The sequence below is a fragment of the Rhopalosiphum padi genome, chromosome 4 (genome assembly GCF_020882245.1).
Source record: "Rhopalosiphum padi isolate XX-2018 chromosome 4, ASM2088224v1, whole genome shotgun sequence".
NCBI lineage: Eukaryota > Metazoa > Arthropoda > Insecta > Hemiptera > Aphididae > Rhopalosiphum > Rhopalosiphum padi.
Genome location: NC_083600.1, coordinates 26,020,769 through 26,164,947, shown reverse-complemented (window position 1 = coordinate 26,164,947; position 144,179 = coordinate 26,020,769). Strand labels below are relative to the sequence as shown.

At 29.5% G+C, this 144,179-nt stretch overlaps 6 protein-coding genes and 1 pseudogene across 11 annotated transcripts in view; 5 read left to right on the top strand and 2 right to left on the bottom strand.

The window, feature by feature from the left end:
- The window catches only part of LOC132928548 (beta-1,4-glucuronyltransferase 1-like), a 67,031-nt gene extending 19,501 nt beyond the window's left edge, over positions 1-47,530 (top strand). The window contains 9 exon segments of the mRNA XM_060993311.1: positions 15,154-15,192; positions 25,972-26,108; positions 26,312-26,528; positions 26,530-26,542; positions 32,190-32,661; positions 33,358-33,844; positions 43,217-43,459; positions 44,351-44,659; positions 45,799-47,530. Coding sequence (XP_060849294.1) covers positions 26,020-26,108; positions 26,312-26,528; positions 26,530-26,542; positions 32,190-32,661; positions 33,358-33,844; positions 43,217-43,459; positions 44,351-44,548 — 1,719 coding nt within the window. The 5' untranslated portion in view covers positions 15,154-15,192; positions 25,972-26,019 and the 3' untranslated portion in view covers positions 44,549-44,659; positions 45,799-47,530.
- A 12,070-nt stretch (positions 47,531-59,600) lies between these two features.
- On the bottom strand, positions 59,601-62,332 carry LOC132930884 (uncharacterized). Its single transcript, XM_060996981.1, has one exon. It carries the CDS (start codon positions 61,353-61,355, stop codon positions 59,754-59,756), a length of 1,602 nt encoding a protein of 533 aa, XP_060852964.1. The 5' UTR covers positions 61,356-62,332; the 3' UTR covers positions 59,601-59,753.
- An 11,232-nt stretch (positions 62,333-73,564) lies between these two features.
- Positions 73,565-88,855, top strand: LOC132930416 (protein obstructor-E-like). Its single transcript, XM_060996287.1, has 7 exons — positions 73,565-73,765; positions 83,433-83,510; positions 83,578-83,635; positions 84,852-84,988; positions 85,188-85,382; positions 86,255-86,444; positions 87,606-88,855. Exons 1-7 carry the CDS (start codon positions 73,708-73,710, stop codon positions 87,643-87,645), a joined length of 756 nt encoding a protein of 251 aa, XP_060852270.1. The 5' UTR covers positions 73,565-73,707; the 3' UTR covers positions 87,646-88,855.
- On the top strand, positions 88,184-89,831 carry LOC132928857 (uncharacterized; annotated as a pseudogene).
- Positions 89,832-91,433: 1,602 nt separating this feature from the next.
- On the top strand, positions 91,434-94,223 carry LOC132931050 (uncharacterized). Its single transcript, XM_060997248.1, has 5 exons — positions 91,434-92,101; positions 92,486-92,594; positions 92,835-92,939; positions 93,825-93,983; positions 94,146-94,223. The coding sequence occupies exons 1-5, from the start codon at positions 91,434-91,436 to the stop codon at positions 94,221-94,223; spliced, it is 1,119 nt and encodes a 372-aa protein (XP_060853231.1).
- Positions 94,224-97,028: 2,805 nt separating this feature from the next.
- LOC132930161 (probable cytochrome P450 6a14) lies at positions 97,029-110,708 on the top strand. The gene is made up of 7 exons (XM_060995869.1): positions 97,029-97,392; positions 104,505-104,733; positions 105,443-105,737; positions 106,543-106,959; positions 108,012-108,204; positions 109,430-109,696; positions 110,452-110,708. Exons 2-7 carry the CDS (start codon positions 104,537-104,539, stop codon positions 110,619-110,621), a joined length of 1,539 nt encoding a protein of 512 aa, XP_060851852.1. The 5' UTR covers positions 97,029-97,392; positions 104,505-104,536; the 3' UTR covers positions 110,622-110,708.
- A 2,111-nt stretch (positions 110,709-112,819) lies between these two features.
- Positions 112,820-142,426, bottom strand: LOC132930159 (bromodomain-containing protein 3-like). Of its 6 annotated transcripts, none has more exons than XM_060995866.1 (24): positions 142,404-142,426; positions 137,266-137,320; positions 136,165-136,398; positions 130,870-131,064; positions 130,629-130,802; positions 129,613-129,918; positions 129,465-129,548; positions 129,292-129,393; positions 129,077-129,222; positions 128,861-129,014; positions 125,646-126,159; positions 125,413-125,583; positions 125,090-125,197; positions 124,716-124,841; positions 119,090-119,142; positions 118,905-119,013; positions 117,825-117,995; positions 117,376-117,684; positions 117,019-117,170; positions 116,317-116,454; positions 115,310-115,474; positions 115,106-115,233; positions 114,894-115,044; positions 112,820-114,150 (listed from the first exon to the last, which is right to left on the bottom strand). In XM_060995866.1, exons 2-24 carry the CDS (start codon positions 137,308-137,310, stop codon positions 114,079-114,081), a joined length of 3,807 nt encoding a protein of 1,268 aa, XP_060851849.1. In that variant the 5' UTR covers positions 137,311-137,320; positions 142,404-142,426; the 3' UTR covers positions 112,820-114,078. The 6 variants fall into 6 exon arrangements, with proteins under 6 accessions (XP_060851849.1, XP_060851847.1, XP_060851846.1 ...); XM_060995864.1 differs by lacking the exon at positions 142,404-142,426 and adding an exon at positions 139,337-140,054 and having other exon boundaries at positions 125,425-125,583; XM_060995863.1 differs by lacking the exon at positions 142,404-142,426 and adding an exon at positions 139,337-140,052.
- Positions 142,427-144,179: the final 1,753 nt, after the last annotated feature.

Here is a 144,179-nt window from a genome sequence, read left to right as displayed (position 1 = left end):
TGTATTCAATAAATCGAATATTATTCTAATAAAAAATAAAATAAATTATCATATCATTATTGCACATAAATTATTAATTTAAATTTATAATTGATAAGGCTAGAACGTGCGCATTGCGATAAAACATTTTTCACTGTGCTCTGTGCGAATGTGTAAAGATACTAATTACTATTTTATTACGAAATCTGTGAAAATAGGGCGTATACCGAGATAATAAAATGCCCCATTGTATCCACGTGCGATTTACGGTCCATATCTCTATAAAGCCATGTCACAATTATTCAAATATTATCTTTCCGCGCTGATGTTTATACACTCCGTGTACATTATACATATGTCGACGTACGCAGATATTATTTCAACGCGATCCAATATAATATTATAGTGCCTATATTATTATATCGATATTATTAATATAGGTATACACTATAAGCTATAAAGTGCAATTATTTTAGTCGTTTAACTGCAATATATAGATACAACAGGAACACAATGCATGTGAATTATAGATAATACAATGTAAATTAGGTGGAGTGGAAAATGGGAATATTTTTTCCGTTTTTTTTCTCCAAAAACTGCGAATAAAAATTTTTTTTTTAAATAAGGAACGACCGTAGCGCGGGTAACTGTGGAAAGTGATTTGTTTATAATGTTCACGTTCGATTATTGGTTGAGAAAGATCTGAACGACGTGCCTGCAGGATACTAGCTGGGCGCAGGATTAACGGTTCTAATTTTAAATTAACTTTGTGTTACCCTATACGACGGAACCAGTTCGAGTTGGTGTATAATATGTGCAGAACGACTGCGACGATGACGATGGAGACTGATGTCGGGTCTTATCTGGGTCGACAAGCGGCGAGTGTGATGAATGAAATAACAACAATAACCGTCCGTATGTGACTACAGAGGTTACACCATAAATCGACTATAGATTGAACGAAAGAACTTATGTTTAGAGATTATATTATGTACTCGTATTCTACGATAATGGTGAATCGTCGTGGTGTGTGTAATAACTAATAATCATTCGTGTCAGAAAATTCGATTAAAACTGAGCCGCAAGCTCACATGCGTTAAAAAATCCATTTCCGGTGATATCTTATCAGTATCCCAATGCTCGAGTACCCACCCTACTAAAATATTATGATTATGTATAATAGTCATGATGCTGATGGTAATTGCAATAATTTATAACATTACAATATTATGCTGCGACGTCATCGAAGCATTAATTGACCTGACATGTTTTCCGTGTTGATGTATTACAGCAGAACTCTAATTAACTTCCATATTACCTGAGTTTATTCGAAACACAGCGAGACGTATACAGTGGTAATAATCTTCGACCTTAAAATGGCTACGGTGCGGCGGTTTTGTTTTTTTACCGCGAATCGTCAGAAATCACTAATTTTATTTTAAACATTTAACTACCTATATGTATTCGGTAATTTTATTGTGTTTAAAATAATATTTACTGAAGCAATAGTGTTAAGTAATACGCACTTAGGTGTAATACCTGTTCATGATTTTTAAAATACAGGTAAACTGATATATATATTAACGTCGGTATTATTATGAGGCACAGTTTAACGATGATTTGATTTTAATGAGCCGTTTAAATTTTAGTGCCCCAAAATATATAACCTCTGGCTTAATGATGCGTTTAACGATGGTTTCAAGAACCTACAGTAGCCGTTACAGTCGGTTGTCGTGAAGCTATATAATAAACATTTATTTCGTTTTTCAGATTATTATGGTTTAATAACATTTGACCCCGATTTTAAAAATATACACAATTTTGGAATGTATTATGAATACAACTCGCGACTGCGGTTGTGATAAAAATGTTCGTATATTATGATGTATCGTCGGGTCGATGTATGTTTATCCGCGTCAGTTCCGTTAAAGCAATACTTTTTTTGATTCCCTGTAATCAACATGTCATATTATACAATAAATTATTACAAATCGTACGCGCCTATATAAAATTATGCTGATCATTTATATTTACATAATTTTTATTAATTTTTATAATAGTACATAGAACCCTAATTAGTAATTTAATATAAAACCTAATGAATCGACAACGTAATGCATACAATGTACATATTTTTAGTAAATAACATTTATTATATATCACTCAAAGTAGTAATAATTATTAACGATTTGTAAATAATAATAACCATTAACGTGAGTACACAACAAAATCATAATAATTGTTTGAAATATATAATATGTGCTTTATGTTACATTTTATGTAGCTATTAAGTCGTGTCGTTGTGAGTATTTAATTCCAGCCCTTTAAGTTACATGAGCTGGTCAAGGGTAGACTGCGAAAACTTTATGGTTATAACTTATAAATGAATCGACATTTGTAAAAATCCCCAAAAGACATTTATGAATAGCCCGCGCTATTATAATGTATGAAATACGAGTGGTGGGTAACTCCCACCACTCGTATATTACCACTGATATATTTTTTACGTATCTATACAGAATACAGATCGATAATAAAAATGGGACAAAATACAAAATGATTATATCAAACACGTAAAATAATTATGCAAATACGGTATACATAATATCATTACATAGGTATATGAATCAGCATTATATATTTATATTATATTCCATTAACTATTCATTATTTTACGGTTTTTGAAACGCTCTGAATTCTAAATTGTTTTTATTATTTATTTTTATTTTTATTATAAATAAAGGCTTTACTACATCTACATTCTACATTATATCTACATTTACAATAATACTATCGTATTTTAACTTAAAGATGTTATTATTATATATACTATACCTCGTATAGTATTTTATGTTTTTATTTTTTATTTTAACTCTTCTTTTTATTTTGACAGTATATTACGTTATTACAGTTATTTCACTTTTCACTGACGAATCAACGAGCTTATAGATATTTGTACACTCGTTTATTTTTGGCACGTTTCAGATCGTTTGGACAAACTGCAGCTCAGTGCCTAGAGTCACACTTTTACAAATTTTTTGTTGACTTGATTTACAAGTAAAAAGTAGAGTGTGGCCCCGAATTATAACCACAACGATCATATTATTCTTCTGTTTCTTCCATGGTTTAATATAAAAGGTCAATTTGGCCACAGCAATTTTGGCACTAGGTTTTCCTGGACCACGACACAGTAGAGGCGATGTTAAAAACATTTTATAAAGTAAAAAAATATATGCGCGTGTGTGTGTGACTTAGTATAGAATACGATGGCACGACAACACAAACTATCATTGTAGTTTAATATGCGGAAGCTTAAAATGGGACCGGAAGTGTTGGCGCGACAGCAAATCAAATCGCGGTCATATCGCATGGTTTGACGAATTTTTGGGGAAAATCCAAACAACTGACAGTTTTTGGACGCCATGGTTTGGACGGTTGAACGACGTCATTCAATCAAATGAATTTTATACAATTTGTTCCCTCACAAGCTACAGCAGCCATCATGTGACTTACATCACCAACTAATTAACTTTTTTGAGGTTCAGATCTCTTCCTCATTAGACTAAATTTAAAATACCTTTTTTCTTATTTTTATCTCAAATGTTCTTATAATAATACTTTTTTCACTAGTAATATGATTCAAGTAAAAACCGGCTCTAATTAATTTCGTTCTTCATATTGGTCTAAAAATTTAAAAAAAACATGAGCTTTATATGTTACAGCTCAAATATGTATTATTTTTGTTTTTATTTTTATTTTTTTATGTGTTATCTATTTTTTATTTTTCTGTTTAATTATTAATCCTTAAATGATTTAGATATCATAATTTTTGTTAATATTTCTTACAAAAAAGAATAAAAATAAAAATACAATCAATTTTTTACTCCATTTAGAACACGGAGTACTCGTATGTTGGCGTATAATACTAATAGACAATGTAATTATACGTATGTAGTACGTATGAATTATGAATAATTTAAATGTGTGAAATTGAGGGGCTTAACTTCACACACATTATATACCTCTATAGTCTATACAATACGAAACTCACGCAACGATAAATTCTTTAAATTATTGGCGAATACATACTATAATATTGATATATGTACGTAAATAAAGTAAATAAGACTGCATATACATATGGACTAAGTATTGATACAACACATGTGATACAGTTGATCAGAGAATGTGATCGTGACAGGATATTTTGAAAGACTACGTTCCTTTCACGGTTGCTAAATTAAATTATCTACCTATTCAATTAGTATAACGTCCAAAAAAAAAAAAAGTATTTGCAGCGAGGTAATATTCAACGTAATAATATATCGGTTGATGGTAAATTCAAATTACGATCGAAATTTGACGGCGACAAGACTATAATAACATATACGCAATATAAATATATTTTAGACTATATACGCATGCCTTATACCCATGTTGTGTTGTATTGGTATATGTTTGCAAGGAAAAAAATCTGACACATAATCGCTTATACCTACCGTTATATCGCTGATTCATTACAGGTACCAGATACTGGTTTTTATAGGTATGCGCCAAATACGGCTTATGTATGCTGTATACTCATTATATAGTTAACTCTTTGTTTACATATATATATATATATATAATATATTATTGCCTTGTACGCGAATCAGACGACCGCGAGACGTATTAATCTATGAGCAGTCGGTCATCAATTTCACCGTTCACAAGCCGCTTTGAGATTAAAAATAAATAATAATATAATACCGCTTCGTAATGCGCGCGTGGTCGTTTCCTATTCCTGTTGCCGATGTATCTACAAGGCTGTGATTTGAAGAGGATGTTACCCGTATGTGCGGTGTGTGGACTTCGTCTAACTAACTCATAACACAGCAAATTTTACATTCAAAATAATACATTTTACTCAATCATTTTTGATATTAGAGTAAATTTATTTATAACGGCATTTAAAAGTATGAATTGTATAGAGTCCCGCGCTGTATTTTTTTTTAATATTTTAATTTTGAAGCAACTTATGTGAGCATTTCAAATTTCACGAAAATTTGTATCCCTAAGATTGTTTCCCTGTACCTACAACTTCACCAACGTGTAACGATATTATGTTGACATCGCATCGGACAGAGACTGGATTATAGTATTGTTCCACACAATAGGCTCAGACATGAAGTCGATCAATGAAAGTAAGAAATGCACGTTTCGTGCGCGATAAGAACTGCAGGACTGCAGGAGTATATAATATACAAAATAACAAACAAATGTCGCTCGGGCTTGTATTTAAATTCGTTATAATATTCCGATAACGCGTGTCGTTTTAAGCGCCGACCTTGCAATGGAAACCCACCCACGCACACACACGCATGCACGAGCAATAGTTCATTGTATGGTAATTTTTCGAACCTGTTTAAAGCAGGCGAGCATATACATATAAATAATAAATAGAATGTCATGTATTGAAAAAAAAAAGAAGTAATCCGTCGTCTGAGGGTGGTGGTGGTTGTGGTAGAGTTATAGCAAGAGTTTACGAAAAACAAATAAACCGTACAAATATTTTATGAAATAAAATAATATATTCATTCGTGCGAGAATCATTTGTGTATTGTCGATGAAAGAAAAGAACAAACGTTGCTGCGTCCGCCGCAGTCGTTTTCAATCCCACCGTCACAGTACCGGAAAACTGAAAAACCCTGTTTAAATGATCTCGAATAGTATATCGAAAAAAGAAACATTACTTTAAATGATAGCTTTTTACTTTGCTTAATGTTAATTTGACAATCATTATTTTACCATATCGTAGACACAATTATTATGATTATGTGTTAAAAAAAACCGATGCCCAACTCGGGTGGAAGGTCGGAACAGTGGAGTTCATCGTTGATCTCAGGTACGCCACTGCAGCTGCTGAGAAGTTGTTATATTATTATAATATTATACAATATGATTATTACTCATCTATTGTTGGTATTTTAGGCAATTTAATCTACCCGAAAACGATTATAATTAACTATATAAATCACTATTATAGGTTTATGTATACCTACCGTCGTATTTTATAATATTGTAATGCATTAATATAGTAGCAGAGGTCCGCTCCATACGACATTAATTCGATTAAATCCCGCGTGCATGCGCGGTGAGGTCTCGGCTCAGCGGCAGCGGCGGTGCTCACTGCTCATTGATGCATTATTATTTGATGCATTTTCTCCGATATTTACAATATTGTTAATTACTACCTATATTGTATTAGTGTGTAATACGACGTATTCCTAACTACACACACACATATATATACTGCAACTGCGCTGCAGTTAAATACTTTCGCGTGATTTAGAAAGCTGTTGACATAACTCAAGAAAATCGAAACGTTTTTCAAAAAACCTCGAATTAATTGGACAAACAATTTTCTCCCTGGGCGACATAGCTGGCATATACGTAGATACGAACAATCGCATTAAAAAAAAATTGTTTACTATACTTAACGCGTTCATTATAAAATATTGTCAAAAACACGCAGCTGCACCAACGCCCAGTAGCGGTTCAAATACCTTTTACCGCGTATTTCTTGTTGTTGTGATGAAAATTATGCAAACTCCATTCGATTAAATGTGACGCGGCGGCGTTGCGTGGGTGGGATATAACTAGTTTTAAATATGGTCCAAGGTTTTACTGTTCTAGTCGACGCGGTATTACGATAATAATTAATACTGTAATATGTTGGTACTGTGTATGTTTTATATTTAGCTGTTGTATAATATTATAAAATATTGTCATTTCGACCCGACGGTTGCCAAAAATATTAACTATAATAATCATCTATGGTATACATACGAGTACATTATCCTATATACACGCACATGAATGAATGAATAACCTATACTTGTATTATAATAGTATATACAAAACCGAATAGTGCAGTAATTGTCTCGTCCTTACCGGCCCGAGGGTGAAGCTGCGTGTATACCCTGGTTCAGTCATAAACCTGTTGTACCTATACCGGACGTATTATAATATAATACTGTGATTAATACAATAATAATATAATTGTGTGTATGTCTAATTAATATCGGTATTCATCGGTGTGAATATCAAGCGAATCATTTCATTGTTCATCAGGATTCGCTCGAATAACTTACCATCCGTCCGAGTCTTCAATAGTGTATGTATGTAGGTAGGACTATAATAAAATCAATCGTTCGTCTTCGCACTCGCGGGGTGTCCCCTATATAATATAATAATGTCCTATTTCGTTGTTTCTTTTTCATAATGGTAAAAACGATAAAAATCTATCCGGCGGGTATTAATGTATTATAATGTGCCTATATCATCAGTCTTATGAAACGCGTTTTGGGACACGCACAAACAGTGGTCTATCTGTCTCTCTCACTCTTTCTCTCTCTCTTTCTTTAAATCAATTTGCGCGTATGCACAAGCCTATAAAAGCGTAACTATTATTAGAGAGTTTATATCGATTGCGGCAATTGATTTATACCTGAATGAACAATTGTTTTTTTATTATTTTACATTTATTAATTATTATCATAATATAGTTGTTATCTGTTATATTATATTATATACACATATACATAATACATAGTTATATAGTTCTATTATTTATCGAGGTTGCAATTTAACAATTTAAATAAAAACTAATTATAATGTTAAATACGAGGTCTATGTATATAGTACGTAATTTATCATGTTATTTAGTTTAGGAAATTTGTTTGTATCAAGTTCAAAATGTACCCAGTACCTACCCACTATAAAGTTAAGCGAGACAATAATATACTATACAATACGCACTAAAACAACAATAAGTTAAACTGCAGACTTAATTAAAAAAAAATAGTTTACTACGTTTTATTCATTACGATTTTATATCTATGTGCATCTGGTATTTGTATACATTCCACAGTAATATTTTCGCGTTTGCTTTTTTACACAAACGTTCGGTGATTGCGTCAAATGATTTTTTTCTATTAAGACGATAGTTAAAAAAAAAAAATATGCTAACGTCCTTACAATAATGGGTAAAAAGCAATAGCTGCTGATATTGACAAGAATATCTCAAGGCTGGACACTGCAGCCATGAAGAGGAGACTAAATATTCCCGGGGGAACTCGCATCGTTTTCTATGTATTAACTATATGACTTATTCGAAGCGAAGGATACACTTGAGCTGTACGATGCTGGCGATACCAATAAAGAATTTTTTCTCTCTAGAAAACCTTAGAAAATGCCGAACATTCCGTATCCGGCGCCAATTATATTTCTTTAAACTAATAATTAGAGCGTTTATATAATATATACGAAATATTTGAGTTTGATCAATAACTCGAGGAGAAAAAAAAACAATAGGTATAAAAAATAATTATAAAATACCAGATAAACAGATAAGTCGCGTAGCTATTTATTTATTTTTTTTGTTTCGTTCACGTTGACTTGCACTTGTCGTCGAGTTATCGACATCTATTGATTTTGTTTACTCATATTCGACAGTCGGTTCCAAATCGTATAGCGACCATTGCGACCGATGCCATCCGCGACAACTGCGGGAAATTCGAGCGTCTTGTGTCTCGGGACAATTTTTTATTTTTACTTTTATTTCCATCATTATAATTTATCATACACAGTAAGTTTACATTCATTATATATTCACTCATCTCGGGCGCGTGTTCGATACGCAACGAAATATATAAGTAGATTTTACGATAAACATATTATTATATAACATACAACATATCATCTGTTATTGGAGTTATAATATCCTAGTTATATACATATATATATATATATGCAATAGTATATAATAGTAATAAACTAATAATATTAATAATTGTTATTTATAATAACTATATTTTTTACTATCATACTATTATGCCTATGTCTTATGGCTTTTAACCGTTTATAGTTATAATTTTTTAATAATATATATTGTTATATAATATATTATATAGTTATATGACGTGCGATCGACTCGTGTATTTTGATCGTAAAGCATTTGTATTAGTATTCGATTATTTAGTGTATTTTATCGAGATTCACAACTCGGTGTATAAATATAATTAAGACATGACATGACCATTTATGCAATTGTATTGTTAAAACTAATTAGTATAAACTATAAAGTATTTTTCTTTTCATACGCATGCGCTTCTGTTGACACTGTAGAACACACGCAAAACGCACTTGGACGCTAGAAAGCTATATATAGGTACGTACTATAATTATTATGATATACATCACGGACGACAACTGCGACATATATTCTCGCTCGGCAGCGAAACTTCCAACTTTGTCACCGACTGCAACAGAAATCATAATATTATTATTATCGTATTTACTATTTATACACAATGGTTATAATAACTTCAGCACAAACTCGCGCGTTTAAACACGCCAAGTTGTTTTATAAATTTAACGTAATAATAACAAGTGATATTTACGGTATAATGTGTTTCAATATCTCCGAACGGTGCACACATTTCGCATCGGAAACGTTCTATTTATGCTAATCGAACGACGTGGAAAAGGTAAAAAGAAACTTTACGGTTTTCGTATTGATATTATAATGTTATATTTTATATTTCAATGATTCGACTAGATCCGATCCGACCCGACCCAATCGGTCAAGGCGTAGGTCATATTATCGTCCAAGCGCTGGAAGGATACAAGACGAGGCACTTGCTTCTCTTGGACTTCAAATATAATTTTAAAAATTGCTTAAATAAAAATTTCATCATTGATATTTTAATTTAAGTATAGATTTTTTTTTAATATTCAATTTTATTATGGCTCTCACTGCAGATAAATTTTCCGCGGGCGTTCATGATACCGTCTTTACAACATGCACCGAAACCAACACGGCGGTTATAGTATTACAATGTGTCGAATTATACCTGTTTCTGCGTGATAAGTGATAACACGTATATTATAGATAGATAGAGATAGGATAGGTATACTGATTGTGTTTACCGACCGTTGCGAAGTGGTAGACGAAGGCGTGTATATCACGAATTTCCGTGACGAGAACAGCGAAAAGGTATATTATCGTCGTCTGCAGCTAACTATATATACTTCTTGACGTGCAGCTGATAGGTATCCGACGAGCGACACCATACGTATATTATTATAACAGCTGTGGTCGAGGTCGTAATAATGCGATAATTAAATTCTTCACGCACTTTCCTATACGAGTGGAATGCTCGGCGTTCGAGTGCATTAAATAATTTTGGCCTGCGGGGGCGCGCGACCGCGACACGTAGAAAGCTGACCCTGGTCTAGAAGAAATCGAGAGCAGTTGTTCAACCCATGGGCACGGCCAAGGCAAACTTTTTTCTCCCTCCCTTTGCCTATCTCTTTTGGCCGTCCGCATTTACTATATCTATGACGCTAAAATATACCTATATCATATTATTATTATTATTATCGGGATTTTACCGTTGCACGAGAAGTATGAACTCGGAGGAGACTTATCATCACGAATATGATTTCAATTTAAGTTAGACTAACCTTAGTGGGGTTACTCATCACAACACAATAAGTCTACTACTATACCTAGACATGTAGGTACCAAAATACCGAATAACGTCCATGTTCTTCGATAAAAGACTCATCAATCCCGTATACTATACAATATATATATATATAATTAATAATTTAAAATTATATATGTAACGTATATTGTTACGTGATTGAGTGCCGCGGCGCCGGCGAATCACACGCGTTTCGTTATGGTGTGAAGTCGGGACAAGAGAACGACGAGAATGGGCAGGAGGACATCGCGCGGTCAATTCGTCGCGCTGCCCCCGCCGCCCCTCCCGCATAGAGTTTTGTGTATGAATAGAAAGAGACGCGACGAATGCGTTAAAAAATCGACTGCGATAATGTGGTACCAAAACGTAATCGACCTCCGGCGGACGAGGAACACCGCCGCCACCTCAGCCGATGGTAATGAACCGACGCTGACCAGTGTTATTACTATATATTCGTGTTTATACCATAATATATACATAGTCATGTATATTTTGTTCATACGTGTGGGTGGGTGTGTATGTGTGTATGTGTGCGAAATCGGCTCACGTACCGTATAGATGCACTGCTATATAAAATTAGATAACATACTGTACACACTACAGCAAACCACCGGTCGTTTCCCCGTACATGATATTTTATACATATCAGGATGATTCACCAAACATGCTTACCTCCTTTTTATTCTTCTTCAGTAGGTAACGCAGTTATTCACAATCTGAGTTTACTTATACTTGAAAAACATGTTTAAATTCTGGACATTTTTTTGTACCACCCAAGAAATGTCCTGTGAAGAAAACTTCTATTTTTAAATGGCAATCCGTTCTTAAACAATACATTATTTAGCATGTATAATTTTATCGTAATTATTGACGTATCAAAATCAAAATTTTAAAAGGACTCTTATTCTTAATATACTAATTAGTGTAGCTGAAAAACTACGTATTCAAATTTTAAACTAGGTACTAAGGTACATCAACATTTGAAAAAAAATTATCTACTAAATAACTTATAATAAAAAAGGAGGGATCTTATTTGAAAAACATAAATTTACATAATCACATAATACCTACACCTAAGTAGTACAAAAAAATCTCAAGGATTTCAAAATAATAGTTCTGATATATATTTGAAAATTTTAAAAATCATTATTTGAATAAATTTATTATTAAATGTAAAATAGGGGTGAGCATGCTTGGTGAATCGCTTGGTACTAAAATATTATGTAGTAGTATTGTATACTAAATTCTTTACTAGGACGTTGCATCTCGTGTGTATCTATTATTTATTATAATGTGCATCGCTATATTTAATAATATATAACTTACACCGTTTACCTACGGCACGACAAAGTAGAAAATACTACGCGAGCAATTAATGGTTATACTAATATACGCAGTGACGTGCACTTTTGGGAGAGGACTATAGAGGAGCACACGATGACGCGTATTAAGTATAAACGCAATAACAGCTTAATAACAATGATAATAAGTATAATAACTATGTACAAATAAGACGACGTATTTATGATATGCAATAGCGGGTAAACACGAGGCTGGATCTAATGTATTTGACGGAGATCAAAGCAATGTTAAGGTCGAACTGTCACATTATTTTATGTCCTGCAATATATCGTCGGCTTGTAACAAAAACTATCACCGCTCAACATCTAAAAAAATTGTTTACCATTTTTAAAGATCGTGAAGTCGATATCACATTGATGATATTAAGCCAAAAACAAAATACAAGGATGTTAAGATAAATAAATTCATTATGGACCAATATAGTCACTTTTTACGAATTGAATAAAATTTAAATGACTAATAATATTAAAGATCGATTACGATCTAACTTTGTGTTAAAACTGCAGTGTTTGCTTCGACTAAATGTTATATTTGAATACACTCGAACCGATCAGTTGACGTCAGATGAAAATTTCAATACTTTTAAAAGTGGATTAAAAATGCAAATTAATATTTATGTATACGCATATTTTTTCAAACTCTCAGAGATATCCTGCTATGCGAATAATTCGATGATTTCTATTTAGCTAAAAAGTAGAATAATTATTCTTCAACCATCCCCCATTTGGTCGTCGCTAACTGAACACGTATTATTATACTGTATAATACATGAATATGTCGATAGAAAGGAATAGAGTAAGAGAAAGAGAGTGAGAGAAAGGGGGAGGAGGAGATATAAAAATATAATATTTACGACGCGTGAATTTTATTTTTTCTGCCGGAAAAAAATCTATACTTTGTGTAATATTATGCATTTATTTATTATAATACTTTGTTTTTATAACTTTGTTGTTCGTTTTTCCGTTAAATAGGATTATGCGACGGCCGTTTTACGCGGAATTAACATAATATTTATCGATTGGGCGCCCGCCCGCACGAAAACCATTAGAGCGGAATGGACTAGTTTGTTTTTTAGCGGACAGGTCACGCGTAGGATTTGCGACTATATTTTCTGATCGTACATGACGAGGGGGATAGAACCGTTCATCGTCAGAATTTGATACAGCCGCAGTGACGAAGACGTGGCGGCGTCAGCTCGGCTTGGGATTTTCAGAGTGTTTTATCATTCTTTATTTGCTTTCAATTCGGAACGTCGAACCGGTCCACGTACTAGAATGGGCGGGGACAGACGGTGGCGCCCGCGCGTCCTTGGCCGGCCTCTGTGCCGGATGTGCGTGGAAGCTCCGCGGGAATATCCGCAAACGATTATTTACGACAATTATTACATTATAATAATATATGTCATACACGTACCTATACATTTTCTAGACTATGAATCGCTATTTTTGATTTCTTCTACATAATATTCTGCTTCGAAAAAACGGGATTTTTTTTATCGACATGTTGTTTAAAAAAAAAATCGTCAGCGTTTAACAATTAACACAGCACATGTTTAACAAATTTATTAATTAGATTTTAGCAGTTTTTTTTATTTTTCTTTGACATTTTATTTTATTATATTATGTTTGTATTTATACCTGATATGTTATGCAACTATGTTTAGTGTTAAAACAAAGAAATGACATTTACATTTATGTTTATATGATAAAATTATACACTTGATTTTAGGCATAATATTTTATACAGTTGCATAACACTATAACAGGATATTTTAAAGATTCGTAATAAAAAAAAAAACTGATAGTTAAGTATATTATAATATTATTACATCCGATCTAGCTCTACAACAACGATAGTTTTCGTTATTTATACCTAATGAGTATAAGTATCATATAATAATTTATGCGTCAAAACTGTCGTATCAAATGCGTTTTTATTCGTCGACTACAACAACAGTCAATAATAACTACCACTGCATTGCGCAACAACTATCCAATTGATTATGTGAACGCTTTGAGAAAGGTAGCCGATCGTGTGGTTGCGGATGACTCGTGTCATCGTCTAAGCCATCGAGAAAATATTTAGCTTGATACAACACGCTCGTGTCTAACTATTATAACAGCTCCCTACCTACATAGCAGATATTTCCGAGTATACCGGAATGACTTCAACAACACTACTGCAATATGTTTCTATAGTTTGGCCTTTGTGGTAGATCTGAGACAAATGAACCTTTTGTGACCGCATAGCTATACAATATTGTTATAACACATTATGTATACGTACGACAAGAGAGTAACGAGACTGCCCTTGATTAACGTTACCTAATAGAGTCGTACACTTGTATACGAAAAACATCAAACAACAATCATAATGTGGTTGGTCATCTTTGTCATGATCGATAACAAGGTCTCGTCCATAATACTACGGTATACTATATATCATAGGTTGGTAGGTATAGACTTCAAGTAGGTACTTAGTTATTTTCAAACGTATATAATGTCATGTTCTCAAACAATTCACTATAAACACAAACAATATACGTATAATTGTACGCACTTAATTTTGTTTGCGTACCAATGATGTAATTTCTAAACCGATAATGTTAGAAAATAGGTTTGAATGGTGCATATATTATACCGCAGTGATAATTGTTGTCTAAAACAACATTACCATTGCCCAACTGTAATAATATTGTTTTATTTCAAAAGTCGACTGCTGCATGGTATTTGAGGTTAATCACCGAGTTAAAAAGTTATCGGGAAAAAAGCATAAACGTGATGTATACATGCACTAAATTTCGCAACTCGGACCTATTGTATACGCACATGATGTATACCTACTATATTTTATTATGTGGGTACCTATACCGCCTACATTTGCTTTATTGGTTCGCGGTGTCTACGACTTTTGTTGCGTTTATTACTGCAGATGGATTGTGTTTGTCGCATTAAAACCTTGTAACAGGCGTATTATGCGCGTGTTGTAATCCGCCGTCAGATCGAGTGCAGACAAATTCGCTTAGACCTCCTCTCGCGCACCCGTACGATAAATGTGTAATAAAATTATGTAGTGAGAAAAATAATAATATAACAAGTACGCCTGCCTCAGTGTGTACGACACTCGTGCGCGTCGTACACTGTATAATTCATACATATTTCATACTGCATTCAACTGTTACGACTTCGACTTTATAATAATAATAATAATAATATATTATTACACAGTGTTTTTTCGTGTTTTTTTTTATTAACGTGTATTGGTATTGTTTCTGTTACAGCCGGTAGACGTCGAGGACTCGAAGCTAATGATCAATGAAGTAAGTGCACACGTAACGTGACGAAAACTCATGCAATTATTATTTACATTAAGACGTACCAGTTTTATAATAACATATCAAAACTGGCTCGGAGAACAATATAATAATTTGTGGATTGCGTATTGGGTAACTTATAATATATATTCTTAAAATCCGAATCCGCGCATTATAACGATAGTAATATATATATATATTATATTGTATGTATATCATATACTACACAATAATATATGGTAGTACTATTAACGCATTTTAAAACTGTGTAATGTTATACGCATACGTTCACGTAGGTGTTCGACATCGCCTATTTGGCTGTGTATAATATACAACGCGTGCCACTGGAGTTATGAAATCTATATATTATAATATTATCATACACCATACACGGCATTATAATATTATATTATACAATGGCGTAGTTAATATTTTGCTTTGGGATGAGAGGGGGCTAATAATTTGTTATAATATGTAGAAGGGACTTAATTAGAATCCCGCATAAGTTTGGTAAGCTGATGCCGTGCAAGGTACCTATAATAGTATAACATTTTAGTCTTGTGCAGTGTTATCTTCAAACAAATTACAATTGTATAGGTATACGATGGGTACCGTCTTACGTATTACGTTCACGGAACGCTGAAAGCGTTTTTAAATTTCCCCGAAATTTCCGGGAGGGATGTGTTCTATTAAATCCCCCGAAGTTACGACACTGATATTGTACACTAACGGGGTCGAATCGATATACCTATACCGTGGTCGTAAACGTGCGAACGAAAACAATGCGCAGTATGGACCGGCTGGTTGTTATGTGATAATTTAGCAGTCACCACGGCACAACTACTTATAAACGCTACTCGCCCCCGCTCTATAAATGTATGGTGCACCATATATTAATCGACATAGCGCATACACATAATAGTAGGTATAATAATAATAATTATTATTATATTGTACGCGTAATTAGCTATGCCGCCGACCTGTCGCCACTCGCCGGTACGTATTTTATTCTAATTTATGGTTTCGCAACGATTTTTGTGTTCGCGCGACAAACGCTCCATATGTACAATGCGAATATTATAACACTGTACGCGTATTATCGCGGAGACCTTCGGCCCGCTGCAGCAGATGGTTACGATTCTCGTACGAGTAGTCGTCGCCGCAGCTGAGTGGACACGGTCGGTCGCGATTCGTCGTATATACTCGTAAACTAAAAACGAAAACATTATACGAAGACTTCGACGTTAATGATCACTTTACACAGAGATAGAGATAATTAAATAATATTTGGAGGGATGGGAAGGAGAGAAAAGAAAAACCGTCTCCGATTATCACGTAGTCAGACCTAAACAGCTAGTGTGATAGTGCGAATAAAAAGTGTCTCGGGTCTCTAATCCCGCAGTAAATAAATAACATAAGCACGCCTGCCACGTAATATTGTAAAATATATATGTACATACGCCGTATAATATACTGCACGGTTTGTGCACAAAATTGCTGTAACGGCTGACCTTAAACAATTTAAACGCGCGCGTATTTCACTGCTGCGGGTCTGTTTTTTTTTCTTCTACTGCAGTTCCCAAGTCCACCGTCGTTATTTTAGTCTAATCCACATTGTTTTTTTTTTTATTATTATTATTGTTGTTGTTCGTCAGACCGAGGTGCTTGACCGAAAACGTATGCATATACACACACACGCACACACACACTGCTCACGTAGGTATATACGCGACGACGACGAACGGCTCGTCCTCAATTATCCGCGTGTAAACGAAGATGACGACTACGAAATGTATAATATTATACGTATGTAATTTATGTATACGATACGACCACGTCGGATGTCAATACGACGCAGCGACGACTTTACGATTATGATAATAATTACCCTATACGCTGGCGCGTGTGTTAGACATCTCACATCTGTACGTAAAATAATAATAATAATAATATACCGTTTGATGGAAAATAATAATATATTCGTCGAGTGACGATGTAATAATAATTTAAAAATATTATGCCGTCGCGTTTTTCTGCACAGATTGCTCGAACATAACGTTTTTAATACATCGTGGGTTATGACGCGAGTAGTAATAATAGAATCGACGTAACTAATACGTTTCCGTCATTTCCAGATAATAACCAAATATTTTTTTATTATTTTTTTTAATTGACTAGTTTTAAATGTATAAGGATATACTTTTTAGAATAAAAGGAACTAATTATTCACAATATAAATAATAATGTACAATATATGAATACATTATACATATATGTTTAGTAATTAATATACATTTAAAATGCTTTTTATTGTAGTTCTAAAGAAGTTTTTGAATTTTTATTCTAGTGGATCTATTGTGCCATTAAATACCCAGCCCTAATAATAATAATATTAATATGTACATATATTTTAGTTTTCATTGCCATGCGAATAATATTAGTGCATTGACACGACGAGTTGATTTCTCTTGGCATAACTTTTATTTATTTTTTCGACAGTCATTATTTGAAGATAGTATTATTGTGTGATTTCGTTTCGACGTCGATCGTGGTTGTTTTGGACGAAAAAAACGTACCATCGGTCGATCGCGTTACTACAATTATTATATATTATGATACGTCGTCGATTTAAACGCCACTGTGCACCGTTGGTAATAATGCACAACTATTATAAATTTTGAATTATGATATATACTATATAATACGTGTAAGACGACTAAGACGTGTGCAATACAATAGAGACGTGCAGTAGTGGTAATTTGATCTGTCTGTTATCAGCGGTAATGTCATTCAAAATATGATTCTTAGGTACTTTACATCCTACACATAATATACTGCAGCAGTGGCGTATTCAGGGTTTTGATTCGTCAGAGCTTATAATTTGTTTTAAAGGGGAGGCTTGACTAGGATTGCTCGTAAGTTTAGTTTGGCGATTTGAATATATGATCACATTTTACGTAATACGTAATTCACAGAACGCTGAATGCATTTAATCCTCCCCCTCCCCGCAGTCGAATATTCGGTCATATAACGTGTACAAGCTGCGACTGTTATCGGCGGTATAACGTCATTAAAATTACGATTCCTATACATTATATCCTACACGGGTTGTTGCAAGCGCACTAATATTATGTAGCTGTCGACATCGCCACTGTTGGCGGTGATTCGCAACGACGAAGTCTGTAGATGACCCGGCGCGACGGAGTCTTTGCCGCGTGGAAACGCGTTGCGTCGTGATCGTCTGCTGCAGTGCTGCGGTTGTCTCGTTTCTCTTCCTCTTCTTCCGCGTCTATAATACTGTTTTACCGCGCAGACATACCGCACAATCTATGTACCGTATATACTCTCAGACCCGACGGCGACTTTCATGTGTACGCGCCTCCCATTCACGTTCGTCGTGCATTTAGGACACACGAAGTTTGTTCTTTACAAGAAAGAAAAACGAATAGCATACACTGTTGTCGAATTTTTTCACGGCCATCTGAAAAACTTTTTAATTGTAAATTCCGTTATAATTTAAACACTTGTATAACATATAAGCAAAGTACTTTTATGGCTCGGTGTAACGAAAAGGTCAATGTCACTATGTTGTGATATTTAGATTAAAAATAATTATAAAATACGATGAGAAACTTAACATACATGATTTACCATATTAATTTTAACAAATAGTAAATGACTGATTTTGCTCTTTTTTTCACTAAGCCACAGTCATGTGTTGTATCCGTGATGCTGTGATCGGTCCATATCCGCGGGGAAATTGAATGGAAACAACGTTAAATGGTGTAATTTTATGTAGTCTGTAGTCGTTTGTTATCTGTTTATCATTACCGATAACAAATTAAACATTACACAAGCTTTATATTGCAAGTGGTATAATAATATCATTCGTTAAGTTATAACAATTATTACCTAAATACAGATCAAGTTTTACGGAACGCTAATAAAATTATTATTTTATAAAAACGTCTTTCTTTCCCACATTTAACGCGAATTTTCTGAACATTATTTTTACGCACAATTCCGACGTTATGCGTATCAAGATGCAATTATAATGAATTACCACTTTAAAAATAGTGTACCAGCTGCAGTATTCTCTGTGCATAGCTGTTTCTTGAGCTCCCGAGTAGATAATACACACGTGCGAAGTATATTTGGAGCAGAAAAACAATCCGGCAAAACGCCTATCTATAATTATAATATAGAATATCGTGTATATATACTATTATTATATCATCATTATGTTACTTAGACTTAATTGATTGTAACTATATAGATATAATAGATTATAAAATATTAGCGCACAATTTTGTATTTGATTCGAAATGATTAAAAATTAGTTCAAGTTATGCTTTGCAGGTTTATCCCAATTGAATCTTCAATTAAAAACGAACGGGAATTAACATCTTTTGGATGTCTCAAAGTGGGAGCTATTCGTGCACTTAGCGGATTTGCAATAGGTTCAGATTATAGGCGTAAATAGCATAGGCTACCCGTGTCGACTCTGATTTCAATTTGTAAATTAGTTGTAGAATAAAATATAAAAGTAACTGGTGTAATTAATCACATTGTTTTATACACTATAAATTATTACCAACTGTAGTTACGCTTTAAACCCAGAAAAAAAACAATTCAATTTCTGAAATGTATACATCACCGTCTATTTAATACATATTGTTATAATAATAATTAATAATTTATTTTTCCTTAATAAAAATGTATGCACAGATACTATGTGTCTAGAAAGTTTGTAAACGTTCTGTGCATACAGACGAGCATGCAGTAAATAAACCTATATTTCAACTTTCTAGACACACTATACAATATGATACAATATACATAATACACACATACATAAATAGGACATTTTTATATTAATTATAATCCGTTCGTTTAGAATGATTTATTATAAGTATACCTATACAAATTCAACAGTTTATCAGTGTATAATTTACAACTATATGTAAATCGACTACCGACAGTCAATTATAATTATGTTTACACATTTTAAAATGAAACTATACCTGTATCTTATAAACATCATATTATTGGTATTAAATAAAATAATTAATAGTATTACAAATCATAATGAAATATAAAATATTTTTTCGAAATAATCTCAATATAATATAATTAAATATATAAAAATATATTGTTCTAATCATACGTTTATAATAAATTGTATTTTGCATACATTTACACTATATTATTGTTAGTTCAAAAACGAATGTCGGGATACCCTATAAATTGCCAACGAAGAACGATAAACTGATGCCAAAAACCATTTAATTCAGATTTTAGCATAAGAGTACAATATTGTTTTGTACGTTTATGTATGTATATGTGATTGTGAGGTGTCTGCATTGCAGTGTGTCCTTTGGCATACAATCGAACAACATTTATAGAAAATTAAATTTGCATCAGATGGACGGCACAATAAATAATGTACGACAACATTTTGGAGGTAAAAAGTATGTTGCAGTGGTGTCAACGAATCGTGTCATTTTCTCGCAGGCAGTCCGAACGGTATACATATTTAAACGAGTAATTTTTTCTTTTTTGGTATTCATCGTGGACAAAAAGTTCAAACAGATCGATGCGATCTGAAATGCTCAGTCGGAAACATTTCCCGAAATATCAAATTTGGATGGAAATAACGTATATGGCCGTTTAAGGACGGTAAAAAACCTGATGTGGTACATATTACATATACTCACGTATATGACGACAGCCGCGCTCAGGACGTGCAGATATTGTTAGGAGTTAATATTTTTCTCTCCCCCGTACACGTGAGTTTACTGTCACATTTTCCCGCTGTATTCGGACGGGACTGAAAATCGGGTTAAATTGCGTTTTCGAAAGAGGAAAAAAGGAAATATAATACATATTTTATAATACATTTCAAACGTCATATAACCGTCTCGGCGGACCTTTGGGCACGCGGTCAGCTGATCACATCGACGTCACGGCGGTATAATGTATATTATAATATTCACCGGTTTCTCCTTTCTGTAATGGGTGAAAAAAACACGAAATTGTCACAAACGGCAACACTACCCAATAGTAACCCGAAATAACATCTAGTTGTTTGGGGAGAGAGGGGTAGAGCTCGTTTGGGGGCTTAAAAAAACCATGGAGTCCAACCCAACCCTCTAAAAAAAAAATCATCACGAACATAAAATATTGATCACGTCTCCCCCCTCCATCCCCCCAAATATATTTGTACGCCTTTAATATACACGTATGACTGAATAATGTATACGCATTGATGCCGTTTATTGTACACATTATACGATCGTTGTACCTGAATTATTGTTATTATTATTATTCAACCGGTAAACGGTTTTAGTTTCGTGTGCGTGTTGAGTAACGACACGGCGATTATACGTATATTAACGTATTAATAACTATTAATGTTGTATTATATAGCAGCGGCGAAGACGCGTTTAATTTTGCATTTTACCGTCCCGTTGCTTTTTTTGCCGCTGACTGCTACCTATAATACGCAGTAATACGCGTCGCGCGAGTACCTATACAGTATATGCAGTAGGTACGAGTTTTCTCTCCGGCAGCCGCCGAGTTTTGCATAACGTCGTTGTTACGCAAAGTTGATAAAATATACGCATTTATTTTGTGTATATATATAAATATATATTTGTGATATTATTTCGTTTTACCAAACGGGTCGGACAAGTGACAAAAAAAAAAAAATAATAATAATAATAACTAAACGTAATACATGCGACTAATGCAGTTAGATTTTTTAACGGAAAAGAAATATCCGGTCCGTGACATTAAGCGCGTAGGTGCCTATAACCGCAGTATATTATAACCGCTGCGTTTAAAGGTTGTCGGATGAAAGTGATGATGTTCCTCTCGAATTCGCAGCAAATAACAATGACCAACTGTAAGACCATCTAACCTAATTGCAGTGTATGACTCGTACGCGCGAATAATATATATATATGTATAGTGTGCGTGTATGAGAGAGTGTGTTTACTTAGTCATGTATTAAATGAACCCTTTTTTATATTTGTGAATCATTTTGATTAACATGGAAATCATTTTTCCGCACAGACTAGAAACCATATATTATTATATTGTCATTAACACGCACGCCAATGTTTTCCCTGAATAATGAGAAAAATACCGCCTTTCTAGTTCAAGGCAATCGTTGAACCGAGGGACTGCATTTATATTTATGAACATTTGACTTTGAATATTAAAATATGAAATATATAATATATATATATATATATATGTATTACAAAAAATGGGGAAAACGTAAGCGTATCGAATTTAACAAACGGGTCTTTAAAAAAATATATATACATGTTTTGTCGATATATAAATAAAATCTCATTAATTGGAACGTATGACCATTACATTATGTTTAGACGACCTATAATAATACTTTTATTTAATGAAAGCAATTATGAAGGTCCCATTAGAAGTCATAATATAAGTCACAAATTAAATTGTATATAAATATCAACTTGTAATAATATTAGTATAAGAATCAAACCAAATTAATACTTACTAAAAGTATCTATTAAAGTATATATTATCCGAAAAAAATGCCTTTACGACACTACTACCTTTATGTTTAAAATGTTCAATAAAATAAACTTCAATGTACAATATCGACAAAAAAGAAAGCATAGTTATGTATTATAAACAGCTGATTAACTGGTATGTGTATGTTTAAAAACAAATCAAATTTTAGTATATGCAGTGTCTTGGAATTTTAAATGACAATCGCTTACCAGTCATCACTGTTACCAGTATACACAGTACACACGATGATCATCAGCTATATTTAAATATTATTTTAAGAGAATCGTAAATTCCATTGATCCGTGAAAACATATTGATTAAAATACGTATAATTATTTGTTTCAGTCAAAATGTGTTGACGTATTGTTTTGATCAATTAATTTATTCCAAATGCAGTTTTATTTTGATAATGGGTTTCTGAAGAATTCTGATTGTATTAGTCATCAAATTACCTTCGGAATATTTGCAATGTTGGGGTGACTAATTTGAATACGGAATTCAGTTTTTAAACGAATACCATTGCTCGTGTTTTTATTTTGTTTTTTTCTATTCTCGTAGTTATATTGTACACTTGTACGGAAAATTAAACCTATATATATATTGGACATCCTAAGTAGACGTTTTATTATTTGATAATTTCTATCTACAAATGAGTTCAAAATTAACATAATACACTTTATAATAAAATAGAAAAATTACCTTAGCATATTATTAACAGCTGTTATTGTAACACGTTTAAAATAAATTAAAAATGATTGTCTATAAGAAATATTTAAAATTAGGTGGGAAAAAAGTATTTAACACGACCTAAATGGGCTAAATTATTTGAAAAAAAAAACAAAATATTATAATATACTGCAGTTACCGTGTACACGTGTATATTATTATATATTATAGTGTTATGGATGTATAAAAATGAAAAAATACCCTTTTTAATAATTAAACATGATTCATGAATGACCTCTACATGCAGGACATTAAAATCAGCTATAACATTTAAAATTCAACTTAATACCTGTAATACTTCATTATAATATATATATATATATATATGAATAAGTATCTTTTTATATTTCATATTTAGGTAAGAGTATCATACAAATAAACTATTTTAATTTTATTTTCTTCGATAGAATAATAGCCAGTCAACAAAGTATATAATAGTGGGAGGGGGAGAAAGTCGTGACTACCCAAGTGGCGTCTGGCGTATTGCGCATACTGCAATTATTTGGCACTGTAATCGTGCGCAATGCATTTTCCACCATTCCGACTTAACGGTACACTTATTAAAAAAAAAATTAGATGGATAACCTCTGTAGACTAAGGTGAATAGAAAATACGATTCTCGCAAAAGTATGTATGTCTCAGGTACGCATTTCTAAATGAATCGTAATAATTGTATTATAACTCTCAGCAGAGCTTATCGAAATCCTATTATATTAGCTAACATTTATAATACAATTTTAGAAATATTTTGTTAGAATTTTATTGAAAACAAAATATATTATCACGGTTACTTGGTTGTTTTTACGTATAATATCACTAAAGCCCATTTTTATTGGATATTTTTTATACACAAATACAAACTAAATAATAAATAGTACTAATTCATAAATCATAATATACCGTTAATTCAATATTGAAACACGAATTTTTGTTTGTATTGGGGTCACCTATGATTATTCTTATAGGGATAGACACCCCCGATAAATAAATAATAAAAAATATTTTAAAGTTTTAATAAAAAATAAGCAAAAAAAATAAGTCATTTAAGACATTTTAGGTTTAAAAGCTAGGTATTTGGTTTAGAGTTTAAGTTAGTAACCATTGATATAGAATGTGGGCATAATAGTAGATGATTTGAGCAAACATAGACAAAATAACTAAACATCGTGTATACATAATTAATAATAAGTAAACACGAGAGAAACGCGAATATACACAAGTCGATTAGTCAATCGTGAAGTTAGTGAGCCCTGAAAGGTAAATTTTTTTTTGTGTGGACTTATAATTATAATATGTTTGCGTGGTATAGCAGACACGCGATTTCCGATTCAAACACTTTACACTTTTAACCCCTATGCGCCGCGTGTCGGATAATGGTGTGAAAAAAAAAACAAACACGTGAGGAGAAATCTCCTCAGTAACACGGTACCGTCTAAATGGATAGACAACCTAACTCGGACGAGATCAGAATATAATTCAATGCAAATGACATTGCACAGAGGCGTAGACAATCGACATAAATGTAAACCGGCCCCATCGTGTAATGTACGCATGTGCTATTTAGCTGAATCGATATTATATTGTTATTTCGATCGGGATTTAAACAGGTCGCATTCGATCTATACACACGGCACATGGCATTATTATCATATACCGCGCATAATATGTATAATAATATATTATTATGATTTGTATCACTTTTAGGAGAAATATTTGGCACGTGGGCTTAATATAATATCGCTGTACACTATAACGATCGGTATAATTCAGTCGTTAAATATGTATCGACGACAAACGAACATTCTAATCTCTAGGTCACGCGTAAATAATAATAACACTATTAATAAAAATTTATTGTGTACGAAAACGTCGAATTTTGCCATACAATTACGAGTATGTCATCCAATATTGACAACCTATTTGTTAAGTATATACGCAATACACACGCAATATAATATCATATATTATTATCATAAAATCCGAGTACGTGAATTTACTCGTACGCTCTTTTTTTTTCTAAATAATGAATGTATTGATTTTATCTAATTTTAATCACTATAAATCTTTCTGAAATCGATTAATTGAAAACAATGGTACCCGCGGATCGTATATTATCCGCGTGATACGCTGTGCAGTTTAGCGTAACGCCTCGCGAGACCAAAACGCTCCGTATAAACCGACACGGTCATCGGAAGTCAAACGACGCCCACAAGTGCCGGATCGGCGTACGAACGCGTTTTAGTGACTGCAGCTGACCGTTATATGCATATAATATATTAAGACACCATACCAGCTCCTTAGTTCCACCGGGACGTGATACATAAGATGTTATATCGTCATCACGCCGACGTTCCGGAAACGATTGTTATTACCATCAGATTTTGGTGTCACGCGCGCGTGTGATTCGGAGATTCGCTATCCCCTCCCCCGTCAGAACATAATAAAATATTACACACATCGTCTGAAATCGGGTATTTATGTAAATGTTGTCGTATGTTTCAGGTTCGGTAATGGTGTACAAGACGTCGTGGCTAGAGAGCAGTTTAGATTATGCTGACAAGACGCAACTGGCTACTACGACTCAGCGTCGTTTTGAATGTAGCCGTATTGTTCTATTTCGGGTCCTACTTGACCATCGGGTATGTGAAACGATGACAACGGCGATGACGAAGATTCCCTTCGTTATCGTCCTACGTCAGGTGTTGTACTGAATCTATTCAATCCGCCGTTAATCATCGAGTGTATTATACATATATTATAATGCTCTACGATTAACTGTTTATCGTTGTATTATTATATAATAACCGTTATGTAATGTTTCGAAACGTTTTTGTTCTTATAGAAATGGAAACTCGGAAATTGTGGAGGAGGTGCAGATGTCCGGAAGGAACTTGGCCTCCTTCGCCGAAATCCCTCAAAACGGGGAAAAAGAAACGGCGGCGTATTACTACCAGAGCGCGTCCGGCGGATCAGCCAACTATCCTGAGCTAGCGCTTTTGGCCAGCATACAGCCAATCGCCGGACAGCCACAGCAACAACAACAGGGTTCATCCGTCCAAAACACCAGTCCAAGGTACTTCATAAAAAAAAATGTACAATAATAAAAGTTGTACAATGTACAATGTTAATAATTTCTATATTTCCGTATTTACCCGCAAGAACGCAACTGAATGCCATTCCTTATTCGGTTATAGAGTAGGTATGCCCGTCGTCTTGAATCGTTTATTTAAACATTTATTTTAACATCCACTTCACTCGCATCCACTTGAAAAGTGTATTATGTACAGTACACAACATGGTTGATATTATATTATTATTATAGACGCTATCAAACCTCCTCCCCTCATTACATCCACTTATAACCTGCTCCTTCCGCACAACAAAAAACAAACTCGCAAACTCATGGCAAATACACTAACCTCCCACCTGACCCGACGTGGGGTTTCCTGTAGACAGCAGAAACATATTTATATACATAGCTGCTGCCCACGATGACACGCTTTAGTATTATATAATATTATTATTATATGTACGCATGTATCCCCGACCGTAGCAACTGTAGGTAGACGCTCTAAAGATGTCAATATATCATTTAGATTTTCTTTTTTAACACGCAACTTTAACGAACGCGATAAATTTATGGTGGATGATACTACGCGATTCTGGGTGGCAGACTGCGTTATAACGAGTGTCGGAGTTTGTTTCCTTAACAACATAATGTATAAGATAAATAATAATTCTCGATATACTTGCAGTGTATAGTGTTCGCCGCACACCCACAATACATATTATTATGATATTCGTATGGATACTCCAATCCTTTTAAATATTGCATTCACCTTGGAATTTAATTATAAATTAATGGATAAAAAAACGATACAAGAAAACCTTGTCAAAATTAAAAATAAATTGCATACATTTTCCAGCATGTATAATACGTATCATACATATCTTCGCAATTTTCAACATTGGTGTACGATTATTATTGGATAGAATAGTATTCAATTTCCTTTGCTCCTCAGAACAAATCATACACGTGTACAAAGGGCTGCGTGTGTGATGATGGGGGGGAGGACATTTTACTTACATTGTATTGATTATAATTTATTAAGACTTGTTCTCCGTAATTTTTACCTGGTACCACGCACACAAGTATTTCTCGCAGAGTGTAGTGTTTGGGGTTTTGATTTTGTATTTTTATCGTAATATCAAACAAGTCCCGAGTACCTATATGCCCCGAAATATCGTTCACATAATACACGATTTTTCAAAATAAAATGATTTGCGTTTGCAGTGTTCCCTAAACCCTCTGGGGACAGAAGCGCAGATGTTATGCGAAAAAAATAAGTCTTTGTTCAATTAGACCGACCCAACACTGCGGGGGTTAAACGCCGTACCTTGGCGGGCGCGCACAATGACGAAAACGCGACGGACAGACGGACGGCCATCGTTGTTATATGCGTTGTGCCGTTGTCGTAATACACACAATGCGAGGGGAAAATATCTGAAACGAAGGAACGCGTTTGTTTTAGAATTGCGTTTATTGTCGAATTACCTCGTGCTAATAAAACTTGCTACTGACCAGAGGTCGGCCTTCGCAAAAAAAAAAAAACACATTACAACTATTGGATGGTGAGCGCGCGCTTCTCAGTGCGCTCTGTACAGACGCATTCATCCGCCAAGGCAACGGCCGGGAGATAAGATATTTCGTTTTTAAAAGATTGATGTGCTGCAAAGTCGAATAATTCGATTCTGAATAGGAAGTATAATTTTATGCAAGGTCGTGAAAATAAATGACATCACTTATGCGAGAACACCAAAACGACGATATGCATTATAATATAATAGTAATAGAGGAATAATATGCTATACCTATATTAGTATGATGTAATAGACAAACATTAACCATATGACTGTAACAGACCCACTTTAATACGACAATTTAGATCAAAATTTCGATTGATTAAAATACATTAGCTGGTTAGAATATTCAGTTACACCGTTTATCCATAGAAAACCTGTCGATATACATATAATATTAACATCAATTTCTGATTTTTTTTCATCAATAAACCGTTATCATTTACGACGCTGCAATAAAATTATTACACCAAGAAGTGAAATTATGCATTTGTACCATATAAAATCTATATATACTTAGGTACATATAACCTTCTACGATAGTCTAGATAAAATTGGGTTATATTTAAATTAGTTTATTATCAATTAAAAAAAACCTTAAATAAATAAATCCACATTAGAAAATAAAACTTAGTCGTTATAATTTAATACTGATATATCATGAATGCACCTATCTATTTAATTATTATAACGTACTCCTGTGGGTTATGATTCGGCTACAGTAACTATACCGATTTCTGAAGATAAAGCATACCTGCAGTTCAATCAACACTATAATCGTACTAATATATAAAGTCATATTTAATTTTAATTAGTTGATATTTAACTTTTAAGTTGGACAACATATATAAATAGCTTAACTGCAAAAGGAAAAAAAAATAATTGGGTAAACTTCTCAAGGATTTCGTACGAGTGGCCAAATAATTCCCGAGAGAAGTAGGTATATACTTGCATCATCACTGCGTCCGTCCCAGTAAACTCTCGACGTTCTAAAACACTACTTTACATTAAAAATGAGTGAAACAAATAAATACACTCGTCGATCATCTACGATAAGTTAATACATCAAATAAGCTACATTGATTTAGTTTTTAAAGAACTAATTTTGTCCATGCAGTTTGCACAATACACAACATTAAAACTGTAAATATAATAAATACATTACTGGTGCATTGTGATTTGTAACACTAATACACATATCATAAACACTAGAATATAATAAATAAAAAACATGTTTACAAAAAATCATAACTAGTTTAAACAAATTAAAATTGAACTTCAAGGCAATCCACAATCACTGTACTAAATGGGCGAGGTGATAAAAATAATATGTACTTTTTTATACGAATTTACTCTCGCCTGTTGCTATTTTCACCGTAGTTAATTGAAGAAAAAAAACCGCATCTTCGAAAATAAATTACTTATACTATGGAACAGTTCCCGGATAATGTAAATTGGATTCCATTGCACGGCAGTCTATCATTATTCCTTAAATTGCACGGCGGCGGCGTAGTAGTTTAAAGTTATATATACATATATATTATTATGGTGTTACCGTGTTAGGTACATCATGTACGCGTCTTGTACTTCTCGATATAGCTTTTTAGTTTATTTTTAGCGTAAAATTATGCGTACCAGATTCTAACGGTGCAGTTCATCTGATTAAACCGACTATGTACACACACATATATATATATATTCTTATCGAAAACGAAAATCACGAAATTTCGTCGTCTCGTAATGTGAATAAACCAAAAAATCTCGTCTCTCTAAAAAGCTGCAATCACGAACCGAAGAAAAAAATGTACATCGCTCATTGCTTATCACGGACGCGCGGTGTTTATACCTATTTATTATTTATGTTCGCGAACCGCGTTTGCTACCGCGCCGCAGGTATAATATAATATAAACGCCACCGTTTTAGCAACATAAAACTATATATACGTATTACGCATATTAGAGGTGCATATAATATAACGCATATAGCTAGGAGGTACGAGTTATGTGTTTACGTTTAATCAAAGTAAAACCATCGTCGACATTGTATTGTGTTTTTCTCGTGGGCCCCGGCCGCAGGGTTAAATATTTCCCCCTCAAATTAAAAAAAAATAAATAAAAAAAAACTCGTGGTTTTGTCTACATAATATAATATTGTATAAACGTTTCGTGCCGTTTTGACTGACTGTTCAATGTGCGTACATTGTGTGTGCTCACGATATAATATATTACACGCTACAATAAATTATTTCGTACTGTATAAATACATGTCGTATAATGATATGTATAGCATTTTCCCTCCGCGTGCGTGGACGACGTTCGTGCGGTGCTAATAGTAATCGAGATCATCGTTTAAAGGCGCAGTACCAAAAAAGCAACAAAAAAAGTGACTGAATGCGACTTGTCACGCGGCAGTCGTCGTCGAGGGCGATCCCCCCCCCCAAAAAAAACAAGCAAAACTCAGTACTAAAACGATATTCGGTTTTCGCGCGCGCGTTATCTCGGCTGCGTAATCGTCGAAATCCTGCTACTCGGGTATAAATATATAATATAATATTATTCATCATCGCGTACTCGTATTATGTAGGTACAGTGTTTAATTACGTATAATACGTGTGCTGCGCATAAGACATAATAATTGTTCTTAGCGTTGAAGATTCGTGTCATTATTATTATTTAATATATATAATATTGTAATTTCGTATAATTATATCTCTGGTAACATCACGTCATCGCACACGTGTCGGTGGCGTATTTCGAGGTGGTATTATACGTTATATTACACATTATTACGTCGCGCTTCCGAATCACACGCGTTCTCGTCAGACCGACTCACGAGACAAATCGAAAAATTACGTTGTCGCCGACGACGATTGTTCGCGGTCTCGCGTTCACGGCACAACTTTCCCGCCGCTCGGCATCCACACTAGGACAACCGACGATTTATAATTACAGCGCAGACTTGCCGGCCGCCGCAGCGACGGAATCGCACAATATACAACGTAACGAGCGCATAATTAAAACGAAAACCGCACGCGGAGGAATTCGATTGTGACGCGTGCCCTGATTCACCGATTTCCCTTATGTCGAAAAACCACATGACCTTCTCGCGCATTACCCCGCGATGATTGTTATTCATCATAGACGCTATACCTATATGTGTTCACTGGTAACACTGCCATTACTATATGTATAGTCATTACACTACGATATTATCACGACCTTGTGAAAAACGTTTTGATATTTGTATACGCGTTCGATCGCGAGTCTGTGTGCATCGTCGTCGACGACCCGACGTCCGTTGTTGATGTTGCGGTTGTTTAGTGGTAGTCTTGGTGGCGATGGACGCGGTGTTGGTAGCGATGCGGGGAAGGGGCGAGAAAAAAGTTCAAATCGGCAAGCGGTTGTACAAACGATTTTCGGAGATGACAATGATTCAATTCGGGCCGCTCGTTTACCGTACCAGCACGTCCGATTATTGATGGCTGCTCATTAATAATATGGTACCCAAATAAAACCAAACACGTGACACAATAATAATCTACAGGCCTCTCCGTGACCCGAATCTGTAAAGAATATATTTAAGTCTTATATAACACGTTATTGTAAACCGTACTTTTCGTTATTAAAGAATAAACCGTATACCTAGTTTTACTTACGGAAAACGACAAAAATCGATAACACTAATAATATAATATCCATTAACTAATAACATAATTCTCCGCAGCGGGGAAAATTTTTCGGATTTTCAATAAAATAATGGTTTTATAATATAAGACCTGCTACAAACACGAGTAAAATATTTAAGCGCATAGAGTCACAACAGCTTAACAAAAAACTATAATTTTAGAAAATACTTTTTAGACTCTTCCGGTACTAACTATTCGTATTTTTGGTATAAAAACACGTTGCGTTGCGTTACCAGCAAGTAGACAATTTTCTCAATGAGTTTGACCCATTCGATTTTAAAATGTTTAAATTTTAATGAAGTCGGTTTGAATATTTTCTTAGTCGTGCTGTTCTTGTTTATCAATATACCGTCTATATATATATATTGTTATAAAAGTATTCGTTGTTTACAGGGACAACGTTGCGAGATGACGGCCATGTAATGCGCATCAAACCCAAGTCAGTGGTCGCGGCCGAATCGTTGGACAACGCCGACACTTCGGCCGCTTCGGGCAGCGGTGGATCAGCCGCGGCCGGACCGGCGGAATCGTGGACGCCCGAGAAAAAAGACGCACCCACCCAACAACAGCAAACGTCGACCACGACCACCACAACCACCACGTCGGCCACGACTACCGCCGGCACGTCCTTCGTGGCCCAAGTTGCCATGGCGATGGCCAACTCTGCCGTACAGGTCAGGCCGCTCCGTGAGCTACTCGACTGCCAGGATAAGTCCAACCACCGGCGGATCGCCCAACGTGGCGATTATTGGGTGCTGTACAACTACGTGCCGGCCCGTCGGTGGTTCCGGTGCGACGAGTCCATCACGTACACGACACACGCCGACTTCACGTTCCTCGACAATCTAGAACCTTTGTTGGACAGGTAAATATATACGTGGTATAATCCATATAAAAAGAACTAATAAAAACCATAGCTATTTGTGTCTTTGGTTCTGCCTCATTAAAAATCGCTGAAAGGCTTATGACTTATATTATGAGATAACGTTTTTTTCTTATCAAACATGCCTCTGATCCACCTTTTTTGGTGTTTTTTTTTTTACTTATTCTTTTATAAGTATCTATTAAAACCACATTTTTAAAATTAAAAAAGTCTGTTTATAAATGGAAAAATAACCAACTTTATAGAATGATTTAGAAATAAATTGCAAAATTGGTAATTTTATTGTTATTTTTTTTTGTATGTATATACATGTCATAATGTCGTGTGCTTATACTACTGTAATTTAAGTATCAAATTGTGGACAACATTTACTCATTGTAAATATCGTATGGGATGAGATTGTGTCAATCGTATTTATAATATTATTAATAATTATACGGAACAAACGTGGATATATGAAACATATCGAATACACATAATATATAGGCATACTAAAAAAAAAAAAGTTACATTCAGTAGGTACCACATATGAATGTCCCACCGATTAGTGTAGAAAATAATGCCTTGGCCCCTTCTAATGTTTTGATCGCCGCGTATAGAAACACATCCCAAAAACACTATATAAACTACTATGATTTGGCGGACATCATTATAATATCGCATGCCCTCGATCCGCAGGTGGCGAGGACCGATATCGGTGGCGCTGTACACGCCGGGCAACGACTTCGTGCCCACACTGGCCTCGATCCGGTACTTGCGGCAGTGCGGTTCGCCGCTGGTGGCCGAGTACGTCACGTTCCACATGTACTTCGGGTCGGGGCACGTGCCCAAGTCGGTGCCGCACTCGGACCACGACATCGACGCGCTGGTGGCCAACTGCTCGGCACCGCCGCCGTGGACGAACGCGTCGGCCGCGTACAAGGGCCAGAAGAAGCTGCTGTACCCGGTGAACGTGGGTCGGAACGTGGCCCGCGAGTCGGCCACCACCCACTACGTGCTGCCGTCCGACATCGAGCTGTACCCCAGCCCGGGCGTCATCGAGGGGTTCATGGACCTGGTCCGGAGGCAGGACCCGCCGCTCCGGCGCCCGAAACCAATGGTGTTCCCGTTACCGATATTCGAACTGGCGTCCCACATGAAATTGCCGGCCGACAAAAAGGAACTGGTGAGTGGAAAAACGCGCCGATATTATTATTACGACTCGTCGTATTATCGTCCCGATAGTATTGTATTATATACGTATAATATATGTATATGACCGTGTCGTTGTCATCGCGTACTGTTGTACTCGACGACGACGACGACGAATCACTGCCGCTGAGATATCTCACAAAAATATTTTCAACGCCAATACGTCATATTATAATAATATGTACCGACGGTTAGCGACAGCCATCGGTCGCCGCCGTCTTTTCATGCGTATATGCGTAACATATTATTATTATTATGTTCATCTGAAAATCGTTTAAGACCCTACAATATAACGTGAGAATTTATTATTTTTCTTTGCGCAACAGCTTACGGTTTAAAACGAGTTTTTAAATCATTGAAAGACCTTAAAAAGTATAAGTTTTCTGCTATTCAATGGAAATCTCGTTAAAATAACTTAACTTTTTCTTTGCACATCGTGTGTCGAACAATACAAATACGCTCCGTTATAATATTATAATATATAGTGCACCGGCACCGAGGAGAAAAATAATTTTATAATGTAAATATAGTACTTTGGTGGTAGCAGCGGTAGGTAGTATACAACAACAACAGCGTCGGTAGCAAAAATAAAAAATAAAATTATAGTGTAATCAAACATTTCAAATCGCCCGAGTTTTATGATAAATAACATGTATTAAGGAGTTAAATTAATATTTCAAGGCGACAATTATTATTACATATACAATACGTTTTCGAGATATATTTAAAATAGACACAATCGTGTGCATATTGTGCGTTTACACAAATGAAATAACCTTAACGATTTCTACTTACCAATTATCGCATAATATTTAGAATTATTGTGCATTATTACAGTTACATCACCAGTAACAATTATATTGGGTGAAAGCAAATGTAAGTACTACGGTCAAATTTTAAATGCAATCCGCTGTCCTGATGACGACGTTGTTTAACGACATGTTATTATTTTACATTTCAATATTCAGTATAATATATGTAATAATCTCTGGTCTGCGGCTGCAGCGTTAAGCGTTGAATGGGTACATAACATTAAAAGCGTTTCGGCGTTGTAATCACTGACTACCGATCGCTGATCGCTAATCGGCGAGTCACACGAGGTCGGAATAAATAGTGTAAGGAACGTCCGCAGCGGTAATTAATCAATATATCACATGGCTTGTCTGAAAATTAAAACGTTTTGTTTTAAAATTTGTGCGTTTGAGTTAAGATTCCGAATAGCTGCCAAGGTATAATAATAAACATTGCACACCTATACTTGCTTTCGCGAGAGTTAGATTCGTATAAATTAAAAATAACGCACAGAAGATCTTTATTATTCAAACAGTGTTCATACGTCTGCGTACAAAACTACACTGTGAACACATTAAATATCGCAGAGTGCAAACTAGCTGCGGCCGCACTTAAATTTTAAACGCTTCTGTTTTTTCTATAAATTACGCACATGATAATAATAATAATAATAATTGAAGTAACGAAAAAGCTGTATAATATATGATATTCATAGTATTTCGTTGGATAACATTTAAATTTAGCCTGCTCAAAAAACCATAATCATTGCTCAATCACAAGTCCCGGCGATTCCGCGGACAACAGTATAATATACCTATATAATAATTATTGTCATCTCGAAACATTAATTTGGGTTTTCTCCAAATAGCGTAAGTTATAAATAGGTTAAAATTTTGTTTGATTACCGTGTAGTTTTTTACTAATTACATTTATTGCTGTACCTATACATAAATAAATTTCAATTCTACCAATACTTACCGATGCAATATTAAATGCTGTAGCGCATATTTATACTCATTCAGACTTTTTAATTCCAAGTGATTATGACGATTATGTTTTATTATTTTAACACATAGATGGTATCTAAAATAGTAATATACATACTTAAAACTTCGCAAATATATTGATTTGAGATTTTAATCTTATTGCGGCATCACGAATTCATGAGTTCATAACTAACAATATTTATGATATTGTAATATGTACATATCAAAGTCCGTGGCTATTTTTATAATGCAACGTACCTATATTGTACATCGATCGTAGATTTTAAAAGTAGAGAATTAAATTATTTATGTTAACATTTTAAAATCCAAACTTAAAATAAACTCACTATAATTTTAAAAGTAAAAATATGGAAGTTTGAAAAAAAAAATTAAATGCATATTTTTTCGCTTCATATTTAATCGCATAACTTCTCGTACATATTATTTAAAACATTTGTATAGCCTTTAAGTCCCCAAAGATCAGAGATAGTTATATTATTCAATAAAAGTTAGGTACAATATTTATTTCTTGTCGTGTACTATCAAAGAAATGACATAATAGGACTGCGTTTAATAGATATTAAGCTATTACACAAAAATTAATGATTTTTTTCCCTTAACGATAAAACAAATACCAAAGAATACGACCGTGGTATGCACTTTAATGCGTTTTATAGAGTTGTACCCACGGTAACAAACCAGGCATATCATTCGATATATATACCTGCACGTGCGTTATACGTCATGATTTTTATAAGCTCGCGGGTGTAAAGTTAAACCAAAACACGGGAAAAAAGTGTTCATCTATCGTCCTGAATATTTTGTATTATACTTTAATAATATATTATTATAGGCGTGAAATACCTAACCTAATACGCGCATACTAAATGATAAATGTCAACACTTAACATCAACACGCAATTAATATAAAATCAAAAATATCAAATATAATATAAAATTGTATTTAAAAAAAAAATTTTAAATATAGGCAATGATTTTGTTGTATAATTTTGATTAAATTAGAAAACCTGAATAAAAACGAATTTTTTAAATTTCACCAATAGTCAGTATAAAACATACCTGTACTATCATCTTACTACTTTCTCAATAATTATAAACATATTAGTTATATTGTTAATTTACATATTTTTAAAACGACCGATGCAATATTGATGATCACGAATATTAATTATTACCATCGAACATCGTTTAACTCGATAGATGATTAACTTTTTTTAATCCCGTATTCTTTTTTTTTTCTGCTTATGTTACATACGATATGAATCGTAAGCTTCCAAAAAAACAAATATACAAATGATTCCAATTGAAGTCGGACCAAAATTATAAAATATCATACGTCTAAAACATCTTACATCCATAATAACGTCATTATTACTTATTATTATTATTATGTCACGTAATTGCTGTAATATACAAAACGCAAAACGGCCGGGGTTTTGGCTCGTACAATATAATATATTATTGTAATTTATATGCTGTATTGCTGTATATTATTATAGCATAGCTATTGTTCGACCGTTTTACAACGCGCAATGCACCGGATTGGCAGTAAAACTTGGTGCAGCATATCTATAAACACGTACAATATTAAATTATGCCTTCGGTGTTTCATGTGAATTTGCGCACAAACCGCGCACACTGCATTATAATAATTTATCCGAGTCTTTGGTGTTTCGCTGATATAGCTAGTTCTGTGCAACGACGTTTGAGACTGACAAAATATATCTAAGACTTACTGCAGCAATGACAGTTTTTAATAGGGTTAGATGTTGAAGACCTTCATACGACTTACCTATACCAATAATACGTTCACTATGAGTACAATGTTTTCGACAAAATAATCGATAACAGTGGTGGGAAGTAAAATCGGAATTATTATTTTTTATAATTTAATGTCAATAAAATGTTATTAAGTCAACTGTACTTGAAAGAGAAACAGTGTTATCCCGGAAACATTATACATTTGGCATACAATTACACTATATATATTTTTTTTTTTTTATAAAAAATGATCTTAGACTGTTGAGCCGATTGGGCTAATTTGTACATTCGATCAATATAACATATATTATAATATTATATATATATCATACAATATTGGTATCGCTAGTTTGAAAACTTGGATTTAATTCTTAATTTTTTTCTCGCCCAAAACATTTTTATATTCGTAAAAACTCTTTTTGTATTGCGAGTATTGAGCGTTTTCTTTGCGCGAAAATTTCCGTCTCGGTAAAATATACAATTTTGTATACAATGCACGATTATTTTTTTATTATTATTATTCGGAAAATGCCGCGGTGTATATTAATAAAATCCAGAGGTCGGTCATAAAACTTGAACAAGAACCTAATAATTAACTAGAAAAAAAAATACCTTAACGGCGGGAAAAACTAATTTCGGTTTTACTACCCAACATACAACCAGCTGCAACGGCCGGCGGGGTAATTCCTGTTTGTCGGGTAGGTGTATTATTAAAAGTCGCTGGAGCAGAGGCGGCAGCATTTATTTTACGATTTTCCCGGAAAAACCATGCGTAGACATAGCGTCTATAGTACATAATATATTTATATATCGTTAATATATCAAGGCCTCCTCCGCCATGGTGAAACGCGACCGACCACGACGAGGACGACGATGACGACGACGACGACGTCGATATTCTCGTCTTCAATTCGAATCTAAAGTTCAAGTTCAAAGAAACGAAACCCAACGACGAACAATGCCTATAATATTTTAATAATACACGATGTACGCGCATATAATGTATATTTTCACGGTTCGTCTATTGGCGGCGTCCAACTACAACAGGAAATATGTTTTTATAAAAAAAAAATTTAAAAACAATCCGTTAACGGTATAAAAACGACGACGGCTAAATATTATACATTAAATGAGTAGATACGTAAAATACACGGTAGTATGATTTAGTATTTATTACATTATATTTATATATTACTATATGTACATATTATACAGGCTGGTGATACAAGAAACTTGTTTACTCATTACACATTATAGTATCTTTTTAATCACTAATTTATTTGATTTCTAATTTTCGAAATTTCAAATTGTAGAGGTACCTACTAAAAGACCATATTTTCGAGTACTTAATTTTTTTTTCAATGGAGGGTGTTCAGTGGAAAAGATAATACAATTTTTTTCAAAGTATAACACTTCTTTTTTACTGTAAATTGTTTATAGCTGATGGGGTTTTTATAATAATATATATACATTAATCTAAATCCAAACGAATGGTTTCTGAGTTATTAAACCTTACGAACCAAGAAAATTCAAGAAGTAATCAAAATTTGAATAATTAAAATAATAAAATGGTGGCGAACGTGTCTGACGAATCACTCTGTATAATTAAAATACCTAGTAGCGCATAATCCGATCGTTATCGCGTCATCGTCGTCTTCACGCGGATATATTATCTCGGCCGCGGGTAAATCAACGTAATAATATTATAAGTATAGGTATATTATAATATTATGCATTTGTATTGTAATAATAATAATAATGTGTACTACTGCAGCAGTAGGTACCAAATACACTTGTCCGCCGAACAATAGGAATTTTAAAAACAAATACGTTTGAATTATGGTTCCATTGACGAACCGCAAGGTTGTAGCTCGGCGGGTACACAATAGAATGTAAGAGCGAAAAATAAAGAAAAGGATGCTATAATATATTATTATTATTGTACCATTTCGGGCGAGCGCCGCGACGATGCAGGTTAGGTCCGCCGCTGTCTGCTGGCATAGACGTTTTGAAATACCCGTAAAAAACGTATTTATATTTCGCAATAAATCTGTCGGTTTGCTTCAGTCGTTGTATACGCTGACCTTTTGGTTTTCATTTGCCGACACTGTTGAGATAATACGAACGAAAAACTGCACCTTGTAGATGTCCTGCTCCACGCTGATGCGAACCCCAACGACGCGGTCATTATCTAGTTAAAAATATTTTTTTAAACTTTTCAACTTATGGGATTAATTTTGTGATTTAATTTAACTTTTAAGTTTTAGAGTAAAATATAAAATATATATTATATATATATATATTCATTTTCTGTTTTTTAACTATTATTATCTGACTTCGTCTATGAAATTACACAAATATAATGTACTATGTATATATATAGGTAATATGCGAGAAAAAATGTATATTATATTATTAATATATTAGTACCTACGATACCATAGCGAATGTTCTCTGGAATCGGTCGCCTTGAGATTCGTCGCGGGTCCGGTTGGAGGGACGACGACGATGACCTGTAAGAGCCAAATGACAAGTATATAATTTAATTGTCATCATTTGTATTATCTAATTTTAAGTAGACAAAAATAACCTGTTTGGAAATGTTTGATCATACAATATTTACAAAGCCGAGTAACTAATACGTTTTTCGCATTACAATGATTTCTTACTTAAAAAATTTGATTTCAATAAAACTATAAAATATTTGAATAATAATATTCTGAGTATTCTGACCGACGGAAACCGATTCAATTCAAACATTTCGGATCCGATACGAAATTACACCGACGTAATAACGGGTCGAGGAAATCTTTTTACTAAAACGTATATTATATTTATTATATTTATACAATCGTCGACGGGTAGGCAGCACAAACTATACATCGCACAATGCGAACGTATTGCACGTATGTATACTACATTTATAGTGTCATGAATCACGATCTTTAGTGTTTTCTACGTCTAGGTGTGAAACGGTTGTCCCCCGAAAAAAAAACGGAACAATACTAAAATATAATTTATACGATTTAAATAATAATATATTATAACAACACTATTTATAATGGGTTCAGGGCTGTACGGTGTTAGATACACCTAAATAGTTGACAAACACGCCGCCGTTTGTGAAACCCATTCCAAGGTTAAAGAATAATATATACTATATCGTTAGCGAACGCGTGTAGGTAATTATAATATAGATATCGTCGCGCCGTAATCATACAGTATTATTTTTTGTATTTGTTATTCACACCCTCTCCCACACTTGCAGTGGACATTTCGATCGATATAGAGGTACTCCACCGCGTGACTATAATATGTACATGAGTATTAAACCGTATTATAATATCATGTTTTTCGTATATTATAAATAAATCGTATACATAATAAGTGACTCGCATAACGGAAATTAAAATCATCTTTCGACATTCGAAACGATTATCTTGACGTCTATCGCTTCCTATTATTTATTAGTCGTTTTTTTTTCTTTCGTCTTCTGGTGTACAGACCGATAGTGCGGGATAATACCCGACTATTAACTACATTATATTGTCGTAATGGATTCCTCTCCGGGACAGAATTTACCGCTTAATACACGGAAAATACGCGTTTCCGGAGCGTAATTGATTCCGTCGTAAATTACGAAGCCCGTAATAATGAGACGACGGCAATTATTATATTATTATGTATTATAACAAGCGGTCGAACTCGTATAACGAAAATAATATCTAAAACGCGTATGATTTATTTATGAATGTCTTTACATATGTATTGCGTACGGTGTGCCTACGTGTGTGTTACGTTATAAAAATTATCCGTTTTACCCGAATCCGCCGCCGTGGCAGTCATAAATATTATATGAGCTGCGCAGCCGACGGTCACGAGCGGGCAACCCGTTTGTGTCTGTATAATAATATTATACTGCAGTTCTCGATAAAGCCGCGCGCGCGTGGAAAATATATAAAGAAAAATAACTAGTTTGGACTATATTTTTATTTACGACACGGCAAACGCACAGTAATCGTTGTGGCGTTTGTCTGCGCTGCGATATTATTATTTTATTTTATACGAATAATAATAATAATGATAATAATTAAAACTGTTATCGCGAGTACACCGCCGCGACCTTCGCGCGCATTCGCAAAACACAAAAACGCGAATGCCAAATGGTTAGCGAACCCTCCCCCCCTCCCCCCCTCCCCAAAGCAATAGTATTATAAAAGTTTGCCTCCCCCTCCCGCGCGCGCCCCTCATCCACTCGTCACCATTACCGTTATTATAATAATATTAATGGTACGGCGAGAGGTGAAGAGACGAGCCGACGACGTGCGGATGGAAAGAAACAAAAGCCGAGCCGCAATAATAATAATAATAATAATAATAATGGCGACGGCGGTGTTCGTCATTAATCCGTGACATCGTTCGTCGCCGGGTACTACTACTAAATAATATTGTTAATGAAATAATAGTTCGCGGCATTCGGCTTTTATCGAGATTACATTATTACGTTATTATAATTCCGTTGCGTGTGATGGGAATTCATTTGACGACGAAACAACCAGAAGAGAATGTTTTTTAAAATGTACATTTCGACAATCGCGATAGGAACGGACTTGTATTTTATTTTATTTTTTTTCAAGCGAGAATCGTTCGTTTTCTGTTAACTAAAAAGTGTCGATCGGATGAATATTTCATGATCGTTTTGACGCGTCTAAATCGAAAACGATAAACGAAATATGTTTACTCGAACCAATAGCTTCCGCGAGTTGTTCGACTTATTGTATCGATAATGGGGTTTGGCAAATACAGGCACTACGATAATTGGAAAATTCGTAGTATATTTATATTAATGTATCGACAGTTTACAACTTAAATCCAACACTACAACTATTTCCTTTTTTTTAATTTTTCCAAACCATCGTGAAGGATTACTGTCCTTAGTGAACATATTTTAATGACTCAGAAACAATACTAAGACAATACTTATATTATAAGTGTACCTATATAAAAGTATACAAACGTTGCGTGTTATAATTTATGAACTTCATCACGAAAACATGATCGTATCGCCACGGTGTCTAAATTATGACCGTGTCTTCGGTACCGGATACTAGGCGTGATTAAAAACTAAACAAAACAGATTTCTATTTTATACTGATATCGTCCCAATGGCGGATACATAACCTATTCAAGTGGAGCAGGGGCAATTGTTCAATTGATGAAGCTATAAACGTTTTCAATACAAATTCGTGTCCCCTCACACCAAATAAAAATAATTCATACAAAATTAATACCAAAATTATTTACCAGTTAATTTTTAATCAATAATATTTAGTGTCTAGTGTCTACTATATTGTCACTCTTAAATTGTCATCAAATTATACGTACCTACTTAGTTTAAAAAATGTATTTAAAACCTACAATACCTATTAAACCGATACATAATTTTTTTTTCTTCGGAACTCAGCTCAACAGAGAGGAGTAGACGATCACAATCCTCCTCGTAACTGCTACTATCTCGTAGGCTACTGGCTTCATCCGATACGCGTATTTCGTACTTCTATGTTTATATAGACGTTACGATATTATAAGCATTCAATCATTCTTTGCAAGATTTTGGTCTTCGTCTGCCGTCTACCGATTCGCGTTTCATCTGATACAACCATAATCATATATAATAACATTTTTAAATACTAAACACTTCAAAATATATTGCGATAATTTTATTTTTTACACACAAGAGACGACCTTTGCAAATTTTGATTAATTCATTTTTTTTCCTACAACAGGTATCGATGCTTAAAAACGGTTCGGCCATCACTTTCCACAAAAAAGTGTGCCCCGACTGTCACACGGTACCCAAGTTCAAGGAATGGGCTAGCGCCAAGCCCAAGCCCGGCGTCAGCGTGTTCCACACGGGCAAGCGGACCGGGTACCATTTGCATTGGGAGCCGATATTCATCGGCACACACAACGATCCGTTGTACGACGAGAGACTGAGCTGGGAGGGTAAAATGGACAAAATGACTCAGGTATGTGTGTACATGACCATCGTTATGATCAATTATAATAATTATTATAATTTATATAGTAATGAGTAGGGTTCGGATTTGTACATGTCAATGCATATTCATCTATATTAAACTTGTAATAATTCTGATTAAATATGTCAACGTTTTATAATGCATTTATAGTTTAAACACGAAAGTTAAGTTTTTTTCATACTCAATTAAACATGAATATAACTTATATACTTCAAAACAAAATTACATATTTTATAAACATTAAAAAATAAATAAATTTAAATTGTGCCTGAAGTTTGATTACATTTTTAGTTGTGACGGGCTTTGAGACTAAAATAATCGATCGAATAAATTTATAATTTTTAAAATGTCTTACACAAAACTAAATCTATAATTTATTATTATTTCTATTTAAATTAATTCATAACTAATTGATAAAAAAAAACTGAAAATTGTTACCTTTTAAGTTACAATTCGTAAATCTCTTAAAACTATGCTATTTTTAGAGTATTTGTGTATTTAGGCTATAAAAGTTTAATCAAATCGTGCATATTATATTGTCGATTTCCCGATGGACGTCTGCAAGAAAATAATAACAATAATCGATCATTGTCCCTTAATAATAATATAATGTATGCTAATTCGCCGTCATAAAAATATAATATTCGTATACGCATACTATACATATATCGAGTAATAATTTATACTGCATGATAATAATGCCCTCGGGATCGTAATATTCCGACCGTGGTCCGGGTAATACGCGTATTCGTTTAATGGAGCTTTCCTTTTATGCATAATCGATTGTTGTAGCAAGGGGGGGGGAGTCATGATAATTATGATTATGATTAGTTTAATAATTGTCATCGGTACTTATTTGTTCGTTATTTTTGTTTACAGGGTTACACTCTGTGCGTGCTCGACTACGAGTTCCACATACTGGACAACGCTTTTCTGACGCACAAGCCGGGCATCAAGACGTTGAAAAAAGACCCGGCTCGACAGGTTCTCGCGTCCAAAACGTACAGTCTCATCAAAAAAGTCATACTCCCCGAGCTCAAGGTCCTTTACGGCGTGAAAAAAGGATGCGCCGTATAGTGATAATAAAACATACATACGTATTGTATATATATAAATATACACACACACACGTTTATTATAAGGATGCACGGTCGCGCCGAGGACACTCGTGCGCGTTAGGGACCACAGGTCAGTAAAATATCCATCAGGACTTTGAATAGTTTTTATTTCCATATAATATATAGGTATATGTACAAACTAGTGATTATTTAGGTATACTCGGCCCATTTTTGCGATTAAAATATGATGCGTTTAAATATTATATTCTTTAAAGATGATCATTTTTAGTGTAAGAACTTCTTTTTTTGCCAATATTAACTTATCCTTTCTACTAAATAAATTATTTTAATTTTTAATTTTGTTGTATATATCGAAATCAAAATACGAACTACTATTATATTTGCCGTGTTATTTTATTGAAGATACCAGTGTTTCTCAATCAGTATGTCGCAATACACTGGTGTGTCACCGGATAAGTCAAATACATCAACATTTTTATGAAGAAAAAAATTAAAGTTATTAATTAAATGAAAAAATAAAATTATATCACCTTTAACACGGTCCCTAATATAGTCATAAAAATCTTAACATTCCAAATAATGAGTTTTATGAGCGAATATTCGAAAATTTCAAAAATCATAATTTTAATAATATTGCACAACGCCATAAACGAACCATAAAAATGGGTTGTGCATATTTAATAAATTGCCTTGTACCTGTATAATTGCAACAAAAATGATCAAATAACAAAAAATATTTCCAACTTAAATCTGTTACAAAAAATTTAACATTTATTATTTTATTACTGCCTAGGTGTTTTACAATGATATTAAAAACTTTCATGTTCTTTTAAATAATAACAACTGAATATTTTGTTAAAAATACATCTTATTTTTAGACACTAAAACTGGTTTAGGCAATTACGCATTTGTGTAATTATTAAATAAAGAAATATTAATTTGTTTATTTATATTTAAAATCATTGTATATATTATAGCGTGATTATGCAAGAATTAATTAGTTTTAACTATAGAAACATATTTATGAATAATATGTATAAATATAATTTTAACTTAACGTATTATTTTTCAAATTAACTGTAAAAAGCTAAATTGCCACACAATGGATTCTTTTTTAATTAGTTAACACCCATTACCTCTGATAAAAAGTACATATATTAATACTATATATATTATATACTATATAGATATACTCAATTTTAAACGAGTTTAATTTTTCTAATTTATATATTTCTTTTTCTTTTTCAGATAGACTCATCGACTGATAGATTAAATGTATACGCTTCCTTTATTATTTTCCCCCGGATATCAGCCAACGTACAATCACGTGGTGGTTGTGTATATGTGTGTGGGTTGGTGTACAGTACTTATTGGGACGAGTGTTTCATTTCCGACAGCGACAGTCGTGTTATCTCTCGCGTCACTTTTTTTTTTATTTTATTAATATTATATCGTAAAACTATCGTGTAAAATAAGTTTATGTACATGTTTTAATTATAATATAGCCTATATACGTATAAAAATGCGCGATGTATATAATAGTATCTACTACATATGTATCGCGTGTGTTCTCATCGAGAACCAAAAAAATTAAATTGTATTTTTTTTTTTTATGACGCCTGTACAAAATAGATGCCAATTTTTAGTTTTATACGTGTACATTTGAAGCCTTCAATCAAACGGAATTATTATTCTTTTCTTACGACTCGACACGCTAAAGCTCTAATAGTATTTTTCACTTTTATTCTTCTTCTATATTATGTTGATTTCTCTATCATGTATCTTCTTTAACGCGCAATACCTATATTTTTCCTTTTTTATATTGTTGTATTTTCATCGTTTTGGTGTTCGGGATATTTTCAAAGGGACAAAAAAAGATCGCCTCCAATTGCAAACGTTTAGACAATCTTCCATTGACATCGAACCGTTCACCCTTCCTTCTTCTCCCTCCACGCATACTTAATTTGTCAGAACCATTTATTTACTTAATAATTTTTTTTTTTTTTGTGTAGTCAATTATTGTGTATCAAAACGTTTATGCTATTCGATGCGATCATAAGTATTGTTTTAAGTCCTTCTTGTAAACAATTATCATTATTATTATTATTATTATTATTATACTATCATAAGTAGTTTGTGATTTAATATCTATGCCATTATATAAAGTTATAATTTGCCAATCGGTCGCTGATCTATTATTATATATTTATATGCATACGTATTGATGATGTCAAACAAATACGTAGGCATATTAAGTTAACCTAACTAGCATATAAGAAAAATATGTACGATAAATAGTTATTAAATACACACGAGAATAATATATACAGTCATTATATTATACTATTATTATTTGTATTTGTATTATTATTATTATTATTATTATTATTATTTTATTATTAGTATGTCTATCGATGATGCCAGATCAAATTTTGATTATAAAATATATTAGTACACTTACCTTTATGTTTATAAAAACTATAACAAATGTTTACGAAAAAATCAGTATAACGATATAGAACATATTATAACGTTTTATTGTGATCTCTCGTATGCTTGTAAGATTATTTTTTATAGACTAATCAATGTTGGCAACGATATAACCAAAACGATTGTATTTGTAACGATTTTCCATATTATATAATATATTTTAGATCTATGTATAATATATAATATATACATTTATGATATTATATGCATGGTACGTGAATATCGCAATAGTATAAAAAGTAATAAATATTTGATATTTAAAACAATAATTATCAATATTCAATGTCGTACCATTTTATTATTATACGGAATAACGTGCAGATATATAATATTTTTATGGATAGGAATGCATTTTATAGCTTCAGTCAAAAAAAAAAAAAAAATTTGCTTGTAAGAATTAATTGCCAATACAATATAATAATATATAATACAGGCATGATATTTTTAATTTATTTGAAAAGTAATAAAGTTATATATGTTGTAACGTTTAGTATTTGTCTTTTCTTGCCATCTCTTTCCTCAACACGTTTAAATGCAGAATGCCATTTCCAAGCATTTCGTTGATAATTTAATATTGTTATTGTATTTTTACAAAAACAAATGCACACAATACTTGTAAATACCACATAGTTTTTTATTGAAGGCAAAACCGTGGTCAAAGTTATATATTTATTTTACCGGATCGTTGAGATGATAATACCGAAAGATTATATTTATTATTATTGATCTTGATTACAAGAGTACTATAATATATCAACTATCAATAAATAATTTACTCCAATTAAAGTAAAAAAAATTACGTAATTTCCATAATAAATTAAACGAATTATTGATTAATGTTTCGATCTAACGATATACCATTTCACCTTATACAGTATACACCACTTCAAACAAGCCTACTGTAGATGTTTTTCAAACTCGTCCTAAACTCCTAACGCTTTTATCTATTCTAAACGACACGACTATTAACTTAATATTGATGACAATACATAACATTTATCAGTGATTTTCCGTACTTAAGAAATATTATCTCCCGTTTGATTAATATAAACTAAAATACTTCATGCAATTTTAACGTATACGATTTTATGTATTCTTTTCACTATTATGTTTGTTGGCGAATTCGCTATCCACTATTTATTATTTAATTGTTAACAGCACTTTATTTATTCTAATAATGATTTATTTAAAATAACATTGAATATTGAACAAATATTGTTTGACTGATAAGCATTAAAAACGTGGGGGAACTATAAGAGTGAAAAGATTGAAGACAATAGAAAAAGATCAAATCGCATGCGTCTTAAATATCAGAAAGTATATAGAAAAAAACATTATATTTTTTTAAATATTCAATAGATAATAACTCTGTATAATATACTCACTATTAAAACGATCATATCTTGTGCGTGCCTATACATTTTTTGGACGATGTGTATTGCTCTGCTAACGAACTGTGAATGCACTATATTCCGTATAATGTGGTACCGCTGCAGCAATAGGGGTGCACAACGATTATGTTTATACTTCATAAACGTAAACTAACGTATTATTATGATAATAATACGGGTCTTATGTTTTGTGTTAAATATTGTTTTTTTTGAATAACACGTGACGTCCGACGCAATAATTACATTACTGTATATATATATATATATACGTGTGCCGAGCACTCGCCATAGGTACCTGAAGTATAATAATATCGCACAACACGCAAAAATTGATTTTTTTTTTTTCAGTGATTCTGTAAACAAATCGTGACGAAATCGCGAGGGTTTTAAATCCGACAAATCTGAAGTGTCTACGCGGAGTATCGCGGATAGCGGACGGCACTGTGCAATGAACCACTCGAAAAGTTTCAAAACGAAGAACGTGCGCGCGCGTATAATTGCACGCGTCGCGGGGCCATATCGTGCGAGCTTTATGCGCGAAGGCGAGTGACGTGTATTCGCCGGTCGGCGTCGCCGGAGTCTTCGCGCGAAGTGATAAATTCGCTTTTATTCGAGACACCGTTTTTGGCATATTATCGATAGACGAGCTATCGGTCACGCGAACGTGTACAGTAGTCGTCGTCGCTATATCATTGACCGAATAAATCAGTCTATATAATATTATATCGTTACGGGTTTTTCCCTGTACATGGCTTTGGTGTAGGCATACCTCGCCTGTATCTCGAAGACACCCAAATCGTTGACAGGTTTTAATCGTCCAGTGCGTTGTTGTGACGGTTCAACGATAATAATAATTATAAAACACCGAAGACCTGTGACACATGATATTATTTTTGAAACGTTGTGTACTCGCCTAGAATATGAAAAAGTCAAATCAGTATCAATATTATTATTGTTATATAAATCAATTAACTTTTATACGAGTGAAAATATCATTAATAAGTCACACAAAATGAACGATTCGTACAAAAGTATCTACCTAGGTTATAGTTCATGGCGGTCTTGATCCAATTGCTTTTAATCTCTCAAGACGACGAAACAGTATTACCATGATTCGGATCAGTGGTAGTAAGTAGTAATGACTGACGAAAAAAAATAATCCGATTACTATGGATTAATAATAAAAGAAACATAACTCATTGTCCACGAATGCTCAAAACAAATTGGGTAGCTTATAAAAACACTATTTATTTGAAATATTCCATTTTATATAGGTTATTAAACATTTATCTGCCATATTTACTGATGATTAGAAACTGAAATTGTTATTAAAAATTAAAACAAACGATAAAATCACAATTACCTTTGCTATCAAATTTACTTAATAACTTTTAATACTTTTTTATTACTTAATAAAAATACAAATTCTTAAAATATCAGGTTTACCATATTATGTGTTTTATTCGCAGTAGTTTTTTTTTAGTTTTAAAAAACGCAATTTGAATTTAAATTAAATTAATAAAATAATAATTTATACTCATACAACATTTATTGAACAGTAAGTTATTATTTAAATTAAATATTAATTTTATTTTAAATGATGTTTTTACTGCATATTATTATTATAATGCAAGTATACACACTATTTACAACATTTTACATTTTTTGAAATGGGAATTTTAATCTTTTAAATATTCAAGACAGTTGTTTGAAAACGTTCTCGGCCGAACTGATCCGAGTTTTCAACTACTACTATAGTTTACACGGGATATTATGTAATACACAACAAGCGTCGACGCGGCGTAATATATAGGCAATATAGGTACTTTACTGTGTTGAAAACATTTTTAAATATTTAACTAATTTTGCACTTTTTGTATACTTAATAATTTACATTATACTGCAGAATGCCTCGTCCTGTTTGTCCTGAAACACACCCGCCTAGCTACTTAAATGTAATCTCTTCAGGCCTGAAACTTTAAAACTTACACAACTATTTGAATACCCAATGAAAATTAATAATTTAGCTTTTTAAATATTTATATCAATTAGCTATATGTATAATTATAGCTGTTAAAGATTTTAAAAGTTGAGATAAAACCAAGAAAATCTTTAAACTTCACTACATCACTGTGGCTCTTTAATACAGTAATAATTAAAAAAAAAGTATTAACTAAGAAAAATATTGTTGACGAAAAACTAATATTGTACCTATATTTTATTATTTTGGTTTAATATAATTTATTGACTCCTTCTTTTTTAATTTTATTTTTATATCATGATCAGAACAAGATAGGTTGAAGTCGAATCATTCGATAAGACTATTAAATTCAGAATCTAAATAATGATTGTGGGCTGACTTGGGGTCTGAACTGAACTGAAGTTTTCCCACAAATTATATATTTTATTCATTGAAATTAACAAATGGTCGCATTGAAATGATTAAATTCGAAATCAAAGATTGAATAATAGATTTTTGCCTCTTGTACAGTCCATAAATATCCAACATTATAGGAACTTAAAACCGAAAGTTAAAATAACGGAGACCAAACAAAACTCCAGTTTAAATAGCAAGTACATCAAACAGTTTCAATTTATGTAAAAAATGATTACGTACTCATCTTCTGAAACAACGATTAATTAAATAAGTGGTTGATTGATACAGATGTTTTATCTCAAATTTAAACAAATTATAACGCCATGAAATAATTTTCCAATATAAAAAAATATCCATGTATAATTAATTTTAACATAATTAGATACATATTACATTATATCATTATACTTGCTTATTTTTTAAAGTTAAAAGCTATAAATTATTCAATATTTTAATTTATTTGTCAATAATTTTTAAGACTAATAAAAGAAATATTTATACAACTGGTTCCACGACAAAATATCCCTAAATCATAATATCCCCACAAAAATTTTCCATGACATAATATCCCCCGTAATTATTAATTCAAAATTTAAAAAAAATATTCGTCAAAAATTAGATTTATTTATTTATTCAACCAAAACAATTTTAATTAAATAATTACAATAAAATACATTAATAATAGCTGATACATATACCAACTGAGCTATAAGCTCGTATCTAGTATACGGAGTTCAACGATATTACAATTCGTTTAAAGTAAAATACTTATACAAATAAATTGTGATATAAATAAATATCTCCTTAAATAACTCCTTCTGTGAATGCTAAACAAATAGCCTTCAAATACTAATAAATTATTGCCTTTTTGGCTTTTAATAAATTCTAGCATTTTTTAATACAATGAGAAATAATAAAATAAAATAATAAACGTTAAATGCTCACGACACGCTTTGTAGGTAATGAAATAAAATGTTAGTATGACACTCTATACTATAATCCTATCATCAAAATAACGAATAACACACGTTCACTTTGGAATTTAGATAAAGTGCGATTATTACTTCTAATCGCAACTTTTATAATAAAGGTCAACATTTTGAGTTATTATTTAACCGGGAAATTTTTACGCGGGATATTTTGTCATGGAATATTTTTGTGGGGATATTTTGGTTTGCGGATATTTTGTCGGGGATATTTTGACCGGGATATTTTGACGTGTCACCTATACAACTATATGAATAATTATTTTTATCGAAGTATGATAAGAATTTGCAATAGAATAGATTTGACAGGCAATCATGATTGGTATATGGTGTAGAGAGCTAAACCCCTTATGGTTCTGGACAAATAAAATATGTGGGTGGTGTAACTCAAATTATCTTTTCTCAAAAAGTTTGCGCCGCCACTACGTGTGAATATATAGTTGTAGGCTACCTAATTTGTACCATGACGTTCTTTCGGGGATATTATTTTTTTTAATAGTGTAATTTGGCATGGGTGCCAAACTGGCGAACGGTGATGATGCAACTGAACAAACGACCGTTGCATTATTTTGCTGTGATTCTTTTTACGGGGTTTTGTTCTTTTAAATTAACGAGTCCGAACAAAAAAAAAAAAAAAACGAAAAAAAAATAAAGCTAATCTTTTTGTACTAAGCGGATCGATTGCCACCGTAGTCGTCGCAGAATGTTCTATTTTATCGACGCATTTACACACACGACCTGGTAGAGTGCCAAGCAATTCTTTTTTCCAACTTCCGAAAATATTTATATCGCAAAACCTAGCGCAAAAGGGATGAAAAAATATATCAACATTATTATGCGATGTGGATTTTTTTCAGTCGCTTTCCGACCACAAAATGACTGCGGAGGGTATATACATAATATATTATATGTGTATAATATGTACATAGAATAAAAATGCGTTTAGAGTAGCCCGCGGAAACGGTTCATTCGATTTTACCGAGAAAAAAGGCAACGGGGGTGGCAGCATTGGGTAAATATGCTTTTAAAAGTAAAACAGCACTTTTAAGAAGGCGTCGCACGATGTGCGAAAAAAGTCTACCGACATATTAATTTGTCATATAAATCACGTAACATACTCTTGAAATCATTCGTTTACCGTCAAACGTTTCTCGCGTTTATTACATCGTAATTAGATAGTATCCGTTGTTCGATCACTGTCAGAAGAAGGTCATATAGTATTATATACATAATAATAGTATAACTTAACTTAATACGAGTACATCTTTATTCCTATATGACGTATAGAAATTAGAAACAAAATATTCATTTTTTTATTTTGTACCGTATATCCAAAAGTTTGTATTTTATAATATCATATGTTTATAATTATTTCTTTGACGGCTTTTTTATTTTTATTACGTAAATATCGAAATAGAAAGAACATTCTTTTATAGATTTTTTGATTTATTTATCTCCTTTAACCGGTGCTGGTGTCGGCAAAAAAAAAGAGTTTTACAAATGGAAATACAATTATGATTTAAATATAAATAATATTCAATATTTACACACAATAAATATATAACCAGTAATGAAAATAATATAACAAAACAAAGCAGCAATTATAATCTACATAGACATTTATATATACAGGGTAATTTACGTATTTTAGTTTATTCAAATTTTGATTTTTGGAATATTTAAATATACATTAATACCATATTTTCAATTTTTTAAGATTTTTTTTATTTTACTCAAGTGTTTTGTGACAGTAAAAACTTTTGTTTTTCAAATAATAACCTCTCTTTTTTGCTGTAAACTATTTGGTGAATAATTATTTTCAAACATTTTGATAAACGAGTACCTAATTTAAATTCAAACGAGTAGTTTTTCAGTTAATAAAATATAAAGTTAAAAATAAATATCAAACATCATAGCCCTATAAATATTGAACCTATTTATATACATCTTTTATCTTAAGTACACAAATTTGAATATAAGAAATTCAAATACTACTCGTTAAAATTTTGATTTAAACACGAATACATTTTCAGAAAAATTATTCTCTAAATAATTTAAGTATAAAAGAATGATTTTGATTTGAAAAAAATAGTTTTCCTCTCCATAGGATACTCTCTTGTTAGTAAAAACAATTTTAAGAATTTTAAAATATAATCATAAAGTATTTTTACAGATTACAAAAATCATATTTTCAATATCTGGAATATTGAAAAAAGTAAAGAGTGTGTTTAGTGAATCACCATGTACATATATATTTATAGTAATTATTACTTATTTAGAACTATAATTATAATAAATTCTTAAATCTTTACTATATTACTATGTATATATATAACTATTTATTAACAATTTTTTAGCATAATATTTATCGTTATCATGGGTAATATGCAGTCATGCAGGAATGTTTTATCAAAATATGTATTTGTATATCGTAATGGCAAGTATGGTTGGTGAATCACTCTGTATAATATATTCCATTTAATGCAACTACTAAACAATTAGATCAGATATGGTTAGGTTAAGAAAAATGTCTCAAAATTAATATTTGTCAGAACAATCTACTATTTATCTCCCGGCAAAATAGGTTTATATTATTCATAATATCATTATTCATTACATATAAGATACGCCATCGCAAATCGTATCACGGAGATCGGTAGTTTTTATAAATTATAGGTTATACGATATAATATACATATTTCTGGTTTTTGATTAAATCTATAGACTGCTTTTCCTGTTTAACATATCAATCATTTTTGATATTTAGGTAATGATTTGCAACTTTATAATATTACTATGTAATTATTTTAAACCAATTTTAATAATTGTTTCACCTTGTAATACGAATATGGAATGTACTTATAAACGTGTTAATTACATTCATAGATTCATACATACATACTATAATACTACATAAAATACGTTATTATTTACCAATTTAGCCCATGTACGATCGTAACTGTCTGTTAGATTTTATAATTATATCGTACTTATTACATATTTTTGTGTTTTGATTTATCGATTTTTGACGTACATAATATTCGTTTTATCATCAATATTAAGTGATTAATATTATATATTTAACGATTTAATTTAATGTATTTTTAGTATAAACTCTAAAACAAAGTATACCTAATAATTTACAAATAAAATTGCATATTATTAGATAGAGAATCGAAAGGTTACGTGATTGAAATTATATTTTATATTTATTTATTTTCACCAATATTTATCCTCGACGTAATCTTCTATGGACGCAAAACCAATACTAGCTATATGTTTAATACATACATCAACTCACACTTGGATCATAATAATATGCAATCATGTATAAATAACTACATTGAGCGACACCGCGAAATCATTCAAAGTCATCACGCCAATTTTATATAGTTTATACCTTTTCAAAACTGGTGATTTTATGAAAATGAAATTAACGATTTTCTCAATATTATCACCGCCCACTTTTTCTATATGACGTGTAGTTTACAATATAATCCCGAAACCCATTAAGATACAAAGCATGAATTTATAAGCCTTATCATAATACATAATATTATTATCTCAAAAGTCACTAATAACACTATAATATCGAACCGCATCGGTACTACTCGTATTATTATTTGATTAGTTTTGTATCCAAACAATGCAATGTTTTTTTCAAAACACAATATAGATACAATAATTATAAATCTATAGTATAGAATGAGTATTATGACAAATTTTAAATTAAAAAATGTACATTAATACACGTACACAGAGATATCTCAACTGTCTGATAGTGATTATTTATGAAAACACGATAAATTAACTGCTGGACTCATTAATCAAATTATCAGTGTTGTATTATAAAATTAAGTTAGTAAATTTGAAAAGAAAAAATATAAATATTCAAAAGGATAAAACCGTATTTATAAGGGTGAAATCGTAAAAGAATGCTTAATTAATTGCGACGGTCATTAAGGTCGGAATTAAAAAAAATTGTGAAACGCATACAAAAATAGGTATATAATATTATAGGCATGGCATACTTATTGTGTAGTCAATTACAGTATACTCATGTAGAAATTTTATTTAAATAAATATATTTATAAGTAAATATTTACTTGAATATAATATTTATTAAATATTATATGGCATATCATTATTTTATTCGATTTTGTTTGCACAACAACATTTGTTTCATTATAATATATTATGTGCTTTATTTGTATCGTCAGTAATACATTTTAATTTCATTAGTTAAAATACGAAAATACACAGTTGAAAATGAAAAAAAAACAAATCCAAGTTAAGTTATAAACATTTACTAAAAAAAAAAAAATGTATTTATGCACACGGATTACAAATATATATAGAACTGATTTATGCGTTAGCTTGACTGACTATAAATTTAATTTGAAAAAAAAAACATTGAAAATACTTAACGACATTTGAGCCATAATCGTTAAGATTCACTTAACAGTAAACTTTATAGTTTACATATTATACATTAATATGTATGTATGTAATTATTGTTTGTGTGAAATGCATAACGTTTGAATAATTTAACATACTAAATAAAACATAGTGGTTAAATTAAATTATTATTCATCAATAAGTCCCTATTTCGTTGACATAAAATAATATATTTATTGTTCTGCCAAAACAAAATAATAATAATAAGAGTAAATGAATTGGTAAATTTATAGATTATATATTTCTTTTAAAAATATATCCGGTCGTAATGAATCACAATAACTAAACCATCACTGAAGTCTGATGATGAATACGATAGATCGTCCATTAAGAAAACTTACTTGTCTTCCCGCGGTCAAGTGTGAACTATAAGTAAATATATTTACTTATATTATATTGCTATATAATATTTGCAATATTTGCATTACTCGCCATCGATTCGATGAACTAACTTCACCAAGTAATTTCTCATATATTATACGTATTGTTTTCACAATTTTAAGAAGTCGATTATATTGGTAGATCTAAAAAAAATGTTCAAAACCATATTACTTTAGTTACGTTTAAATAAACGACTTAACGTCTAAATGTCTAATAATACATTCAAAAGCAAAATACACAGCCAAAAACACCCATATATTGTATTATATATAGGATTAGTTTATTCTTTTGATTATACATCATACTAAAAATTGATTTAACATTTTCGGGTGGACAAAATAATTGATAGAATGTTATTCAAATAGTACATAAGTATATTATGACACAATAAATTGGTTTTCATAATCTGTGAATAAATCTTAAACCAGATTAATAACACGACTACTTTTCTTGCCTTATTACCTTACTCTTTCTAGAACATCATGCAAAGACTAACCATGATAACTAATAAATTAGGTATTTCTCGATGTGTTATTTGTAAGATTTGTATTATTACATTGTAAACAACACTAAGTTTATTGAGTGTCGTTGACACAATAAATTAAATAGCGATTATAAAAAATGTATACATTTATATATTACCTACATTAAATACCTTACACTCGTCTACTAACCTAATGACTGATGTCTACCATCTCCAATCAGCGTTTGTTTCTCTTTTAATTATTTTATTATTTATTTCCAAACGTACCGCGCGTGTACATTTAAAGACGAGCGGTATCGACAATAAAAATAATATGTTCGACATCATTTATAAATTATTGATATATACCCATACATACTTATACCTTTTATACAACAGACGGACAGGCCGTACTACGGTGACCTTCAACAATTGCACTTAGAAAAGTGTTGTTATCAATAATTGTTCAGTGAAAGTGAAGATCCTTGGTTAACAATCATTAGGGTAAACAAACATTTCAAGAACTATAATAATAACGATTTCTGTGTATATAATAGCAAGTATTAACGATCTATAATAGCGGTGTTGGGGAGTTTATCGAGTTTCTTATCATAGCTTAAAAATCTTCATAAGTCACGAGTCATCTCGCTCGTTCAATTTCATTCGATACGCCAATAGGCAATAAGTACCTTCATATCTAGATAATATACGTACCTACTTTGTATGCGTATATAATACTGGCACACTACACACATATTATAATACGTGTAGATTATTATCACGAGGACCTGAGATACAATGAATAGAAGTAATATAATATATTGTGATGTTTTACTTTCTCACTTTTTGAAATATCCAACTACGTCTATAATATTAATATAACCATAGACTAGAGTCCAATTCTTATAATATTTATTTCATGGAATGTTTGATTTGGCACTCGTGCCGCCTACAGTTATTTTATATACAATGTGATTCACTGAGCATACTCTCCCTTTTTTTCTTCAACAATCCAATTGTACAAAATCTTTTTTTTTTTTGAATTTTCAAATATACTTAAAGTTTGCATTTTAAAATAATTGAGTTTTTTCGTACTAATTAAGAGGGGCTTCCGATGGTGATACGAAATTCTGTTTTTCAAATGAATCTTTTCTACTGTACATTATTTAACAGATAATTTTTCTCGACATTTTATCGTATCAAAATCAAAATTTGAATAAATAATTTTCGGTAATAAGGATAAATGGTCCAAGTATAATAAACATTAAATCCAATATTTAATCTAATTCATATTTTTGTAAAACTAGTTTTTAGAAACTGTCTAAAAATATAATTTTTAAGTATGTTTAAAAATTAAAAATATCAGAATTTGAATAAATACATTATTAATTGAGATAAGCATTCTTAGTGAATCACTCTGTATACAAGTAGCTAATAACTATAATAGTAGTGTACTGGGTCTGGGACGAGTTCCGTCAAACAGACTCGACTAATAAATCATCATTATACCTACAGAGTTATTTTGTTTTCTATAAATCTATTACGTGCTAACCTCGGCGTTGAATAATTTTACACTGAAATGCACTCATCGCAAATGTAATAAAACTAGGCTATCATACACATACATCCGTCTCTCGAATTCAGTCATATTTATATATATTATTCATTTATAATACAAGCAATATCGAGTGAGTGGCACACACGCTACGAACACAATTTCCAAGGATCGCGATTTGAATAAGTAGGCAACATATTATAAATGGATCGTCTGGATCGAATAAACTACGCATATTTTATACATTTCATACGTTACTCGTCATCTTTAAATCGAGTATATTTAATATTATTTATCATAACCACAATAATTAAAATAACAAAAATGAAAAATAAACCTAAATGGTAAAATAATATTATGTTATAATATATTTTCTCTAGTGTCGTATGCATAATAATAGCCGAACTACGGATGATGCATTTACTAGTTTACAGCATAATATTACATATTTTGTAGTTTTCACTAATCAAATGACGACGTCGACAATAATAATTATTGTAGTTATAATGTAAGCCTTATAATAATAGTAATAGTATAATTATTATGTCCTGGTACTTTTACAACAACATCGATATAAAAAAAACTACTACCACTTGCTACGTATTACTGCTACTGTACTAATACCATTGCAAATGTGGGCAATTATATCATTGTCAAACAAAACGATTTCGATTGACCCATAAGCAGATGTGTAATTTTCTCATATTCTAGTATTTATAGAACTAAACAAAAATTACAACATACTTCTCGAGTAGAAACAGATGTACACAAACACACAATTCATAAACGTTGCAAGTTGACAGATTGAATTCCTTTCGGCACTGTTAGATGAAGGATGATGTAGGATGAATCTGTATGAAACACCTACATATAAAAATATCGTTTAGAGCACACAATATAATATAGTAGGGTGACCATAAAAATAAAATAAAAATACGGGACACTTTAGTTACTTAACTAAAAAAAAAAAAAAAAGGAAATTCTAATTTTAACTAAATATATTAATATAAAAAAAACAAATTAAATGTATGTTGTATAATAGTTTTTAAATACAAATAAAATATTAATAAGTATAATATGTACACAAAAGTCCAAAAAAAAATTATTTTGATGACGATGGCATGTAAATTTCTTCTTTTGATGTTTTTGTATACTTTTGTGCTGAACCGATTTCATCAAGTAACCTAGTTTCTTTTAATAGAATATTATAAAACTCATTACAAGATAAGTTTTTAAAGTGTGTTTTTACGATTATAATTGATTTGATAGTTTCAACCAAAAATCGATTTTTTTCATCTGTCCACAACACATTAATGGTTGAAAAAATCCGTTCTACTGCAGCATTTGTACCAGGAATTGCCAAAGAATATTCTACGATTTTTGATATGTTAGTTGTATCAATGTTATGAGCTTTAGTGTATTCAAATATTTCACACCACTTAACTTCTACTTTAGCGGAATTTTTTTGCCATTCATGAATTCGTGATTTAAAAATTTGTTCTACATGACTGAATTCATCAAATAAATTATCTTCATCTAATTTTATGTTAGAATTATTTCGGTTGTTTTCCATAAGAAATTTAATACATTTTTGAACATTTTCCCAAGTAGGACAGTTTATTAGTTGGACCCAATGAAATATTTTCAACTGGTCAAAGTGGCAACCCCATTTTTCTACGTAAGATAAAAAAGTATTATAAAATAGATCAGTACTTTTTTTGAATGAGCTTTCATTATACATATTATTGTTTTTTAAATCATTTAAAAGCGATAAAATATTTGTTGTAAGGAAGTTTAGATGTTTTCTATTTTTTATTTTTCCAACTAAAATTTCTAATTCCTCTGCAACTTCACAGGCTGATATTTTATCTCCTTCTATTTTAGTTACAGTATCACAGACAACCTTTAATTGGCTTTGTAAAAAATGAAACCACACTATAGACATAGGATCGTTAAAAAACGATTTTAATATTGTAGGACACTTTTCCTGTTTCTCGAAGTATGATTTTAAGCCCGGGTAAATATCAATAATTCTTGTTATTGCAGGTAATAAGGATAACCAACGAGTTTTTACACTTCCAAGAATATTTTTATATTCAACATTTGCATATTCACAAAACTCTTTCAAATGTTCAACTCGAACTGTATAGATATGAAAAAATTGAAAAATTTTGTTAACTATGATTTCTACATCAATAGGTAACACATCAGCACTTGATTGCATAGCGTTGTGCAAAATATGAGCAGCGCAACCTACTCCAAAAATATTCGTTTTTAAATTGTTATTTAAAATTGAAAAAACATTATTTGATCCTTTTCTTAAAACACCTCCAAAGTTAGTATTGCAATTATCTCCAGAAAATGCAACAATTTTATCTGACAACTTATGCTTTTTTAAACTTTCAATTATATAAGTTGATAAAATATTTGCTGTTTCTCCTTTTAAATTTGTTACTTCAAAAACTTTGATTTGTATTCCCGAATTTGGTTTGAAATAACGTATTAAAATTGGTACGATTTTTAGGTTCTTATGGTTAGAAGTATCTATCATAATTGTAGCAAAATTTATATTTTCTATTTCCTTATAAATTTGTTGCATGGCGAAAGGAGCTAACACATTTAAAACAATCGATTCAGCCTTAGTTCTCGCACATGTAAATTTTTTATTATACATTTGTTTTAAAAGAGATGATGTGCAGTCCATTGATCGAAATGAGTGATTGTGTATCACGGTATGAAATGCGAATATCCCTTCTTGTGCTGCAGTACGTCTACTTTCGTCAGTGGACCCACTCGGATCATTTTTTAAAAAAAAAGAAGTTACCTTTTCGTGTTTTGATGCAGCTGATAATGCCAGTAAATGTTTTTTTTACTTTTGTAACATGTTGTGTTATGTCTGAACGTCCACCATGTTCTATAGAAAACACTGACTTACATATGGTACAAAATATTTTTCCTACTTCGTCAGCATCTTGTAAAAAAGGAAATTCTAATTTTAATTGTGGAGTAAAAACGCACCGTCTTTTGGGCATTTTAAAAAACAAATTAGGTATTATGGTACACTGAATTTTAAATAAGCTTAATAAACTACACGTGACACGTCAATACGTCACTACGACTACGACTACACTGTGAATGTCATCGTGAACTCGACACTCACGTATAAATATTAATAACAAATTATATTTATAATTTTACATAGATATTATAAAATAAAAATAGACATTATATTTGACAACAAACTGGTTGTGGTGAATGGAATTGTACTTATTTAGTAGACGACGTCACACATCAATATAATAATATTAATAACATTTTGTACGTTATCGTTATATCATTAGTATTTATAATCGTCGGTTTAACGTGTCGATAATAATGTGACATTATTAGTTCTCTATTTTCAACTCGCAGCAATTATAATAATTTATTGTTAAGACAAGAATCTAAAAATAATTCTGATAAGTATAGATTAGATGTTTTATTGAATATTGTGATACAAAAATATCGTAGAATAAAAAAAAAAAAAATTATAAAATTATAAATTAACAATAAAGAGAAAAACGGGAATAATACGGGACCTACTTGAAAATACGGGACAAAATGCGTCCCGTATAACTTTTGTCGGGACAACGGGACACAAAGTGGAAAAACGGGACAATCCCGTATAATACGGGACGTATGGTCACCCTATAATATAGGAACTGCGACCCATAATACTAATTTTGTGTATAATAATAGCAGTGATGTTTTTTAAGACGATATTAAGTATAATTTTATCGCGTTTTACAGTAATCCTAATGTGTACTCTAGTGCATTCGCTATGTAATATCACATGAATTTGTAAATATAGACATAAAGTGCCTGTTAAAAAAAAAAATAACTTATAAAAATATAATTTTTTAATTGTTTATATTCCAGCAACAAACCCGTTTCTGTGATTCTCCGGGTATTTCCGGAAGTGCCATACCCAATACCATTCAATTGTGATGACGAAAATTGTATAATGTATATTCAAACAGTAAATAATTATAAATATTAATTATTTAATACAGTACAAAAAATAATAATAATGTTAAAAATCTTTAACATTACCAGTCACAGGGTGTACACATGTACATGTCTACAATATTATAATGTTTCGATCGACGGAAAAAAATAATTAACCCATCATACTATTAAATAACTTTACCTATTTTATTATTTGTGTGCCGACGTGAAAGTATATTTGACTATCAAAAAACGAATAATTGAAATTTACTATATTATGCAGATGTTAGATTTGTGAAATATCGTAGCAACTTACTGTATACTCGCACATTACAATATTACATGCAATAAAAAAAGCAACAGTAATAAATTTCGTGCAGAATACACGTAGGTACAACGCGTCTACTGAAATATCTGTAATAATTACAACTTTTTCACAAAACTGTATTTATTATTACAACACGTTGGCGGGTTCAATAAAAATAATGCTATATAATTTATATTTTAGTCTTTCCGTATTTTTGTTTTTTTAATCGAATATTTTTAAGGTTATTAAGACTCCAAACCGAAGTACTAACAAGATCCAATTTGTTATACAAGAAACCCTTAAACTACCCACAAAGTTGTAGATTAACGTATTTTTACTGATCCAAAACGTAATTATAGACAAACAATATTTTATCGTTATAAAAAGAAATTCATTTATCGATTCACTAAGAACTCTAAAAGAGGAGCCCAGTTTACCTGAAATAAACGAATTTCATCTATCCTCATTCGCAACAATGGACAGGCTGGATGACTCGTCGTAGTGGCCTATAAGACACAGTTTCGGTGTAAATAATTATTTCGACGACAACATATAATATTTCATTACAATAATAAATTATTAATAATTACATTATAATGTGTAAATGTGTTGCTTTGCTTTGCCAAACCTCAGAGACACGCACTAATAAGTAATAATATTATATTTGATATATATTATTTTCGATTAACAATATTCTTTAACTCCCCGAGTGAGTGCACCACAGCATCCCTCGAAGTTTCCATAGTCGTCGATATCTGCGCTATGTATCTATTGCCAAGCAATAGTATTACCTACTATAATATATTATACAATATACGCGAGACTGAACGCAACCAATCACATTGCGGATCCTATAAACAACGTGAAGTCTGCAATATAATAATAATATATTATCGGATATACGCGGCCCGGGCACGTAAGTTTTACGTCGTGCGACGGTGAAAGTCGCAATATAAAACGCGTGTTCAATCGGTCAATCAGGACTGCTGCAAATGTGAGCGGGTGGACGGAAGAAACGGGGAAAAAAAGTATAAAAAACCGATAAAAAAACCCCGATATATACGCGGTACCGACGACGTTCGAATACTACCGAGTGATTATTTTTTCATCAATCCGGTCAATTTCCTGGAAAACGGACGTGTTTAGTGAAACTATTATGTTTACTATTTGAAACTATTATTAAAACCAATAGGACATCTTCGTAAAAAATAATTACAATAATATAAACAAAAAAACATTATTTATCAAATTATAGAAATATTATAACTTATACAATTATTATTCATGATCGTTAAAATAGTTCACATTTTATTTTAGCTTTTTGAAGACAATATAAGCGCATTTCCTAAACAGGATATTATTACTTAATAAGATTTATAGAGTATAAACATAATCAAACTATTCAAACTTCAAACAAGCGTACCTATTATGCCACTAATTAACATTATAGGTTATAAGCATTTACGTTTTAATTGAGGCTGAATGGAGTGGCACTGTAGGAAAGTAATACTTTTAAACGATAATGCACTAAAGCTATAAGTACTAAAGTTTATTTTATAGTCATTAAGTCATAAAAATTAAGTAATGGTTCGATAATCGATTTTTATGTACCAAAATGCTCAGAAAATTCTATGATGGTTCATAATAAAAAAAATCACAAAATCATCTTGTACAGCGCAGTGCCCTGATCAAGTCGTCCATATCTTTTATTAAATAATAACTAATAAGATTCTTCAAATTCTGATTCTTAGATCTTTTAAGTACACTGAAGAACCATATATCAACCAATTCAATTATTTATACTAATTCATATCCTGTGATAAATGATGACACAATTTATTTTTAATGAGAATTAACCTTTTTTATTGTAATAGTTGTTAGGCAATAAATTATTTTTTTACGGTACATTTAGATGTATCTTCCTTTTTTATTATTGAAAGAGAAATAAAAACTATATTTACACAAATAAAGTTACAAAATAAGTTATTGTGACAACAATATTTACAAATATGAATATCAAGATAGGAGAAGTTACCCATTGGTAATACCCTTTAGGTTAGTTTTTATCATATATCATATAAATACAATATAAATTATATTTTTAGCAATGGAATTTTTTTTCTAATATTTGTTATATTTTGTATTAGTCATGATTCCAGCTCGTTTTGAGTCAGCGGAAGAAAGTTAGAATGCATAATTTGAATTAGGGATTAATATTTGAGTTGAGTTTCATGTGGAATCATTTATACTCAAATCTTTTAAGTTTAATAACGATGTCAATTTTCAAGACCCGAAGATTTTGGATACATTATTTGTACCGACTGTATCATCTGCCTAAATAAAAACTCAAACTATTAGTTTCCGAGTTATTAAAATGTAGATCGGAAATTACTAAGAGCAACAGTCCTTAAAAATTATTTTACTAAAATATCAAAATATAGTGTTCATTATACTATTATTATACTCGTCAATTTAATAATTTTTATTTGAAAAATAGAAGTGTTTTCGCCAGCGGTGGTTGGAGAATACTGTTTTCGTGGTATAAAGATCATCTCCCTATATATGTTTTTAAAATGTAGTCATTAATTTTACTGGAAAATCAAAAAATCTAAAACCAATTGTTTTAAATGAAACATTGGGAGTGAATGTGCTCGGTATATCACTCTGTAACTGTACAGTCTGTATATTATTTTACTTTTATGATAATAATATCATCGTCGTAACGTCGTAACGATCATTGCGCTTCGCGGACGGAAAACAAACACATAATAACAATATATAGGTGGATAGCCCATAATAATAATTATATTATTACACGGTTTATGTGGGTAGGTACAGTGACACATATTGGGTGCATATATATATATAATAATAAGTATGTACCTATAGACGCCGACGCCGGGCGATCCGTCGTCGTGACAGCCGCGGACTCGATCGTAACGAAACTCACAACTGCGCCGACGCGGCCCCGATGGAAATTCATTATTCGTATCATTAAATTATTAATATGTGCATAGCCACAGCGTGCAGCGTAGTTATCCGCGGTATACCTATACAGATAGGCGTGTTTGTCTATAATATGCCCACTTTATGAAATGGATCTCCGGCACCGCTGCTGCTGCTGTTGCCGCTACAGCACCGAGGGCGGTAAAACTCACGAATTCATGTCGAACGAAACGTACCTGTATACGCGTGCACGTCGAACGCACACACACACACACAACCGTCGGGATGACGATCGGCGGAGGACGCGCGCGACCGCGCAACGTTTCGATTGTTTCGCGCGGAGGAGGCGGCTGCGAATCCCGTCGGGATGATGTTAATAATAATAATAATAATAATGACGACGACGACGGTAATAATAATAATAGCTATTACGGGAAAAAAAATAGTTTATATAGGAATATGATGAGTATTACGAACTCGTGCTCGCATAACGCGTCGAGTGTAATAATATTGTGAAATGTGCGTGTATTTGTTGCCTTTTTACCGTGGAACAGTGCACAGGTCCACGTGTGCCTCGCAAAGGTAGGTGCCTCTCTGTGCGGCCCGTTACAGATTTCTAGAATATATAACATCGAAATCTCACGGTTTAATGTCAACTCGTTAGCGTACACTATTATAAGAGCGTACCGGTGATTAGACCTGCAAATAACTACAACTCATATATTACTATCAAAATATATCCGATCTGTACGATCTTAATGAAGTCAACAGTAGTTAAGAAGAACAAGTCTGATTTAATTTTACAGTATACAGTATATTTTATGATTATACGTAATTTTATATTTGGTGGCCCGTAAGGTTGGGCATCACTGCTGTAGACGGACACTATTTATCATATATCATAATATATTGTCGTAACATTACCTACTTATTGAAATTGCTTTTGAAATATATTTAAATATAAGAATAAATAAAGTATTCAAGTATAATATTTTCCAATAATTATCAAAAGAAGAATATAAATACATTTAGAACATTTTAAATACCTACTTGAGTTTAATCTATACAAGAGCTCGTCAATACCGAAATGTATGTAGTTTCTTTCTTTATTAATATGTTTTTATGAGTATGGAATATTCTTAAAATTGAGCGGAAACAAAACCCCATAAAACTATACTTGGAATAATATTCCCTAACCTTTGGATAAGTGTTTTGTATTTATAAAAAATAACCATTTAAAATATATTTTTTACGAATAAGATTTCAGTCCAAACTTTAAGTAATGGACGTGTCTCCGTAATCAGTTGGATAACTCAAGATATTAAATATTCGTTTGACTTTGAATATATTATAATAAACACACATTAAAATAATATATAAATCATATTTTTGGGTCACTGCTTTCGACATCATATTTAGTAGTAGAATAATAATAAAATAATATTTTATTACTCGCGAGTTGTGGCTAAATAGCATATAATATTATTAATCGTTTTTTATCTAACTTTCTCGATATACTTCAGTGATTAACAATTTTTTATTCTGTAGAACGTGTTCGAATTTTTTGTTCAAAATGTCGAAACAAACAGAAAAATGATCGTATATTATATAATAAACCTTTGAAATTATCATTCTTCCTTATGGTAACCTATTCAAAATAAAATTTAAATAATTAACGTTTATAATTAACCTTAATGCGTAATATTTCTATTTACTTCGATGTTTAAATTTCAAAACCACAGTCATACTACATTTTACTGAAACAATCATCTCAGTGTGGTGAAAACCACAACTTTATATCTTGTGCCGAAATCTGCAATACTCCTGCCAAATATTCCCTCTGAAATAATAATTAAATTATTGTGAATGCGTTGTCCTCAAAAACTTTTGATTTTTAAAAAATATTATAACTAATCGCAATCTTAACGTAAAAATACAATTATTTATCAAAACAATTTAAATATCAATAGTAATGTTAGAAACGAGAAAATTCTGACAGTACTCAAATTTAAATGATAATAATATTTCGGACCAAAATTAGCTACGAGCTACTATATCAAATCCTAAAACATTCAACCAATATAAATAACAAGTATAACTATAAGTATACATTTAAACAAAAAATTAACTGTTCAATTAACTTCTTTTATAAACGAATAACCCTTATAAAATAAATACACTTATTCATTTCACATTTGAAAACTGTCATTGTCAAATTCATTTTTAAAATTATCAACTAACCGCAATATTATATTATATTCTTTATAAAAACTAGTAATTAGTATGGGACATAAATTGATTACTCAAAACAAAAGTTAACTTTAATATTTAACGAAGTGTCATCAATGGGTGGCTTCTTCATTCAAATTGTTCATGTTATCTCTTTTTTTCTTTTTTTTATATAGATCTTACTCTTATTGTGCCTATTGTTACAGATTGTGTATAACTTATTACAAATAATATATATAACTTTAATATTTAATAAGGGATAAAAATAAATTAATATCACGTTAATCACAGAAACTCATTTAGCACAACCAAAAAGATTAACCATAAAACAAAAATTCAGATGCTGTTCATGACGGACTCCCTATTAAGTGTTCAATTCTTTATTTATATTCTCTCTTTTATTCTTAAATTTACTTAAAAATAGGAGACTATTTTTAATAATTATAAAAAAACATTTTTTTTTTTGATATCATATATCATTATATTTACAAAATAAATAATATGCATATTATTATTTAAGAATTATTTAGTTACCTAATAAAAAATTAAAAAAACTGATACTAAAAACAAGTACTGGGACATCCTTGAAGGTTAGTTCAAATCAAGTAAGTTTTTAGAAAGTAGTAATACTAACATTTACATTTTCATTTATTTTTATTATCGTAGCTATGTTTTTTTTTGCGTGCGTATAATAAGTACAATTATTGTGACTTTAAGACATTTTAAAAATTTATAAAATATAGAAATATATCCAACCAGATTAATTATTTTTATTTTAAAAATGTTCACACTGCCACAATTATTGGGGTATTGTTTTAGATTCATAAAATGAGATATGATTTACTTAAAATTTCAAAATAAATGAGTTATTACAAAATGTTTCGATTTGAATTGTAAATAAAATATGACACCATCAGTATCGGATCATGGCGAAAATTATTCTTAACTTTTCAAAAACAATTTTTTTTATTTATGTTGTAAATAAGATGATAAATAATTTTCAAAGAAATAAGGCGGTATAAGTGTCAATAATTTTAAAAGTATCTATTACATTGATTAAAAATATATTTTATAGAAACATTAGAAACATATTTTTATGACACTCAGAATAGAATATTTATTTTTACGTGTTTACCTTGATTTGTTTCATTATTTTATAATCACAGATTTTTAAAATAAATTGTTATATAAATATAAATCTATATTTATAATATAAAAATAAGTATACGTAAACATAACATGGTGATTTTATAAGTATAATATACAAAATGTAGAATGCAGAATTAAACCTATAGATTTATTTATAGTTGTAAATTTTAAATTTCTTTGATTATTATTTTAAAATAATATTGTTCAATCGATATCGCCATAATTTGTTTTATACAAAAGGAAATAATTTTAAAATATTTAAATAATTTATATATAAAAAAAAAACCAGAATCATAAACTTAACGACAAGGTGAAATAATACGGACCTATTTATACCGGTTCCACATAATATAATATGATCATCTTAGAGAATCACTACACAATGACTGGATCAGTCTGGTTAGCGTTGGTTGGTATCGATTCGTCGAGTTTTCCTTTATACATATAAATGTGTATACCTTAAGAAGCTGTCACGATAGAATTTATTGTCTTTGTCCATTTCGCACGGTTTACGTAGCATACAAACATGGGGATCTGTATATTTCTAAAAACACAAGGTTAACATGCGTTATACTGCAATATAATAGATCCATTAAAAACATAAAGGGAAAAACGTAGTATAAATCCTCAAGAGGGTTTTTATTTTAAATAATTTAACTTTATAACAAACCACGAAACATATAATATATATATACTTTCTGCAGCTTCTCAATCATTAATGCGAGGTAAAAATTGTACTTCAAAACTTAAATACAGAACAAATTCTGTAAATGCATAATACGATTATACGATAATTATATTTATGTAACGCTTAAACATTTTTATCACAATTATATTCGTAAATTATACAGAAATTCAGAAACCAATTTTATTATTAATACTTAATAGGTGTGTGGAGCGCCCGGAGCATAAACAAAGACGATACAATCTAATTCTATAGGAAGTCGTCTATACATAGTTACTTCATTAATTGTTTAAGACTCCGAGGTCCACATAATTAATAATACATTTTATATTTAGCGGTGTTTTAATAATCACTACATATCGTATCAATTCGTACGTTATTACTATATTGATTCGGATATAATAGCGTGCAAAAGATTATAAAATATCGAGATAAAAAATTCAGTTAAACGAATCTGAAAAACAAGTAACGACAATAATATTAATGTATAATAATAGTATAATACTGAACGCTTATAACAAAACGTGTTTTTTCCTAATCTCTCAAAATGAGATTAACGATATTTTAGTTAGTGCTGTATTTTAATTGATGGTCATTAAGGTTGTGGGATTAAAAATATAGAATTAGCATCGAGTAAATATTTTTACTAATAATCTTTGATAAAAATAACCCTGATGAGTTACTAAATTTTTCAATCACCATATTCTCCATTTTCACCATATCACCATATCTCCATATTCTCAAGCTTATCGTGGACCAATTGTTATCCTTAATACACAAATCATTTTTTTAAGCACCTGTTAAAGTGTTAATACAATGTATACCTAAAGGCTTAATTTTAAATAAGTCATAGCTGTATGTAAAGCCTATGAACTATTCATCTACTAGGTATTTTTCTGGAAACTACATATAGTTTATATTATGTTAAAACGTTAAAAAAATAAATATTATGTCTTTCAGATAAATATATAAATAAATATATTATATAAATATATACCTATATGAATAAATAATAGATAAGTACAAAATTCGTGCAGCTAATAAATGTGCATAGATAATGTGTATATTTCGGTAGCCAAAATAAAATGTCGAGGAAAACTGTTGGAATATTGTAAAATCCATTAAAAATTTATCACGTGTACATACACGTGTATCAGATTTGCATGTTCTATTGCAGTTATGTTTATTAATTGTTTATGAGTTCATTATTTAATTAAAATGCATTTTTACTATCGTCGATCAACGTTTATTGATGAGAAATTCGGACCTTTTACTAGAATATAATTCTGTATTTATATAGTGATATCATATTATAAGAATAACGAAAAACAATAAACCTATTAATGACATTAACTAATATGAGAAAATCAGAAAATTAATTCAAGTAATTGCATACAACATCGACGGTCGCAGGAACGCGTGGAAAACGGATGTGCATCGTTTAGGTTTACACACGACGTGACCGTGTGTTTTCGATTAAATTAAATGCACACGCCATACACTGGTGCCAGGTGAAAAGACCAGTCGATGATGAGCGGTGCTCGGCGACCTCGTGTCGAAACTTCCGATGTTCGGCGGCAACAGGTAAAAATATGTATGATATGTCCATCCGATAACGCACATTACGGAGAAAAAGATGTATACATATATAGTAGTAGGCATGTTCGTTTTAAATTACGAGTCTTATTCGACTATAAGAAGATACACGCGACTCGCGGGTAAATTATACTTATATTGATGCAACCATAGTAAAAAATTGTATTAAATATATTAAGTGCTTACTTGTACCTGTACACAATACAGATATGAATATTATGTATAAAACTCTGTCGCGGCGGCGGCGCGTCTGCCAACATGTTGTCGTCGACCTTGCCTTGACGCCGTCGACGACGACGACGGGTGTCGTATTCGCCCCGAAGCCAGTAAGAGAGGGGGCTGCAGAGACGAATAAAAATAAAATTTAAATTAACATAATATATATTTTTAATATAAACCTACAAAAAAAAACACCGTCATCGAAAGATACCTGTATGGCAATACGCATGTATAGGTAGGTACAATAACTATAAGACATGAATTTAAACTAAAATTGCTTTTATCTTCGAATGCTCAAGAACATAATTATTATATTGCTTTTCAAGCATAAAATTCGTTTCATACATCAAAGAAAAATGAAACTTTTACTTGATTTTTTTTTTAAGTGCTTTTTTTATATATATATATATTTTCCATTTCGTCGTATTCAAATGATGAAAGAAATAGTTTAAGATAAACAATCTCTAGTCTAAAGACGACAATACCGAAAATAAGATCTTATTGTAGATTTGAAGATTTTATATTTATGGCCCAAATTTATTATTGTAATAAATGTCAAACCATCTAGAATTAAGTTCAAAACAATTATCAGGCTAATAAATAATACACACGATTTACGTAAGAAAATATTTTATGCATGATAAAGATAAACACTAAGCTATAGTAAATAAATATAGTTATGTATAATTTTAACCAACTATGATTTTTTTTAAATTTTTTTTGACATGTTTAATGCATTTAATCAATACTACTGCTGTAGTTGCAGTTCCTCGATCCTCACTACGACTACACGCCATAAATATAATATAGGTAATATGAATGCATAATATTATCTGAAATACCTATGGATATTACTACATACGATACCATTATGTTATATACCAGCAATATTACCTATTTAATATGAATATACAGAGTGATTCGTCAATTATTGTATCCTATATATAATAATAAAGAATTTTTAAATTCTTAAGTTCAGTGTAATGCGTGACGGAATAAGGTTAAAAACAAATCTCCACATCGCACCATGATGGGCGTGATGGTAACAAAATACAAATACTATTTGCTGAACCGCATTATCTGACGGATCAAATGAATTCTTCCAGCCCCCTCACCACTACTTAAAACCTACTTACATTTTTTTTATAACTTTTAAGAAATATCCTGGACCAAGTTCTGTTTTTCAAATAAAAATAGCCCTTTTCTTCCCATAAATTGTGTAGCAGATGACTTTTTCAAAAATGTTGTTATATCTAAATCGGAATTTGAACAAGTTAGTTTTGAATTCTTTAACTTTGTATGCTACGATAATATAGGTCTTTGCGATGACAGGTTTGAACGATATGGCCTCATGGCTATGATTATATTTTGAAATTCAGAGTATTTAATAGAAATCTATTACTTACATTAGTTATGTTATAACGTCTTATAATATGTAAAAGTTGTCGGAGTAAAATAATGCATTGGTTCTCGTTCGAAAAAAATATGTATGAAAAACAAAAAAAAAATCTATATATTCGAAAATATGGGTCCTCGATACTTTGAAAATTACAAAAATTGCATTTTAAATAAATGTATTAATAAAGAAAGAACGGGGGTGAGCACATGCTTGGAAAATCACTCTGTATATCTCTAGTATATTATTGTATCGGTGTGCATGTGCTCGGGCGAGATGGAAGAATGTTGTTCGGATCATCTCGCGCGCGCGTTATGCAACTTTTGATAATGTTATGGCGGACATTATAATATTGTTATATAGTCGTGTGCGTATTATATCGTACGCGGTCCTTCCTCGTCCCACCGCTGCAGCAGCAACACGGACAGACACCGTCGCGACGACGAGCACGCGCGGTCGATGCAGTGCGTTTTTGTCGCTCGAACCGATTCATCCGAATACGTCTAACGGACATTATATTAAAATATTATTACGTTTGTGTTATGTTTCGCGTACTCGTCGTCGTCGCGGTGATCGCGGCCACGTCGGTCATTTATGCAGGTCAGTGCACTACACATCACATTATTAAATATATTATAATAATATTATGTTCTATCTCACAATGCGGCCAATAAGGGCATATATTATTATATTTTACCAACGAGTTACAACAGACTGTTTTGACTACCGCTGTTGCATACGCGACGAGGTGACTGATCGTGACTAATGTCTTCATCAACCAAATTACTTTATAAAAAACTAGACTTGAATTTCGAATTCATTTTTAGATAATTTTTGTGGTTTTTAATTTAAATTAAAATTTAAAATTATTTATTGATATTATAATTTTTAAATTGTCACGCAATACTGATTGAATTGTTAAATTATTTTTAATCAAAATCTCAACATTATTTTTCTTTTTCGATTTATATAATACCTATCACTTAGATTTTTTCGATTTTAAATTTGATTTTTACTTATCTACGAGAAATCCCCGTCGTCGTTCACGCGTTCGTATTCGTCATAACTCGCGGCTGTGAAACAGACCAAAGAAAACTAAATATTAATTATTTCTCATTACCTATTGGTGAACAGTATAACAGTAACTATTTACTATTATTGAATTCTAAATTTAAATTATTTTATTTTTATATTTCAAATGTATTTGTATATAAAAATCATAAAACGATTGGTATAAATAATTATCGGTTTAAACTTTTTTCGATTTCAATATAAATTTTCAATATCATTGAAAAAAATTCGATTTTGATATTACTTTTGATTTCTTTAGATGGTTTTTTTAATAAGTGGTGGATACAGAGACGTGCGTTGCCAGTTTGACGAAACTGCTGCACGGCATCGTTCCCTCGGAATGGTAATCGCGCGCATTTTAATACCTATTTACATTTAATAAAATAACATTAATAACGCAATGCAACTTCGCCAATAGTGAAGAGACAACAGTGGTTCATAATATTTTATTGTCTATAACAGATGCGTATGCGTTTCGTAATAGGTCGTATCGCGTGTTCTGTAATATTTCGTATTAATTCTGTTTCGGCTGCAACTGTAATTTTGCCGGATTACGTATTCGGTGGACGAACGGACGAGCACAACACAAATCATGCGCGCGATGCTGTTGTGGCGTCGTCCTCTTAAAACTACTTATTTTTTTTTTCTGTTTGCATGCGTACAACACACTCAAAGTATTTATCGATCCGATTAAACGATTTTTGCGACGATGTTCACACGCAAACGTGTATTATAATACTGTATAATATTGTAATATATTATATATGTGTTCTCGAACGCGCGAGTTTTTCGATTATTAAGACTTTCACATTCAGATTGTTCACATTATACATCATCTGTTCATCTATCAATTCGCGATCGGTTTGCGTGCACCCATGCGGCGGTGTATTTATATTTCGTTTCAACTGTACCGCATAATAATAATAATAATATCATTTCCACGGACGACCCATATTATTGTTATGCTTATAAAATAATGCGCACGACCTTCTCATCGAAAACAAATTTTTTTTAAAAATCGGTTTTATTGCGCTATTATAGGTCGACTGTCGAGTGCGGGTTAATACGCAGTTTTGTAAGCACAATGTAACATTTTAATAACGGCACAATATATAGAACGCGGTTGATAAACGTTAAGTAATAATAATTGCATTGTATTTGCCACGTTTGGTTGATGTGCATCGTTATTATAACATTTCAAAAAGATCCGCATGCGAGTATTCTCCAGCAATAACTATAAAATATAATTATACGTAATTTCTTAATATTGCGTAGGAAGCGTATAATAGGACATTAGGATTGAAATTGGACTTCTGAAACATTATAAATCGCGATTAGGTGGTGCACTCCGGTTGTTTCGTGGGAGTCGTAGACAATATAAAATATTATAATCCATTACAGCTTGTCGTAATTTGCTTTCTTATGTAGACTGTATGATGGCCAACATTTGCATTCATGATAGCTCAGAATGATTAAATACGTCATATTAAAATATGAGATGACATTGTTTAAGTAAACAATTTCTTTTTTTCCGAACAAAAAGAAATAAATTATTGCCCACATGGCTTAAAATAAATCATTCGTAAAAAACTGTATTTGTCGAGGAAAGTCCATTGATTTCAAAATGAAATGTCAAAATGTACTTGATAAATATAATATATTAATGATTCAATTAACTTTAGTTACTATTTTAGATACATTTAAGATTGTCTGTTCAAAAAATCAAGTCAAAGTACTAATATTAATTCAAAATAAAAAAATTTGAAAAAAATTATTATTTCTTTAATCTCACTAGATCTTTCAGTACCTTCTTATTTCAAATAATAGTCGATCTCGAAAATAAATTGAGTATAAATAATGTATCAGTAATAAATCACACTTTTTATATTTGTAGAAAATCAATTGTTGTTCGTCAGTAGCTACACACATATTAAAAATGTCATAGGTATTGCACTTTCAATAGGCATTGAAATTATTAAACAACATAGAACAATTACATTTATAGGTATAACTGTATCAATACATGTCAATTTATCAAATGATTTACGCTGCTACTGACGAATAATAAGGATTGTAGGTGGAATAAAATCTTTGTTTGTTATAAAAATAAATATATTTTTTTTTTTATCGGACAGCTAAATAAGCCCTTACATGGAGTTAAAAAATATGAAAACAATATGATCAATCTGATCAAGGTTAATTCTGATTCGGAGGTTTTTTTAGAGAAATTGAACGTATAATGAAATTTCACTTAATCGGTATATTATCTTTAAAGCTTTTCAAAGCTTCCAGGCGTGGAATATAACGTATTATAATTTATTATTCAAACGTGATTCTTTAAATTTGCAAGGACAATATTTTATCGGATAATCGATATCGCCCAAGGACGAGGTCCTTCGAGATAATCATTAAAAGGCATCACTGGCCATTTGCCCAAAACCACGACTACAACTTATACGAGACATCTCGATCACAATATTATAAAACAAAACCTTAACCTTTAACTTTTAAAATCAGTTTTAATTTTTCAAATACCTATGGCATAATTTTTCGCTCGTCTGTATCACGCAACACGGAGATGAAACGTTTGATTATTCTGACTACTATATACGAATATTAGAATTAAATTATGAACGCCTATTATATACGTATATATTATTATTAAATTTTCCCATAACATCTTTAGGAATAATATAATTGTCGGCATTAATCATTGCATTATATTATTCCGTCTTGGAATTTATGAGCTACCGTGCGTGGTATGATCTCCTTCCGTATGTATAATAAGCTAAATTATATGGCATTATATGATCATTAGTCAGATTTAACGGCGATCATGATATTATATCCAATCGAGTAGAATTCTTCGTTAAATAAATATACATTTTTCATTCAGACACGTTCGATAGATAGGTATACATATATTATTAAGTATTATTATCGTTGACGATTCGACCTATCCGTATTCTCGGCCATTTACATTCAATGGACGCAGTTTTTGCAAGCGATTTTCTACGATATATTTTAGCTTTATATTGTATAACTGTTATACTATAACTATAACATATGTGTAATGTGAGTCTCATTTATCAAGACAACAGTTATTTGGTTAATATCGTAATATGTCCGTCATCGGGGTAAAAAAATAAAACACTTTATTCGATGAATTTATTTTGTAATTATATATGACTATTTTTCGTAGTTTTATAATAACTATAAATTATAAATAACTACCTAGTATCGATTTTACAATGGTATATCCACGGCAATTTCAGGATCAAAAAAATCAAAATCATTAGACATAATATGAATAATATTATAAAATCTCTTTCTCTTAAAAACAACGCTTAAATTCATAATTACAAAATAAATTTTAAAAATTATTTATAATAAATACTAGATTTTGTATTACGTATGTTATATATTTTTATTTTTTGTAAAACCATTTTTAAGGACTGTTATCCTAAATATAATCATTTACTAAAAATTTTTTACTAAAAAATTACTCGTTTAAATTTTAAATTAGGTATTAGAGTATTCAAAATAATGATAAATTAAATAATTACAGTAAAAAAGGGGAGGTTCATATTTGAAAAATAGAAGTTTGAATCGCCACAGTACTCTCCTTAAGTACTACAAATAATCTCAAGAACTTATAAACATGGTTGTTTAGTTTATTTAAAAATATCAAAAACCAAAATTTTAATAAATTAAATTAAAAAATGAAGGTACGTATGCTTAGTGAATCACCCTGTCTATATATAGTTATAAGGGCCACTAGATAGCAGCCCGTGGACAAACCTTATCCAACCCGCAAACAAGATATATTTAAATTATTATTTTTACGATTCATTAAACGAGGTTTCTATTTTTTCCGACAAGTTAAATATAATGCGAACATGGTAACTCGATATTTATCGAATACTTCACAAATCCTTCATTGTGGAGCCCTCAAAAAATATTAATAGATGATATCCGGTATATAGGGATGAAGTCTATTTAAAAAACAAAAACTATTATAGCGATAAAAAAACGCACCGATTAAAGTCGAATCCCAACACTTTCTTCTACTCGGGCTACGATGATGACGATGATAATCAGTCGCACACAAACACCGTTTTTAAATCACACGCACGCGTATTGTTTGCACATGATTGCGAGTGGATATGTGCACGCGGCCCGGTCGTTATATAAGTGACTATATTATTAAATATTAAAAAACCGCGAGCTCATCCTCGCCGGAGCCGCCGCCGCTGCAGCGTGATTACCTCGGGCTGGAATCTCGACCCGACTTTAACCTCCGACACTCGTGTGCTCCGACGTCGCATCAACAGTCTCCCCTTTTAGTCGTCACCGTGGCCGTGTTCCCTCACCACCCCCTCCCCGAATCGAAACACGACACGGAATCGTTTGGACGCCGTTGCGCAACGTTCCGCCGCAAACCTTTCGCGGATCTTCACGCAGCGGGCGCAATCCACGACCCGTTTCCGCCAGCGTAAATGTATCTATTGTTTGTTTGGTCCAATCTGAGATGGATAATAAATAATAATAGTATTCATTAAACCGACGAGCACTTATATTATTTACATCCCACGCCGCCGTCATTGTGTGTACTGCTCACCACCTGCAGCAGTCGGGTAATACCCGAGAAACGAGATCCCGCGCCAAAATTCCTCAAATGATTAATAAACTACTAGTCGAACATCGTCATCGAATTTTGTTGTTTCATGTTCCAAAACACTGGTTTTGCGCTCCGATCCGTGTGCATAATAGTTCAATAAATTAGTATAATATATTCTTATACGTGGTCGTTAATTACTGTAAGCTGACGCGTGTTTTATATACCAGACAAACGACTATATGTATATAATAAATTAATAACACATAGATACCAATACATCGCAAGAACTGAAGAGATAAGTCACTACTATACGTCTATTACACTGCTGTAATATTTTTCAAAACGAATACAACTTTCATTGAAAACTTATTATTTAAATTATCATAATGTGGAAATAATATAGATAGGTACCTAAAAACAATTTATAATATATATATATATATTAATATTAGGTATATTTATAAATTAATGTATAAGTTTGTATGGAATCTATGGATTACTAGACCAATTGCCACCAAATTTTGCACATATATTGTCTGAGATTCAAGGAGTATTAATATTGTTTCATTTTTCAACCACTATTGATTACCGTGCAATGCCTCTAAATGTTACTAATTTGAATTTCGGTTTGGCTCAAAAATCGAATAATTTTTTTTGTTAATGTATAGTGGGATACCGTTGGTAACGAGTATTAATACTTACATTAGATACTATTCGTTGTTAATGACTATAATTTATTCAAGTATTTATATTATAAATGTGTACATATGATTTAAATATCAAATATGGATATTTAATTACGAGTCTGTATTTGACAAAAATTAAAATCTACAGAGATAATAACATTATGGAAAAAATCAACCGTTCAATTTATAATGATTATGATTTATACGGTTTAAATAATATTTAGAAATACATATAATATGTAAAATAGTATAAACCCGTAAGAATAAAATTGGGAGCATTGATTGTTATTGATTCTTATAAGTTGGTTTTCAACTGAATTATAATGTTCAATAAACATATAATAATAATATAAATTTACAAAAACATAATAAATTATGCCTATGCGTGGATCTAAAGTGTAAATATAATATAATAATAACTAATAAGTTACTCAAAAAGTGATTTCAATGATCATCTACGTAATTATTATTTTTTCCATCGGAAAGACATACTGTTATTTAACGTTTGTAAGACCAATGACAATATATTATATACTAGCAGACCCGGCGAACTCCGTTTCGCCACCAGATTCGTTTTATGTAACATTTACATACTTATATCTCGTCAAACCACCTGTTGGATAGTCTAGTGCCGTGGTTTTTATCTATATGAAACAAACAATATTACGAAGTGTTATAACCTAGTTGTTTACAAAAATCTTAAATTTGAGATAAGATATTTAATATTATACTTTTATGGTATACTACCTGTTTGGTATAAGGTTATCAAAAGTAGTGCAGTAAAATGTTGGATAAGCAACGCATCTTTCGGGTTCTATGATATTTTGCTTTGCACAATTTAAATTATCATCGATTGAAAATCATCATTTGCCTACATTGCGTTTGATACGTATTTTATTTTTGTTCGTTTTTTTTTCTAGGGCATTGTCGGGGCTATACAGTTGGCAATATTATAAAAATTAAATTCACCTATTTAGCCGTAGTATAAACAAAAATATAATATACTCTTATTTATTTAAGAAAAATATAAAACATTTTTATAAAACTAATAAATTGTATATTTACCATAATTTGCATTAGCCACTTGTTTAACGCAGTTCGGCAGTACAATAAATTGGAAACATTATATTCAAATTCTTAGAAAACTCAGATCAACGAATCAACTTTACATAATACATTATAATATTAATTATAAATTATAATATTATACCTACTCGATCTACTCATTACTCATTATTGCCCTGTAAATGACAGATTACAGATTTTATGATAACGCGCACTTGTAACAAACACATGATATTACAGCAAAATGTTAATAGTTATTAAATTCGAGCTACGGTTTGCAGTCAAGTTTTATCCGTAAACATTATTTATTTATAATGACATGTCGATTGCATGCTACTTCAAGTAAATCGTTTAACCTTTTTGATCGTGTGCAAATAAGCGTAGAACAACGTTTCAGTTACACGAATCGTATATATTGTCTTTCAAACGAATTTTACTCTACATCCTTTCGTTTACGTCATGTAAGCTGTTTCGTAGTTATGAATAAATCGTATATGGCACGTTTATGTTTATTGTACGCGTTTTTGACACATCCGAGATGATACTGCCTAATTAATCAGTAAAATATAATATAATTAATCAAAACTTTACAAAACACGTAGCCATTATTAATACTTAATCATAATATGTAAGTATATACAACGATAATAAATTATTAAAACTCTTAAAAAAAAAATTAATAAGACTATACGCGTTCAGGCATTCTTACGATTTCTTATACCAACCATTACCAGGACCACAAAGACGCGTGAAAAATGATCATTAAATAAGGTAAAAATAAAAAGTTTGTACGTTTGCGCCATATAGGTAAGTCTACCATAAAGACAAGGCTAAAAGTTCAACTAGTATAATACTGTTTGAAAACAAAACAAAACATAATATTAATATTAAAATAAGTAGATATAATGTTTTATAGTTTCAAATGTCATCGTGACGAGAAAAGTGACACGGCAATTATTATTACTCAGCGTAAAAGGTTATCGTCAAAGCTATAAAAACTTTGGCATTACAACGCGCCGTTTTACATAACAACAAATAATATTACTTCTGTAATCCTATAACATAATAATATATTATACTAACATAGTACCGAATATCAATATCGAATTTTGTCATTGTGTTCAAACACGACTGTATAGGATGTAGTCCGCAAATACTGCAGTGCACGTATATGTATACATGATACACGCGTACTATTATAATACGCCTATAATAATACTTCTAAACAGTGTATAAACAACGTGCAACGATCATAATTCAAAACGCGCAAGTCTCCGGGTGGTCGGCGCGTGGTCGTCGGGCGACGCGTATCGGCGTATTCACGAGAAAAGAACCATAAATCGCCACCCGTTGTGTAATAATTAATAACAACGACGTACAAACGTTTAAACCGATATCGTAATAATAATAATATTATTATCATAATACTCCGCCGACCGTATGCAGATACGATGATGAATAACGTACATTGCCTGATACGAATTTTTCCCCGCCTGTTCAAGTATATTTAGACAGGCTACGACGTTATAGTACTATAATAGTATTACTATTTCGCCGGTAGGATGACTACGATGCAGACTTAAGTTTTACCGTATGTACTATACTATGAAACTTCCATATAACGAACTCCGTTTTACGAAATTTTCTGTTTAACGAAATATTTTTAAGAACTATGAGCTTCATTGTTAATGAATACGTAATTCTATTTAACGAATTCCTCCATACTACAATTTTTTTTTGTTACTTATTCGACTTCGTTATATGGAAGTTTCACTGTATATGCATGTGTGTGATTTTTGTCTCGTGCCTTTGGGCAGAGTAAAATGACCGCAGTAACGTCCAAAAATGTAAAAAGTAAAACATTAAATCGATTATCCTGATATTTTGTGTATTATGACTGTATTTTGAGTAACTTTTTTTTTATCGTTAGTATTCCAAGTCGCTTGGAAAAAAATAATTTTTATAATTGTTTTCTCGATATTAAAATAGCATTCTCGGGAAGAATATAGCTAATATAAATCGTGTATGAAACAAAAAATGAAATATAATATGACTTTTTAATTAGTAGTAACTATTTACAACCACTACGTAATTTTATATTTTATTTAACTATCCTAAATACCTATAAAATATATTAAAAATACTTCAAAATTGATGCAGCAAATAGTTAGGAAAATAAGTAGCATTTAATTATTTTCTATATAGATACTTATTATACAAATAGTGTTTTTTCTATAATTATTTTATTGTGTGATATAAATATTAATCGCCGTAAATTTTATATCTGAATGAAATCAGTGTTTTTATAAGATTTTATTATTTTAAGTTTTAAGACATCGCGCGGTACAACACAACTTTTATTACACGTGGATTTTATTGTCTAATAGTATTTTTTTTACCTACCAAAATATTTATTTAAATTTTTTTTAAATAAATAAAATTTATTATTTGTATGTTATAAATTAAAAATGCGATATATACGATTAATTATGTATAAATACACGCGTTCACAGACATTACGTTCTCGATTCGGAGACACATACATACATAGTAAACTCAAAACAGACGCAGTCAGTCATGTGTATTGAGGGGGAGACTTCACCAGGGTGGGGGAGTGTAGTTATGTGGATCTAGCGTGTTTGTGAGGAGAGGAGAGTCATTGCAAACACATAAACGACAGAGGTCACATACAGAGAATAATATGAAAACGTTTGCTCTGGTCGATTCATCAATAGTCTATACTGCATCACCTTTATCATTTATTATAATATTGTGGATAGATATTATCGTCGGATCGCATAATTTATTATATTAACATTTGCAGGTGGTGTAACGCGTAGGACGGTCAGGAGGCAGCGACAGTACTTGGACAACGGCGGATACGATCGCGACGCGGCCACAAGTATGTAGGCAACACTGCATGAAATTAATAGTCGGAAAAATGTTTGTGTAATTTTTGACGTGTTCAGGTAGTAACGTTTGTCCAGAAAGAAACGGACGGTACCCGTTGGGCAATCAGTGCGACAAGTGAGTTTTGACGTATGTCATTATGAGTAATAACATTATCGCGAGTTGGATAAAAAAATACATAATAGATAACGTAGGTACGTGTGCATACTATTGCACAGACATAACGTCAACGCGCGTGATATAATAATATAGTACGACGATAATTCAGAATATAGCTCGATCTATGTATATGAAACAATAAAATAGATAACATAATAAAGTATAAATATTAAAATTAAAAATTAATTGTTTTCTTTTATTTTAAGAGTCATACTCCATATTATGTTACATTTATCATTATACTAAAATAATTGATGATACAGTGCTGATTTAGGAACTTATTTTTATTTGGTTTATTATTAATAGTGTATTTAAAAACCTAATAGTTATTTTAGATATATAATAGGAAGTACAAAAGAATTTTTTTTTTTTTTTAATTAGTTATATATTTTACTATTTTTTACTGTTATAATTGTTAAAAGTTTATTTTCTGTTTTAAATTATGCCATACTTATTTTATTTCATTTTAGTTACCAGAATATTTCTGTGAGAATTTCAAACTAGTAGTTAATTAGTTATAAGTACTTACGTAAAGGTTAGATGAATGTAGAAGTGGATCAATGTTTTTCTACACCTACCCTGTGCCACTCTACTACACTCATCTACATTTTTGTTACTAATTAATTACTCTTTTTTTCGAAATTCGATTTTTACATAATTCATTTTAAATATATTATAATAGTCATTTTTGAACGAAAAAAATTCGATTTTCGTGAACCATTTAAAAGGATTGAAAAGAAACCTAAAACATTTCTCAAGTATCAAGGTAATGAATGAAAACTTTTCAAGAAAATAAGTGTGTACCTATAAAAGAATAACGATGTATAAATTTTAATGTATGTAGGTAAATAGATTTAAAAGATAATAATAGTAAATAAGATACGAATCAATTATACGAAATACACAGTAAAAAATTTCATTATAGTACATGATATAAAATGAAGTTTAAAATTATTTATTGTTATTATTCAATTATGGTATATAACACGATTCAAAAGTTTACTGAAAATGTAATTTAATTTTATAAAATGTAATTGTTTTTTATTATTATTATTCTTTTATAACCACCTCATTGTTAATTTTATTTTAACGTCGTCGTTTTTACTCACTGTAATAACTTTTACAATATTTTTTTTTTAAGATTTTTGTTGAAATAAAATGTATGTTGTATTAGATATTTACAATGCGAGAATGGCGTACCCGCAGAAAAGCTATGTCCCGACGGACTGTTCTTTAACTCTAAGTCATCGATATTCTCTTACCCGTGTCAATATCCACCAGAAGTAGATTGTGAGGGAAGAACCCAATTGCGTAAGTTTTATTTAAAATAATAACTTATTTATGATTTCCATTTACAGTACGAGGATAATGAATCATGATTCTAAATTAGTTATTTCAAAGCTTCAGATTTGATAGGAATCAGCGGTGGAGTTATACATTATTTTATGTATTAAAATTCAGTGATAAGTAATGCCTTAAAATTAAAATTGTTGCTTTAATACCTTTACAGAACCCCCGCAATCCACCAGCGACTGTCCAAGACAGTTCGGTTACTTTCGGCTGGGCGACGAGACAAAATGTGGTCAATTTCTTAATTGCGTAAACGGCATAGGATATAAATTTGATTGTCCTGAAGGATTGGCATTCAATGAGTTGACGTTTAGATGTGACTGGCCGGATCAGGTAGACACGTGTGACGCAGAAGGTAAACTATAATTTAAAATATACACGTTATATTAGCTACAATAATATAAATAATACAACATGTAAAAAACTAAAACCGAAGTCAAAATCTATGCTAATTCGTATTATACGAATAGTGTATACCTACTGCAGACGCATACACGCATAATAATATAATGATATATTTATACACATTGGTATATTATAATGAGTGGTGTACAAATTGATTAATATTATTATGCGCAATGCGCATCAATGAGAATCACACTTATAAATCCAATTCCCCATGAATTTACACTTGGCGAGTGTTATTAGTTTTCACAAATCTAATTAAGTATTGAATATTTGAATTGAATGCATACATCGAGCATGAAGTGAACGAACATTAAACATTTAAATTGACGATCTATGGTCCCGGTCTGTTATTATAAATACCAAATACAAGACCAATTTATAATATAATTAATCTGCGTTAACAGAGTTTTATGGAAATACGTCAATATAATAAAATGAGATGAATATTGATCGGCTTTCCTAATTATTATATTAGACAGTTTATTTTTGAATATAACTACCTATAAATTCAATAAACCGTATTAATCGTTGACTACAAAAATGTTGATAGCGAAGACTCAAACCCGAAATTACAATACCGATGACTTTTTCTAGTTGCAGTACCTACCTACATATCACGCGGCAATTATACACGAATAAAAAATTTAAAAAAAAACCATTAAAAATCTCATATAATATCATATTTGAAATAGGAATTACATAACAAAAATCACGATATGTTATGAAATTATTTCGTGTTCAGTCAAATCTATATAATCATAGTAAATATAAATAAATATATAAATATATAATTTAAAATTTAAATTATATTTGTTTTAGCATTTCTTGGATTCAGATGCCCACCTGAAGAGAACCCGCTGGAAGGTCACAAGCTCCATCCTAACTCTATGGATTGTCAAAAATTTTACCTTTGCGTTAGCGGTAGGCCTAGGCTATACAATTGTGGAACAGGACTAGGGTTCAATGAACTTATTGGTGCTTGCGACATCAGGGAAAACGTAACTTCGTGGTAAATATAAATAAAAACATTTTTATCATATTTAATATTTATGTACAAAATTAAATTCGAAATGTTTACGCACCTTCTAGGTAATTTATATAAAATCACATGTAACGCAATAAGATTTTCTCATACCCATGTTTCAACATTTAAATGATTAGATGAAATAAAGTTTAATTGAATATTTTAAAAAGAATTTATTCATACCTAAGTTTATAAAAAATTTCACTCTAATGGAAAAAGTGGTATTTTCGAATTTTAACTTGTAAAATTAATTTGTAACTAAATTGTACACTTATAATTTGTAAAATATGATTTTTTGATTGTATGGCCATATGAAGCTAGGAAAATGTACAAAAAAAAAACAATTTTAATTGCTAAAACGAGTGGTACTTACATACATTTTGGCATTAAACTTCGAAATCGACATAAATATAGAGCTTTTATATTTAGCAAAAGAAAAAATGTTAAATGTATGATTTTTATGTTAGGAAGGCTAAGAAAATGCGCAAAATAAAAAAAAAAAATTTTCTGTTAGAGCATATGTTGCAAAATTATTTATATCTATAGCACAAATTCATACAACTTCCTTAAGTAATTCACATTAGGAAATCATAAAAAGTACCTTCAAAAAAAAATAGTAATAATAATACAATATTTAAAATTTTAAGTAAATTAAGATTATCATAAACATTAACTTTTAAAATAAACTTGAGTTTTTATGCGAAAAATCAATTGAATTTATGACAGCAGAAAGTGAGTGAAATTTTACTATAAATATAAAAAAATTTAATACAATAAAATTGGTATTAAACGTGACATAAATTATTTAGAAAAATATTTTATTAGATGTATAGTAACATTATTGGTTTAACGTTTAATTCACGTATAATATGATATTATTATTATCCCTGTACAATGTTATCGTTGAAAAATCCATTATCGATAAACATACTATAAATATTCAGATTCCTATTCTGCTTAGTAAAAAAATATACATTTTTTAGTATTATACCTGCTTTGGCGTTTTATAAAATCATATTATAATTTGGTACGCCACGTGGTTTTCGATTTGCCATAGTCATAACACCTATAATAACCAATATGGATAATGTCTTATAAACACGAGAATATAAATCAAAATATATTTGAATTTTTATGTTTTTACAGTTACTCCAGAACACCAGATAATTTTGTTCGACTAGGATGATATTTAAAAAGCGTATGGACAACTATTATAATATGAATATCAATGGAAGTTACCTTTTATTTCGACTTGCTCCTGTCGGATGAACACACACATGAAACTATAACGGAAGTGTAATAAGCTGTAATGTGACTATAATACTTTATTTTATTTTACCCTTGTTATAATAAATTAAGTTTTAACCATCATATGTGCCAATAAACAATTTCGTTAAAATCTAAATTGTATCTAGTTTACGATTCCTTTAAAAATTACCAATTCTTCATGTTATTACAAGTTTAATATAAAAAATATATATATATATAAATAGTATTGTTTGTTGTTATATTTAATATTAAACTTTTTTTTTTTATGTCAATAATATTGAATATGTATTATTATTATTATATAATTAATGTAATGTAAACCAAGTCGATTTACTTGAATGTGTAATATTATATATTTGATATGTGTGGTAACAATAAAATGGTTGGTACCAATGACATATTTTATTTCATGTGTTATTTTAATGAAATTCTTAAAAATATTAAGATAATGACACATGAGCTACAATACTCATACCTACAAATTTGATGATATTATGTAAATATCTTATTTTATAAGACTCTATGTAATTTAATAAAATAGTATGCTTTATTATTTTATATCGTCAATTATGTTTTAAGACTTAATTATAGGTTATAGAATACATTTTGTGCCATATATCACCTTAATTCTCAGGTGGTCACCCATCCAAAAACAAACAACCTAAGTAGCAGCTTAACGATATACCAGCTATAGTGTCTAGAATGTTCACTCCGACACTTCATACAAAAATAACACGAACTTTGAGTTAACGATTTTAACGACGGTACCTACAACAATCAAACTTTACTAATTTGAACAAAGGGTTGCAATATACCTCTCCACTCACCAGTGAGCTACGTGCACGCATTATCGGGTTAGACTAACCTTACTTTTGAATAAGGGTTGCAAAATTATCGCAGTAACTTGTATTTATATTTTATATTAATTAATAATGTACCTATTAGTTTTGTATTTTATTAATTTAGAAAAGTTTTATAACAACTGTAGCGTCAGTTTTTATTTTTGTATAAAATTATTTATAAATATTATACCTATTAATTAATGATATTGTATTGATTTTATTTAAGTAATTTATACAACAACGTATTACTTTTAAACTAAACTAATAAAATAACTATGTACAATTCTTGCTATATTTTTACTTCAATATTTTTAACTAGAATATATTATTTCTGGCTTGCATCAAAGAAGTTGTAAAAAAATATTGCGAGCTACCTGAAATAATGATACAATTATCATTAAACGCATAGCATAATACAATTTTACTGATTATTATAAATATTAAATAATACTTACTACTTCATAATTAATTTGATATTTCATTTTAATTTTATTAACAATTCCATAAATTTTCTTTTATAAGGATTTACTTTTACTAAGTTCTAAATATAATTGAAATAGCAATAACTGCTTTTCATTGTATTGAAGTAATCTATGTTTACTTTACAATGAAGAAATAAAAATAAAATATCTTAATAAGAAATTACAGAATGAAATCATCGAACTATAGGCATTTAATATTAAAAAATTAATTGAAATTTCGTATAGCAATATTGTTCATCCTCTCATTGATACAACTTTATTTCAGTAACAAGATTGATTTAAAGGACTTAGTTCTGTGTCAAGAAATTTTGAATTTTTACTTCCATAAAACATATTTACCTACCATGAAAGAGTCAGAAAGAGTCATCTTGTTATGATTTTAGATCATTTTACAATAATGATGTGACATCAGATTTAATAAGACTAATTATTTTATTAAAAAAGTTTATTTGAAATACCAAAATTCAAACAATTCAAGAATTGATATTTTTTGTTATTGAAAATGATCTTTCACCCCTTTATAGTAAAATGCTTAATGCTTGTATTATATATTTAAGTCTTACAGTTATTATCGCTGCCACTGAAAGGTTATTTTCCAAATAAAAACTATTAAAAAATTATCTTCGAAATTAAATTTTTCAAGAAAGACTAACTGCTGATCTAAGTATAGTATACTTATTACTTAATATCAAAAAATCGAGAATAAATGAACTTTATCTTGAAAACTAATAAATGACTTTGCAAATATGAAATGTACAAAGAAAAATATATTAAAATAAAACCAATTATATAATATTTAAATTGATAGTTTATTTTTGTTATTTAAATTTTAATATAATAATATTGTGTTAAAATTTAAAAAATAAAAGTACCTATTACCGTTTTTAAATAAATTATTTGCTTTTTAATTAACTTGACTACTAGTTGGTGAACTGTATAAAATTATAATGAACATAATATTATCAAAATTACTACTATACTATTTGAAAAAAATGTTAAAAATTTGAAAACATAAATTTTAGCTTGCATTAGGACCTAGGCCACCTAGGGGCCTACCAAAGGTTAGTTGCGGCACAGTAACTTTATGTTTAGTATGTAAATTTACGCGTTACCACTCACCGCTTGTATTTATAAAATAATATCCAACCGAATGTCTAATTTTTTCTTCAGACTTAACTTTAATTTTGGAACAACGCGACTGGCTGGCTGCACATGCATGCAATCACGATGGTAATGAAAATCGAGTATATACTATTACAATATTTATAATGAAATGTTTCATAAATACCTCTTCTAGCTATAAATGTTATGTTTACTTGATTATACAATGAATTACTGATGGTTTTACAAATATTATATTATAAATATACAAATTGTAATACATAAATATAGAATGACAATATCAGACGGTTCAAAATCGATTATCGTATCTATTACAATATATAAACGATTTATCATTGAATTCAAATTTAACACATTACAACGTTACGTTCGTATGTATACATTATTAATTACTCGAAATTGAATGTATACGATTGGTAACCCTCCTCCCTGGACCGCAAGGGTCGTAACCCAATGATGAGTATTGCAGAAAGGGTTGTTAAACTGTGTTTATAAGGACGGATTACCTAATTAATATTTCTGATCAGGTGACTAATCACTTTAAAGAAGTGGAAGTTATATTAAAAATGAAGTATTAACAAAATTATTATTATTTTTTTTACAATTTTGAAATCACTTCTTGACAACAGTTTATTTATATATATACTTGTATTTTATATTTAATAAGTACTATTTTTTTTCCATTTTCAATATTTCCTCAAATCATTTGCCTATAGATTACATCCACAATAATGAATAATTGAAACACTTTTTTTCCTAAAATTGGCGCCACTGGTAATATGATGTAGGTTTACATTAATTATTAATTTTTCAAAGACTTAAATGTATAGGGTACAAATACAACATAAGTATTTACCAAAGCTCCAAGGTTAGTATAATTATAATATTTTGATAGCATTTTAGTATGTCAATAAAATTTAAAAATAAATAAATAATATTATAATACTTCCCTCGGAGGTCAGTATAATATAACAAAAAAATAAAATTGTTAAGTAAATAATATATAAATTAGTGGGGTTAGCCCACGTTAGTACCAGTTCTATACTAATGTAATATAAATAGTAGTTAATTTTGCATAATTAATTAGGTCTTACATAATTAAATGCGAACCTTTGGACTAGTTATGGCCTGTAATTATATAAAATATTTTATATATCTTTACGTGTCAACATTAATTTATACACACCAGGTCGGCGTTAAATATTAAACTGAAAAAATTATTACACTCAGTATGCCCATAGTGACACTAATGACACAACATGGGACACATAGTTGATATATTTTTGAAAAAGATGGGATGCAACGACGACCGCAGTTATGACACAATGTGTCTGGTAATTTTTACCTACTGTGAGTTAGCCGTCTCTCTGTTCTTTGCAATGTTGACTTACCCGTCGATCACCAACTCGAAAGAAGATCTATCAGTTCGCCTCTACGGGCTACTATGCTTCCTTATCGAAAGTCATATTTTCATTTTTATAGCCATCCGGTTATATTATCAGTCACAATATCGCGATATGTACCAGCGTACGCTGAAAATAGGAATCCCGGAAAACTTTAGACAGAAAATCGCGATGCTGATCAAACACTACTTTATTATATCGAACGTATTCGTAGCAGTTTCCATGTTGTACACGATTTCAATGGATTGGGTGCAGATGGGCGATCCATTCACGTTTCCTTTCGTAGACGTTCTGCCGATAAAAACGACAAACTTTGCTATTTACATGTGCAAATATATATTATACACTTTGCCAGTGTACATCGCACACATAGAAACTTGTTTCTTAAATGTGACTTTTATGTATTCGACGGGCATTATGAAGAGGTATTTTCAGATACTCGACGAACAGGTCGAAGAAGCGATAGTAAACAAAGATGAACAGAAATTAAAGATCGCGATCAAACGCCATCAAGAAGTGTTGAAGTGAGTTATGTTTAATACTCGTATAATTGTTAAAGTACCTATATTATTTGATGACATGACATATGACTTAAAGTTTCTGTCGGACAAAGAAAAATATTTGAAATAGATTAAACTTTCCTATTTATCCAAATTTAGCCATCTAATAATTATGGTAGGTACCATAAATATATATCAGGAGTCTCACATATTAGCATATATTTGTATACATACCTACTCGTATTTAGTAATGACTTTTGAATTTATCTATAATAACTTGTAATATCTATAACCTACAATAATTATACAAATAATATCGCCCATATACACAAAAGCGTAAAATTGAGAGAAACTAAAACAAAAAAAGCTTATAATATCTAAAATTAACATTATTTACTGTATTTTTAGATTTTTCGATGATATGAAGACGGGATATGAGAAACCAATATTATTTACTATAGAATTCTGTGGATTGTATGTTGGTTTGACTAGTTATTTCAGTAGTTTAGTCATACAGGTGTGTGGTAGTAATATATTTGATTAATTTAATTTATAGTTTAAAAAATATTTTATAAATAGAAAATTTAAAATATTTCGAAACATTGCAACCCTATGCATTTGCAGTGCAAGTATTAACTTTCTATTCAATCCTTAAACCAAAATTAAAATTAATATTCTAAAAATAAATAAATAAAATAATTTTAAGTCTTGCAAGAATATAATACTATATTATTAATTATACTTATATTATGTTTAGGGTTATATTCACAAAATAATATTGGGATTATGTATAGTTAGTAGTATGGCGTGCCTCTTGACAATCATAATTTATTGCATTAATGCAAGTAATATGTATGATTTAGTAAGTATTTATATATAAATTATCTATGTGTATAGTTATTTTATTTACAGCATGACAACTCATAAGGTAAACACTCGTTTTCTCGAATATTACTAATGTTTTTAGAAATATTTTTCTTAAATTTCATCTTTATTATTTTTTAATAATATAAAAGTATGACGATAAAATTTGGTAAGAAATATTGTTTTACGATGACTTCAAATTATGTATAAAACAAATATTTCCAAGAACCATTATAAGAACCTTATATTACACACATAATTTTTCATATAACGATTGTTTGCCGTGTATATACAGGGTGGTTCTTTTATCATACAACACTCATAATTCCAAAAAGTATTCATGTTTCTGAAAACATTTTTTTAGATAGTTTCAAGTTGTTAAAAAGACTACGTCTTTATTAAAAAATTATATTTTTAAATATTTTTTTAAGTTTTTTACTTTTTTGAATGACAACATAGAGTTTTAATTTCATATTCCAAAGCAGAATAATTTTCTGAGTGTTTTGATACATAGAGTGGTATGGGGTTACCTCGCAAAATACTTGTCCACTACTCTGCTTGTCTAAACTTTAAATGTGTATAACTCATAAACTACTCGTCCTAAATTCGATTTTTATGTATCAAAATACTCAGAATACTTCTGCTTCGGAAAATGAAATTAAAATTCTATGTTGTCATTCAAAAAAGTAAAAACTTGAAAAAATAAAAGGATAAAAAATATTTAAAAATATAATTTTTTAATAAAAACGTAATATTTTTAACAACTTGAAACTATGTAAAAAAATGTTTTCAAAAACATGAATACTTTTAGAAATAATGAGTGTTTTATAAATTAATCATATATATACTTACCAATATATACATAATTGTTTTAACTTTTCAGCACGATGGTATATTGAACGCACTTTTTGAACATCGTTCATGTTTTTCTCGAAACAATTCATTTAAAGGTCTTATTTCAATAATGATGATAAGAGCCACAATACCATTAGAATTTAAAGTTGGTTCCGTTTTTACCATAAACTCAAATCTACTTTTAAAAGTGAGCAGTGTAATTATTTATCTATTTTAAAAATTATAATCAACATATAATTAATATAATAAGTGGTTCCAAAGTTTGTTTGGAATACTTAAAATTTCTCACTTGTTGTTTATTAGAAAACATAAATTATAATAGGTATACGTACATTTGTATTTATTTCAGATTCTAAAATGTGTGTATACGGTATTTAATGTATTATTAACTTCAATCAATCGCAAATTTAAAGAAACTACAGTATGAAAACAAATTATACTGTCAAATTAAATGATTTTTAGTGATTATAACGATAACAACTTTTTTATTTATAGTTCTGAAATATTTTTTAAGCCTAATTTTATTTAAAAATGTTTTATTTTATTTTCATCCATCTATTTCAAATCTTAAAGTGTCTTCGCTTATGCTGTGTTTACATCTTGTCACTACTCACCACCATCATTCGACAAATGTCACAATCCAAATGCTGTTTTTAAAACTTTTCACGAATCAAATTTATAAATGCGGTAGAAAAATTTTTTGAGTGACTGTATTATATTCATTCTAATTTCTACACAAGTAATTATAGGTACACAATCGTGGTATAATTAATACTTAAAATCAGACTACACCTTGGAGTACACCTAGTGATCTACTAAATTCACTTTTATACAAGATTGATTATGTTTATATTTTAATATTTACCTGCTTTTCCAATTGTCCATTATCAAATGCTAGTAATATCTTAAACAAAAAATTAGAACTTTACTAACAAATAAGGCTTAAAATAATAATAATAATACAGCATTGTGGAAAGGCTATTTAAATACGCCACTATCGTCAATAGAATTCCCTGATAAAAGTATAGTGTTAATTAATCTATCAAAGTTTGATATTAGTGAAAGAGTATAAGGTTACTAATTTATAGTACCTATAAATATTTATCTACAATTGAATACAGTATTAAATTACTGCTAATAATGAAATAATTATAATACATTTGTATTTTGAATAGGTGCCAAAATTTTAAATTATCTACAATTTAAAATAAAATAACTTTTTTTTGTTAAAATATGTATGAAATGTTACAAACCCATAATATCTCTAAAACCATGACATATTTTATATTCGTCATAAGTTATGACTCATAACGTACAACTCGTACAAGTAGTAAATAATGTGGGTATTAACAATTAAGTAGATAGTATAGTAATAACTGGATTCTGTAATTATATACCTTTTCTACTGTTTCGGTGATTGCAAATTGAATTACATTAGTACGATACTTTAGACTATTATTACTATTAATGATTATTGACGTATGTAGAATGTAAATATAGGATAACCAATAGGTCACAATTATAAAATTATTACGCAAATATGAACAAATATTTGTTTAACATATTTTTTTTGAGGCAGTAAGAACTTTTAACATAAAAAACTTTTAAACTAAAAATAAATAACTCAAACACTATAGGTAGTTATTTAACAAATTATATTTCATAAATTATTGTCAGATAAATTATTTTATTTAAATAAATAAGAATTTATTTTCTCTTGAAAATAAAATGTACAAATAATATTTTAAAACAAAATAATATAAAATCATAGTTTTTGTTAATTTTAATTTTCTAAAAACTACCTAAAACGTATAAATCGAACCATTGTAATTTACATATCATTTCATCGTGTCCCACTTTATGGTTTTTATTTTCAGTTTTGAAATTTTAAATGATCATAAAACTTTAATGCCTAATAGTTATTATTAGTTAGTATTAAGTAGAATAAATTTTTTTATATCCAAATCAATAGAGTTTATCTGTATAATAATAAGTATTAGCCATACGTGATTATTGATTATTATTTTTACTACATTTTATCTGTACATTTTATCAATTTTTATTTTTTACCTACTATTTAGATTGTTTTGAAATTTTATCCTATGTAGATATATTTTTAGTCATCTAACTTTAATACTAGTATCTATTATTATATTATCTAAATCGTATTTCTCTAAAACTATATAAAAATAATGTCGTGTACACAACTTTACAATTAGTAGTGTTGAAAAAGTACCTAGTCTAAATACATGTTTGATATTATAATATGATACGTATTATACTAGTATTAAACTATTAAAAATGTAATACTATTAAATTGCTTAAATTGCTTAATAACTTAATTAGTACAACATATAAATTAACTATCGTTTATATTACATTAATACGTAAAGTGTTTTTAACTTGTGCTAAATTGCAATTTTGGTAATATATAGTTATTGATAAATATCTTAAAAAATTATTTAAACCTTTTTAATTTGCTTATACGCTGTCGTTGTACATGATACACTATAGATAAACATTAATTGTATTGTAAATAAATTGTAAATATTATGTTTAAACTTACTCAAAGCCGCGGTATCATACTGAAATGTGTTTTGACAAATTTGTAACTTTGTGGCGTACATATTATTACATTTTTATTTTCATGACCAACTAGACGCCTCTATAATGTTTCTATTATGTATTTATTATATTTTATAATTTATGTATAAATATAATGAGAATAATGATCGATCTCCAATCTAGTTTAGGGTTTTATTTCTTCTTACTAAAACGTCTCTATACCATATGTATAATTTACATTAACGACAACAAGATTTAAGAAAAAGTAACATAGCATATATAATATAGGTACTTATACTATCTCCTGTCAAACATACATATTACTTGAACCGCAAATAGAATAACTTTAAAAAAAATTTTAACGTCAGACTGCTTAAATGGTATAAATATGGCATACCTCGGATACTTACAGTAGCAGCATCAAGCTATAATGCTATAGATATATTATAAAATCTCTATTATCCAGTAGCTATATATAGTGTAACACCACCGGGATGAAGGTCGTCCAAAGACCTAATGATATATACTACTTTTTTTCGTTCATGCGTTTATTCTATTCTGCGTATTATATACGAGTACGTATACTCACCTCGACCTGCTTTTCGTCACCGGCCGGTTCCAGCCACAGCACTCGTATAAATTACGATATTAATATTTTATCGACGACTATCGTCATTTGGATGTTCAATACGGTGCGCAGTTCTCCAACTACGGACGCTACGTGTCGCGCACATCAACAGTCTATATAATCGTATAAAATATACCTAGTCGAATTCTGTCCGGCCGCACAGCAACCGCTCGTGTCTTGCACCATGTACTTATGGTGTATGAAATGCGAGCTCGTGGGCTTAACCTCCGAATTAAAAACACATAACTAAGTTTACGATAATAATATTGTTTTCTCCAATTTTAATCGTTGAGTTAATAACTTATGTGTCTTATAACACACTACTACAGTGATCGACGGCAAAATTCAAAGACGACCGCTACTGCATAATTACTATTCAAAATCCAACGCAAATAGAACATAGGTAGGTAGTATACCTCAGATCGACTAAGTATATTATTATTTATTAAAACAAATATTACAGTTATTTTAAATTCTGTGCTTTAAGTCACTTTGAATTAATAGTAAAGGAATTATGTTAGAAAATAAAAGAGTAAGTATCTGTAATAAAATAACTTCTTAGTTACTAGTAAAATACTAGAAACAATATAAATCTACGTCGACTCAAGCGTGGACTTCCCCATGATATTATCGCTTAACAACAATATTAAAAAAAAATTGTATGTATTATTATCATCTATATTATATTCTATTCTGTGTATCATTTATTCTATATCTCTATGTACATTTTTGTAATTAATTAATTGTATATTACATTCAATTGTTAAATTGCTAAAAAAAAACTAATCAGTAAGTTAGGTGACTTTGCCAAAAAGAAAACTTAAAAAAAAATAGATACTAATTACTAAAATATACGTTGCATTTGTTAATAATAAATAATACATTAGGTATTTAACTTAAATTTTAATAAAAAAAATTACACAAACACAAAAAATATTCAATTTGGGATAAACGCCTACAAAAAATGTGGCAAAATTAGTTCATTATTTTAATTTTAACATACAAATTTAATATGAAATATCTCATACATAACATAATATGGTACAGGTAATAATGACGACATTGGAATGTAATTACTAATCAGTAACATAAATTTGGTTAGGTACTATTCAACACTACGAATGTTAAAATATATTATATTATCTATTTAATACAATTTTATAAAAATTTAAGAAAAAATCCGTTTTTTAGTAAATTAATAAATATCTACTAACCACTAATCAATACTTGTATTTAAATAATTAACAGTTAATAAATATATTCTTTGGTTTCCCTTTAAGATTTGAATTTTAAGGAACATATTATGTTCATCGTACATGCCTTATAACTTATTTTAGCATATATTTATCATAAAATACAAGTGTATATTCGAATATACGAATTATATATTATATATTAAATATATTATTTTTATATGTTAAAAATGTATTAATAAACTCCTAAGTTATTTATACGTACAAGAAAATAAGATACAAAATGCATAGATATTATTAAGTAATACTTTTTCTTTTGTATCTGTTGTTAAATGTAGTTACTTGTTATATCTTAATTATTTGTCTACTTGTATATATACTGCGAGTAGAAAATGCTCGTTAGTGAAAGATTATAAGTTGTGATTGTATAGTATATATTTATATTATATGACATATTCGTATGCCTATTTATACCAGGACCAAAAATAATTTACTAAAATGATTTCCGTTATATTTCAATTAATCTATAATTAAGATTTTAGTGTATTCATGAATCAGCCATGAAGATTTATTATTGAAAAAAAATATACTATTCATTCCTTCAATTAGTAAATCCAATTATCAAAAACGATATAAAAGATTAAGTTGATGGTAGTTATTCTATATTCCGCTTTTAACTCTTTATGCGAATTGGATGCAAGTTGATTACGCAGTGAAAATAAAAATTCCAATAAATCTATTTCGAATATTAGGATACATATTGAAATAGTGAAATTAATTTAATTTAATGATTTAGTAAAAATTCGAAAATTTTACACGATATATAAGTGATAGGTATGTTAAGCAATTTTGACAACGCTAGTACAACATTGTATCACTCGGTACATATAATAACTACAGTAGGTACCTACCTACCAACCAACCTACAACTGATTATTGACCCGATTCAGTATAATATGATCTATACATAATATGCACATACAAATTATACTTCAGATTATTATTATACATCAATGTCATAGTATTAGATATTTCTAACAGGTGGGTTTATCATTAAGTATGGAACATTCGTTTTCGTCATCGCACACACACTACAGTGCCGTGTCAGAAGTTTGCATGGCATAACAATAATAATAATAATATTACAAAAACGCGCGCTTAACACAATATTTACAGTCGAAAAAAATAAAAACCTGTTTTCATTGATCTATACAAGTAAATTTGTACACATAACACTGCATGTTTATCAATATATAATAACGAAAATAATTAAATGGTAAAATTTGACACTACTCTCTGCTGCAATTATAATATGCAGTAACCTAAGGTCAGCAATAATCGTAGCCCACTATATAATAAAGATACACGATTATAACCTTATAATACAGTCCATGCAGGTAAACGCGCGTTTACGACATTTTATCCAATTGACATGTATGGCAACATTTTATGATTTTAAATATATTCATCTCTATATATAAATACACAATGGAAATTGCATGAAAAAGAAATAATATTTTTTCACTTAAAAAACTTATTTTGTATACAAGTAGTAATATATAATTATAAGTATAAAATTACTAAATTAAATAAAATAAAAAAATTACATTTAAATTATATAAAGTATGTAAATTATTATTTGTTTTTTTTTGTCGAAGAACTCTTTCTGATATCCTATTGGACAACTTTTATACCATTATAACTATAAAAATTATCTCACTTGATTGACAAGTGCGTACTTTATATACGTGTAACAATATAATATTTTTTTAAATTTTCTGTAGAAAAATAACACAAAATTAATTCGTTAAATAGAATTTTTGAAATTTGTTAGAAATTGTTTTGAATAAAAATGTGATGGTTCCATAAAATATTTCGTTATTTTTAGAGTTACGTTAAATAGAGGTTCCACTATTATATTATGTATTAGATATAATATTATAGTGGGTAGTGCAACACATGACTTCTATATTATGCAACGATCCGGATGACAATAGCCGCGTGCTGCGTCAAAAAGTATACCTACCTGTTGATGTACCTGTAGTCAACACACATAAGTCATACTAAGCTTATCTCATGATTAATGTTAATAATAAAATATTCTTCAACCCATATATTATATTTCTTGTGCACGTTACGGCTACATTTTGTGTAAAGCATATACCCTTTTTATGACTGTCCTTTCCTTCACTTGGTCTCTCAAACTGGTATAGATGGTACATAGACAATAACTTATTAATTTGAATAATATTAATTAACACTTAAACTCAAACAATTGTTATTAATAATAATAAAGATGGTCAATTTTCCAAATTATAGTGCCTAAAAATTATTACATAAAAATTTCAGAAATCTTCGTTTGTGCACTATACACATTTGAACATAATTTTCTTATCATGTAACTACTAAGACATCTTGTTAAAATAATTATATATTATTACTTTATATTTTCAACTTACCACGTCTACTAACTTTTTTGGGCCAAGGTTTTAGAATTTGGATACGAATTTAATTTCCTGAATGTAAAATTGTCGCAATCGTCATAGTAGTCTAAAATAAACATAAATAATCAATTATTTTGTAAAACAAAACTGAATAGAATAATCACATCTGATATTTTTCTAATGAATACTTATTGTATCACCTACTTAGTACAATTTAATATTGACATTATATGATTTTTTAAACAATATTCAAGTTTATATCCAGTTAAGGGTCTTTTGTTGAAGCACAACTGAAAACAAAATTGCCTTGTATAGTACTCCATTTGATTTCAATATTATAAAAAAAAATTATGGATAGGTATTCAATAGTAGTTTATGTAGAGACTGAACTAAGTTTGACGCTCATCTTATTTAAGAACGACAATAACCCTTTTCACTCACTTTGGTATGAGCCATTTTTTTATTAGAAAGCAACAATAAATATATTCTAAGCAGAGCTTGGTTTACTATAATATATACTATGTGCAATAGATAAATATGTATTCCACAGTAAAATAGGTAACTGAAAAAAATAGCAATTTTTATCAGAAACAATAAAATTGGAACAATCGTAAATTATATATTCAGCACGATTGTATCCATTGAAATAATTTAAAGATGTGTACATGCAGTCCCGTAGTCAGAGGAAAGAGGCCACTGAAGTCACGTGTCCACCCTCCTCTCACGAAATTTTTTTTCTGGTTTGTTGTAGTATATTGTACAGACATTTTTATAAGTTATTTCATTAATATACATATTCTTATAATTCAAGGTAAATCTATGATAATGATAAATTATTTGTAATTTTTATTCATAAATGTCAAATAGTAATGATAAATGCGGATTTAAATAATAAATACAATTAGATCTCATTTTTGTAGTGAACACAATAAATTATAGTTTGATTATTATGTAGGTTTAATGTTTATCATTTAAATGTGTTTAGCTGTTTCATCATAATCTCCTTTATTTTTTACCATCGCATTTGTGTAAAGTCAACTATATAGATTCGTTTATACTCGTATTATATGTTTGATAAAAGTTAAGAGTTATGATCTTGTATACTTGTTAGTAAATATTAATAATAATCGAGAAAAAAATTTAATTTTGTGTTTACAGCATATATTAATATACTTAATTAATACATTAATCTATTAGGGCTTACAAGTTACAATAATACATTGTTATGGTAATGTATGGGAATCATAGTTGTTACTTGTTAATATAATTAATTGTAGTCATAAAAAAGTAGATGTGTATAAAACACTTTATAAACAAACTACAAAGAGGCTATAAAGTAATAAGTAATAAATAGGTATTCTAGCATTGTAAAAATTTGGAAAAATTAATTAAGTGCTCTAAGAAAAAAAAATAATAATTTCTGGCTACGAGACTGTGTGCATATAATAAATATTAACATAATATACGGCACACGTGTACATTGTATTATAATTTATAATAGGTATTGTATAATAATATGTTCATGGAGCTTATAAAAATTTGATTTGTCACGATAGTATGATAAAATTACAAATATATGTAGGTATACCTACAAATTAACAAAAACTGTAGTTATAACTTATTCATAAATATTTACGATTTTTAATTTACATTAAAAAAAGAGTATTAAAAAAAATTAGGGGTACTCTCAAGTATCATGGCACTAATCAAAATTTCATGTATAATACGTAATTAAATTTTAAATGATAAGTTAAAATTTTTTAAATCTTGTATCAAAAAAATTATTTTTAGTTGATTAGTGTGTTATAGAATTAATCTTATCTAAAAACATCAAATCATCAAAATTAAAATTATACATTTTAATTAAATTAATATAAAAATATTATTTTTAATTATAAAATTCGTAAAATTATTATGTTATTCGTTATTCGCGAATTTAACAACTATAAACAAAAGAAACAATGTTTTATTATAACATCTTAACTATTATCATTAACTTTTTATTTCTATATTTGATTTTAATACTAAAACTCATAATTACCTACTTACATTATTTTTAAAACGTACGTCTTTAAAAATAAGTATTGAATTCCAAATTCTTTATTCTTAGTCATATTTTAACCTGAATTTCTAAGTTTTTTTAAATATTTTCTAGAAAACTATACATGGAAATGTCTAAATTGAATTCCTTATAGCATAAAATCTTTACTTAAAGCTCTATCCTAAAGAAGTGATCTTTATGGAACTTTTGTAATTTTTATTTCTTCCAAAAAATAAATAAATAAATACATTTATGTAAATTATAGCTCTATAAAACTATAAAAAAAACATATAAAATAATACAAGAAAACATTACAAATCCACCATTATGTTTCGTTTTGACCCTTTTTACAGTTGTGCGTGTTCATTTATAATAATATTACAGGTACATCGTTAAATATATTATTCTATGGATCTGTGTAGGAATACGAAATTCTTCACACACTTCGCATAAAAACGTGTATACCATACAGCCATACAGGATACGGTAGCACATGCTTAACTGTAAATCAGGTCTACTAAATACAATCAATTTTAAAACTTTCTGTTTATGTACAGAATATAAAACATACATGTTTTGCATTGACACGTTAAAATAGGATAGCGATCAATGCATTTCTTTTAATTATAATTATGTTATCTAAACTATCTAACCTATTTTGAAAATATTCAATTTATAAATCCTTTTTAATGAATAACAGAAAGTCAGAAATGATAAATGTTAGAATCGTTAGAACTGTACAATATTTATATATGTCTATTATATCATCTGAAGTACGTCCTAACCAAAATATAAACTATACATTTATCAAATTAAACTGTCAGAAAATGCTTGACTATAAGAATATTTTGCTTATTTATTTTATATAGTATTTTATTTATCTGTCTTATCAAGAGACAAGGTGTACATTTTAAAATTAAGATATTTAAATAGTTAATATGGGCATATAATTTGTTATACCTACCTAATAATCCAATCAAATCGAATGGAAAAGTGTCAATATATATGAAAATGTAATCCAAAATTATTTTCCTATTAAACAAATTATTGTTTGTTTATTTTATTATAAATTATGTAACTTCTTATTGATTTTTATTAGTCTTCTACCAAATTTACTTGAAATATTTTAAAGAAGCTTTACTCTATTTTCATGAATTCCATTTATTTTCTACATTTTGTTATTTTAACAAAATAATATGACTAAATCAAAACATTTTATTTTTTATAACGTATTTATATGTTAATATTAATATATTATGATAAATTGATAAATATTTACCTCATATTCTCATCAATTAAAAATTACTTTATATAATACATGATAAAACACAATATGTCACCCAGTCACCCCTAAAGTGAATATAAATAGAAAAAATTGTAGCTGCCCACCCCAACATCTTAAAAATGCATAAAACAAAAAAGTAATAAATGTATATTTTTAACAAAAAAAAGTGTAATTTTACAAACACGTGGTAATTATAAAAAAATTTTTTTCTGAAAAATTTCATTATTAAGGAATTTAAAGCATAAGCAGGTATGATTATTATACATATAGTAACATACGACAAAATATAAAATCCAACGTGAATAACGTGCGTCAAATAGTGATGGGCAACATGATTTAGAAAGTCATATGTTTCAACGTGTCAATGTACAATATTTGAATTCATTATAGGTATATATTTTTATTTTTCATTACGAAACATATAGGTAACTAAGTAGTAATAGTAAGTATAGAAGGTAAATTTAAACCGTAAACTTCTTCGATCTGCAATAACGAGAAAAGTACAACACACGACGTTATTATAGTATTATTATACCTATCCTCTGTTTTTAGATTCCAACGTACGACATCGCATTAGGTACATAATGTTTCCAGCGGCCGTCATAATCGTAGCGTGTTGTACGGCAGTAGTACTACTAATTTACAACTATACGACATCCACGTACAAGTATTGGAAAACGAAGTCGGTGACGTTTGCCACACCCGTACCACTATTCGGTAACATCAAAGACCAAGTGACGCTAAAAATGACCCAGGGCGAGTGCTTGAAAAATATTTACAAGTATGTATAATGTATAATGCACAACTTTATAAAACGAGCATCACGATGCTCGGCATCTATCGCTGAATTTTCTCTCCCCGAGAAAATCACTATTGAAGGCTGCTGATTTAATGAGTAACTACAAATTCTATATTAAATAATGATGATTACCTATACCGTTTATAAACAGAGGTCTTTCAGTGTTTATCTCCATCAATAACTTCTATACGGAAAATCCAACACAATTTCCTTAAATTAGCTTTTAGTATATACCTACTATTAGCTAATGGAATAGTACCATACATTTAAAAAAAACATATATACTTAACGAGAAATATTATATTTAAACATTTGATTTTCTAAATTCTAAATTTTTAAATAACATAGACATTTAATGTTTATCTTAATTATAGTAATTATACACAAAAAAAATATTAATGCCATAATAGCATTCCATCAAAAATACAGTGAATGTACTTTCGATCTTCTGCAATAGTTTCAAAAAATAATATTTTAATAACATATTTAATACGTAGAAGAAATAAATTTAATTGACAGGGAATAGAAATAAACATAATAGGTTGTATAACAATAACATCTATAAATATTATACCATATTACTTAATAGTTGACAGTTATACTAATACTATATTTTCTATACCAATACCTGTGCAGTGTGTGCCTATAAGGCTACAACTTTGTCTACAATATTTTGTGACTTGTTACACAGTGATTTTCCTCATGAAAAGTTTGTGGGCATGTACCAGTTACAAACGCCAACATTATTGCTCCGCGACCCAGAAATCATTCGGTTGTTTTTGGTTAAGAGCTTCGCACACTTCACGGACAGAGGATTCTTGTACGACGGTCACAGGGAACCGTTGACCAAACATCTAGTCAATTTAGAGGGTGACACGTGGAGGATTCTCCGACAAAAGCTCACACCTACATTCAGCTCCGGTAAAATCAAAAGTATGTTAGGACTGTTACAAGGCTGCGGAACGCAACTCATTGAATACATGGAAGTAAGTAATAATTGTGATTGTAATGTAGTCAGTGGCGGATTTGAGGGGGGGGGGGGGGGTGACGTGTCGATTACCCCCCCTTGGGCTTTTTTTTTACTTGAATTATATATTATATTGATTATTCATAGAATATGAAATTCATAAGTCATAAACTCATAACTATAACTTCAAGCTTATTAAATTAAATATCATTTAATAAGCTTGAAGTTATTATTATTTGAATATCAATCTGTGATACAAATTCGCCCCCTCCTTAAATGAGCTTCAGATCCGCTACTGAATGTAGTGTTCTTAATCATCAATATTACTTTTTTTTTAAATAGCAGTCATTTTTCTTCCTAATTTTTTAATTTTTAGATTTCACAAGTAATTTAATTATTATTGCGATACGTTTAGTAATAATATTATTAGAATTTTATGTAAGCTATTAAAACGATATTTAGTGTTGAGTATACGTATAGGATTTTTTTATAAACTGATTTACTGAAACAAGGCCGTAGCCAGCAAAATATTTGGGGGAGGGGGGTAGAGTATAAATATGTTATATAATGTAATAAAATATGAAATCTTATTTCAAAAAAAGATTTCGGGAGGGAGGGGGGTTCTGAACCCTTAAACCATCCCCCTGGCTACGGCCGTGTGCTGAAATATATAATAACAATAAGACCTCCTTCTAACACTCACATTTCATAATAAACCAATCCATATAATATATAGATTATATCATGTATAATCCACGCATAACACCAAATAATAAATGACAATATTATAAAGCTCTACATTACGTTTTATGGTTCATTTGCAGGCAACCATCAATTCTGGAAAGACGGAATTCGAAATTCGTGACCTAACAGCCAAGTTCACTACAGACGTAATTGGTACGTGTGCGTTTGGACTAGAATGCAATTCACTGAATGACTCACAATCCGAATTCAGAAGGATGGGATGTGCGGTACTCAATTCTTCGGCGTCTTTAGCGTTGGCAAAAATAGTCCGAATATTCTTCCCAAAAATTTTCAAGGCGTTGAAACTCCGTACATTTCCGGCCGAAGTGCAACAGTTCTTTATGGGCATCGTGAAACAGACAATCGACTTCCGGAATACCAACCAAGTGCGCCGGAACGACTTTATACAGCTTTTGCTAGAAATTAAAAATCAAAATAACCATCAAGAAAACACGATTAATTCAATTATACTGACTGAAGAGTTGATCGCCGCTCAAGTATATATCAACTTAATATTATATAGAATAATATCCATTATAAATCCATAATTATTATTCCTCGTGTATAAAACGTTCACGTATATGTAAAATTACTCTTCTACCCTCGGCTCCTAATAAACTTAAAAATTTACATAACTATTTCAATATAAGAAACCGCCATTTCATTGGTATCTTGAGGGATTTGATATTATCAATTTCAATAATATTTTAATAAAACAATAATCAAAACATATTTATTATTTGAATATTAATTCAAAGCATTTTAGATAGTCCTATAATATTATTATTATTGGTACTTTTAATTTTACGTATTACAAAATTATATAAAAAAACGTATCAAGTATGTTGATATAAATATTACCTTGTACTTTCTCCCCCCCACCGCGCCAATATCATATAGAAACAGGTTGGAACTGTTTATCCCAATACTACCACTTACTGTACCTACTTCATATTCAATTTAATTATTATAATTTAAGCACGTACCATCCAAAGAATCAAAAACTAAAAATGTTTTGATGAAATTATATAATACATCTATGATATATATGAATATATTCTGTATTTATGTTACAAACATTTATACTATCAAAAAAAATATTGTTTCCCTTTTTGTTTACAAGTGTAATTTTTTTTTATAAACTATTTAAAAATATCATATACATAAATAATAATATATATTATTACATTATTATCATTTATTTTGTACGTCATCTCATTCATAAAATATTATTTACTTTACATTTTATCATTTTATAGGTATCTTTACACAAATTGTTTAGATGGGCCTATTTTTGATTAATTATCAACTGGCATTTATATTTTATTGATTATTACACAATCGGTAATATTTATGATAAAGATTTACATGTTTAAAACATCAAATTTGGGGAAAAGAGTGATTATATGAATATTCTGATACCTTATTATTTAAATGTAAAATTTATCCAAAACAATTTCAGCCTCCTAAAATTTAACTAAATCTCCGCCTACTCGTATGATAATACAGTGATATTATAGAAATACATTCATAAACTTATATTACAAAGGTATTCGTGTTCTTCTTGGCTGGCTTCGAGACGTCCTCCACGACACTGAGTTTTTGCTTGCACGAGATGGCCGTCAACCAAGATATACAAAACAGGGTATACGAAGAAATCAACGAAACAGCGGATAAGTATGGAATGCCATTCTCTTATGAAGCAATCTCTTCAATGAACTACTTAGAACAGTGTCTGAAAGGCAAGTAATTGCGTTTTATCCGACCATCGTTTTTACAAGCCGCACGCATGCATAGGTACTGATAAACCTACGTTATAATATATACATATTATAATTAAACTATAATGTTAATACAATTCTAATAATTATAACACAATCAGGTAGACTCAGATGATTTATTTCACATTCAAAAATCCTGTGTATATATATGCATATAAATGATAAATCAATGGTATAATTTTGTTATGTTTGTGAGAGTAAGAGATGAAAATTACCCAAGATATTTTTTGATATTGTTTAAATTTTGAGTAAAAGCCCAAAGCCCCACTCAATATGGGACGATTCTATGGCTCATTATTTCATAATCTATTTAAGTTTTTAAAAATATTTTCTTTATATGGTTCTAGTTTAAATAAAACAACATTTTCTTTAAATACATTTTTTATCGTTATAATTTTTAAGATTTTTTTTTTTTAATTAGAATATACATTTTTAATTTCATATTGAAACAGAATATTTTTCGGGGTATTTCGATACATAAAAGCCAAAATTCGAAAGGTAAATAAAGTTTATGAGTTAAAAATATTAAAGGTTAGGTTCGAGGGGAGTGAATGGGTACGGGGAATCCCTGCAAAGTGTTGGTCTACTACTCTGCTAACCTAAATTTTAACTCATAAACTACTCATCCGGATTTTGATTTTTATATATCAAAGTACTAAATTGAGAGTATTAATGTACATGAATCGTTAAATGGAAATAGCCACCTACTGATAGCATTAGTTATTTTGAATAACTTTTTGGATTGATTTTTTTTTTTACAAATCTACAATATAAATATTGTGTTAAATTGTGGACTATACTGTCTATACTACATTTCAAGAATTCCACAATTTCCAGTTATTAAAGTTAATTATATTTTAGTAATTCATATGTATTCTCTAAATTTGTATTCATAATATTAAAATGCACGAAGGAGTTATACATAAACAAGTCTGACCATGCACCCACAACAACAAAAAAAATCATATAGGTATTATCAAATTATACACAAGCATCTATAATAATAAAGACCATAAATTGTCGATTTTTATATAATTTTTACTTTTTTTTGTTCGTTTATCGGTCATTCCGCCATAAACACTATATCAACAACTCTCTGATGTACGTACTCCCGTTGACGCGACATGCACCCCTGGAATCTAACCATTAAACATCATTGAATACTTCAAAAATATACCAACTGCAGAAACGATGAGAAAATATCCACCAGTACAGACGTTGGTCCGGGTGTGCACCAAACAGTTCCGGGTTCCTGGCACAGAATTAGACCTGGACGTGGGCACGGCTGTGTTGATACCAGTGTACGCGATACATCACGACCCAAAGTACTATCCGGAACCGGACACGTTCGACCCGGATCGGTTTGCTAAAGACTGCAACGGTGGTGGTAGCGACCACGGGAGACCCGCGGGAGTTTTTCTACCGTTCGGCGATGGCCCGCGCATATGCATAGGTATACACTAACTTTTATTTGAAATTTAATGACAGTTATTCAATCAAAACAAATCGGACGATTTTAATTCAAACAAAATTTTAATTTCAACATTGCACTATTTTAATTAATAGTATTCATTAATACTTCCCTAAATATATTTAAAAAAACAACATGATAAAATGTGTATTTAATCTAAAAATCTTAATATGATTTTTATAATTATAAATAACACAAAATAGTTAATATATTTTCGTGATTTTAACAATCACAAACAAAAAATAATACGTCTATAATAGTTTAAAAAAAAAAAATATTTTAGAAATTACGCCATTTCTAAAAAATATATATTGAAAATATCAAGTACCAAATAATATAGATTAGTAATTTTTTAAATTACGGCAAAATAACATTTTATCAATTTTGACAGATATTAACTGATATTGCGTACCTAAACATTATACTGTTCTTCCTCAATTTTTTTAGCTTTTCCGAATCATTTTAACAAATATTGAGATTTGAGAACATTTAATTTTTGACAGCTTAGCTACAAATTCGTCGAATCACTGTACTTATATGAACTATATACTTAGAAATTTTAGAATACAATATTATAATAGATTCCTATTTCATGTGTGGTACGTCAGTAGAATCAGTGGATTACCTATCAAAATAAAAAAATATATTATATATTTATAAAATAACTTACATTTAACTGCGAGCCCATTCACTGCACCGAAATTTGAACGCCGGTTATATCTAATTTTTTTCGACAGGTATGCGATTTGCCATGTTAGAAATGAAACTGGCGTTGGCCCAGTTCCTGCATAGCTACTTGGTGACACTGAGCGACAAATCCTGTACACGCATCGAGTTCGAACCTGCTTCATTTTTATCATGCCCGAAAGGTGGTATATGGTTGAACGTCAATAAACGTACACAGTGAGACCGCACAGCGTGCACCAATATTTTTATATTAGATAATGTCATTAGATAACGTGTTATTTTAAATATATTATAAAATCTATTCAAACGTTTATCTTTACTCTGTACAATTCCTATACATCAAGGTGTATTGATTAATGCACACCTTGCTATACATATATTTATATTGATAAAAATATTTCGTTTTTTTCCGCAAATTTTAGGGTTTGTAGGTTTGTTGCATATATATTTGCTTATATTTTTTCTTTGACAAATATGATAAATTGATTAATTTTTATTGACGCAACCGTATTCTTACAATCGTACCTCGTTTTAAATCATTATAACATCCGCCTTGCAAGAATAATTCTCTATAGGTGTATTAGATTGCCATCGAATAAAATTATATTTTCTTTTTTTCAAGTATTGTCAGATGATCGTGTAACACTTTTCAACTAATACAGCGCCTAACATGGTAATATCAAATATATGCTTAGGATATTTAGATATTTTATATTAGTGCTATTATACATTGAACCCTGTTATATTTTAGATGAGTATAATAAAAGACATAATATTCTAGAACATTTTTTATCCATCCTGCGTAGTATGCATTATGGGACACACGGCGATATAAATAGGCAATAGAGGTACACCACGATCATGACATGGTCCCATTCTTTTTCCGTTCTGAATAACTCAAAAATGTTGATAATTATTAACATTTAACACTGTTAACATATAAAAGAAGTACAGTAAAGGTGTGAACAACCATCACAACAGTCAATAATTATATTTTATTTTAATAAAGTATATATTGTGTACTCGTTTATTTTATACTTATATTACGCATGTGTCATTTGTTCTGTATTTTTCATGCAGTCTTACCACACTACTATAAAAAACTACTTTGGATTACCTCACTAAATTTATAATTCTCCCACAACAAAAACACGTGCTAACTATCAAAGAAATCTTGTTTCATCAGTGGAATAAATAAATAATATTAAATTTTACTCATTATTATTGATTTTAATATACGTCGAATAATTTACAACAATACACAGAGTAAAATTAATTTACCTGTTATAACTAGCAAATCGTGACAAATGTAACATCAAATTCCTTTGCTTGGTATTGATTCATCGCTGATACACCAAATTATCAGGAAAAAACTAAGTTCTATAGTTATGGTCAGATGATAGAATATACACAATATATTTATTAATTTATGAAGAACATATTTCATAACTTCCACATCAATCAATGGGGATTTACTCAAAATTAAAAATATTCTTATTGTGCCCATGTCTCCATATTAATGATTTAGGTAACTTGATTATTTTTTTCTTAGTCTGTAGTTTATGTCTTAGGATGTTAATAAATGCTGAGATTATGCAATTTGTACCTATACTTTTTTTATTGTTTAATATATCTCTGTAACATACTAACATATTGTGAATCTTATAAAACAATTATAAAAATTTAAATAAGATATTTTAGAATGAAAGACTGCTATTTCAGTATTAGATTAATTAAAAACATATTTATATTATATCATTAAATTATATGAATTAGGCTTTATAGAATTATTATAGAATTTGTAAAAAAAAAATTAATCATTACTACAGCCACATTTAAACACTTCCTTTAGAATAGTTTAAAATAAGATCTTCATTTAGTATCGCTTACAATTTAATTTAAATTAAAATTACTAATGTCAATGTAAATAACAATTTCCTCTACTTATTCTAAGAAAATTCTAAATAGAAAGTATAATTATGACACAAGTCTCATTTTAATTGAAATACAAAAATGAATTATTAAGCAATGCAATGAATGTGCAATTTAAAGACAATGGGAGCTAATGTTGTATGTTGTTTCCTATAAATGATTTGGGTTATGGCACCTATTTTTTTTTTAAATTAGGTTAGGTATAATACATAAATGTTAATTCATATCTCATAAAATATAACAATTTCTTTAACCATTGTATAAATAAATACGTAAATGTAATTGTTACATTAAAATATGAGTAATCCAAAAAATCTGTTTTTTTTTTTTACAAATTTAGTACATATATTACATACAATGACTCAATAATTGTTTACATATTCGTTTGTATGTAAATAAGGTGTGACTTATACTGTATACTGTATCCAATATATACAACACCAGATTATAATTTCCAAAGTAATATATAAAATAATAAAAAAAATATACCTGTTCCATGGCATGTTTAATGCTAAAAAAGTGACACTAAAAATGTGGAAAATATCAACCACACAATTATGCAGAATGTAAAACACCTGTATTATATAATTATTTTCATATATCATAACAAATTATAATTAAGTTTCAAGTTATTATTAATATACTAAAAAATAAAAATAAAAATTGGGCAATTTGTATACACTAACAAAAGTCCACTTATGACCACTTGATATATCTTGAAAATAATAAATAAATGATTACAATAATAAAAAAAAAAAAAAAGATAAAAACAACCTGTGTTATAGATTATTCTGTTATTTTAACTATGTTTAACAATCTTTACACACAAAACTTTGCATAATTATATATTAAAACTAAATTATTTTTAATAAGTTTATATATTATGTTTACATATATAATACAAATATAAATTTTTTTTTTTTATTATAAATTATGCAAAAGTTATATTTAGTGAACTAAATTTAAGATAATACTGAATTCTAAGTTGCTAAGGGAGAAAGAAAAATGAATGAAATAATAAAAATTAGTTGATAATAAAATATTTTTCAAATTGTAATATTTTATTTTTATTATTATTATTACTTTTTATTATTTTCTTTGACATACAACTATTTTTAGTATTATACAAGGTTCTGTACAAAATTGTTGTTGATTTATGTACAATTTGATTAGGTACTTTAAATGTAATTATATGTACATGAACGAAAAATATAAATATGGTATTTAGGTAGCAAAATTTTCAGCCAACAGGCACACTGCATTCAAAATACTTGTATCAAAACAAAAATAATAATAATAAAATATGCAAAAATGTAATCCCTATACTTTTTATCTTAAATATGATTCTCAACACTAATAAGATATTTGAGCGCTTCGAACAAGTTGTTTGTTAAATATAGTTTACACAAAACAAATAAATAATATGTGTCAATCAAGTCCAATTTGTCTTTACTACACTTTGGATTAATTATAGAGAAAAAAACTACCAATATGTCAAGTCTAGAAAACAAATATTGATATAAGTAAAATAATAAAATTTCTGTCTTAACAAAAAAAAAAAAAAAAAAACTATAACATTATTCCAAATTTGAAATTCATTCATAAAATGAATTATTTACATGGAAGGCACACATTTACTCTTATTTACACACATATACATACTCTAAATACATAGGATGAACAGACAAATAGAAGTTCTAAAGATAATTTCTCTCAGTATAATAAGTCATTAGTCATCGCAGTAATTAAGGTGCCAATGTTTGTTCGAATGCTGCCATCAGATCACTCTGGCGATTCATGTCAATCTGGTTCACCATCTAAATTAGAAAAATCTTATTTTACTCAACTTTATAAACATATTATACAATACAATAACAAATAAATAGCATTAATATAATTTTATTTATTATTACTATCCATTATTTAGGTTTAAAACCTAAATTTCATGTCATCCTTTAATACAACCCTATTCAAAAAGTTAAGAGGACATTATACCTGCATGTGTTGTCTGTCTTACTAATGTAGATCATAACAAGTTTTAGTTCAGCAGAACACATTTTGTGATGTTAGCTTTAATATTAGAGTAAATTTACCTATTATCAAATTTAAAGGTAAGAATATTATCTAGGGCATAATTTTTAAGTGAATTATGGTTATGTAAAATATTAAAAATTTAAAATGCTCATAACTCACTTAAAAATTAAAATACCAATAAAAGCCTATGAGATGCCCTAGATAATATTCTTACCTTTAAATTTGATAATAGATAAATTTACTCTAATATCAAAGCTAACATCACGAAATGTATTCGGCTGAATGAAAATTTGCTATGATCTACATTAGTAAGACAGAGACAACACATGCAAGTATAACATCCTCTTAATCAAAAATCATAATTTAGTCCAGTGGTCCCCCAACCTTTTTGACCAATTTAAAAAAAAATCTTTGATGCCCATTAATGACTAATGGCACACGCATATAATGTATATATTATTTTAAATATACAGAATTTTATAAAATGAAGTATCCTAACCAAATGACAACAGTAAAAAAAACTTACAGCTTCTCGACGTCTCCTCTCTTGTTCCCGTAATCTCTGCCTTTCACGTCCCTCAGCAGCACGGTCTTGACTGGGACTTGAACTATCATCTGTATTGCTAGAAGCTTTCACTTCATCCAAGCGAGATGATTGTTGCTCGGCAACAATTTTTCTAAAGAATATAATTAAAAATTAAAATAATTTTTAAATACTTAATAAATAATACAATTTACCTAGCTTTTTCAAGAGCTTCTTCTTCTTCTTTTTCTCTCCTTTTTTCATTTTCAATACGAATTCGTTCTTTTTCTGCTTGTTCTTTTTGATGACGTCTCATCTCTTGTTGTTCAATCAATGCACGTTGCTATAAAATAATAATAAATAATAGTATTATAGACATTTAAAAAAGTATTTTATTTTTCAATTAATTTTTTTAGTACTTTTTTCGCATTTTCCTTTGCTTGCTTTTTAAACTGCTGAAAAGAATCAGCAGTAGATGGTTTTATTGAAGCTCCAGGTACTTGATTATTAGCTTCAGTAGCAGCTTGTTGAGCTAATGAACTCCAAACACTTGTAGCAGCATTAACAACTCTTTGATCAGATAGCTATTTAAAAAAAATTGTTAACTATTATAATAATATTATTAAATTGTATACAAATAAATAAATAAAGACAAAAGAAGGGGTATTTAAGCTAGTTAAATATCTAATACGGTTGTCTAAATATCAATTAATCAATACATTTTACATTAATCAAAATATCATTGTTCTAGCAATTTTAAATAGCTAAAAAATATAATTTTCTACTCGTATAACCATTTTAGAAGCATAATAAATTAGGAATTAGTCAACTAAGATTTTAAAATACAATTTTCTGTTTATTTTTTTTTTATGAATTTGCAGCAAATTTAGAATACAATTAAAATATTAAAATTTAAACATTATTTTTATTACTAATTTTATGTTACTCTTTAATTAGCTAAATGAAATAAAAAATGTATAAGACATTTAGTAAAATGATAAGATATAAATATCTCCAAAATATAAATTTATAAACTTACTAATTAAATACTTAAAATTAAAAAAGCTTAGTAAGCAATAAAAAACAAACTAAATAACATAAATCACAGTTATTGCCCTACAAGGTAAATATATTATTCATTAGTAATAATGACCTTAAAATAAAATAATGTGCATACATGCAAAAAAAACCAAAAATTACAAAAATTATTAGTAATATAAACTTTCATAAGCAAACTTGAAATAAATTCAAAGCATAAAAAAAGCAAAAACTAATGCATACAAATATACACGATACAGTTTTAATCTATTTTGAAAAATGTGTGTATGCCTACTTTACTACAAAACAAAATTATTTCTATCATCAAATTAACTATATAGGTTAGATTTGCAAAAATAGTTCAGTAAGCAAAAAATGTGATAATTACATCTGCTGTGTCATAAGAAGGCCCAATATTAGGATCCCATGGGACAGGGAAAGAATGTAGATGGTGGTGGTGACGTAATGGTCCCATAAATGACGCTGGAACCTGAGGGGAGGAATCTAAATTGAACTGTGGAAATACCTGAACCCCAAAATAGTGTTAAGGTTAATTATGTGTTATTCATATGTTATGTATTTAGAATATTTCTGCTAATTTACTGTCATTAATCAATCATTTACATCTTTATTATTTAACCATCACCTTTGTGTTATTTAAAGTAGCACAAAAATAAGTTATGTAATAAAATTGATAAATTTGAATAAATAAAACAAATTGATAACCAACTATTATTAATATGAATATATAGTAAATGATTATATTTTTTTTACAACAGTAAACCAAAATATCCTAAATACATACATGCCATATTCCAAATAAATAAAAAAAACAACAATTTTACACTGTATAGTAATATGAATACTCATACTTAAACAATATTAAATTTTTAAAAACAAAAACTTTTTAATGGTATTAGTTTAAAATTAAAATTTATCATTTAGTCATAAGTATATAAATATACATAAATTATATTTTTAAAACACATTTAATTATTTATTTAGCAAACTAATTTAGTTTGTTTTATTTTATCTAAGTGCACAAGTGATAGGTATTATTTTTATTAAAAAGCATATTTTCGAAAATTACCTGATTTGTATTTTGAATAATTGGAGCAATTGGAGTTGGACGAGGTTTACTTTCTATTGGGGGTTGTACCATCAATGGTGGTGTAGCTGAATGATGAACAGCTGCTACAGAATTCATGACTGGTGCTATATCGACATGCGGAACTGAAAGTCCTAAAAAATATACAATTAAGAAAAATAATCCTTTGTGAAACAATATTATATTATTATTAAATTTTCATATAATTGAACAAATATAGATAAAATTATCCATTCGTAAAACTGGTGAAATATAAGATATTGAATCATATATTTCATAAGTATCAAATAATTTAAATTGATTTATCATAAACTTAAAAATTAAACAAATTAATATTACCATCATTAACAAGAGAATTGTGCATGTTAGATGTGGGTACAACTGTATGTGCAGCCTGTTTGTCAGGGACACGTAATGAATTATTATTGGTAGGTTGACTGCTAGGAGGTGTAAGAGGATCAAACACTGATGCAATTGATGAGAGTACTGTATTTTCATTAGGTATCGTCCCCAGGGAAACAGTAGGCTGTGAGATGGTACTGCTAATTGGGAGCCCAGGCTCTGTTTTAACTTCGACCTTAGTTGGTTGTAATAGAACTCCATTAGATGTTATATCTTGAGTTATTGATGAAGTATTTGAATCCCCATCTAAAAATAATCAGTGATGTTCTTAATATTAAATAATTAAATAAATAACAAAATAACATAAATAATCAAATTCATCTTATAAAACCAATAAGAATCAAAATTTTAATTAATAGGAAAAAAAATTTAAAAAAATGAATTACTTGATATATTTCCATTTGTTGTAGGAAGACTTGGAGCTGTAGATACAACTGGTGTTGGTTTAGAGTGAATAGCAGGATTTGCTTTTGAAGTGTTAATAGTCATTGAATTTGTCTTGGAAGTATTTATAGCCATTGGATTTGTTACTACTGGAGGTTTTTTAGGTGGAACATCTAAAAATTTAAATTAGTTATAGTTTATGATCTTAAAATCTATTAAATAAAAAGCAATAATTAGTATTAAAGCTTAATACTAGTATAAATAACAAACTTAATATTATAAGCAACATTCATCAACATAGAAAATAGTTCATGCGAGATTTAAAGCATAGAGTATTATAAATACACAACATATATATTATATGTCCACAATAACATATAAATAAAATGAATTATCCATTAAATGTTTAGATACAAAAATATAAAAACAAAAATAATATAAAGTTAATTAATTAATTATAATCAAAATAACTCAATCTATTAAGTAATTCATTAGTTCATTTTATTTGTTTCCCGAGACAGTGTATATTTTGTTTATAAATAATTTTTATATAAATTATAACTAAATGTATGCTAAATAAGTTTAAAACATGCATAAATAATTGTAAACCAAAAACCGAAATATTTAAATAATTTAAATAGATAAACTATGTATTAAATAATCAAGTAATTAAATAGATTGTGCAAATTATTATTTTTAACAAATGTAATTTGCAAAATAAGATATCTAAATTAGATACCAGAACGTACACATACAAGTATACTATTCAGTGATTAAATTTGATTAAAATATAAGGTAAGAGCAAAATAAAGTATATTATCTGACAATATTAAGACTGAAAAAAATATAAACATTGCCAAAATATGTTTAAAGATGAAATTTGGTTAATACAAAATAAATAACAACTGAAGTCAAACCCAAGTGACATAGACACGTGCAAATATTAAACATAAATATCTAAAAGTATATGCAAAAAGAAAAAGAAAAAGAAAACTCAGTTAATAGTGCAACCAACGTCCAAAAAGAAAACATAATTTAAAAAAAAGAGAATTAACTATTCCCATAATAATTGAAATACTGACTCTGTTGAGCGTTAGCGTTAACAACTGGTTTGTTGATCGAATTGACAGATGTTGAGTTTGGACCTGTTTGTTTCATAGTATTTGTCGATTTTTGGCCTTCAGCTGATTTCTATAACAGACCAAAAATCGACAGTTGAAGAAACAAAATAAATGGCACAAACAAAAGAGAAAAGAATAATACTCACGTTTATCGACACGTCGTCGGACAAACGTTTCTTCTTTTTTTGCTTGTTGCCACCTTAAAAAATTAAAATACTTGGTATTTTTTTTTTTTTTTTTTTATAAATACTATGATCTATTGTAATTATTGTGTTAATAGAAATTTAAATGTGATTAACAACAAATTAGGTTCTAATAACTTGGAGGACCTTTATGTCTAAAAAATAATTAACTTAAAATGATAAAAATTTAAATAATTTAAGTAATGAAAGAAAAAATATAGATTTAAATTGAAAAACTTTTGATAGTAAATAATCAAATTAAATTAACAACAACAAATTAATAAAGCAAGAAAATTTTACTTCATAAAAGATTGGAATTTAAAAAATATTTTTAATTCATTAATTAAAGAAACTTAAATTTATATATATATAAAGGCCATTCAAGTTGCTGTAACATAATATTTTAGTAGCTGAACATTTAATCATACATATCTGCAGTATAAGTAAAGTATATATATTATATACTTGAATGTAAATAATATTCATTGATCATTAAAAATATTTATAGGTAACATTTATTTAAAAAAAAAAAAATGTAGCCACATTCATTTAATAAATATAACATTGCTTTTATTGTAATATTTTTTATATATATAACCATCAAACTGCGTTAAGTATAAAATGTTATCAATAAATATAGTTTTAATTTGTTAATATTCATAAAAATATATTGTACAACTAATAACTGACTGCTTGACATTTTATGGTCAACTGAGAAATAATTTATATTGTTCAAAACACTTTCCATTAATATGAACTTGCAAACAATTTTTTTTATTTAACTACTTTTAACTGCAGAAAATAATTTCTAATATTATTATCTACTAATATTTTTTTTATAAAAACTTTTGTAAGACATACAAACATCAAAATAAACAAGTAACAACATATAATATACATATGTATATATTATATACACACATATATAAATATTTTTTTATACTATGAACCATTGTAAGGTAATAAAGATTGTAATAATATTCGACTGGATAAAACAGACAAATTTTAAAACAATAAATAAATATTAATACCCTATTAAAAACTTAAAATATATTTATTGCCCAATTATTTGTTTATCATAAGATAATAAACCAGAGTGCAAATGTGAGCAAAAATTATAAATTAACAAATAAATTAAAAAATATATACATTTTATTATGTTTGTTTTGTATATTATCCAAGTATACAAAATTAATATTTTACAAGTGTACACAATGATTTTTCATGTCAATTTTTTTATACAAAATAAAAAAGATAAAAATTTAGTCAGTTTTGAACACATTTAGGTAGTTAAGCGTAAGAAAGTTAAGTAATGTGTTACTTAAAATTATAAATCTAATATGGCATCATAAATACAATAAAAAAATAATTTTAAAAAAAAGTACAAAAGAATAACATATGGACGGGTTTTCATTAAATTCAACTTACAAAATAATTGTCTTGAAAAAATATATAAAAGTTGATAGATAACTGTCTTTATGAGTTCGGGACGAAGGCTAAGAGTGCAAACAATAAAAAAAATTACAATCGTCATAAGTAAATTCAAACCATTGAGAATGTGCATTGTTTGCAATCAATAAGGGGAACTACTAAAAAAACTGACATGTTACTTAAAATATGATAAAAAAAATTCACCATTATAAACTTAAAAACAAATGCTCACATGTTCTGCACTCTAGCCTAATCCCTGAAATATTTTAATTTAAAATAGATCTCCAAAAATCTAGCCTTCTGGTTTTTTCAACCCTTTATCGGTTATTGCATCACCTACAAGAGACAAACAAAAATTGTTGATTTTGAAAATTTAATCTACTTAAGTTTTAAAAACACATCACTAAGGTTCATTTTCAGTACAATCACCAAATATCACATACATACACTACTCAGTACAAATTAATGGCCATTAATACTTGACAACTTATGCGAGCATTGAACAATAATTTAAACTAATGACAAAAAAATACTAAAATAAAAATATGAAAGACAACACTTTTTAATTCTTGCTGAAATAAAAAATTGTTGATTATACAAAAAGCAGGATTTTAAAAGTAAAATACAGGACTAAAGGTTGCAATATATGAATTGTTACATTTCAATAGTCTAAAAATTAAATTATTTTTTTAAATAGATATTTTATTTTTAGTTTTATATGTAATTTTCTCAAAGTAAAAAAAATATTTTCTAAGAACAAATCTTAATATAAAATCAATAGAAGATAGAGAATAATACGCAACACATATATTTAAAAGCCCAGAAAATAAGAAAATAAGTTTTCAAAAAAAATATATCACTTAAATGAAACTTAACTATTTATTGATTCTATTTTCAAAAATATTAAAATAGAAAAGTTATATAAGAGCTGATTATAAAAACACTCTAGGGAGATTAAATATCTATAAAAAAATTAATTAATAATAGTTTGAAATACAAAAAAGAAATTAAAAGAAATATTTTTTTTAATGTTTAATGTATCAAAAGCTCATAACTATGAGTGAAGAAAATATTTTATTAGATATAAATCTCCAAAATTAATATAATGATAAAAATTCACAACAAAAAAACAATATACATACTATAAATTAAGTAAGTTTTTAACCACTGATAAAAACTATAACTATCACACACAGTAATAACTAATAATATTTAAACATAATGAAACAATTATAAATTATGAACATGACACTTATTATAGTTACAAATATTAAAAGCTATATGACCATTTATTTTAACTATTCTTCTTAATTTATTATTATTTAAATACCCAACATTTTTAACCAGTCAAAAAATTATTATATTCTTTAATTATACTATAAATTAATACAAGAATTGCATAAAATAAATATTTTATTTAAAACACTTCTGTTTACTTTATCGAAATATGTGAAAGATAGTCATAATATATGTATTTATACCTATCTGTTTTATTTGAGAAAAACATCAAGTTCAATCAAAATTGTATTTATACAAATACAGAAAAATATATAAGTAACATTTATTATTAAAACAATATTATCAAAATTTTAAAGCAATTTATAAAAATGATTTATATTTTTAAATCATAAAATATATAAAATTACAGTGGCCAGTATTTTGATTAATAACATATTGAATTAATTCATAAGAAACGACTAACATGTAATATACCTATACCGTATCACATCCTATTAAAAATAATATCTATTTTCTATCATGATAGTATGAAATTATTATCTTAATATATTGATAATAAGTATGTATAAATAAATCTTGATTTAAATAATTAAATGTATTTTAACTAAAAGTCTACTCATAATAAAAACATATAAAACAGTGCAAACTCTTTATAATGAATCTGAAGGGACTAAGAGATTTCTTTCATTAAGATAATTTTCGTAATAGAGGGTTTAAAAAAAACAAAATCGTTATTGAGAGTGACTATATGTTATAGAGCAGGGGTTGACCAACTTTAATAGACTTGCGATCGACCTTCAAGATTTTTTAGGTTATCGCGATCAACGAAAAAAAAATATGTATATTATATATGTACGCATGCGTGTAACACTTCTTTTATTCGATATCTGTGTATAATCTCGTTTTTCATAGTTATTTATTGCATTTTCCAAGTATAATTTTTATATTCGTTGATATAAAGATATACAAATTTAGAGAAAAAATTCAAAAATACAAGAAAATACTAAAGGGAGTCGCGATCAACTCAAATTCATCTCGCGATCGACTGGTTGGCCACCCCTGTTATAGAGAATGAATTGACAAATGGGTTATAAAGCAAACCAACCATTATTATGTAATGTTTATGTTATATCCAGTTTTTCGTTATAAAGAATTTTCACTGTATATTTATTATAACTGATTCTTGAAATATACATATTTTATAGTATGTTCTAAAAATATTAACTAATGATATTACAAACACTGATTTTTAAGGCTGAATTTAACCCAAACCAATATTTTTTTCTAATCAGGCAGAACCAAATATACACATTTTTATTTAAACCCAACCAAACCAACATTTTCAAATATATAATGTGACTCAAACCAACCTTTAAAAAGTTAAAATGTTCAAAATTCAAAAAACAAAAAATGAAATGACAGCATTATTTAGAATCAAAAATCTGTTGTTCTTTGTAACAAAGTAGTTCTTGACATGCAATGAACTGTACAAGTGACAATGCTGAATTGATAGGATTATAGGAAAATATCATTGATTTATGTCTATTCATTATTCTATGCCATTTGCAACATGCAATAAAATATTAATATAGAATATATAACCGATGACTAAAAAACACGAAAATTAATTTTACTATTCTTAACAGTTTTATTATTAGTATATAAGAAAATAAATTTGAATATCAAAAAAAAAAGAATCTGTAAATAAAAATTGTAATCTATAAAGACATTTAATAAAACATTTAGAATTTTCGTAAAAAAAAAAAATTATCAATGAAAAAAAAATTAATATTTCACTCAAATTCCAAAATACTTAAGATGAAAACTTACAATGTTATTAATTGATTTAACATTATTATTTTAAAATATATCACTATGATTAAATAAAACTGCTATACCTACCATACTATTAAATAGGAAACAATGTACTAGAATTTTTTTTTTATAGCAGCTTAAAATTGTTAATTCCAATTAAATTATACAATGTAGAATTAATATTAAATATTAATATAATCTAATATGTATGGAATATTATTAGGCATATTTTTTACCAAATGTACCAATTAATCAAGTGAAGCAATAAGAAATTCAAATCTGTTTTCAGATTCATTATTGCTTCACTAGATTTATCGGTACATTTGGTTAAATCCACACCTAAACTTCTATGTTCTGTGTGTGTTATACAAAGACAAAAAATTGTGTTTAATCCTGTTAAGTACACATCATTGATATTTAAATGACTATTGTAAAAACATTTAATCATTTATAATACCAGAATGTACCATGAAGAATAAATAATTTAAAAATCCATTATGTTATCATTCTTAACAAGTAAATCTTTACTAAATAAATACCCTGTTTTAATAGTTTTAATTAATGGGAAAACAAAATATTAACAAATTATAACATTAAACAAACATGTTTTCTTAAATTATTTTTTTTCCCTAAAAATGAAATGATAAATTGACTTGTCCACATATATACACTAATACACTTTGTTTATAAGACTACCAATTACTTTTAAATTATAGTTTGAGTACTGGTTTGTTTACCAGAGAAAAACATAAATAGTAAAATAAATTTGTGAGCATATTATTACATGATATATATAAAATAACACATAACATGATCATTCAAAATGATGATTTATAATATAAAAAACAAATACTAAAACCAGATAATAAATATAATACAAATTATAATAAGGACAAACCAAACATAAAGTGTGCTCGACATAAAGCTATCAAATACTGAAGTAAATTTAAGCAAAAGATTATAGCGACACTATTTTAATAACCAAATCCTTGATTATTACAATGATTCAAACGTTTAATGAAAAATTATGATGAATCTTTTAAGTCGTACATTTTTTAATATTTAAATTTAAAAAAAATTGATTAATCACATTAAAATCACTTACCATGTTCAGAATCACTTGAATCACTAGACGATGTTGAATAACTGGAAGAACTTGAATCAGAGTCAGAGCTACTTGAACTAGATGCAGATAATCGAGATGGACCACTTATTTCCGTAGCTTTAGCATCTGTAAAATCAGCAAAAAATTGTTAAGTATATAATATGTGTACATATAACAAATATATGTACTATATGTATATAGGTAAATCTTTGAGTTACAAAAATCATCTTTACAGACAACTCTTTTATGAAATCTCTAACAGAATTGTAATACTAATTTAAGGTCAGTTAGTATATCATAGTACATCAAGACTAACTTATATATCCACATAAATAACTTGCAGATATTAAATAAAAGTGGATAAATTAAATTACCTTTCTTGCCTTTTTTAGTTGACAGTTGCCCGCTAACGTCTAATCGTTTGTCTATCTCATGTTTTTTCTCTCCAAGTTCTTCTTTAGGTTTTCCAGAAACTTTTTTATCTATAAATGTAGAACATTGATAAAACAACAATAAATTATACAAAGTTATTCTTTATTTTGCTACCAATTTTAAAATAGTATAGATAAAATTCATTTATATCACATTATGTACACAGATTAGCAAGTGAAAAATATATACATCCCATTAAAAAAAAAATTAAAAAAGGCAAACAAGTAAAGATAAAAGAAGAACCAGGCCAAAAACCAAAACTTACTGGTGATCTTACGTGGTTTTTTTCTCAGACATGAAGCCACATAAGACTCGAGTTCCCGTAATGTTGATGGTTTAAGGGTTTCAAAATCAATCTCAATTTCATCTGGATTAGAGTCCCTAAGTGATGGTTCACGAGACTGGATAATATGTACTACTCGACCAAGTTTATCACCTATGAATCAGTTGTTATACAAGATATTAATATGAAACAAGTATATTTAATTGAATAAATACCTGGTAACTTATTGATATCTAAGCTCAACTGACGTTTTTCATCATAAGACATAGGTTTAGCATTGTCTTCATCTTCAGAGTCAAAAGCTGGGGCACTTACAGAATTCTTTTTCTTCGGATTATTTGCTCTAGAATTAACTCTAGGGCGCTTGGGTTGTGCCGGGGCTTTAGCAGGACCTCTGGTACCGGCACCTTTACCTTTAGCCCCTTTGGTTGTTTGACCAGCTGAAGCATTTGTCATAGGATGGCGTAATTGCTGAGCTGCTGATTTAGCATTCATAGATGGCTCAATTGGTAACATTTTAATATCGTTGGTAATGGTAGAGTTGGCCATAATATTCATTGGTGTACTATTGAGGGCAACAGCTAATGGAGGTTTAGACGCAGATGAAGTTAATTTTTCATTTGTAGAATGTTTCTTCTTTTTAGAACTATTCATACTATTCTTTTTTTGTTTTTTCTTTCTTGCACTTTCTTCAACTAATCTTTTCATTTGATCTTGTAGAGCATTTAACTAAAATAATATTTAATCACAAAATTAATTGTTAACAATTTCAAATATAATTTTCATCACTTATAAATAAGCATTTTTTCAATTTCAGTATCTTAATATTTTATCATTATAAATAACCAAAAATTAGCTTATTACACATAAAACATGCATAATAAACATAACAAATGGTATATCAAATGACGCACATGAATAAAAGAACTCATCATACTTTTCTTAAGTAAAATATATAAAATATTTATATGCCTCAATTAAATTAAGATTAATTATAATTACAATTAATAGCGATTGACCAAACAATTAATATGTCTTCCAAATACAATTCCTATAATAAATATACATCTTTTCTTACCTTAGAAATATTAATAGTTCTAATAATATATAAATAAGTAATTATTCTGTGCTTAGAAACAATACGTCAGAATTTATCATTCATATCATAAAAAATATCTATGAACAAGCTCGATTAACATAAAACATGTAATGAACTACTCAATAGGCAAATCAAATGACGCACATGAAAATCATCATTTCTTAGTTTATTTAATAAAATAGTAAAAACTTAGACAGAAGAATCAGATTATAAAACTCATATCATTTAGTGATGCCAAAAATATATTTAATTAACATAAAACATGCTTAGTCAAATATATTATTGGCAAATCAAATGACGCACATGAATTAATATCATCATAAAAGCATTACCTATTACATTTTCTTTCTGAAATAATATTGAATATTAAATTATCTTCTCATTTTTAAATTCAACACAATAAATATGAAAGGTAGGGAAAAATTAACATGCTATGTACTATTATTTATCACGTCTATATTTACTATAACTAGATTGTTATTTTATTATTTAGTGAATCACATTCATTTTTTAGTTAAATTCAAAATTAAATTTGAAAAAATGTTACATAGCATATTCTCATTAACTCTCCAAATTATTAATTTAGAATATTTTATTTCAAAATCTAACTAATTTTGTTTAGAGTAATATTACAACAAAAATTTAAAAAAAAAAACTTTTATTATTAATTTGTAATTATTCAGAATCTACAAGATCTATCATTATAAATAACCATCATACAGATCAACTAACATAGAACATGCAAAATTGAACTTAGTATAAATGGTGATCAAATGACGCACATGAGTATATTTCATCATAATACTTTTTATAAATATAATAGTATATCTATATAGTAATATTAAGAAAACTAGCATTAAAATTTTGCCTAAAAAATAAAATACACTAGTTGAGTCCCAAAATGTATAATAATTAATGTAAATTGAGTCCAGACTTTTAAAATTAAAATTTTTTGAATAATACCTTCATTATAATTTGAAGTGTACAATTTGATTTTTTTTTTATCAAAGAATTCTTATTATTTCAAAAACTATTAACATTTTCAATATTTTTATTACATAATATATAGCTGAAATAAAACATCTTTTTTTTAATAAAAATTTTTTAAGAATTTTACTTTTTTCAATAATAACATAATTTATATTCTCATCTTCTGAAGCAAGATAATTTCGGAGTATTTCAATACAAATAAATTTAAATTGGACTTGTAATTTATGAATAATAAGTATTTGGTTTGGGTGAGTGAGGAGGAATGGTATAGGAGATACTCCGCAATATGTTGGTACATTACTTTGATCATTTAAACTTAAATACTTAGAACTCTTATACTTCTAGTACAATTGTTGATTTATGTACATCAAAAAAATCCAAAAAGTATTCTACTTTAGAATATGAGATTAAAAATGTGTTGCATTAAAAAAAAATTATGAAAAAAATATTGTTGAAATGTTAATATAAATTTTGAAATAATGAGTGTTTTTTGATCGATAAAAGAATCACTCTTATGTACATTTATTATTTTATTTACTATATTATTGTAAATAAATAAATAAGGAAAACATTTTAATGGAAGTTATAATAGTCAATACCTATACAGAAAACTCAATAATAATGGTGTTTTTTTTTTTCCTTGGGACTCAATTGATCTTTTTTTGGAGGGGGCGGCTCAAATTAGTATTTTTTTTTATTTTTAGAATAATTTTACCATAGAAGTCTACACATTTTTTTATGTCATCTAATGATATAAGCAATTGTAAATAGTATATTAAATTTCACTAATAAAAAAAATTAATATGAGCAAGATTACATTTAAAAATTCTAAAATCAGGAAGGTTCATAATCTTTACATATAAAATTTACTACAAAAAGAACTTTTAAGAACAAATGTATATATTATATATTTTATGTTATTAAAAAATGATTATTCAGTAATATTATAACCTAAAAATAATTTTTTTATTTTTATTAATAGATACTTAATTTTTAAATGAAGCAACACATATTTAAAAATTTCTACCATAAAAAGTGCAAACTATTGTTCAACAATTAAATACAAATATAAAAATAAATTTCAGCAAAATAAAATAAAATATGAAAAGTTTAAGTCTAGGATAATCAGAAAACTCTTTATAAATTTGATTAAAAACAAACAAAATAATTGTTTAAACAATACATTTTAAGTACAATAAAAATGTTCTAAGAATTTGAACAAGAATTTTGTTTGATAAGAAATTATATGTAATATGAACAATCATTATTGAAATCAAAAATATCTATCATATACTGTCATGTAAAGGATATATTAAGAATTACACAAATTATTAAACTTACTTTTTCTTGGAATTCTTGAATTTTTCTTGAATTTTCTAGATCTTCAGAATCGTCAGAATCACTAAATGAACCAGAACTTCCTTCTGAACTACTTTCGTCTTCAGGTTCCATTTTCATTTCTATTAAAGGTGGGTCTGGTGGTACTTTTGACATTCTTTAAAAAAATAAATTTTATTCAATATAATTTTAATAATTAAGTATTTATAATGAACTTACTTAGCTTCAAATACAGCTTGTAGTTTTTTTGCCATTGCTACCACATCATGATCTTTAGGATTGTACTTATAACAATTGGAAAATATTAAATTAACATCAGCTGCAAAATCTTTTGAATTTTTATATTCTCTGTTGTCTAATTTGGTCTGAAATCATGAAAAATTGTATATGATATTTAATTAAATATTTACCTGAATGTTTCAAAGTTTTATTACCTTTACAGTTCCCAGGTCCATAGGCTTCTTAATAATGTCATGATAATCATGCAGGCCCAACCAAGCAGCATCAACTGGCTTGTAGAACGGCCATGCATATGCCTATAAAACCAGATTAGACATCAATCAGGTATTCTTTAAAATCCCATTTGTAACAAGCCTTATGGTATTACCGCATGTTTTTTGGTAAACAATTCTTTAAGCACTTCAGTACAACCCTTCAATGCCTCAGTCAATTTTTCTTTGGTTTTTCCGTCCTAAGATAATTATATTAGATTTTTAACTGTAATATTTAAAGATTCTTTTTAATAAAAAAATTACTGATATTGAGCCGGATCCAGTAGGTAAAGTCGTGTTTTGAGAGTATAAAATTCCTTCGTCGGGCACTCTTGGTTTTTTTATTTGTCGACCAGATTCTCTACGAATAGATGATTGTAAAGGTTGAACAGGAGTTGTTGGGGTAGCCATTGGGCCAGGATAAACAGTGGAGTCAATTGAATTGATGGGACTAGGATCTGCTTTTCTTTTAACTCCTTTTTTCAGTTTGCCACCAGTTAGTGAATTTGCTGCTCCTATAGGTATGTTTACTGGTTGTGCTACATAATCACTCGTTGTTGGAGCTAAAATCTTAAAATTAAAAAAAAAAAAAATACATATTTTGATAGAAATTAAAACCCATACTTAATACATAATATTTTTAATATTCAACATATAATATTAATATAAACCATAATGAACTCTTTAATTAAATTTAATTTGAATATATGTACTTATATTTAAAAAAAACTTTTTATAAATATTTAAAATAAAATATTAATCTTTCATTTTTAAATAATTAGGTGATATAATAGTTTTTATATAATCAATAATAATAATGGTTACTAAATATTAAAATTAATAATTATAAAAAATTCACAACATATGTTTAGTAAATTTTTAAGTTCATCTACATAATTTAAAATTAAAAGCAAATACATTAAAATGTATTTCAAGTTGATTGTTTATTTTCTTTATAATATATACTAGGGGTTGGCAATAGACAATAACTGGATCATCACCAAAAATAAAAGAAATCCTGGTTTTCCGCACAAAATATAAATATTTTATCTATTTTAATTATGTATTTGGAGATTACGATTGCGTTCATTGTTTATCACCATTAACAATAATAGTCATAATAACAACAATTATTAATATTTAAGTAGTTTCTGGCCCTTGAAATTTTTTTTCAAATTATCTAAACTGCCACAGTATGTAATTGTTGACCCCCTGATATATACAATACTGAACATTTATTTAAGATACGTTGCTAGCTTAATACTGTTTATTTAACATACTTGAGGTGGTAGAGAATTATGTTGGGAATGAGGAGTGGTACCCATAGCAGTTGAACCGGGAGCTACAGCTATTGGTTGGTTATGACTGGGAGGAGGTTTCTGAGTAATCGAATGATTTTTCACAGCTGGTTTATGTTGGGGCAATACAGTTTCTTCTTTTACCATTTGACCCATCTAAATAAATACATTTAATTTATTTAATTTATTTATTAATATGAACAGTTGTAATAATAATTCTTACCTTGGCAAGAAATATTTTTTCCAATGTTTGAGCCATGAGAACTACATCTTCTCCAGGTTTATTGTATGTATAACAATTGGAAAACATTGCATTAATATCTTGTATGCATTCATCAGCACACCAATAATAGTTATTTTCTAAACGCTTTTTTACAGTACCCAAATCCATTGGTGTTTTGATTACTTTATGGTAGTCCTACGAAAAATCAACAATATAATTATAGGTAAAATATACAAAACGATTCACTGTGGAACTTTATGAATAATTAAGCTTAAAAAAATAGAGGTACATGAATGCAATTTAACAATTCTTATAATATCTTCACCTATAATGTTTATAAAGTTGCATCATAATTTTAAGATATAAATACTAAATTTTAATCAAGACAACCATAATATTACATATAAATCAACTATTTATTTTCTGATGACACTCATGGATGTATATTTAACTTATGTTATTTTTTATATGATATAAAAATTGATAAAACTATTCAACGTTAAGGGTACAACTAGTCGCACAGAAAAAAATAACTTCCTCTATCATGCTGCTTGCCCATAATAATATATGGTAAACAGTAATTTAGAGAAGCAATTAGAAGGCGGATGTACGCGATAAATACTAAATCTTACCTCTCAGTCATGCTCTTAACATGTGATAAGTATAGAAACATGATGTAATCAGCATTTTAAACTACAGAGATTATTTTTTAAACTGAATATTGATAATTTAAAAAATTGAATGTTCATTATATAACGAACAAAATTATAAAGAATATTTAACAAATTCAATATATATATTATATACAAAAAATATATTATAAAATACCTACCTAAGTGAATTTCTAATATCAAGTTGAGGTGCCCCTAATACCAAAATTTAATTTTTTTTTAAATGACTAAATGTAAAAAATTCTATTTTATTTTATATGCAATCAACAATATTTAACGAAGATACTGAATCTACTTGTGATATTTCCACCTCAATAAGTACAACACCGACAGATTAAATATACTCAATTTTGTGTTGTTATCTTTAATAGATATACCCAACAATTAAATTTAAAAACTAAGAATATTATCTAATGAATCTCAGGTTTTTATTGACAGTTAAATAAATTTTAATCAAATTATGAGCATTATAAAACTATAATACTTCACATGGCAACTAACTTTATAATTAGAATATAAAAAAGACATTTTTGGATAATATTCTTACCTTTATTTTTAATAATAGGTTATTTATAGTCTAATAATAAAGTTAAAACATAAATTAGCTAAATTGAATGTACGTAAGATAAAGACAACACATGGATCTGATTCTCTCAATAGTTTCACTCATGAAATACTATAGAAGTGTATCATATTATAGATCAGCGGTTCCCAAACTGTAAAGCTCGAAGTAAATATTGATATTTTTAGATCAACGATTTTCAACAGTTGCGGTATTAACACGTTGACTGCCATGCGGCAGGCCGCCGGCATCCACAAGAATATTTATCATGGGTACGCCAATGGCATTTTTCAGTATCATTATAAATTTGTATATATACTATAAGATTTAAAAAATAAATTAAAAATACAAAAAAATATGTTTATTACATCAAAAAATAGCAATTATTCCTGCTACGCCACAGCGCATTATCTAGGATCATTATTGTAGCGCCACGGAAAAGTTGATAATATAAATCTAAATTAATTTAACACGTTGAGCGCCAAAGGTGCTTCTACCAAGTTACTCAATTTGGCCATGAGACACATAATTGGGTCTCAATAAAGTACAATAAAACATCTTGTGAGACCCATATATGGGTCTCATTATATCATTGTATTTATTAAGCGATTACCAGAAATAGGTCTCATTTATCGGAATTATTTCATTGGATTTTAATTCTACAGTGTTGCCACATCATTTTGGTGTTTGTAGCAACGGGATATCTTGTTTTTTTTTTTTTTTATGAATTGTTTTCTATTCTGTAACATCGATGTCTGTAATGCATAATATTCCGCGGTAACCATGTTATTGCATCAATATCAATGATAAGAAATTGTATATTTTGTTGTCTTAAATCGTAATCTATGGTTATTTATAGATATTTTGAAAACATTTACTATTTAGTTTACTAGTGAAGTAGTGAAATAAAGTCATAATAATATAAATTATAAACGAAAAAAATAATAATAATAATATGAATCCATATGAAATAAATGAAATGTTGGATTCCGATTTTGACGATGACGACGACTCGGATAAAGATCCAGATTATAATACTTGTAAGTACCTATTAATGTTTATTATACACAGTATATTAAGATTTTTTTGCATTTTAAATAACTTAATATTTTTTAAAAACTATTAAATAGCTGCATTTGAAGACGATTCAGATCAACATATTATTGAAACAGAAGAAAATGGTATTATTATAGAAATAATGTACCTACTATATATGCAAATTATTAATTAACTAAAATTGAAATTTATTTTAGGTGATGCACTGTCGGGTATATATTATTTTAATGATGAGAATATTAACAGAACTGAATCACTTGCTGGTATTTATATATTTTGTATAACTGTAAATCACAGATTTACATTGGTTTCTTATAAATTTCAGATATATCTCATATTAGTGGTTCTGAAATGTCTGTCGATTCTCCACCACCTGCTAATATTCCAAGTACTATACCTCATCAGGCTCCTCAACAAATTGATCGCCAGTGGAGAGATGATGACCAAAATATTAATATTTATACTTTCAACACAAATAACAGCAATATTGGTTTGAATCCAGATCTAATTGACACTCTTCAAGATGGAACTCCATTAGATTTTTATCAATGTATAGTAAGTAATGATATAATACATAAAATTGTGATAGAAACTAATAAATATGCTGCTCAACTATTGAGTGCTAGAACAATTTCACCACATGCACGTTTAAACAAATGGCACGATACAAATGAATGTGAAATAAAACAATTTTTTGGTCTTCTTATATGGACAGGATTAGTTTCACTGCCATCCTATCATCTTTATTGGAGTTTATCAAGAATTTATTCTACACAATTTGGTACTATAATGAGCCGTAACAGATTTGAATGTTTAATGAAAACTATACATTTTTCTGACAATACTTGTGCTGACCCTACAAATAGGTTGTACAAATTAGGAACAGTTATTGATGATATAATGATAAATTCTAATTATTGTATGCAACCAGACCAAAGCATGTGTATTGATGAGTCCTTGGTTAAATTCATGGGAAGACTTGCTTTTAAACAATATATTAAAAATAAAAGAGACAGATTTGGCATCAAAGAGTTTAAACTATGTATTTCCCCTTGCTATACTATTGCTATGAAAGTATACTGTGGAAAAGAAGTTAATAATATGTTAAATCTTGGAAATGTTGGAAGTAACATAGTAATGGAATTAGCAGAACCCTATCTTGATAATGGTAGAACAATTTTTGTCGATAACTGGTATTCAAGTGTAGAACTGGCAGAATTACTACAATCAAAAAATACATATTTAGTTGGAACATTAAGGTGCAATAGAAAGTCTAATCCGAAAGAAGTAACTAAAAAAAAATTGAAAAGAGGGGAAATTGTGTCTCAGAGAAGCTCATCTAATGTGTTGGTGCTGAAGTGGAGGGACAAACGGGATTTAGTTATGGTTTCTTCTAAACATGATAGTGCTCTTACAAATTTGAAAATAAGAGGAAAAATAGTACAAAAACCAACAGTAGTTGTTGATTATAATATTGGAAAAACTTCAATTGACCTCTCAGATCAGATGACTTCCTACTCCAACCCTCTTCGTCGCAGTCAAAAGTGGTACAGAAAAGTTGCTCTAGATGCATTATTAAACATAAGTGTTGTTAATGCTCTAGTTTTATTCCAGAAAGTTACATCTTCAAAAATGTCTATTACAGTATTCAGATCTACACTTGTAGAACAATAAATAAAGAAACTATCACAGAAATTATATCACAAAAACATGTTTTAGAAAAAGCAAACAGAAGTAGATGTGTTGGCTGTTACTCTAAGGCAGTAAAAAAAAAAGGCAGAAAATATGCACAATGCAATACAAAAAAAATTAATACTAAATGTTTTTTATGTGATAAACATTTTTGTCTTGATTGTTTTTTTGAGGAACATAAAATTGTAAAGAAGTAAAGTTTTTATTGATTTGTTATGTTTTATAATTTATAAAATAAAGTTGTTATTTTTATTTAACTAGATTGAAAAAAAATATGTTTCAAGTTTTTATTGATTTGTTTTGTTTTATAATTTTTAAAATAAAGTTACAATTACCATTATGTATTACTATTGTTATTCAATGAAGTAGACTGAAATTTTTTTAAGTTTTTTGTTTTTCTATAAGAATATTGAACATAAGCAATGTTATTTTTTATATGTTAATAAAATTAATTACATACAATTGACTGCATGTTATTATTGGTTTACTCTACATTTACCAATAACATTTATAATTGGTTATGTCAATCTATGATTACCTATTTTATAAAATAGTTGAGGGTCAAATATGAGTCTCAAAATATCATTTAAATAATATATTTTTGATGGGTGACTCCGTTTGGCCATGAGACCTATTTTAGGGTCTCGCTCCAAATCAGTTAAAAAATATTATTAATCCCTTATGTTAGCCATAATAATAGTATGTGTAAAATTTCAAACCATTTGGGCAATTTTTTTTTCAATTTTTTTTTTGAGTAAACCATACCAAAAATTATGTGGCGGTTTGATCGAAGATAAGTGAGACCCAAATTTGTGTCTCATGGCGCTCAACGTGTTAAGGCAGCCCGAGGCAATATGGCTTCCTACAAATGATATGGTGCGGCAGCCGGCAGTCTAAACATTATCAATACCTAATTATTTTTATACGGACACCAGCGGCTGCATGGCAGTCAACGTGTTAAATTCTAAGTATCAGTTCAAACGTAATTTTGAAAATGAAATGTGAGTGGCAGTAACAACGTTGATGCCTATTTTGAAGCATTAATAAACTGGTAACAAGCCCATTTGTTCACATTAAATTTTTCATTATATATTAACAGTCATTGTTTTTTTTTAAATTAATTTTTGTTATACTAAATAACATGTATAGCTAGATTTTTGTCATAAAATTAAAAATATTTGAATATTTAAATAATATGAAATGGTAATTTACTTATTGGTGGAAGGGGCTATTATTTATTTTTATTTTTAGGGATGCATGAACCAAAAAAGTTTGGGAACCGCTGTTATAAATTATAGTAAAAATAAAACTTACAGGTAAATTGAGTTTGGTGGCGTCAACTGGCTGATAAAATGGCCATGCATGTTGATGTTTCCAAAGAGCCTTCATTACAGTCTTTTGAAGGAAATTAAGTTTGTTAGTGAGTCGGCCTGGTCGATTTGGTGGAGGAACAACTGGTGGTTGAACAATACCATTCACCGGCTCAATATATGGCTCATTTCGTGGTGGCGCAACCTCTCCACCGTCAGGTTTTGCATTTGCAGTATCCTTTATTTTAATAGAAAAATACAATTAAAAAATAAGTCATATTATTTACTTGCATAATATATGTATTATTAAGCACATTAAGCATAACAGTAAAATTAATGTACTTAGTGTTATTATTAAGTATTTACATTTATAATTATTTATTAAAAATCTTGTTATTTCTATTATCTTTTGTTTTTCTAAATATATTTGTTAATTTGACACTACATATAAATCAAATGAATCCTGAATATTTTTAAATCTAAAATTTAAGTTTTTTTCAATTAATTAGATAATATATAGGTTAATTTTTTTCTGTCTTCAATTTCTCTTCAACTATCTTTAATAAAAAATTTGACAATTATATCTACAGTAATTTAAACTTCTTTAATGAGTAAATTTTAATCAACAGACAAAATGTAATTGTTTGTTTTAACTGTACTCAGTGCAAACAAACATTTCAATTTTTATTATTTTTGTTCATTAAATGTATATAATATAGATACCACTTAAATTGTACATTAACAACTAGATTAAAATTAGATAAAAGATAAATTACAAATACAAGCGCATAACAAAGCAGACTAAGCTCAGCAGTTCATGTTTTGCACTTCATTAGTTTTAAATTTTAATAGTAGAGTAAATTAACGTATAATGTTAGAAATTTACATAAATTCTCATAACTCATTTAAAAGACAGAATTATTGTAAAAAAACCTACATACAATATTAGATAAGTTTTTACCATTAAGTAACATAAAAAAAATAAATCACTTTAATGTTAAAGTTAAATGTGAACTGCTGAGCGCAGATGTACTATGTTATGCACTTTTAAGATAGAAACAATAAATGCAGGTATATCTAGCGTTCTTAAGGTAAGTATACTTACTGTCGGCACACCACTATTTTGAGTTGAAACTGGCACCTGCTGCATATTGAACCCACTGCAATAATATATAATTATAAAAATTAATGATGATTATTTATTATTACATATAATTTGTAGCGCTTAAAAGGATATATCATTTAAAATTCAATTTTATAAGAAATAAATAAGAACATATAATATGGTATTAGATTTAACATAATACTATTCAGATTCAAGCTAATTGGTACATTTGGATAGTATATAATTAGAATATTGACTTTTATTTATTATCAGATCAATTAGCCTATAAATACTTACTAGGTAGCATTTTTCAGATTATATCACTACCAGTTTCAATATAAGATTTATTTCTATGTCAAGACGCTATGTTTATATATTTGGTACCTATCTAATCAAGCATGGTACATAAATATAGAGCTATTAACCAAAAAGACTGACAAACATTGAATGTCTGTACAACAGTTTGAATGTGGTGTACAATTGGGTACCACCTATAATCCTACACATTATCTCCAAAGGAATAAAATCAAATCGTAGACATTTTATTCAATATTGATACCTAACTTCAAAACACACAAAATTGCTAGATTGTGTCGATATAGGTCACCCTACAAATATAGAGTTTGGCTGTCTGAAACCGATTAATAATACAATTAAAATATTGCGTATTACAAGTTGTAATTGTAACCGTTTTACTTTCCAAAATAAATATAACCTTAGGATTTTTAATAAAAATTATAGATTTTTAATAATTATTCAAAATTATATAATAAAAAAAAACTGACGACTATACACAATATAACTTGTACGTATAAACTATGACAAAATGGATAATATAAATTAGTTGACGACAAGAAAAAATGATAATTTACTAACGTGCACAATGGAATAACATAGAAACTCGACAAACTATAACAAGAACTACTTACATCGTACATAGCAGACGAGCAATTTTATCGAATAACAACACCACACGTACCGACCAGAACAATCAGTGTCCAGTGGCTGGACCACTAGACGTATTAACAGTCGCCATACCTGCCTGAATTCGAGACTGATCCCAACCAAGGAAGGTACGTGTGGGTCGACGAAAACCCAAAATGGGGGGCAAAACGAAAACGACGGTAACCGTCACTTACGACACGGGTGATGGGGAGCCCGCCCTCAGATCCGCGTTGGTCGTACCGAGGCACGAGATATCGTCGTCGTCGGTTTGGTTAACTGAATAAATGCGAGACGGGGACAAAACCCAAACACAAGGGGATACCTGTTTGATGGGACAAACGGAGCGGCGCGTTGGCGGCGGCGTTGCTGGTGCGGTGGCTGCGGTGACGGTGGCGGCGAAGTCAGAGCATCGATGTGACGTTAACGGGCGCGCACCGGACTTGGGCGCGAAAATTGATCAGAGAACACTGGAACGGCGCAACGGCGGCATTTAACGCGAACAAAACACGCGCGTACGAAACGCTAACACCCATGTGTGTCCGTTACGAAATAATAATATAATATTATAATATATTAATATAATATAACAATAACATTATAATATAGTATTTTTATAAAATTATATTATTATTATTATTTGTTTTGTTATTTATTAATAACCGCCGCGACCAGTAACTGGACGGCGGCCGCGACATGTACGTGGTGCGCGCGGCTTGTGTGTGCGCGCGTTGCCGCGCTTGTGAATGCGTGTGTATGCGTGCGAGACGTGTGTGTGTGTGTGTAACGCGCGCGCTTTTACGTGTACATTACATACGCGTGTGTGTGTGTGTGTGTGCGTAAGCCGCCAATACACAGTTAGCGTTATTTTACGGTTTTGGCGCTTACGCCGACATCAACATGGCGGGTTCCCCCGCGCCCGCCCCCCGACAAAAAGACGACAGCGGTTCCCCGGGGGGGTACCGGACACGATTTTTTTTGGCCAACGTGAAAAACCGCGCGACGTATACCTACCTACCTACCTAGCTACCTCTACAACTCTACCTGTGTAGCTATGGCGCGTATTTAGCGGAAAGCTCCAGGGCACGCGCGTTTTAACTGGCGCCTAGCACCTGACGGATAAACGTACCTTTCGACTGTGGCTGAAACATACATAAACGGTACGCTGGGGCTAATAACGTGAACGACGGCGGCGACAGGACGTGACGGTGGTGTATCGCGCGACGAACGACTTCCCGGCGGCGTCGAGGTGGTAACCCGACGGCGCGACCACCATTATTATCGTTAAACGAATTTATGTCGTGGACGTCGTCGTTGTCGTCGCCGTTACTATTACTATTATTGTTATTGTTATTGTTATTATTATTACTGCGGTCTGCGACGGCTACGGCTGCGGCTGCGGTGGCGGCGGCGGCGGTAACACGGCGCGCACTCGTCGGTCGCACGTCGACGTATTTCCCGTGTGGTTGATGGCACGCGCGCACGGGCGAAAACACCTATTCCCGCTAATTCGGCACTACGCGGTCATTTCTCGAATGCCCACTGCGGTCCCGGCGCATCGGCGATAAATTAATTTCCGTACCAAAAACGGAGAAACTCGCATATACGACCATTAATGCCCGAAAACTACCAACTAGCGGGCGGGACGGGGTGGTGTATTAGGATGCAACGTCCCCATTGGCCGGGCCGGGTCACGTGACGCGCATCATTACGATTCCGATCGATTTTCCGAGAGCTAAATCTCTTCGATTCTACCGATCTTTCTTGGGCTTGGACGCTCAACCGTCGTTTTCTACAATTGCGAACTAGGCCCACAGCGTTTTTCTGTTTACGGATAGTGTCCGTGTTTTGCCGCGACAACCGTTCAGTCGGAATGGTGATGCGATTAAAAGGGAGAAAGGGCACCGACGCTCGTTTTTCGCCCCGTCTATCCGCGCGACGACGGACACACGTTCATGGAATAAACGCGAGACGTCAACAGTGGTCCCATTGTTTTGACCCACCAGGGCCGCCAACAACATAACTGATATTTAACGTATTTTTCCTATCATTAACATTCGTGAATCGTGATTCGTCGTCACAAACTCACAACTTACAAATCACAATCATTACTTCATTAGTCAGAATATTCAGATACTACCTCCACGACGTCGTCTACACAGAAAATAATATAAATAATAAGTATCATGATAATTTGATTCAAAATTTCAAACCTGTTTGTCGTTTATTACTTTGTTAGTGAATCGTTATTTTTTTTGTTACTTTAATTAATGTAGATTGCACATATTACAATTTGCGCTGTAAATGTTACATTATTGCAATTATTGAATTATTCATATTATGGACATTTTAAATTTTCACAATGGGATATAATATGTTTTTGAGAGAATGTCATACCCGTATTTGTATTTTGTTATCTCCATCTAATACACGTGTATAGTATGACAAATCTATAATATACAAACCAAATTCTTGCCAATATTGTAATTTTAAAATGAGTTGTCACATAAGTTTTATAAATGATAGGTAACAAGAAATAAAAGATAACTCCATTGATTTAAATAATTCAATTATATACTACTCATTTTAAAAAACATCTTCCATATTAATAATGATTTAATATATTATCTATAACCGTGATACTGGTAACAATATAATGTATTCAATACTTCAATGTTCATGCCATTTATCCATAACTAACTAAAAAATAAAGTAAGGGCTATTCTTACAATGTCCGGTTAAGCATCGGTTGACACCCGTTAATCTTAACATAAGTTAATGTATTAACATTAAACAGACGTTGGACATGGACAGTATGTCAGAATAACTAAAATTGTATTTGCGCATATTCTACAGAAATCAAAAAAACAATTTCAATTGATTAATGTAAAATTATATTTTTTGAACATTCAATTTCAACTTCCAAATCATGGAAACATTTCATACACACGAACTGTATGATTGTATTAACTATATTGTCTATATTATATTTGATTATTTGACCTTGTCGGTCTTGATGCATGTTATTTTTTAGTCCCCAAATCCTGGTCCGTAGTCCTGTGCGTACAATCTGTCTAATAACTATTGTTTATGAAATAAGAATTATTTATTAATTAAGTATTAACCTATGGACAGATTCGTTGTGACCTGTCGCCCCGTGAACTGTGAAGATTAAAGCAACAAATTAACGTTTAGCGAAAAATTTTCATATTCTATTTTAGAATAAGTTAAAAAAATAAAAAACGGGGTAAAATCTATTTCAGGTAGACTACAACTATTCAAATCTGTTTTTAATTCTTATAAATTCACTAATTTTAATTGGTACGTTAGAAAAAGAACACTTCTATTAGTTCTATTATATTCATACTAAACTTTATATTAGGTGCTATAACACTATCCATTTATCTGTTTTAGAACAGTGTTGTTTTTTCGAGTATGTTTAAAAGTAGTCTGTCAATAATATTTTGTGCTGTTAAATGTATCTAAATAAATTTTGTCCTAAATGAAAGGTACAGTATGAAATTTTTCAGTTAGGGAAAATGTTCAATACTACATTAGCAGCTTTTAAAAATCATCATGAAAATTGCTTAAATATATTTTACTATCTCAACTATTTTAATACATATATTTTTTAACGTTGATGTAAGTATCATCAGTATGTTTATTAATCAAAACAAAACGTCACAGAATCATAAAAATTATTTATATATACGTAAATTGTAAATAGCATAAAGTTAAACAAAATATATCGAAACGTATAAAAATTTCACATCCCAAAAAACGTGTTCTGCACTTTGTAAAAATTCCCATTTTTTTTACATGTAAATATTAATAGATTTCCATCACCACTAACAAAACAAAAAGCATTATCTTAGTAAGTAAGATTATGCCGAACATCAAAAATGAATTGTTTTTTAGCATCTTTTAAACATTTGAATATTTCCGTGGGTAAGTTTAGAAACAATATTTTTTAGGTTTCATATAACTATATAAGTATAGATTTTCAAATTAATTACATATCAGCATATCGCTAAATTAAAAATGTTTATAGTTATCAATATTTTTCAGTTCCCAGCACCCAGCGTATGAGTTTATTTGGTTTAATGTGTAAATCATTTTTGGCTCTATATGTTTTAAATTACTTACTTCTTGTCTTTTTACTACTTATTAATTAATTGTTCTATTGTCGTACTTACAATGGTTATGCGTGTTTGTCATTTTTGAAATTTAATTTAATTTATTGAGCACTAGACTTTCGTAAAATTGTTTAATTGTACAACTAAAATTTGGATCACCACTATCACTAGATTTTTAAGTTTGATATTCTCTAAATGTGTACACTTTTTATCTCGACATGTTTTAAAAACATCACAAATTTGGATTTTCATAGTCAGTATAGCTGTAGTACTGCTTGCTGACGAACAACTATTAAAAGTTTGAAGCTACTAACTAGTAACTACCTAGTACCTACCTATCTATAGTAATATGTTTAATACACGACGATTATTTTTAATATTATAGTGTATTTAATAGGTAATAAATGTATAATACACTACCAATGATATATTTTTATTACAAGATAAACTTATATTGCTGATAATTTTTACTGATAGTTTGTAATTTGTATTGATAATTCAATTACTTTAGGTAAGTCCAAATTTAAAAATACAAATTATATGTTTACGTTGTACCTTGTACGCAAAAGACATTCATTGATATTTAGGAAAAAATTTTATATTGCGCGCAAACAATCGAATCGAATCGATTATTAATAAATGTTAAGTCTATGTATAATATATATGATTATAGACATAAATACATAATGGGAGTATAAGATATTTCAATTTAAATACTTTAGGATCGGCATTCATCATTAAAATCAATTCCAGTAATTACTATTACAATGTATTACTATAATGCTACATATCACATATGTATAATATAGTAATTTTAATAAGCAACAACAGCCTATATACAATATACATAAGATATAATTATAAATATATATTTTAATTGATATAATGAAACATAGAAAAGATCACAGACCAAGGGACCAAGTATACTAAATCATTAATCAATAATTAGTTTTACGTATTAAAATTTTAAATGTTATACTTGTTATAGTAAACTATTTACTATCAATACTATCTATTTAGACCATATCAGAGTACAAATAAGAAGCCCTTGATATTGACTTACACTTATTTTACAAGGCCTATAGGCTATAAGTAATTATTACTAATTAACTACAAACAATTTATTTTTAACCATTACCTATTCGTTTACACCACACGACTTCCTATTAAATATTTATAGTTTGATCATTTATAAATGTATGAACCTAGATACCTAATTAAACTTATACGCATAGACAGACATCGGGGGGAGGCTTAGCCCCCCCCAAGTATTTCAATAGACCCCGCCAGAAAAAATCGAAGGCAATATGTTATACGAGTATACTTGTGTATATAAAGGGAGTGCGGAGGTGAAGCTATAATAATATAAATAATGTTGTTCGGTATAACCTGCCCCACAATTTTTGAAAATACGTCACTGGTTATGGTAAAGCGGCAATGGGTCTAAATGGCATGGAATAAGCCTAAAAAAAAAAAAATTCGGTATGGCCAAGCCTGAACAAATTGGTGATATATTAACATTTCTATAACTAATTAAAATTATAGATTTTATATTAATCTATAAGTACTACGTTTTATCAGCGTTTCACTACTATCATTGATTAATGATTATATAAATAATACTAATAACTAATAAGTAATAAATATTATACTATTTTTAGTTATGTCGTACGTGATCTACCGACTACCATCTACCCAAGTCCCGAATATAGTATTGAATTTCCGTGTTTATATTATGTGTAATGTGTATGTATAGTATTGTATATTTATATGTACAATATTGATTATATTTATTCTTATAATCATTAATATAACTAATGAGTTAAAATATTATTA

Excerpts from the sequence above, each read along its gene's own strand:
- LOC132931050 (XM_060997248.1), top strand. The coding sequence starts at position 91,434 with ATGGGACACATAGTTGATATATTTTTGAAAAAGATGGGATGCAACGAC. Across the intron at positions 92,102-92,485 it reads CGCCATCAAGAAGTGTTGAA|ATTTTTCGATGATATGAAGA; the intron begins GTGAGTTATGTT and ends CTGTATTTTTAG. Across the intron at positions 93,984-94,145 it reads ACTCAAATCTACTTTTAAAA|ATTCTAAAATGTGTGTATAC; the intron begins GTGAGCAGTGTA and ends TATTTATTTCAG.
- LOC132930884 (XM_060996981.1), bottom strand. The coding sequence starts at position 61,355 with ATGGACTGCACATCATCTCTTTTAAAACAAATGTATAATAAAAAATTT.
- LOC132930161 (XM_060995869.1), top strand. The coding sequence starts at position 104,537 with ATGTTTCCAGCGGCCGTCATAATCGTAGCGTGTTGTACGGCAGTAGTA. Across the intron at positions 108,205-109,429 it reads CTTAGAACAGTGTCTGAAAG|AAACGATGAGAAAATATCCA; the intron begins GCAAGTAATTGC and ends TACCAACTGCAG. Across the intron at positions 109,697-110,451 it reads TGGCCCGCGCATATGCATAG|GTATGCGATTTGCCATGTTA; the intron begins GTATACACTAAC and ends TTTTTTCGACAG.
- LOC132930416 (XM_060996287.1), top strand. The coding sequence starts at position 73,708 with ATGTTTCGCGTACTCGTCGTCGTCGCGGTGATCGCGGCCACGTCGGTC. Across the intron at positions 85,383-86,254 it reads AGACACGTGTGACGCAGAAG|CATTTCTTGGATTCAGATGC; the intron begins GTAAACTATAAT and ends TATTTGTTTTAG. Across the intron at positions 86,445-87,605 it reads AGGGAAAACGTAACTTCGTG|TTACTCCAGAACACCAGATA; the intron begins GTAAATATAAAT and ends ATGTTTTTACAG.
- LOC132930159 (XM_060995863.1), bottom strand. The coding sequence starts at position 139,362 with ATGTATGTTTCAGCCACAGTCGAAAG. Across the intron at positions 117,996-118,904 it reads TAACGCTAACGCTCAACAGA|ATGTTCCACCTAAAAAACCT; the intron begins GTCAGTATTTCA and ends TTAAATTTTTAG. Across the intron at positions 115,475-116,316 it reads CTTCTTATGACACAGCAGAT|CTATCTGATCAAAGAGTTGT; the intron begins GTAATTATCACA and ends TTTTTTAAATAG.